We start from the raw sequence: 110,000 nt of genomic DNA on the forward strand, positions 1-110,000 counted from the left end.
CGTGCCTGCCTGCCTGCCTGCCTGCCTGACTGACTGACTGACGCCCAGGGGGGTTCGGAAGGCTTCCCTTCCCCAAGACAGCATTAAGACAGCATTAAGAGCCACTAAAGCTCCTTAGCCCGACTGGAGCTATTAAGTGAAACGAGAGAAGATCAGCTTTCTCTTTTTCAAAGCGATTCCTGGGAAGATAAAACAATGCAAAAATCCCTGAGCGTTGTAGGGGTCTCTCTGCATGAGTCACAAACACGGCTTTTCATCATCTCCTACGGAGTGTAAGGACACACACACACACACAAACACATAGTGTACACGAACACACGCACGCGCACGCATAAGGACACAGACACAGACACACACACACACAGGCACACACACACACACACATACACACACACCTACACTCAGATCCAGCTACAGGTTCACAATTAATCTCAGCAGGAGCCAGTGTTTAGTGGGAGCCAGGATCTGCAGAATTCAAACCATCTGGAGGTTTCAGGCACCTGGCCAACGGTGGTCGGGCACACACAGACACCATGCATCTCCTCATCACGTCTGGGTGAGCCAGGCCTGTTATTTAGTGCTGCACAGGGCCAAACACAACAGTCCAGAATGCAGGGTCAGGTCTCACACGAGTATATGTGTGTGTGTGTGTGTGTGTGTGTGTGTGTGTGTGTGTGTGTGTGCACGTGTGTGCACGTGTGTGCGTGGGATCAGGGATGGAGAATGCTTGGTATGTTAGGTTGACAAAGTGCACGCTGGGAGTTGTGTGTGTTTGGAGAACTCTGCTCTCTGAGGAATCATCCATCCCAACAGGCTCAGCGCAGTGTCCACAGTTCCTGGGTGGGCCGGGGTGTGGTGTTCACCACAACACCCCCCCCCCCCCACACACACACACACACACACACACGTTAAGCCCTTCCTATACCCCCCTCCAACTGCCCATGGTAAGACTGGTGACATGGACTAACTGGTCCAAGCACAAAGAGCACGCCTCATTAACCTCTAAACTGAAGTTGAAAAGAACTATGGATTTGGTTTTGGGATGGAATAATAGCTAACAGGAATAATGGATTTGGTTTTGGTTTTGGGATGGCATAATAGCTAACAGGAAGGCCTGCAGGCTTGACCACTGCTCCACTGCTAACCCTAACCCTAACCCTAACCCAACACACATAGACACGCATGCATGCACACACACACATGCACACACGCACGTGCACACACACACACACACACACACACACACACACACACACACACACACACACACACACACACACACAGGGCTACAGTCTTATCTAAACACTCAAAAGTACATGACTAACACTGTGTAACCGGGTTAAAGGAAATACTAAACTCTGTGATATACTGTACAGCTTAAACCCCTGAACTCCTGTACAGCATCTCAGTTAGTTCAGCGCCAGTTCAGATGACTCACCTCTCTCTACTTCAAAGGCAATCATCCTGACACACACACACACACACACACACACACCACGAGGGCTAGGCACTCCACTGACCCACCGTGGGGAGCCATAGTTCAGCCGTGTGACGTGTGTGTGTGTGTCTGTGTGTGTATGTGTGTGTGTGTGTGTGTGTGTATAGCATCTCACAACACACACCTAGCCAACAAGGAGAGCAGCTGTACTACTTTTCCTTTAATGTTCCCTTCCCATGAGAAGCCAACCATGGCCCATGATGCACCACTGCACCCACTCTGACGGAGCAGGCAGCACATACAGACTGTAAAAAGATCAACCATGCGGACGTGCACTCAAGTCAAAGCCCAGCATAGTAATTTCTCTCTCTCTCTCCCTCTTAGCAGATGTGCTAAATCCGTCTCTTTCTCACACCCATATCTCATAGATGTGCTCTCTCTGTCCCTCCCTCCTTCCCTCTCTCTCTTTCTGTCTCCCTCTCTGTCTCTCTCTCCCTCCATCCCATGCCTGCATGCCTTTCCCTCTCTCCCTGTCAGGCAGCCTGAGAAGGGCTCCAGCTGTAAGACATTAGCCAGCCCAGCAGGACTGTAAACTGAAACATGGCACAGTCAACCGCCAAATGCCGTGGAATATGGAAGAGAGAGGCAGTAAAGAGCACTAATAGACCCATGAAGGTAGACCATAGTGGTTACAGCGAATGCGTGCACCCCTGTGTGTGTTTGTGTGTGTGTGTGTGTGTGTGTGTGTGTGTGTGTGTGTGCGTGCGTGTGTGTGTGTGTGTGTGTGTGTGTGTGTGTTTGTGTGTGGTTTATGCCATCCTATTACCGCGATGAATGTGAAAGCCCCTGAGGTAAAGGCAAAAAGACATAAAACATGATATCAGGAGACAGGGTGGGAAAATGGAGAGAGAGAGAGAGAGAGAGAGAGAGAGAGAGAGAGAGAGAGAGAGGGAGAGAGTGAGAGAAAGAGAAGGTGGGGGTGGACCAAATGAAGGGGAGAAAAATAGGAATGACAGAATTGATGCAAAGAGACACAGAAAGCAAAAAAAGAGAAAAGGGGAGGATAGGAAAGGGGTGAGAGATATAGTGAAATAAGTAAGAAAGTACTGACGGTATCTCTCATGTCAGACTCTTACCTCGACAGCTCCTAGTGTCCCTGCCCGACCACTGCGAGAGCTGTTGTTGATGGTGCTCCAGTCCAAAGCCCTGCCTCACTCTCCTCTCACTGCGTGCACGTGCCTGTGTGTGTGTGTGTGTGTGTGTGTGTGTGTGTCTCTCTCTCTCTATCTCTCACTCTCTCACACACTCAGCATCTGGAGTAGAAGCACAGATAATATGATTGAGTTGAGAGAGTAGAGGACTGTGTTGGGAGGGGATGGCAGAGTACTTCACAGCTAACCAGCACCGCACTGAGAGAGGGCCGGCCTAGCTATGGGCTGGACACGCCCACTTCCTCAGCACTGGTCCAATGAGAACGAGGAGGGTCAGATCACATACACTAACACGCACACACTCCCATAGGAGGAGGCAGCTGGACTGAAGAGAGCCACTGTGGCGTGGCCCAGGGAAGGAAAATAAGCCCGCCGATAGGAAAACAAAACAAAGAGGGGGACATAAAAAATAAAAACAGCCTAAACGGCTCTGTGGGGGTATGACTGGCCACTCACAGTACCGTATGTGTGTGTCTGTGTGTGCGTGTGTGTGTGTGTGTGTGTGTGTGTGTGTGTGTGTGTGTGTGCGTGTGTGTGTGTGTGTGTGTATGAGAAGGGGGTCACAAAACAATGCTAAGCCCCACTGCTCACTGTAATTAGAAAAACAGCAATGGTGGGGGGGGGTGGGGGGTGGGGGTATAGCAGTTTCAGGACATACCTCTCATTCTTGGAGTGCACTACCCTATCGCCCAGCATGCATGCATTTCCCTCTCTAATGCTCCCACCCTGGGGAGCTGGTCTCTCAACACTCAGATCTGCAGTTACCGCCCACCTACACAGCCCCCTAACCTATGGCTGGCCTTCCCCCCCAGCCTACCTCTGCCATACTCTCACTGTGTGACATCATACATTTCACAGCAAAGCTCTCTATATCGACCACATGCAGTACGATAGAGATCATGCTATCAATGCAGGGCATTTCGTTTAAAAACAACGAAATATTGCCTAAACCCACCACCCCTCGACCACGGTTAGAATACTAGGGGGGGGGGGGATCAGATGAATAATCTCTGGTGGTCTCAGATTACATACCAGGCTGGGGCTGCGCAGGGGCATCACATCGCATTTCGTTGGCCAGAATAGATTCTTGAAGCCCAGCTCAGCTCCATCGAGACGTCGGGCTGCTGACCAAGCAAGGAGCACCGTATCACTGCTCCGAATGCCTGATCCGTTATCCGCACCGGATTGATCAATGCACTATTAGTAGTATCCGCAAGCAGTTGGAATCATGAGCTCAATAGCTGTAACAGAATACACCTGTCAATTATTATTTTGGCGCTCACCCAACCTAAGTGACTGGCAACTGCACGCATCTAAGCATCAGGACAAATTAAGCATATTCGATAAAAACTGTCATGAATTATTTGCTTTAAATTTTTAAAATGCACAATTCATCCCGTTTTCTCTGGCTGGGTAGCGTTGGAAAAAAACATCAAATGATAGGGGGGTAGAGCGTCCGAATAGCCTACATTTAATTTTTCAGCCATTTTTTTAAGGGTGGGGGAAATAAACACGGAAATCGTGTGCTACGTTTGCTAAAAAAAAAAAAGTACATCAGAGTATCTCTTACCATTGATTGTCGTCAAAGGAGAATGCATCGGATGTAATAAAGATGCTCAAAAGACGCGAAAAGGATTCAAGTGATGTACGGGGCAGCGCACCAAAGTCTTGCAAGTCCAAGGTTTCCCTCTAGTGGCTAAAGCCTGTAGTGTTATTTACCAGAGCAAAGCTGTCATCACTATAGATATACAATTCATAGATCAGTTCACCATCGTCCCAAAAAAATCCACAGTATGCATGAAATTAAAATAGTAAGAAAAAAAGATCGTTTCGGAGAAAACGAATTCACCAATAATTTTTTGCAGCTATTATTATATATATTTTTTACAGTAACAAAATAGCTCAAATCTAAAGATACATTGTATTGTAGTAGTACCTTACAAAGATGGTTTCTCTAACCGATTTTGGTGTCTAATTAAGTGCCTGAAACAAAAAAAATAAAAAATAAACACTGTTTTAATTTTGTTTCATTTCAAAAAATTGAATGCAATGATCACTATTATGTGTGCAATATTAAACCATGTGTATTGTAGTACCTTACAAAGATGGTTTCTCCAACTGATTTTGGTGTCTAATGAAGTGCCTGAAACAAAACAAAAACAAAAAAACACTGTTTTAATTTTGTTTGATTTAAAAAATCGAATGCGACGGTCACTATGATGTGTGCGATATTAAACCACGTTGTCCGTCGTGCTGTTTCTGTCCCTATCACCGTGGCGGCTCGCGCATATTATAGGTAATATAGGTGTATATTATAGCTCGCGCAGGCAGTGTTACACGGGGTCCTGCGGTCGGAAAAAGCGCCAAGTTGTGCCCACACCGCCGGGGATGTGCCACTGTTTACCTCAGGGCTGGAACATTCATCAAGTTGTAGAAGAAGGAGAAAGTATTCCGCGTGTGTAATGAATCACTAATGTGAGTAAACATGTTAGGTCGTGAGAACAGTTGGGGTTTTTGGTGTTAAACGGGCTTCTTAGCGACGGAAACGGGGGTTGTGTGTGTTGCCTTTTTCGTGTTCGCCTCCCACTCTGCCTTAGTTAGCTCTCTAGCTAACGCAGCTAACTGCGTGTGGTCAAAGAGGCAATGCAAGCCTATGCATCCTCTCTGATGTGATCTTATCTTGCCCCATGTCATGTCTCAATTTAGCTAGCAAGTTAGCTACTACAAGCCCCATTTGCACTTTTGATTTTGTTTAAGCCAGCAGCATTCCAGGGCCTTGTCAGTTCCATGTTGTAGACACACGAGCTATTTGGATTATCATCAATCGACGTTATGTTCAAATAGATACGAGGTCATGAATATGTGACACTAATTTGTCTAAACAGCAATTAATTTGTTGGGTGCCAATATACAATGACACATTCATCACGCCCCTCTCTCTTGTACTTTCGCGTTGTTGCCAGTGAGCGGCGCTGTTGCGGACTATATCCAGGGTATCCGCGGTGTCTTGAAAAGTATTACAAGTTGATAAATCAATTTTTGGAAAATCAAGACCCTTAATAAGTATTAAAAAGTCTTTTTTTATGAGGGATTGAATTTTGTAGGTATTTTTTTGAATTAGACTCTGTCCAAAGAGTTTGAGTCCTAAAAACCTTTAGTAAAAGTTCGTGAATGTATTAGTTTTATTAAAAAAACAAAGATGAACCGGAAATTGTGTTGTATGATAGTGGTCTAGTCTATTGCAAACTAAAACTGTTAAGTTAAAGGTGTCACTGATGTAAACGGTTACAGCTCGAAGTGGCGGTGTGGTCTGGAAAAATATTGACATGGTCTTTAAAAAGTCTAAGAAAGGTATTGAAATTAACCTCAAGATTCCTGTATATACCCTGTGCTCAGACTCTGGACTGTGGAGGATGCCTGGGCTACAGGGTGAAGCCGTCGTTGCGGCCGTCAGGAGTCCCGTCAAGAAGAGCAAACTCTCTCTCAAGTTCTTCCAGAAGAAGGAGACGAAGCGAGCATTAGACTTCTCTGAACCTCAAATCTCTGAAGAAACCAAACCAGCGGAACCCAAGGAGCCTGCCAGGTGAGTGTTTTTTTATACCAGTGAAAGAAGGAATGATGTGGAGAAGACAAGCAAGGGAATGCTAGTAGGGATGCTCCGATCTGGATTTTTGGGGCCGATACCGATCACCGATTTTTTTCCTCAAGATCAACCGATACCGATTTTTTTTTGAATACATAACTGTAGGCCTACTGACTGGATAGCCTACATATTTTTTGCTTTTTAGACAAAAGTTTTGATCCATTAGGCACCAAGCAAACGCAGACCCATTTTTATGGCATAGTAAAGGTCTGGCCTATCACCCAGTTAGGGCCTGAAGCCCAAGTCAGTCGATATGGCTGTATAAAAGACATCATAAACGTGGCCTTCATGGTTTACATACTGTTACGTCCTCCTATGTTTTCTGTTCAGTTATCTGTCTTCCCCAGGAAAAAAAAAAAAAAGATCGGTTTTTGCGATCGGCCATTTTTGCCGATCACCGATCGAGTCATTTGGAGTGAAATCGGCCGATTTAAATTGGTGGCCGATAAATCGGAGCATCCCTAAATGCTAGATGCTAAGTGGCATCCGGGGGATGACTCACCGTACCCTAAACCCTAACCATAACCCCTACCCAATGATGTCTTCGAACTAATAACAACTTTTATATTGTGTATTTCTTTATTTTCAGCTTTGACCAGGTGGTACCTGCCCCTTGTCCGACCTCCCCCATCCTCCCCAGTGAGAGAGGGGATGCCCTAGTTCCCTTTGTTGGGCTGAATAACCTGGGGAACACCTGTTATCTGAACAGCATTTTGCAGGTGGGTTATTTCACCGGTTTAATTACGCTATCTTAAATAGATAAATGCAAGACAATTGCTCATTATCATGCTAAAGTGTTCACACATTGAATTGCTTCTGCTGTCATTTTTCTCTTTCAGGTATTGTACTACTGTCCTGGGCTCAGAGATGGTGTCAAGAATCTGTACAGTTTGGCCAAGAGGAGGGACAAGCTTAAGGAAGAAGTGTGCAAAAGTGATGAGGTTTGTCAGCTAACATGTTAAAAAACAACAACAACAACAAAACATTCTATCATATAATGCCATCTTTTAATTGGAACGGACGGAGCACATGATTTTTCAAATATACAGTACCGGTAATCTCACAATGTGTTATTGTTCTGAAGCAGGCAGAGGATGCACAAGAAGCGTCACCGGTTCACATGGAGCTGCTGGGTAGTTTCTACAGCCTGATCACGTCTGTGGAGCAGCTGCAGTCGAGCTTCCTCCTCAACCCTGACAAGTACAGTGACGGGGAGCTGGCCACACCCCCACGGAAACTACTCAACACACTCAGGTCAGACTCCAGCCCTGCGGCTAGGCCCCTCAATACAATATAGGGTCTCACAGGATTGAAGGCAACGTCTTGGTTAGCAATGGGACATGAGTCACACTCATTTGATTTTCTGCCTTTTAATTTTTGGTAAAAGTATGTACATCATTTTGGCTGGTAATCAGAATTAGGGGTGGGCATCGACGATCGATAATTGATTGATAAGGATCTTGGTCGATCACAAAATAAAACATTTGGTCGATCACAAAAAAAAAAAAAAAAACATTTTTTTGTGATCGACCAAATGTTTTATTTTGTGATCGACCAAGATCCTTATCGATCAATTATCGATCAATTATCGATCGTCGATGCCCACCCCTAATCAGAATCAATCCAAGTCAGTGGCAGGTGCATTTTCTCATCCGGCAGACATCTTGTCTGGTAGACCAAAAAGTGGACATCATGCCTTCTTAATATGTTGTGCTGACTTACGGTTTTGTTTGTGGGTACAGACAACTGAACCCCATGTACGAGGGCTACCTACAGCATGACGCCCAGGAAGTCCTGCAGTGCATTCTGGGATACATTCAAGACGCCTCAGAGACCATCAGGAAGGAACAGCAGCAGCAGGAGGAGGAGGGCAAGAGTGATGAGGTGACCGAGGTTAAGCCCGACAGCAACGCCCCTGTGGGTGCCGGTGGAACTGCAGAGGAGCAGCCCAAGTCCTCAGAGGAGGAGGACGACGGTCAGGTCAGCGGCAAGAGGAAGAGCGACACGGAGGCTGGTAACGCCAAGAAGAAGCCCAAGTCCCTCAAGTCTAAGAAACCTGCCGAGGACGAGAAACCCCTCACCCGCTCCAAGAGGAGGTCCTCCAATGACATCACCCTGCACAGTGCCAAAGACGAAAGGGGGGAGGAGGAGGAGGAGGAAGAGGAGGAGGGGAAAAAGAAACAGGAAGGAGGGGAGGAGGAAGGGGAGCAGGGTGGTAGCGATGGGGAGGGGAAAGACAAAGAGGAAAGTGCCCAGAAAGAGACAGATGTTAAGAGAAAGAAGAGGTCCAGGCTGGGCTGGCTGAGGCCTTCAGGGAAGCAGCCCAGCATCTTCTCCAAGTTCCGCAGCATGGGCAGAATCAGCTGTCACACGGGAGGGAAGGAGCAGGTCAAACCAGACCAGGACCAGGAGCCTCAGAGGACCGACCTCTCTGAGGAGAACGCAGGAGATCACAGGAGAAGCAGCCAGGAGCCCGTCTCCCTGCCTGAGGGGCATGGAAAGAAGACTACTAAAGTTGAAGGTGAGGATTGACTGCTAGTTGAATTCAACCCCCCCCCCTGCCTAGGAGACATACCTGTGGCAGACTAGTCATGGTCCTGGTAAAAATGCTGATCAGGGCTAAATCAAGGCCTGTTTAAACAGGGGGGGTCAGACCAATAAAATACTGGGATTTTTCCTTTTCAGGAATTTTACAGCTATGTCTGTGGAAATAGATTGTGTTCCTTTTGATTTGATTTAGCTGTATTCAGTCTATCACTGTGTTGACTGTTCTCTCTCCCCCTCTCCTTTCTCCTGTCCAGAGAGTGAGGGTCTGGACCTGATGGAGCGTCTGTTCCAGGGGCGTCTGGTGCTGCGGACACGCTGCCTGGAGTGCGAGTGTTACACCGAGAGGAGGGAGGACTTCCAGGACATCAGTGTCCCGGTACAGGAGGACGAGCCCAGCAGCCCAGACAGCAGCTCAGATGGTTAGTATACACACACACACACACACACACACACATACACACCACACACATACACACACACACACACCACACACACACACACATAGTCACCACTCAAACAAGACTCTTTCCTATATAAAGCGGAGGGAAAACCAAACCAGCCATGCAGCAAAACTCTAACCAACTCTAACTCTTCTCCTCTGCCCGTGACCCCTCAGTCTCTCCTGACCCCAAGCCCAACCTTAAGACGCTACGGTGGGCCATCTCTCAGTTCGCCTCGGTGGAGCGCATCGTAGGAGAGGACAAGTACTTCTGTGAGACCTGCCGCCACTACACAGAGGCAGAGAGGAGTCTCCTGTTCGACAAAACCCCCGAGGTCATCACCATCCACCTCAAATGCTTCTCAGCCAACGGCTTAGAGTGAGTGTCGTTTAGAATGTCTTCTGTCTAAAAGCCTGCTAATATGTTCCTAGTGTATCTCTTAGTAGATGTGCTAATTATCTCTGTCTCTCAAACATATATCTTAGTAGATTTCTCTTTCTCCCATATCTCATACTCACTGACTTCTCTGTGTTATTCAGGATGGACCCGTACGCGGGCCTGTCCAAGGTGAACACGCCCCTGCAGACTCCTCTCAGGCTGTCCCTAGAGGAGTGGTGCACGCGTCCCTCGGCTACCGGGGGGCAGCACTACCAGCTGTTTGCCGTGGTCATGCACAGCGGCGTCACCATCAGCAGCGGACACTACACCACCTACATCAGGATGATGGACCTGAAGGACACCACCGTCCGACTGTCTGAGGAAGACGAGGAGAAGGAGCACAGAGAGGGGGGGCCGGAGGAGGAGGAGGATGATGAGGAGAAGGAGGGAGGAGGAGGCAAAGGGCAGCAGTCAAAGGAGGAGGTGCTGGACTATGACGACGGCGAGGTGTCTTTTAGCCTCAGCGGGATGGGAAAGAGTGGGGCTGCTAACGCCGCCTCAGTGAGCACCACCAACAACAGTAAAATGGGGGCCAAGAAGTCCTCTGAGGGGGCTGTGGGACTTCTGGGTGGCCAGAGGTCCCTGTCCAGCAGCTATGACCTGGGAGGCAGCAACAAGCAGGTCAACCCAGACAAGGCTACCAACGCTGGGGCAGAGAGCTCCAGAGCCAAGCGCACCTCCAGCGCCGCAGGACACAGCAGTAGCGGTGGTGCGGGGGTTAAAAAGGAGTCAGGGGAGGACGGCGGGGACGAGGAGGCCTCGGCCTCTGCAGCGGGCCGGGGGGGCAGGGTGGCCACAGAGCAGGCCCTGAGCAGCCTCCTGGAGTACGAGGACAAGTGGATGCTGTTTGACGACTCTGAGGTGCGTCTGTGTGACGAGGAGGACTTCCTGAAAGCCTGCTCCCCAGAGACCTGCTTCACCTCCACACCATATCTGCTCTTCTACCGGAGGACGGCCAGCCAGTGATGGGTGTCTGTCGGCAGGGGAACACTAAGAGGAGCCTGAATAACCAGCAAAACTCTATAATGAATCTTTGAATTCGTTTTTAAGCTTTTGTTAGGGTTAAGGGGTTTGGTTAGGGTCAGATTTAGGGCTGCACCTCATGCTTTTTAAAAAATCGATAAATTTTATTAATTCATCTGGTATTTTAAAGATAATTTTTAAATTACTTGATGATTAATATAACAATTCATTTACCCAAAAGAAATATCAAAAACCTTTCAATATTTTATTCAATCATCTTCTCTTAAAACCAAACAAATGTAACAAAGTATGTACTGCAGGGCATTATTCCGCAGCCCAAAAAATAGCCCAATTTTAACTGGTAATCTCCGTTTTACAGTCCAACATAAAATCTCTCCAAAATAAAATTAAAGCAAGAGCTTGTTCAATTCAAGTAAAAGGAATATAGTGCAGCCATCTAGGGATTTGGATTCCTTTTGTGAAAAAAGTCCTCCACACTGCTCTTTAAACGGCCGAATAACAACATTAGATGACGCAGGGTGTAATGTTACGCTAGCAGCGGTGCAGAAATTACTTTTAACATGGGAGTTGATGGAGAAACGTTTAGAAAATCAATTTTAATTGACTACTACTAACAAAAACACGTTTATTAATAATCCTAATATACCATGCTTGGAGGGTGGGGCTAAAAAGTAAACAAGATTTCCAGTGCTGTCTTGCAGCCGTCTTGCGCTCTGGGATGCTTTCTCTTCAAGTGTTGGTGCATAGCAGTTGTACTGTTGTGATGACCATTTCTCCAATTTGCAGAGCTTACAGAGCACCACATTGTTGGGTCTCTGTCTAAAATACTCCCACACTTTGTTAGATGATCGTGAATCCATGCCTTGACCGGGCTCAGCCATCTTACTTATTTGCGACGCGCCGACGCAAGTTATACAAATTAACGTATTTCCATAATCGATTACGTCGATGAGTCGCCCCAGCCCTAGTCAGTTTGACCTGGTCAGGCTGTCAACAGGATGCTGGTCAGGAAGGTCCCTTTAGTCTCTCCCTTGTCTGACGCACCCTCATCTGACCTGTTTCTATGCTTTTGATACTCTCTCACACTTGCTGTTGTGTATGAACCTTTTTTTATATAGTCCCTCGAAATGTTGTTTGTAACATTCAGTACATCCTTTTCTTTGTTGTGCAGGGAGTAAAAGTCTGCACGGTGTCCAGTCTTTGGACTTCATTCTCACTCAAACTCAGCACCTTAGCACTTATAACGGTGCTTTCAGCAACCCATGTCTGCCACCCCCAAAATGTGTCAAATTTTCTGATTCTGTACGGAAAGTAATGTTTCTCCCTTGCACTGTTTTTATAAAGAGCACATATATTCTTGAACATGTTTATTCTTTCATGGCTTTCTATGCAGGAGAGAAGCATGTCTGTGATTAGACGGATGCGTGTTAATAATTACTGTAGGATTGTCAGGAAGAAACAGTTATGTCTTTGTGTTGGTTTAGGAAGGTTTCTACATTGAGAAATAAACATTTCTTGGTTCAAGTCTTTATTCAAAATGCTCTTGTTTTCTCAACGAGGAAAAAGAAGAACCCTTCACAATAATAGTTCTAAGTTCCGTAAACTTCTGTATAAAGTTCTGTATTGATGTTACTCTCAGGTTGAGTATCTGGAGGGTGTAGACTGTCCATGCATGGTGTCAGGGCTACATTTAGTTTCTCTCCTTCCTTATAGAGCTTTATTCTCCTCACTGTCCTGCCCTGATTTAAGCTAGAGGATTCCTTGTTTACATTGTTTATGCAAATTACTTAATTTTAAAGAATATTTCCTTACCTTCAGATACTCTAAAGATAGAATTAACTTGTTTGAATGAAACCTGCCCTTCATCTGAATACTCTCACAAATGGTCTATTTTTCTGTGCTGTTTTGTTGTAGTATTGTACAAATAATAATAAACACCAGCATATGCAAAGATGTGTGTGTCCAAAGATTATAGCCCTTCACGTCCTCTCCGTTCTCCTTCACTCCAAGTATTGGAGTAGAATATCTAAGGGGAGGAAACTAGATCTTCTCTGGGACAGCTGTGGCTCAGGAGGTAGAGTCGACGGTTCAACCCCCAGCTGGCCACGTGTCGAGGTGTCCTTGGGCAAGACACAACCCTAAATTGCTCCCAATGAGCGGGCCGGGCGCCATGCATGGTAGCTTACCATTGGTGTGTGAATGGGTGAATGAGAGGCCATTGTAAAGGTCTTTGGAATAAGGCGCTATAACAGGGTTCCTACAAGTTTCAACAAGTCAAATTCAAGACCTTTTTAGACTTCTTTGGATATAACTTTAGACCTATTCGCGACACCATATGATAGCTTTTTGTCATCTTCGAGGTGATGAAATTAGGGATTTCACTGCCATACAGACAAAAAAGGAAGCGAATTGGCTTTTTTTTTGTTCCAGCTTGATTAATTAAAAATAGATTTCCTTGCAGGATCTCATTTTTAAGACCTAGCACCACATTTTCAGACCGAATAACTGCCATTTGAGACCTTTTTAGGCCTTGTAAATTGGAATGCTGGATTTTAGACTAAGGCTTTTAAAGACCAGAGCGGGAACCCAGTATAAGTTCAGTCCATTTCCTCCAATGTGATTTGAGGAGAAAGCGAGGGACGGACAGAGAAGACACAATTGAGTACCCATTGAGACATTAAAATATTTATTTAGTAAAATATTTAAAGTAAACAAAAACGACATAAAACTATTTAAGGAAGTTGAAAACATTTCCCTAACTTTAATAAAACGGATGTCGCTTAACTAAAAATGATAAAGCATCATGATAAATAGTGGTACATTTTTTGCTTCTTTTTTTTTCTTCATTTTGGATTAAATAGTAAACTTTCAAGTCGTAAAATGCATTGATACACGGTAAAAAAAAAAGTGCACACATGAAATTGAATACAGATGACACAATATCGTACGGAGTAAGATCCACTTGTTTAAATCCACTGATTGCGTAACAAACTGTCTGTAAACGAATAAGACACTGGAATGACGTACCAAGCTTTAACACTTCTGCTTTTCACTTGCTATCGGGAACACTGACTTTCTGCAGACACTCTCATATTTACACATACTGTATGAATAAATTAAGGTTGCGATTCTCTTCTCTTTCCTTCATCTTCAAATGTCAAGCTTGCGGAGACTCATTCTGCTGAAGGAATCTCTGAAAAAGATCAAAATCACAAGATAAGTAATTGAGACATGAGGAAGTCATAACAGACCCGAGACGACAGACAGTTGTATTTTACAAACAAGATTCCAATCTGAATAACAAACTACCTTGTCAAGCTGTCCGTTTGCTGCATGTTGTAACAGAAGCAGAAGATAATATGAAGGCAATTTGTTATGAGAGAGAAGTGCAGGTATATATATGAATGCATGCATTAAATCTAAAGTCAGACTCAGTTCCTGTGTGTGTACACACACACACACACACACACACACACACACACACACACACACACACCTGTGGGAGTTGACCTGCAGCACAGGTTTGTAAAGCTGGGGTATTTTTCTGTTGATGAGGGGCTGTAGCGCCTCCTTCAGGCGATGGTAGTTCTTCTCCAGTTCTCGCTGATACTCCTTCTGGTCTGGACCAATCAGGCTCTTGTTTTTGCGGAGGGCATCTTCACACCTGTGTGTGGAGAGCAGAGAGAAGAGGGGTTGTATTATTAATGGCAAGTGGGAAATATTGTATGAAAATTCCCATTCCCTCACATGGGGGTACAATGACTTTCAGTTCCTGCCCCCCCCGACCCCTGTGGTCAATCCAACCTAGCCTTTGCACTACTGCTAATTGCACACACCCCATGTCAATGACACCCCATGTCAATGTGAACACTCAATTACCCTTTGCACTCCTGTTGTTTACAATTACTACCTTTGCACATACCTCATTTGATATAGCATCTATGTATACATCTGTGCATACCATACTGTACATAGCTCATAACAGTATATACCTCTAACTACCGTACTTGCCATACTGTACCTATCTCTATTATGTTTCTTTTTAGTTTTTTTTTTCATGTTTGATATCACTATTTGCACTTCTGGTTAGATGCTAAACTGCATTTTGTTGTCTGGTACTTGTACTCCGCAATGACAATAAAGTGAATCTAATTTCATCTAAAAGTTCTGAGGAACTGACGAACTGAACTCACAATACAAGTAGAGACAATAGTATCCAGACCTACAGAGCACAACATCCACACAGCACATAATGGGCTGTCATATAATGTGAATTAGGAAGTCATTAAAGAAAGAAAAAACAACAGTTTAATTAACCAGTTGTATAATGGGTAGTGGATAGTGGTGGCCTTGGGGATAGTGAGTCGGACTGGTGATCAGCAGGTCATGAGTTCAAATCCCACCTGGGAACACCACCACTGGTGTGCCACAAACAAAGACTATGATTCACACAAATTCTGAATTTATTTTGCAAAGACTTTTTATGTAAATATTTGCCCTGTGAATTTAGGGCACTTAGCCCTAAGTTACTCAAGGGAGACTGTGTACCCTGTAATCTCTAATTGTTAGTTGCTTTGATAAAAGCTAAATGGTAAACATGTACAATGACAGCATAGTGTCTACCTCTTAGTGAAGTCCTTGAAGCACAGTCGTAGTTTGTTGTGGTGTCTGTAGAGCTTGGGGTCGCTGGGGATCTCAGAGAGGAACACCTGGGCCACCTCCAGAGGTCCCTGAAGAACACACACACATACATCTTTATCTTCTTTTAACATTTTCTCTCCGGTTTTGTTCCTGTGAAGCAAATTGGGTTGCATTACTGAATGAAATGTGCTATATGAACAAAGTTGGATTTGATTTCATGTAGAGAACATTACTGGACCCCCCCTCCACCCCACCTTAAGGCTTTCTGACAGACATGTCGTCATGTTGTGTCTGTTGGACTACATACCAGTTTTAGCCCTTAAAGGCTAGGAGCTTCTAGACAGATCTAGCATTCACAACGTGAGAGTTCTAGTAGTCACATTAAGATCCAGCAACAGTTTGTCAGTGTGGGAATATGTGAATGAGACATGAGTAGTTAGTCTGTTATAGTATGTTACTAGTACTACAGGTGCATTGACCAAGCTCAAGAGTAGCCGGCCAGCCCTCTCTCTCCCTCCCTCCTACCTGGTTGACGGTGGTCCCCACAGAGCCTTGCAGCACCATCTGCAGCATCTTGGCATCGGAGGGGTCCTGGTGGGTGGCGAAGGCCAACTCCTGGGTCTTCTTCTGCATGTCCTCGATGGCCACCTCGATGGGCATGGAGATGATCTGAGAGGGGACAGGAGAGACAGAGGTGAGATGTTCGAGAGAGGACATCCTAGAAGGATCAGCTGTGTGTGTGTGTGTGTGTGTGTGTGTGTGTATGTATGTATCAGTAGATGAGTTGTGTGCTTTATCAGTCAGCTTCGCTCGCTTTGTGTGTGTGTGTGTGTGTGTGTGTGTGTGTGTGTGTGCAGTACAGAGTGTGTTCCAGTCTCACCTCCTCTTTGTGGATGATGTTGATGCGGGTCTTGATGTAGGGGAAGGCGTGGGAGGTGGTGAGGATGGTCTTGCGTTTGTACTGCTCGTGCAGGTCCCCGTGCGCCCGGCCGTCCAGGGTGAACGGCGTGCAGTAGACGAACCGCCGCAGGTTGTAGTTCTTGTCAAAGTAAGTGATGCGGTCCTTCATCTCATACGTGTCGAAGTACGGCTCCACATACGTGATCTGGACAAAAGCCTGGGCAACACGCGCACACACACACACTCGTCAAAGACTATTGGTTTGTAATCCCAAACTTTGTCAACCCTTGTCCCCCATCCCACACACCAAGCAACAGGGACAGAAGGGCAGTCATTTGAATGATCTTGTATGAACACACTCCCACACGAGCTGACCTTGTTTGGGTCCAGTTTGCACTTGTCCACTGGGTTGGAGTCCTTAATGACTTCCACCTGGTCCTCTCCATAGCGCTCGCCATAGAACCCCTGGGAACAAACAAACAGCACAGGGTCCAGTTAGTCTTCAGGGCAGACAGACAGACAGATGTACAGACTGTACAGGGGGGGCAGAGGGGATGAGCAACCATTTCGCAGACTGACACAGGAGGCCATCATCTCTCTAACCCAACAGACATTTACCTCCAGTCTGTGGGAGATCTCCGCTAGCTTGGTGATGGCGGGCTCTTTGTACACAAACTCCTGCTCGTCCAGGTCCCCGAACTTCGGTCCGTAAAATCCGACTCGGAAGTACGTACCAAACATTCTCTTCCCATCCTGCGAGACAGAACATTAGGGTTTTATGTGTGTAGACACAACATTCAAGCGCAGACAGTAGAACGACAGCACGTTTTTGTACACTGTATCTGTGTGACCCCAAGGTCCTGAGTTACATCACAGTTCAGGCATCATACATGAGCTGGAACCCCTCCAGCAGACAGGGAAACCCTGACGGAGAGGATAACGAGTTTAAGTTCACTCAACCTAAACATCGTGTCAATATGGATAAGACCGGACCTGATTAATGGACACATGTACATGTTTGCGTAGACGAACCGCCTGCAGATGGCAGGAGGACAGGAAATATCCTGTGTCTGGAAAACGTGCACAGACCCAGACAAGTTGGAAAGAAGAAATGTTTTAATAGATTATCTTAAGAAATGTTAATAGATTATGCTCTTCCACTTTTAGCATATCTACCCTGATGCAGTGAGTCTTATATACAGAGGATGCCATGTTTGTTAATCTACCATCCCTGATGTGTGTGTGTATTTCAGTGAGTGTGTGTGTGTGTGTGTGTGTGTGTGTGTGTGTGTGTGTGTGTGTGTGTGAGTAAGTATGAGTGTGTGTGTGTGTGTGTGTGTGTGTGTGTGAGTTTGCAACTGAGTTAGATGTCAGTCTAGTCAGACAGTGTCAGAGCGTCCCCAGTGCCAGTCTGATGCAACTCTCAAAGCCTCCTGGGTAATGTCAGCTCTGCTCTAGAGTAACCCCATTCCATCACCTCCTAGGCATCTAGGAATGCTTCTACCAGGGGCTTCATCGCTATGAAGTGGTTCCTAACAGCCCTTCATCATTCTATTTATTTCATAGTATAAACTAACAGACATGTGGAACATAATCAGGACAGAATGTGCACCTCAGCCATGATGACTACGCAAAATCACATCAGGTCAGTGTCCGTGACCGCCTCCCTGCTACAGTTACAATGTTGATGTTCAGCTTGGAGGAGCATACAGACAGTAGACCATGACTAGAAGCACAACCTGTAAACTTAATACCAGACGGTAGAGGAGAGAGCTAGAGATGCTAACAGATACAGACTGAGTTGGTAGAGGAGAGAGCTAGAGATGCTAACAGATAGACAGTCAGCACACAGCCTTGAGAATGCTTATAGGGCGACAGGGTTAAAGGGGAGAGAGAGCAGCTGAATGAGAGGAGCCGAGGCCGAGGCCTTCATCCAGCAGAATGAATAACGGTGTGTCATCCAGGTCTCAGTAAGAGACGGCAGGGATGTGGAGATGAACGTGTGTGTGTGTGTGTGTGTGTGTGTGTGTGTGTGCGTGTGTGTGTGTGAGAAGAAGAAGGGGGGTGGACGATGGAGTGTGTACAAAAACAGGTCAGGACTGGGCCAAAGCAGGCTGCCCTTGACATAACCTGAAATAGCACTATAGCCTAAGTCTGCTATGTTTTATGATTTATATTTGATGTTTCCTTTTGAAAAAGTAAAACAGGAATAAAGTAAAGCCTAAAGTAAACTAGGAACTTACCACAACACACAATAAGTAAAGTGGGAAGGAAGGGTCGGCAACCAGGGGTAATCAAAAAGGAGAAAACAGAAGACATTTGAATTAGGACCAGGTACTTCCAGAGACTAGCAGACAAAAACACAAACACAAACAAACCAAGACAAATAGACAGCACCGTTGGTAACAAAATCTATCTTTTTAAATTTTTTGAGAAAGAACAAAACACAAAACAAAACACAGACAAACTCAATGGCGGAGGATCCATAACAACATGCAGAGAAAGTGATTGAAGTGAAAGACAAGGAGAAAGAGAAAGAGAGGTAGAGAGATCCTCCCAGAATAAATAAAAAAAACCTGCAAGTCAGGAGACAGCACTCCCAGTGCTTTTCTCAGAGGAAAAAGGAGTGATCTGTCCCATTTCATGCAACAAACCATGAGAAACATTCAGAGAGTTAATAATAATACCTGTTAACACAAGGACAGAAGGATGGATGAAAGAAAACTCAGGGGTCGATTTAGTTTTGTCTTATTTCAAATAAAAGGGGAGAAAAAACTAAAGTCAACTCATCAAAATCATCAAGGGACAAATCAAGTTCTATCATCTAGTTTACTGTGACTTGCACCATCTTGGAAAAAAAAAATCTTTAGGATTAGAAATTTGGATCCAGTTCCAACTGCATTAGGCGAATGCGAGTTTTGCATTCATCTGTGTGTGTGTGTGTGTGTGCGCGCACACATGTGGATTTGTGTAAAGAAGGACCTATCCTGGTCTGGTAAACAGTGCACTGAAATCGAACCCTGTGGCTGGACATTGGATGAGATGAGAGATGTGATGAGAGCAGAGCAGACGTCGGTGGCAGACTGACAGATGAGAGAGATGTGGTCTGACAGGGGTGCAGGAGGTCACGCATTCACCCAGACATTGTCATTAGTGTCACACACTGTGGTGGCTGGCTCCTCATGCATGGCCTGCCTGAACTGTCACATTACAGAACAACCTCCTCTTCCACGGAAAGAGAGGAGAGAGGAGAGGGGGAAGGAGGAGGAAGAAGAGGAGGAGGAGGAGGAGGTTGCTGCCCGTACATGGCAGCAACATCAGTCCCCGAGAACGGACAGACGGACAGCCATCGACTCCAGATGTTAATGTGTCGTATGTGTAAAAACACAGCAGCGGAGAGCAACAGAGCGCCCACAGGTAGCAAAATATGAATACACAACAGAAAGGTTGTAACAGCAAGCAGTAACCACGAGCAACCTACCTCCCAGCCAGTGCTCTGTGTGACAAAGAGAATAACAGGAACAAATATGAACACACGGTCACATGACAGCAGCAGAGGAGAGTACAGCCCCTCTGCTGGAACACACACATAATACTGTTCATAGCCATAATACCAGGAAGGCCGGCAATGGTGACATTATGAAAGCCCACCCAAGAACACATTTTTTGAAAAGAACAGTGCTTTATAGAGCTAGTACAATTTGGAATGGATTACCTCTCGATATCCGCCAAGAAAAAAGTAAAAGGTTATTCAAAAAGAGACTGAAGAGGCACCTATTAAGTGGCTGATGACAGGAGCTGTTTTATTTCACTTTGTTTATTTTGGTTGATTCCTTTTTTCATAGAAGAGATGACTGCGTTAGGATCATGTCTTTATAGGTCTTTATATTTTAATGGATTAATAATATTTGCCCTTTTTGTAAATTTTTATTTATTTTAGTTTATTTTGTTGTATTTACTACTGTATCGGGGGGATAGTGTGTGGATGTCGCGGAGGGTCACGCATTGTCCCTTTAATGTATTATATGTTGTATTAATGTATTAGGTGTTTGTCTGTTGATTATATGTGGACCCCAGGAAGATTAGCAAACTGCTACGGCATAAGCTAATGGGGATCCTTTTAAATAAACAAATAAACAAATAAACATACACACACAAACCTGCTGGAACACACACATACACACACAAACCTGCTGGAACACACACATACACACACAAACCTGCTGGAACACACACATACACACAAACCTGCTGGAGCTAAACACAGCCATGGGAGCTCTTCTCTATAGCAGGGTAGTACCGGTAGTACACACCACACCTAGACCTAAGTACTTCATCATCTCCATTATCACACACACACACACATCACTACCCTAGAGAATTTCTCCATGGCAGAGCATGCATGTTCTCTGTCTCAATTCCCAGGGGTAAACAAAACAGTTCCAAAGGCTTTGGAAAACAGCTAGACAACATGTACCATATTCATGCAAAGCAATTCTGTAAACACTGGGTTAGTTTTGGACGTTCCAATGTGCACAAAGATAGAATATGTCACACGCTGCTCTGAACATCATGACAAAGTCCTGTTCCTGTGAGCCACGCTGTCCTAGAACCCAGTGACTCAGACGTCCCAGCCTCACACAACCTCTACTGCAGTGGAGGCGGGGGAACGCACATTGTAATGCACGAAATGGAATGAAGAACAGTATCAATTCTCTTGATCGATACCATTCCTCAGTCCGTTCCACGCATGACAACGCGCCCCGTCCTCCGATTTCTACCTCCACCAGCCTCACAACCTCTACTGAGAGGATCCACTGGGTCCCAGTGGTTTTAGGAGTTGACATTATAACGACAATTCCAAATGTCCTCTATGCTTTACCGATGAGGGACATTTTATGAAAATAAATTTCAGCTAACTTCCTGAATTGAAATGGAATTGACCCCCCCCAACCCTGCTTGGGCATAGAACTGTCCTGACGGGTGGGTTTACCTCCTGACAGCTCTCTACGGCCTGTCTAATGCACAGAAGGAAGGGGAGATCTGTACGGCATGTGGATTTACCTGGTGGACGATTTTGCCAAAGGCTTCCTGTAGTTTACCATGTATGGTGGCCAGCTTCTTGGCGTCTCTGTTGGCCTCATGGACGGGGATGAGGACCTTGTAGACCTCGTTCACCGCCTCGTACATGCCAGCCTGGGTGGAGGGTGGGGGGGGTATTTTAGTGTAACACGACGTGCACGTCTTAATAGGGGAGAGACCTTAGAGATGGGGCCCATTCATATTGGCACAGATACTTGAAGGGCTAAAGCTTTAAGAATGTTCTCCTGTCGCAAACTCAGCCGCTGTGTGTGCCATGAGAAGATATCTATTAAGTTAGATGTGCCTAGTTAACTCGTGTCCTCTAACTCGTGTCCACTAGTCTCCTGTGTGTGTGTGTGTGTGTGTGTGTGTGTGTGTGTGTGTGTGTGTGTGCCTTGTGCCTCACCAAAGAGAAGGAGGCAGCACCCTGCTCCAGCAGCCCCACCAGGCCAGCCTCAGTGAAGTACTTCCCAGAGCAGATGCCCTCCTCGTCGGGAGAGACCACGTCATCAGACACCGCCGACTCCTCCAGCACGTTGGACGAGATGTTCTGACAGACAGGACAGAGAGAGAAGAGAGAGAGAGAGAGAGAGAGAGAGAGAGAGAGAGAGAGAGAGAGAGAGAGAGAGAGAGAGAGAGAGAGAGAGAGAGAGAGAGAGAAAGGGGGGGGGGTTACTCAGTGTTGAGCTGTGTAGCATCATAGGTGGTTCAATTGAGTAACACTACTAACAATAGCAGGAAGTACGCGTGTGATAACGGCCAATACGTAAAGTAACATAGCTAGAGGTCAAAGGTCACGAATCCTGGTCCAACTGAAGTCCACCCTGATTGGCTCCTTACCTGGAAGGTGACACAGCCCACAGGGAGGTACTTGCGGTCCTCCAGCATGCTGAGGTACTCTGCCACCAGGGCGGCGCTGTGCACCAGGCACTGGGCTGCCTCCGCGTGGTTGGTCCTCTCAGAGTGCTTCCCCGCCATGTTCTGCAGCCACGTCAGACGCAGGTCAGGGGATGTCTGGTAACCCTTGGCGATCCTGTAGTCAGAGGCAGAGTTAAGTATCCATAATGACACTGATTGTTTGAGTATGTTAGTCTGTGTGTTTGTGTGTGTGTGTGTCCAGTGTGTGTGTGTGTGTGTGTGTGTGTGTGTGTGTGTGTGTATGTGTGTGTGTGTGTCCACTGTGTGTGTGTGTGTGTGTGTCCAGTGTGAGTGAGTGTGTGTGTGTGTGTGTGTGTGTGTGTGTGTGTGTGTGTGTGTGTGTGTGTGCGTGCCTGCAGGTGCGCGTGTGTGTGTGTCCATTGTGTGCGTGCTTGCGTGTGTGTGTGTGTGTGTGTTCTCTACCTGTACATGAGATCTATCAGCATCTCTGGGTCTTCCTGATGCTCCTTCATCTTGACCGTGTCTGACAGGATCATGTGAAGATTGAACACGAGGTCTTGGACCTGAAACAAACCAAGATTGTTCAACATTATCACTTTGTACTCTAAAATAATAAAGAAAAAGACTCTGTGTGTTATCCCGAATGGCATCATTATCATGTTGCGTATTGATCTCCAGGGGTACCTGATCAGGGAAGGTGGTCTCTCGTAGCTCCAAGTCCTCCTCTGCGTAGGTCAGGATGGTCTTCAGGGAACGTCGCAGGAATTCCTCGTTGAAGTTCTGGGACGTTCCGACCAGGGAGGACAGGGACATGGTCACCTGCATCTTCACTCTGGCAAAGTTCTGGAGGAGGGCGGAGTAAACAAGGAAAAACATCAGGACGACCTCAATCTCCACTACAAAACGCACACATAAATCAGGGTAGCTAGCGGAGTCAGTTGAACGCTATGTCTGTGACTGTGTCTGTTGTGTGCTGTCACCACCCGACGAAGACACTGTCGTTGAAATGTAGTGTGTGAGCTTTTGCAGTCTATAGCCTATTGTTTCGCTCTGTCACTTAAGACTGTATGTGCTTTTTGTGAGTCCATGTACCACACATGCAAATACCCATTTAAAAAAAATTGTCTGTCCGTGGCCAGATGTTGTCCTGATGTTGGACTCACGTTGCCGATCTCAAAGTTCTGCCTCATGAGTAGGTAGAGGGAGGCGCTGGCGTGGGCTCGGATGGTACCGATGCTGCTGCTGCAGTTCCTCAGGAGGCGCAGACACAGGTCAGCACACTGCTCCGTCTCCTCCTCAAACAGCAGCTCTGGGAACTACGCACACGCACACGCACACACACACACACACACACACACACAAACAGATTGAATATCCTACCAAAGTACAGTTCAAACAAACAAAATGACAGAGAACAACAACATTGACATGTTCTCTCTCACCTTGGAGACAAGTGCTCTCTGTGTAGCGAAGCAGTGCTGCAGGTAGAGGGCGCTCTGGTTACAGGCCATGCTGTGGAGCAGCACCTTCAGCACCCCTCCCAGGATGCTCTCCTTCGACTCAGTCACAGACACTGTCTGTACACACACATACGCGGACGAAAGAAACACAGATCAAATCTCAAACTTCAACCCTGTGTGTGTGTATGTATGTGTGAGTGTGTGTGTGTGTGTGTGTGTGTGCGTGTATGTGTGCTGTCACCATCAGTTCCATACCTGGACAATGACCTCCAAAGTGTCGAGAATAATCAGGTTCGCCTCCGTTGCCAGGTTACCGTCGATAAGTGCCTCGTGCTCCAGCTCCGCTCTGGTCCTGCCACAGGGAACAGGAAGTAACAGGGGGTCACACACTCTACAAAATGGCCGCCAACTCCATATTTTCTGAAGTCCCCTTGAATGCCACACAGCACAGCGTTGTGACCGTGATATTCAAGCCATTGCACAGGACAGGGGCTCTCTCGCGTACAATGTAGAAAGCTTTGTATGGAGGAGAGGGATATAATACATATACATGCACAGTGTCCGGCGTAAGTCTTGGGACAGTGGAGCAGTACTTTCGCAGGGCACTGTATATGTTTTAGGATAGTTATGAGGAGTTACACACCTATCGACTAAAGACTCCTGGGTCTGGATTCTCCTGCTGCGTAGGATGCTGTCTCTAAACCTGCACGGCAACAGTCCTCACACGTTTCAACACCATACCACAGCACACACGAGCGACACGCAGGACGGAGAGCACACCGAGAGCAGAGGAACCCACGACACCCCCCCATCCCATAGGAAGCAGAGGTGAGGCATGTGGATGAGGTTAGGGAGGGAGGGAGGGAAGGAAGGGAGGGAGGGAGGGGGCACTAGTAGAAGATAAGATGTCTGTGGAAGCTTTGACCACTTCGATCAAAGTTCAGAGGCGCATTACCGTTGTATGTGAAATGGACAAACGGACGGATCTGATATAAACCTGTTTAAGAAGAGCCACTTCATTCTGAACGGCACAAGTTCCAGTGACTTGTCCCAAGGGAGGAACTGAATCGTGACTGTTATAAAACCATCTAGTTTCTTACCGATATTTGGCTAACCATCAAGCCATTGAGGAACTTATTCTCTAACCCTACTATTGATGACAGAATCACGTTTGTGATTTGTACCCATGAATCCAGCCCCAATCAAAGGGAGAGAGAGAGAGAGAGAGAGAGAGAGAGAGAGAGAGAGAGAGAGAGAGACGTCTTTACCCAGACGAGAAGCACACTGGTTAAAAAAAAAAGCACAGCAGTCCCACTGCACCAGAAACAACCCAAGCACCGTTACAGGAGGGCCAGGGGGGTCGAAGGGGGTTCAGGGGGGAGGTCTTAACTCAGGAGGTAAGCAGGAGGAGGAACTCACGAGCCACACACTCCAGATGCACCATACCATACCTGACTGCCCTGAGGCTCCTACACGCACACAGCAACATGAGAGAACACAGGGAGGAATGGGTTAACAGCACAGATGAGACCGGTGAGACAGATAGACTAACACACGCACGCACACGCACCGCACGCACACGCACTGCACGCACACGCACTGCACGCACGCACGCACACACAGGATCCGTATTCACAGAGCTTCTCAGGGTCAGAGTGCTGATTTGATCTAGGATCAGTTTTTTTTTCATAATGAATGAGATTCTACAGACATATTGGGGGGGGGGCTGATCCTAGATCAGCACACTGAGACGCTTTGCAGATACGTGCCCATGTGGGCTTTAGACAAGATGTATACCGGTACACCAGGGGACGCTGGTGGTGGAGGTAGAAAAATCGGAGGACGGGGCTGATTGTAATGCATGGAAGAGCATGGTATGAAAAACACGTCGTTACCCCGGCCTCCCCCTGACGGACCTAAACCGGCCTGCCTCTGACGGACAGTCGGACACCCATATGTGACAGCAGCTGGTGAAAGCGGGAACAAATGTTATAAAATGTTCAGACTTTTATTCTGAAAAATTAAATAAATGTTGTTGAAAATGTTCAACGTTGTTGAAAATCAATGACACACTCGCTAGTCAAGCCAAAATATTGCAATGCAATGGATTCGGTGAGTAATCCCCACTACTTACTAGTTAAGTAATTAACTAGTTACATAATCATTGTTAGCAGGCTCACAAAACAAGCTGTGTTAGTTGACTGGCGAATGTGTCATTGATTTTCAACAACATAAAAGTCTGAACATTTGAGTGGATGTGAGCTGGAGGAGAGGATGTGTTACCTTGTGTAGGACCGTGTCACCACTGTATTACACTCGTCGCTCTAGTGATGCCCTACGACAATGCACACCACACACACACACGCACGCACGCACTCACACAGACACAGACACACACACACACACACAAAAGGAGAGCATACTTGTCCATCTTCTCGCTGTTCTGCCGCCAGTGGGTCATGTCCTTCCTCCAGCGCAGGTTCTCCTGGCTGCCGAACGCACTGCCTGACGGACTCCTCTCTACGAGACGGAGGGAGAGGGTCATTGTTTAATATCTAGCTGCTTCTCTTCTTCTGTGTGTGTGTGTGTGTGTGTGTGTGCATCTGTGTGTGTGCATCCATGTGTGTGTGTGTGTGTGTGTATCCATGCCTGAGTGTGTGTGTGTGTGTGTGTGTGTGTGTGTGTGTGTGTGTATCCATCCGTGCGTGTGTGTGGGTGTGTGTGAGCCCATCCATGTGTGAGTGTCTGTGTGTGCATCCGCGCACGAGCGTGTGTGACCCGGTGTGACCCACCTAGCTGCCCCCTGCTGCGGCGCACCATCTCCTGCCTGGCCCCGATGCTGCCCAGGATGGCCTCCTCCAGCTTGGCCTTCATGTCTTTGGACTTCTTGAAGGTCAGGCTGTTCATGCGCTCAAACGCCTTCTTCCCCTGCATGGTGAACACAACATGGGCCTTTTTCCGTGAGGCAGATGGAGGGAGAACACAGGGTTACTGCAACACTTTACTCCCATCACAACAAGTAGCTTAGCTACAGAGCTAAGCTAGCTACAGTATACACTGTTACACCAGCGGAGGCTGGTGGAGCTGGAAAAAAAAAGAAAGAAAAAAGGATGGGCTCATTGTAATACATGGAACGCAATAAGGAATGGCATCAAACTCCATTCCTCATTCCGTCCCATGAATTATCTCTACCTCCACTAGCCTCCACTAGCCTCCCCCGGCTATACACTTACTCCTGCACAACAAGCAGCGAGCTATAGCACTAAGCTACACACACACACACATGGGAAGAGGGTTGCCAACTGTCCTGTATACTCATCCAATCACAGGCCCCCTCATGCGTCCATATAGCGTAAATGTGCCAATTTCTGCAACCCCCCCCCCCCCCCCCCCCCCGTGCAGTTGGCAACCCTACTACCAGTATGAATGATCAAAAATGGCCGACACAGAATCAGTAGTGAGAAAAGGGCAGCTGTGTGGGTGCAGCGTGTGGGAAGCGTTACCTTGTACTCGAAGCAGGAGACACACAGGTAGAGCATGTCCAGCAGGCGGTTGAGCTGGGACACAGACAGGTCCGTGAACCACTTTTGCAGGACCATCTCGTCGGCGTTCTTCAGCACCCACAGCAGACAGATCAGTAGGCTGCGGCTGGACTCGGCCGAAAAGGAGCCGTGCTGACGACTGGCCTGGGGAGGGAGAGGTGGAGGAAGAGAGGGGGGAGAGGCGGAGGAAAAAGTGAAAGGAAGAAGACATTTACAGTACACCTTTATCCAAAGCGACTTAAAACAAATACATTTGTCTAAGTAAGTGAATGGAAGAGAAGAAGTGACAGAATGGGAGATGAAGAGGAGGAGGAGGAAGGATGAGACTCAAAAAAGATATGGGAGATATGGGGTGGACTAGGACAGGGGGGAGTGTGAGGGTATGTTACGTGGTGACTGTTGACCCACATAGAGGCCCACCGTAGTTCATGTGAGGTGGAGAATACGCTAGCTAAATCAGTCTAGATTATTCTGACATGGTCTTCAGTCACGGCGCGGACAGGAAGTTACCTGCGGGTTGAGCAGGAAGCTGCTGGGCCGGGACATCTGGGGGACCGAAGTCCCTGCTATCGCCGCGGCAACGGTCTGATTGATCATGCTGTTGCCCTCTGTCTCGTTCTCGTCTCCCCCCGCCCCTCCCGTGGCCCCCGGTACCGCCCCGGGACGCCCCCACTGGTTATGGGACTCTGCAGGAGGGGAGGGGAGGGAAAAGGCGGAAGGGGGAAAGGGGAGGGAAGAGGGAAGGGGGGGAGAGAAGGGGAGGGGGAAGGGGGAGGGGGAAGGGGGAGGGGGAAGGGGGAAGAGGGAAGGGGCAGTTCAAAACATTATCAATAGAAACAGAGAACAAACATCTGAGAGTGAGCCTATTGGGCAACTGATAACCCCGGAGCTAAATTTAGACAGGAGGCATTCGCTCTACCTGTGAAGTCATGCAGCTGGGGTAGCGTTTCCATGACGATCCCAATGAGCGGCAGGTAGAGCATGGCGACCCGGGCCTTGACCTCGGGGTCGGCGTAGCGGGGGTCAGAGTCATGGCTGGACAAGAGGTTATGGACCACACTGATCACCTTCTTGTGCAATCCAAACATTCTACAAAAAAGAGGGAGAGAGAGAAAGAGAGAGAGAGAGAGAGAGAGAGAGAGAGAGAGATAGAAAGACAGTGGGGTTAGAAGAGAACCTCTCTCAACACACACACACACACACACACACACACACACACACACACACACACACACACACACACAGGGTACTGACCCCTCTGCCTCTGGGTCCAGGATGACGGCCAGTTGGGTCAGCACCAGTCCAGCCAGGTAGTGCTGCTCTCTGAAGGGCACAGACAGCTCAAACATGTTGGCAATCTTCTGGTCCTGGACGTGAGTGGAGAACCCAGAGCTCTGTGGAGGGACGCAGAGACGGCCACATTGAAAGAATGTGTGTGTGTGTGTGTGTGTGTGTGTGTGTGTGTAGTGTGTTTGTGAAGTGTGTGTGTGTGTGTGCCTCACCTGTGAGGTGGCAGAGGACACGGAGGGGGAGGGGGAGGCGGGGGGGGTGAGGAGGCTGCAGGGCAGGTTGAGGGTGACGTAATGCTCGTGGCTGCAGACGATCCTCAGGAAGTCCAGCCTCAGAGACTCCAGGGTGGGGTTCTGCAGCGCGTACAGCTTAGTGGACACCTGTGGATAGACATGCAGACACAGACACGCACACACACACACAATGACAAAGGAGAACTCATTTTAAATTAACATTTTAAATAAAACATTTACACACACAAATAACTATGGTAACACTGTCTCTCCTGTCTCTGAAGTGTTACATTGGGAAGAAAGCCGAGAGACACATCGGAGAGATACATCATCATCATCATCATCATCATCATCATCATCATCATCATCATGGTCCACACCCCCTCTGCGTGGAGGCAGGAAGTTAGTGAGGGGCCGTACCTGCTTCCAGTAGGTCTTGATGAGGCTGAAGACGAACCCTCGGTCCATGACAGACAGCAAGTCGTTGAGGAAGAAGGCCAGGCTGGTGTTCAGCCTCTCCACCAGCTCCAGGTCCTGACAGGACAAGAGGGTCACACAAACAGAGGTCAAGGGTCACAGAGGGGTCAGGGGGTCACACAGGGGTCAAGGGTGTCACACAGCGGACAGGGGTCACACAGGGGACAGGGGGTCACACAGGGGACAGGGGTCACACAGGGGACAGGGGGTCACACAGGGGACAGGGGTCACACAGGGGACAGGGGTCACACAGGGGACAGGGGTCACACAGCGGACAGGGGTCACACAGGGGACAGGGGTCACACAGCGGACAGGGGTCACACAGGGGACAGGGGGTCACACAGGGGACAGGGGGTCACACAGGGGACAGGGGGTCACACAGGGGTCACACAGGGGACAGGGGTCACACAGCGGACAGGGGTCACACAGGGGACAGGGGTCACACAGCGGACAGGGGTCACACAGGGGACAGGGGGTCACACAGTGGACAGGGGTCACACAGGGGACAGGGGGTCACACAGGGGACAGGGGTCAAACAGGGGACAGGGGTCACACAGCGGACAGGGGTCACACAGGGGACAGGGGGTCACACAGTGGACAGGGGGGTCACACAGGGGTCAGGGGTAAATTGAGGTTATTGACTGAGGTGGAGGTTGAGGTGGCGCTACCCACTCAGGTATACCAATAAAAGGAACAGAGACCGTCAGAGGAGGCTGATGGAGGGAGACACCGCAGGACGGGGCTCATTGTAAGGCATGGCATGGAATGAGGAATGGCATCACACCAGTTGTTTGACACCATTCCACATTTCATTCCATGCATTACAATGAGCCCCGTCCTCCGATTTCTGCCTTCACCAGCCTCTCCTGGAGACCGTTCATTCAGACCAAACTGTTATTACTTTGTTACTCTCCGTGGTCAAAGGTTCTGGGTGGTTCTTACCTTCTGGAAGCGTGACACGATGTCTCCAGCAATGGTGCTGACTAGGGCGGTGATGTCATCCATGAAGCGCTCGGGGAAACGGTTCTTCCTGGGCGACTCCAGGCGGTCGGTGAAGTACAGGTGGTGGATGATGCTCTTCACCTGAGGGGGGGGAGGGAGGGGTATTCAGCTGAAGCAGATTCATCCAAGTTCCTTGTCACTAATGGTGCATTCAAGTGCTCCTCTGACATTCTGAGTTTCCAACCAAGATTTACTGAAGAGCTCCCTGTTGGCTAATTCTGAGATAGGTGCCAGTTAAAAACTCTGAAATCTCAAGTTGCTGAGTCAGAAAGTTTTGTGATTCCTGAGGAGCACTTCAATGCAGCAGAAAATCAAATAGTGGGTCTCTCTGGGAAGATGGGTAATGTAGTTCTTGTCCTTACCATGAGCTCAAAGAAGAACCAGGCTTGTTGGAGAGCTCCTTCCCGGACACTGCCACTGCTCACCACCCACTGTAGGGCCAGCTCCTCATGGAAGAGCTGAGAGACAGACAGAGAGAGAGAGAGAGATGGGCCAGGAGGAGTGAGGTAACATGTCATAGTGTACAGACCATCTACCAATATCTACAACTACACATTTACCAACTATGTACTGTATGACCATCGAGCACAATACCTGTGTGTAAACCACCTGAAGTATTACTATACGCAATATTGATTTTCAAGTATTTCTCATCAGTCCAAGTATGGCCCCAAAATAGAATTATTTTCCGCATTAAAGCTTTTTCGTATATTTACTTCAGAGAAAAGTAAAACGCATCGTCAAATCACTATTGCAGGAAGTAAACATAATGTTGCACTTGCCATTAAGATATCTATGAGATTTTAATGCCCAAATAATGCTAATCATAATGTTAACCAAGGTTCTAAAAACGTATTTGATCTTTTTGGACCATTTAAGGATTATAGGACAAATAAATAATCATCACAGTAATCTAACACTTAATCTTACTCTTATCATTGAGGAAAAAAAATAAAAATAAATCCATGCGGCCAGCTGTGTGTGGAACACTGAAAAGGGAGGCTTCATTAAACAGAAACATCAAGTGAGTCCCGTTTCCCCACTGAACATTAGAAGGGATGCTAAGGTTACAGTCATGGTACTCAACACACATATATAATAAATAAAGTATAATAAATATTATTACATCACTGCTGTGCAACACCATCATCAAAGATAATTCACAAGAGGCAGGACATATACAGTAATACTTTGCATTCAACAAGACCATAACACCAAAATCAGCATTCAATCAAGAGGCACGCATCCACAGATAGACAGACAGACAGACAGACAGACAGACAGTCAGGCGAACAGACAGACAGGCAGACAGACAGACAGACAGGCGGGGGGGTGGCTGGCTCCTCCCCTGTGCAGTATTGGCTCTACCTTTTTGGTGGGTAACCGTCCTGTTAAAGTTTGCAAGAAACTGGCGCTCTCAGTGTGGGAAGACATGCGGTTTCCACTGCGCTCCATGGCCTATGAGTGGGATGAATGGGACGGTCACAACAGGTTAGTGTCGAGCACTGGAGCGTGTGGCAGCACCTTCTCAGCCCAAGGAGATGTCAGAGTCTCACACACGCATGTACACACTCAGGCGTGCACGCGCACACGCACACACACTTAAAGCTAACACATCAAACCAACACACAAGACAAACGCAACACAAACACAATTAATACAAACATGCTCTTGTAATATAATCTCAACGATGCAATAAAGCATTTACCAATGTAGGCCTTTGATACAAAGTGCTTGAGTTCATTCACTGTGATCACACACTATTTGACCAGAGTTACAAGATGTTTACACAATTTTTGTACCATGGAAGCAATCATAAAATACCTTTGATTTGCATTTAAAAAGTTTGTAGATATGCATGTTGTCAACATATTTTTTTCCCATATATAGCCCTGAACTTGGTTAACCTAACATTACATTAGTAGGCACACAGCTTACCTGTACAGTTTATGATTTCATGTTGATAATATATTTAATATCAATAATTATGAACTTGATATTGGATTGATATTGGATTTGTTGGGGATGCACACAAGTCAAACCCCTGAAAACGTTGGGCCATAACTAGAGCCTCAAATCAACTGGACAATGACAGAAGACAACTGTATCCAGATGAACACAGGAAACAAGCAAACAGACAAACAAAACATCAAAAAGCATGTAAGCACACCTGCAATCACACACACCCAAGATCACCCACACACACAACAAAATAACATGTGGCAACATGCTCCATTCACACTGTGAATGATATTAGTAGAAGGAGGTCATGCATGGTGATCAAAGTAAAGTGAAGATGAAGGCATTTCGAGGAGGAGGGAACGAAAGGATGAAGAAGGCCAATGGAAAGAGGATGAATCAAAACGCCTCTAAACCACTCAAGTTTTACAATATAAAAAAGAATATAGCGGCAGCAAAACAATCTATATTTTTTCATTTTAGATAATGTACTTGTAGGGAGAATGACTACCTATGCCTATTTAGTCTTTATTTTATCATTTAAAAACAAGGTATACCTTGTTTTTATATATATATATATATATATATATATATATATATATGTATGTATATATATATATATAAAATATATATACTGTATATATATGTACAGTATATTGTCAATTCTCTATGCAGGACTCCCTTGTAAAAGAAACCATGGTCTCAATGGGACTCCCAGACAAGATAAAGGTTAAATCAAATAAATAAATCAAATGCTTTTGGTGGCATTTGGTGAAAGCAGGAGGGAGAAAACTAAAGATGAGGGTCGATGGTCACGGAGGCCACTGTGACTGGGGCGTGGGAGGGTTGGGTGTGGGGTGTGTGGGGAATCAGGATTGGTGTTAAGGTGAGGCAGTTGTTTTCTAGCGGGGGGGGGGGGGGGGGGGGTTGAACCACCTGCATGGTGTCAGAGGCAGAGCCAGGACTGGATCCCCAGGGGGCACTCTTACACCCCATGGTGTGAACCCAGGAGTTGGAGCGGTCTAGGCCCTGAGGGGTTGGAGGTCAAAGGGCGCAGGGCACGCACAGGCAGGAACAAGGGAGCAAGCAAGAGAGAGAGAGAGAGAGCAGCACAGGGGAGGGAACAGCGAAAGGTTAGACATTAAGAGAGGACCATAAGTAAGTGGGAGTAAAAGTTAGCTTGTTAAAGATCAAACTCAGTATATCCCAGACGTAGAGATTAACAAGCTCTTGATTCAGAAACAGAGATCATGCAAAATGGCGTCTTCCCATATGAGAAATGGCATCCCCTCCCTCTGAGACAAGAAGAGACAGGTGTAGTTTAGTCACATTAGAGGCTCCATTCATCAAACAGGGGCTGCATCCGTCAGTTCACAGGTTAGGCAAGAGCATTCAGAGAGGCAGGATACCACTCATCTGTCAAGCACTAATGGGGTCAAATCAAGATGTGTGCAAAGTACCAAATCATTGCACTCGAAGCCTACACTATAGCAACATTACATTTATTTAAAAAATGTTACCATTTAGCAGACGCTTTTATCTATAGCGACTTACGGCCAAATTTCGCTGGACACGTCAAGCTCGCGTTTCTTTTTACAATTGAGCACACGCTTCTCTGTCTAAACTAAATATAAATTACATTTATAATCAAGTGAAATTAAACATTATATTATTGACGGCCATTATCGAAGGCAAACTCGATGTACAAAGATACGGCTGGCTGTAGGAGCTCTGCAAATACAATGCTTCCAGTAGGGAAGAGGCGACAGAAAGTCCAGCAGAAGTTCCACCACGCACACGTGCCGCTGGTGAGTGTCACCCGTTACAATTAGACATTACAGGGACAGTCTCCCTGGAGTAACTTAGGGCTAAGTGATTAGTGACTAATTTCCTCTGAAATGACGTTTTAATATGTTTACCTCTAGATATCAGTCCACACAGTGCAATAAAAAGTAATCTACATATGCTGAAAGGAGTGAAACAGACTGATTAACTGAATGCTACGGTTGCATTCAATTGAAACTGACTAATTCAACTGTAGCATTCAGTTAGTCAGTTTCAATTGAATGCAACCGTAGCATTCACTTAGTGAAATTGAAACTGACTGTAAAGATGCATTAAATTGAAATTACTGACTGTATTCTAACGTGTAATTACATTGAAACTGACTGACTAACTAACTAACTGTATGGTAAGATTTTGACATACCTTTATGTATGCCTTAACTGCTGAGGCTGTCCTAACGCGTGTTCTGTGTCAGGTTGGTGTTACAGTACAGGGGTTAGGGAGATAAGATGTCCCAGCTGATGTTTGTCTATTAGCTATAGGGTTTACATGTCACAGAGTTCATAGCACGCACACACTGACTGCTACTTTGAAGCTTTGACAAGGAAACCCAAGCCTGGGGTCAAGGGGTCACCCCTTACCTTGCTGCCGATGATGGAGCGGACCTCGTCATCAGGCGACGTGGGCGTGCCAGAGATGTCTGGGTTGCTGTTGCTAAGGCTACGGGAGCGGTTGAGGTTGAGGCTGGCGGGCCTCACGGCGGACCGGGCCATGGTGGCGTAATGGACCGAACCGCCCAGTCCTCCTGGTCCTGGTAGCACACACACAGAACACAGGTGTGAGAAGGATCAGAAGCTGATTGGTCGGTGGGAGGAAGAGGCTCAACAGAAAGTGTGAGGGGACCAATAATGACCAATAATAATAATAATAATGACCAATAATGAGCCCTTCTAAGCTCATGACTATCCAATTGCAGTATTCTAAAGAGGAATACAGAGTAAATATGTTCACTCTAGCAGAGAGAAGAAATACAAGAGGTACAGTAGAGCTATCCAGGTAGGCAGACATCCCTGCAGTAAAACAGTGGACCTGCATGAGCCAGGAGGGGTAAGGGACTGGGAGCTGTAGGAGCTCAGCTTTCCATAGGAATAGAACTATTCACTATCAAATGTCAACAACAAAGCATTGATATGTCCACTCTGGTGGAAAGAGCTAGAAAGAAAAAGCTAGAAAGAAGATGTGGAAAGAAAGAGCTAGAAAGAAAGAGCTGGCTAGAAAGAAAGAGCTAGAAAAAGGGATAGAGGGGTGTGTTCCTGGTGAGAGAGGGAGAGAAAGTGAGAGAGACAGCAGTGTGTAGTACCTGGTGAGGGAGGGAGAGAGAGAGAGGGAGAGAGAGAGAGAGAGAGAGAGAGAGAGAGAGAGAGAGAGAGAGAGAGAGAGAGAGAGAGAGAGAGAGAGAGAGGGAGAGAGAGACAGCAGTGTGTAGTACAGTACCTGGTGAGGGGGAGAGAGAGAGAGAGGGAGAGAGAGACAGCAGTGTGTAGTACCTGGTGAGGGGGAGTTAGGGTCCATGTTGGGCAGACGGAACACATAGAAGATGTAGGAGGAGAGCAGGCTGTTGCGTCCGTGCTGGTCCTGGCTGGTGTCCAGGTACTTATGGAGCCGGTTCACGATGGAGGCCAGAACCTCAAAGGAGGCCTGGCCCAGGTTCACTACACAGAGGGAGAAGACGGGGGGACAAAATACATGACACGGCAGTAAATAAACTAGGCATTCTCTGTGCCCAGCCGTCAGAAGTATTTGATGTGTGGGCACAGTAAAGTATGGGCAGAAAGAGAAGCCAAAAACATGTCAATGACTCAAACCCAAATGAGGTCATTTTGAAACGGGTGCTTTGAACTGTCATACATTTTCTCTTTGCTAATGTTTTTTTTCTTCCCATTTGGGGTTATTAGTCACAGTACCTGGCCTTGTGTGTCACAGGTGCCAGTGGTAGAGTACCTATTTGTCCTGCGGTGATGGGCGGAATGTCTGTGTGTGTGTGTGTGTGTGTGTCTGTGTGTGTGTGTGTGTGTGTGTCGTAGCTGTGAGTGGTATAGTACCTATTTGTCCTGCGATGACAGGTGGCCGCACCATCAGCAGAACCAGCTTGTCCAATAGCAGGTGAAGGAAACGGACCACGGGTTCCAGCTGAGAGTTGTTCAGCGCCGCGATACTGGACTTAAGCTCCGCCTCCAGATTGTTCTCCATGATGCGCATGTCGCCGATCCGCACCGGGAACATGTGCTCGTCCAGAGCATGGACCAATGCAAAGAACTTGTCCAGGAACTGGTCCTGAAAGAAAGAAAGAGAGAGAGAGAGAGAATTGAGCCAGCTATGTGGTTGGAGCTGCAGTATATTACAGCCCAGTACAGTAGTTGCTGACCCTACAGTGAGTTGAGGCAGGCCCAGGAGAGGAGGTGCTGAATAGAGGAGACAGGAGAGGAGGTGCTGAACCCAGCAGTGAGCCGAGACAGGGCCCAGGAGAGGAGGTGCTGAACCCAGCAGTGAGCCGAGACAGGGCCCAGGAGAGGAGGTGCTGAACCCTGCAGTGAGCCGAGACAGGGCCCAGGAGAGGAGGTGCTGAACCCAGCAGTGAGCCGAGACAGGGCCCAGGAGAAGAGGTGCTGAACCCAGCAGTGAGCCGAGACAGGGCCCAGGAGAAGAGGTGCTGAACCCTGCAGTGAGCCGAGACAGGGCCCAGGAGAGGAGGTGCTGAACCCTGCAGTGAGCTGAGAGGTCAGTACAGTAAGCTGCTAATCCTGCAGTGAGTACGGGAGAGGCCAGTGATTTATAGCCACTTTAGGAGCAGTACAGCTCCTGGGGAAAACACGCCGTACCCTCTCTCCTCACCACATTACAGCCCACGCAGAGATGGAGTGGGCCTTACTAAATTACACCACAGACGTTGAGTCACTAATCAACTGGGGAGAGGGGGGGGGGCAGGGTTAGAATTGCTCTCGCTCCTTCCACAACCTGCTCCTCTGACATCTATCTGGCTCTGATCCATTAACACAGACACGTGTGTGTGTGTGTGTGTGTGTGTGTGTGTGTGTGTGTGCCTGGGAGTAAATGTCAAGAAGGGAGAAGGGTTTCCTTGCTGGACAGCACTGGTGAGGTGGTGATGATGGTGGTGGTGGTGATGGTGATGGTGGTGGTGGTGGTGGTGGTGGTGGTGGTGGTGGTGATGGTGATGGTGGTGGTGGTGGTGATGGTGGTAGTGGTGATGGTGATGGTGATGGTGGTGGTGGTATTCAACTACCTGTGTGTGGACGGAGGAGACGGACGTCACTTCAACGTTGAACACTCCTCTGTGGTTATCTACCCACTTCATCCCGGGGAGAGGGACCTAGAGAGCAGATCACACAGTTCATTCAGTGTCACATTTGGCAACACTTTATTTGGACAGTCCATCTCTCTAGTATAGATGCTCTACAAACACGAGTCTAAATAGTCTTCAATACAAATAGTCTATCAACAGTTTGTTGATTGTCAAACAAGGAAGCATATAGCATATAGCATAGCATAGCTATAGACGTTCAATTAACTACCCACATCACATTCATTTCAACGGCATATTTGTCAACCTGATCCAACCAGTAATCTGCTCAGCGGAGGACAAGGGCCATTTGGTGCCAGGTTTGAACAGTTGTGTCAGGGCCAGTGACGTGGCCACCGGTGACTTACGTCTGGGGAGAGGACAGAGTAGGACTGGGGAGGTTTCTCCAGAGACACAGGCAGACAGAAGTGTCCTGTCCGCAGACGACCGTTCTGCAGCATGGGGATCCACTGAGAGGGGAAGGAAGAATAAGAGACAGTCAGGAGCTGGAAAAAACATCGGAGGTTGAAGTAACAAAAGAACTCGTATTTTCGGATAATATCTTCAGACCAGAGAGAGAGAGAGAGAGAGCACGGTGGAGGGAGGGAGGAGAGAGAGCGAGAAGGGGAGAAAAATACAGTATCACAGAGAGAGAGAAAGAAAGAAAGATAGAGTGAGAGCAAGGAGAGGGGAGATTGAGAAAGGGAAGGAGGGAGAGAGAGAGAGAAATAGAGACAAAGGGAGAGCAAAAGAGTATGTGACACAGTCTGGTAAAAAGGGCCAGTGGGTCACACTTCTCAAGTCGCTCAAATTAGCAAAAACGTTCCTTTCTTTTTTTTCTTAAATGGGTTTTCCGTTATTTGGCATATTATGAAAGTTGAAGTGTTGAAGAGCCCACTTGATATAACAACAGTTTTAGGATCACTAAATACTTTTTAGTTACTAAATACTTTTTACGCTACTGGGTAAGTGATACATGGCTTGTAAACAAACATACATTTTAGGATGTGTTCAAAATCAAGGACTGTGTGATCATCTAATTATGTGTGTTTTTAGCATGTTGATGTTCTATCAGCATGTTGTGATGTGCTAAACATGCAGTTAGATGTTCGTAGCGATGTTCCTTTTTAGCACTGGCCTACTTAGCAGCTGTTTTGCATGTGTTTTGATTCAGAGCATGTTTCTCTGCTATTTGGTTTGAGGTGTACCAACATTCAAATAAGCATATCTTCTTCAACTATTTTCAGATTTCAATGTATGAGACACATCATTTGAAAGCATAATCTGGAAAAAAATTGAAAAAATACATTGCCCTACTTGAGGGCCTTTTAACCAGACCCGAGGAAGAGAGAGAGACAGAGAGAGAGCGAGAGCGAGAGAAAAAGAGAGAGACGAAAGACAGACAGAGAGAGAGAGAGAGAATGTGTATCTATTACCGTGTAGCCCACAGGGGTCTCCAGGGGTGTGTTCTGTTTCTGCTGGCAGCTGACATGGTAGAAGGTGAAGAGGATGTGGTGGTGGTCAGTCAGAGAGGCCGGGAGCTTGATCTTCATCTCATCGTGGAAGTCGGGGGATCTGGGAAAGACAACAAGGATAAGAGAGACATGGTTAGGGCTTAAAATGGGCATAAACATCCTTGTAAAAGAAGACAAACAACTAACAATCCTCATAAAAGCAGAACCTTTTTTCTCACAGGAAATAAGAGATTGTTTGTGGATACAGGGATGGGAAGAAACCTCCTCGGCTCAAAGGTCTGTCTGCTGATGTCCGACACATGACGGGATTAAAAAACCCAAACATCCAAAGTGCAAAGGTGGAACCTTTCCAAGTGTGACAGCAGCTGGTGAAAGTGGGAACCAATCAAAATGTTCAGACTTTTATTCAGAAAAATTTAAATACATGACACACTCGCTAGTCAAGCCAAAATATTGCAACGCAATGGATTCAGTGAGTAATCCCCACTAGAATTCAGAATAAAAGTCTGAACATTTGGTTGGTTGCCGACTTGTTCCCGCTTTCACCAGCTGCTGTCACATACACTCACCGGCCACTTCATTAGGCACACCTTGCTAGTACCGGGTTGGACCCCCTCTTCAGAACTGCCTTAATTCTTAGTAGCATAGATTCAACAAGGTGCTGGACCATATTGATATTATAGCATCACGCAGTTGCTGATGCTAAGAAAATATCCCCCACACCAGTACACCACCACCACCATTTTCGCCCAGAGAACTGTCGCTCGCTGGATATTTTTTTCTTTTTCTCACCATTCTCTGTAAACCCTAGAGGCGGTTGCGCGGGAAAATCCCGCAGATCAGCACTTTCTGAAATACTCAAAACAACCTGTCTGGTCCAACAACCATGCCACGTTCAAAGTCACTTAAATCACCTTTCTTTCCCATCCTGATGCTTGGTTTGAACTTCAGCAGATCATCTTGACCATGTCTACATACCTAAATGCATTGAGTTGCTGCCACGTGATTGGCTGATTAGATATTTGCGTTAACAAGCAGTTGAAAAGGTGTGCCTAGTGAAGTGCCGGTGAGTGTATATGGTATCTTTGAACAAAGAAGTTAACCCTTAAATTCAACAGATGTATACAAGACACTCAAAAAGTATAGGATAGAAATACTTCATAGTTTGATATCTAGGCCAATGTGTGAAATGATGACTGTATGAAGCCATGTCTTTGACCAAAGCCAAGGCCCACTGGCTTGGGCTGGGCTGGGCTGGGCTGGGCTGGGCTGGGCAGCTCATGATGGACGACTACCCTAGTCACCTGGCCTGACGGTCACAGGTTGATTAACTCTAACCTTGACGGTGTGACCCCTGGATGACGAACGACAGCCCCCCGCCCGTGTCATAAAGCCCATGTTAAATGTGGTGATAAAACATGAGTCTGCAGCTCTTGGAGAGAGGGGACACCTGGGCCAAGGACAGCCCAGGGACAACAGCCCAACAGTGATTGACAGAGATATTGATTGATCTTTCTACAAGACACGACTGTTGGTGAACGGTAAAGACAATATAGGCCTATCTTCCGTCACCACCAGCAGTCAGACGTTAGGTAAATGAGTTGAAAATGAAGCCTAGTGAAAAGCACTAATCAGCAGGCTTTCCTATATAAATATTGCAATAATGCAGCATCTCTATTTCAATCAACCATGCATTTCTAAATATCTGACTAAATAATGCATTTTGAATGTCAAATGAATAAGCATCAATTTCAGAATTGGTACAGGCAGTGCATACAACGCTACATGGAGCAACAAGCACAGGGATCCATATGTAACCAACAAGCATCCAAAAAAACACTTCTCTTCAAGTCATTGCCTCCGACTCCACTGTGCTCCCATGAGTAAAAATCATGTTCAACAAATTGCAAAAATCGGGATATACTGTACATTCCAACAGTCAACAACCCAACTGATTGTTTACAGTAAATGTAAAATAAAAAAGACTTTAGAAGTTTGAATTGGAGTTTCATGACACTTTATGAATTGATGGAATTGAAAAGGAATTGGCCACACCCTTGGTAGGTACTCACCTGTTATGATACACCACAGAAGTGTATGCCTCTTTGGTGTAGTCGGAACAGCTGGACTTGCCAAAAATCACCTGGAAGAGAAGATGAACCAGATAGATAGTTAGATAGATATCCGGATAGAAACTTAGATAGACAGTCAGATAGATAGATAGTTAGATAGATAGATAGATAGATAGATAGATAGATAGATAGATAGATATCCAGACAGACAGATAGATAGACAGTCATATAGATAGTTAGATAGATAGATAGTTAGATAGATATCCAGACAGACAGATAGACAGAGAGTAGAGCAGAGCAGACAGGGGATACATTGCTGATAATGGTAGACAACATGAAGCAGACATTAAACACACATTTTTGGGGGGTCGACTAGGTCATTTGTTATTTTTACCACACATTTCTAGGAATTTTACCTGGCTTACGATTGCGTAACTCTACCAGGAAAAGCTCTTTTGATAACCATTCACGCCTCATTAAACAACAAACTCTGAACTTCTGAACTGTAAAATGCTATGCGTCTGTACATTATGTGTGTGTGTGTGTGTGTGTGTGTGTGTGTGTGTGTGTGTGTGTGTGTTTTTGCATACCGGCATGGCATTGTTGGGATCTTCCCCATTCATGAACTGCACTTTCACTGTGATGTTGCGGGCAGAGCCCTGTCGGTTGGCGAAGTTCAGGCTCTGTGGGTTCACATACAGCAGGTTCCTGAAACACACACACACAAAGACATTCCTTTGAGATTCTGGTCCATGATGAAAATTCCTGCAGATTTTTCATGTCTATTTTACTGGGCTTAGCTCCATAGCTCCTTTGACACATTGACCACATCTTTGACCATTAGGCCTATAAGATGGACAGCTTTCTTCACTATTCTTCCTTGAATGATTATGACATCCTCTATGACATTGCTGCTTTGCTGACGAAGGTAAAAAAAGAAAAACGCTTGTACAGTATGTACAATTTTCACAGTCAGAAATAGGTCAGTGTCCCGTCCCTCCCCCCTTAGGCTATGTAGTGAGCAAGGCCATCAGGGTAGCCACTGATTGGTGGAGAAGGGAGGCTTGTCCTGTCAATCGCCCCATCAGCTGATTGTTGTAATTGGGTCAATGACGTGACGTGTACATTTTGTGTCCGAATGTAATATTTTCTAAAATTAACAATTCATATATATATACATTATGTTAACTAACACTATTTGCTCTCCTTTATCGAATACACAAACAGTTTATGGTGATTATTTACAAATTCAGGCACTTTCAGCTCTTTAAAGGGTTGAAAAGTAATTCGGTACAACCGTACCACAACAAAAATGCAACCAGCTAATGTGCCATTAAAATATCTAAAATGATATTACAACTATTATATAAACATTCTGGCATGATGTTACAAGGGTTTATAACAATATACTGCAAAATGGTTAAGGATTTTTATGTAGAAATGTTTGCTTTCCTCAAATCACTTTTGTCACAAAAGAATTATTCCGAAAGGTCTTGTACATGGTCAAAAGGGTGAGTTACCAAAATTAAATGGATGGTGGGGTGCCACCCACGCCTCTCCTCTCCCCTCCACTCCACTGAGTGGTATACATAGGGTGAAACTAAGGTTCCTGGGGTGATGACCACAGGAAGTCAGTAGCAGCCGCAGCTGAGCGGAGAGAGACCACTCTGACGTAGACGCCTCCGCAGGGGAGGGTCCCTATGGACCGCAGCTGTGATGACAAGGCACTCAAAAACGTGGGAATCCCTCTCTCGCTCTCCCTGTGTCTCCTTGTCTCATCTTATCTCCTTTCTCCCTCTCCCTTTTTTTTACTGCTTTCTATTGGAACATTAATGCTGATTGTAATAGCATACAGTAATTGCAGTCCAGTATCTCCCCAACATTAGGCCCATTGTAACACACTGGATGCTTAGATGCATCTCCATTTTCATCTCCAAGGCACATCTCTCCTATTGTTCCATGGGGCTCATCAGATTCATCTCTGCTGGTTGCTGGTTACTCAATAACATGACTTGACCAACCAAACCATACATGAGGTTCAGCATATTTCAAAACCCTGCCCCCCCCCCTCCCCTCCCCTCCCCCCTTCAACATACACTCACATAACCCCCTCAAATCCTGGGCCTCTGACACAACCTACACCCTACACTCACACAACCCCCCCCCCCCCCCCCCCCTCACACCCTCTTTCCCACCCACCCACCCCCTCCCTCCTATGTTGGGGCTGGGTACACAAAGGGACGAGGCCATTGTTTACAGAGTCTACAAACAGAGATTAAGGCCAAGTCCTCCACACCAGGCCTAGCGACACACAGACAGTCTGTCACGGTGGGGGAGCCATGCATGCAGAGGGTAAGGGGTGGGTGAGTCTGGAATGACATGAATTATGGTGAGAAAGATATTGGGAAAGACCCTTCACTCATAAGTGAACTTGCATGTGTGTATGGGGAGGGGTAGGGGACGATTAAAAGGCTGAGGGGGTAGGGGACGATTAGACTGGGCCACAGTTCTGTGGGGACAGTGAACAACCAAGACCAACAAATGTCAGGAAATAAATCGCCAAAGGACCTCTGGACTAATTTTAAGGTCATGTAGAGATCAAGATGAGAGGTCATCCGGGAAGATGAGAATGAAACCAGAGGACAAGCTGGCTGTGTCATGTTGTCAGTGTACAACATGACCGTACCACAAAGCCCCTGTACAACATGTCCCGTTTGTGAATCAAGTCCCAAAGTTTGAGCTGAGCGAGCGAGCAAACCACAGATACAGCCTTTGCTCAGAAACCCACGCTTTCTCATGACGTTTCGGGTCTCTTTACTCTCTTCGCGTGAGCAAATAACCGTATCTGCATCGCTATGAACTGGAGTTGCTTACACCTGTAATCCTACTGACAGTATCCTTTATTTTGTGAAGGATCTATTAACACACACTGCAGAAGACAGGGATCTTGAAATAACTTCAGAGTACAGTGCACAAGCTCCAAAACCAGCAATTCTTTAGACGCAAGTTTATATATGTGAAAACGGGTATGGGAGCCCACTCTCTCGACCCACACACACATGAACATATGGTAATGTATTCTAGCCATTGATCCATATTTAAACATGCTGTTGAGCCTTTGAGCAAATGTGCTTAACGTAGTCAGATTATTGGGAGCATTAAGATAAGCTTAGCTAAGCTGGAGTAGGGAGCAACAAAGGATGCCCACAAAGAGAAACGCTGATTGCAGCATTGTCAGATTACAAAACTGAATTGTGCAAATATATGGCAACACAAGACCACAATTATATCTACAGGTGTGTTTGCAATTAGGTGTGTGTGTGCGTGTGTGTGTGTGTGTGTGTGTGTTTGTGTGTGTGTGCGTGGAGATAAAAGCTCAACGTTTTACGACTGGAAACACTGTATGCCAAAGAGTCCTGTAAAAGCTGCACAGAAAGAAACCCTGTACAGTTCCTCTATTTCCTTTCACAAGTCAGGATTGGCGTATCATCATCAGACTTCAGAAAGTAAACAGTAAATCAAAATAGAAAGGCCAAACAATAAAACAAAGATGATGAGTTCACACTGTCCAAACTTATCACATTAGTCAACCTCCCCATTGCCAACTTCAGCAAAACCATAGCGATGATGACAACCCCACCATTCCATACAGCAGCGTACCTCTGAGCCAGACCCAGTGAGAGGCAGCAGAGAGTGATGCTGGGCTGATTCAGCTGGACGTTAAATCAAACCCAGAGACATAAATTGCACGCGGCATTATCAATCAGAGTGAGGCGTGCAGCTATGAGGTGAGATTGATCAGAGCAGCGATCCATCAAAACTCTGATGGCCATTGTTGGGTTTTCTGCTGATCAGCCAAAGCGGGGGCACTGCAGATGGAGTAGGGTGTGGTGGTGGAGGGGGGGATTTGGGGGGTAATGGGGGAGGGGGGGGGGGGGGGCAGGAGGGTAGCTGAAGGGGTGTATTTGCTATTCGCTCACTGCTGTGATTTGTTTGTTCTGGCGGGGGGGCTCCCGGGGGGATTTCAGGGGGCACAGTAGCTCAAGCATAACAGGGCTTAATGATCAACTAATCCCACCTCCCCTCGCTGGCCTGGGGTATATAACACAGGCCATCCTGCTGCTCGGACATCTTTCTAGCAGAGAGAGAGAGAGGTGGTGGAAGAGAGAGAGACAGATTTTTTTTTATTCTACATCATACAGAGAGATTTAACCATGAAGCTGATCAGCCTGTTGACGTTGGTGGTTCTGGCCGTGGCTCACCCCACCCTGCCCTCCATGGCCCAGGGCCAGACGCAGACTCCGGTAGAGTCCAAGTCTCGCTTCGCCATGCTGGACGATGTGCGTCTGCTTGCCAACGGCCTGCTCCAGCTGGGCCAGAGCCTCAAGGAGTTCGTCCAAAAAACCAAGGCACAGATCAACGACATCTTCCAAAAGCTCAACATTTTCGACCGCTCCTTCTACCAGCTCTCGGTGGTTACCTCCGAGATCAAGGAGGAGGAGGAAGAGCTGAAGAAGACCACGTCATTCCTCAAGGCCAACAACGAGGAGATCCGGAACCTGTCACTGGAGATCAACTCCAAGATCAACAGCATCCTGCAGGAGAGGAGCCAGCTGCAGAGCAAGGTGGGCGGGCTGGAGGAGAAGCTGAAGGGCCTGTCGGAGAGCATGCTCCCCCCCGAACAGCTCAGCGAGATTGCATCATTGAAGGTGAGCTCCGACTTATGCCAAAAAATAGACTGTGATGCTTTTGTGTAGAGTACACAAAACCAGCCCACATTTCTGCATATATATCCAAAATATTTATTACCATATTTTTTTATATCTGTATGGATATATGTATATATCTGTAATTTGAGGTTTCTAGGCCAAAACATAGTGCACTTGCAAAGAGTCTTCCAAAAATCAAAACCTCCTCTCAAGTGAAAAAAAAATCTTTAAAATGATGCTGACATGGGCAGTAAAGAGTCAACGTTGACTTGGCTGTTTCAGAATGTGATCGAGTCTCAGGAGAGGACGATCACGGAGCTGCTGAAAGCCGTGAGGGAGCAGCACGACCAGCTCGACAACCAGAAAGGAAAGATCAAGAATCTGGAGGAAAAGGTAGCCAGTCTACACATCCCTGAATAAAAGGCCACTATCACATTTGAGGGCACTGATAGTAACATCATTTTGTGAGAAACACCAATCCATAACGGATTGATTGCCTTCTGTTTCAGATAGGCGACGACAATTTCCAAGACACAGCTGAGAAAGTAGGAACTTCTGACCCAGAGGCTCACGACCCGTTTGAATATCTAACAAACACCTCTATTGGCCTGGAGACAAGCGGTAAGAGCATCTAGACTACAGGAACTGCAATGTATATCTGATTGATATGTTTTAGTGTGTCTTATATCACATACTATATGACACGGAAACATTTATAATTCAATCATGCAGGCCTATATGTGACAGTGACAGAAATGAACGACAATCCTTTTCCTGACCTGTGTGCTCGTACTCCGTTTGTGTTTCAGACCTACCTGTGGACTGCAGTGAGCTCTTCGACAGAGGAGAGAAGACCAGCGGAGTATTCCCTATCAAGCCGAACCAATCAGAGCCATTCAATGTCTACTGTGAAATGAGTTCAGGTAACGAGCCATCACGTCAATCATTATCATAGAATATCCTGAGATATTGTAACAGTTCTGAGAAACAATTCCACAAGTCAAACTATTTCTCTGCATTAGCCTACATAATAGCCCTTCTACCTACAATGAACTTAGATAGATAACAAAACCTGAGCCCAGAGACCAGACTCAACTGAATCCATTGTATTGGAAGCAGGGTCATCCTGCCTTAGATAGCCACAACACAGGCGGACACCAGAGGGAATGAGTGCTATGAGTCTCCTTATCTCTAAAGGGGAAGCACGGGGACACTTATCAGGCTGGACCTTGTTGCGTTAGTGTACGTGTTTTGTTCCTCCATTGGTTTACTAAACCTTCTTCTACTAAATCTTCTACTACTCTACAGAGGGAGGCTCAACAGTCATCCAGCACAGGGACGACGGATCCGTGGATTTTGACCAGACATGGGAGAAATACGAGAATGGATTTGGAGATCTGGAACGTGAGTACAGCTTTTTTTTTTACACACTGTATCCAGTTTGAGTGTATCGGTAAGGGCAGTCAATACAGCTCAATCTTTGTTCTAAGTTAAACATCCTGTGATAAGCTGAAGAAAAACCTGATTAATCACTCCCCCCTTAGAATCCTGTTCAGTGCAAAAAGCCTGCGGGCTTTCATTGAAAAGGAAACATCCACTTCAGCATTCTTAAGTACTTCCTGGAGGAAGCGCCCATAGGAAGCAGTAATTGTAGCCTATCAGGTCCCAGTTGACAGATTAGCTTCCTCTATTGTCTGACTACACAGTGCACGGGCGGCACTTAAAAGCCAGACTTGGATCCCAGCCCATAGAGTCATACCGCATTCCGAAAGAGCGTCAGGTCCTTCGGCTACGAATAGTTCAGCGTTTCTTATTATGTCACAATACTATGACTGCAACATGCAGCCAGAGGCTAAAGAAAAGGAGTATCAAGTGTTGAAACTTTACTCAATTTAAGGCTCCATAGGTGAGAAGGAACAAAGTATAAAGTATCAAGGCTTAGTGCTTAGTACCATGACAGTCGTTTGGCCGTTTATTGACCAAGTGTTGTTTGTGTGTTTACAGGAGAGTTCTGGCTGGGCCTGAAGAAGATCCACAGCCTGGCGGGTCAGGGCGACTCCATCCTGCGCATCGAGCTAGAAGACTGGAAGGAGGAGAGGCGCTCGGTGGAGTACCTGTTCACCCTGGAGGGCCCGGCGACCCACTACACCCTCCACCTGACTCACCTGTCTGGAGACCTGCCCGACGCCATGGGCAACCACACTGGCATGAGGTTCTCCACCAAGGACCGGGACAACGACAACCAGGAGGACTCCAACTGTGCCCGCTACTACACAGGTACCGACTAAACACCTTATACGGGTGCGCGACAATGCAGTGGTAGAGACCGACTGCGTGCACCTGTTTTCAATTGTTTTGACGGTAAACCTGTTTAAGATGTATTATGTCCGATTTTAACTGATGTTTTTGACAAACCATTGCAGGCGGCTGGTGGTTCAACGCCTGTGGTGACACCAACCTGAATGGGAGGTACATGTGGCTGAGGTCAAGAGGTCGTTCTCTGCGGAGGAAAGGGATCCACTGGAAGCCCGTCATAGGGACCTCCTACTCCCTAAAGTCAACCAAGATCTCCATACGACCTGCCCCCCTCGCCGAAAGCTTCCAATGACCCCCCCCCCCCCCCACCCCACCCCCACCCCCCCCCACCCATTACACGTGGCTGGCACAGTAACATCAGATTGACTGCTCCAAGCCAACTGTCTGTCTGAGTTAGATCGTTGGCCAACAGGAAAACCCGCCAAACTGACAAAACGATGTCAGAGAGAAGATATCGTTCGATCAACGTGACACAATCCTTGCCGGTCAGTAACCTTTATAGGTTGGTCCAGAAATGCTAGTAGTATCATTGGGTAAGATCAGGGAGGGATTTGTGAAGAGAGCCAGTTCTGGTCACAGGAATGCCAGATTCAACATTGACTGCAAATATTTCACAGCACTGTACTACTAAACACGAGCTGATTCCTCAGCCATTATACACAACTGAAACCACTATATGCTACAGATACTTCAATACTTAAATGAATGCGGTGCATGAGACAGCATTATCCTTAGCTCTTCCATCCAACGCATGAGCCTATGCACAGGTATCACTCGGACTTGTACTGCACGTTCTGCATGTTGCTGAGCACACACATATTTACACGACAGCTAAACCATGCAAACATCTTCATATGTCTATCAGCTTAGTTTGTTCCATGTCTTTTTTAACTTTATACTGTATTTAAAAAATGTCCATGCTGTGCTATTAGAAGGGAGAATGCTAGTTAGGGTCAGAAGTCATTCAGAGGTCATTTATTGTTATGTAACTGAGTCATATTGACTCTTTGTTATCTTTCTGCATGTATGTACTGTACATATTTAGTTTCTTACTCATACTTCAACCCTATCAGAGGGGCACTGGTCAATCATATTTATAAAGACAAATAAAACAAACATAATCAAAACAGAACCCCGAGTCTGCTCTTGTTCTTTGCCACGAAAAACACCCATCAGGGCAGATGGTGTAATGCTACCAATGACATCATCGGGGGGCCTTTTCTCTTATCCTTCTTACTACAGTACGTAAGTGGCTGTTTTCACATATGTAGACATTGGTATAGGCTGAAGATAATGAATATGAGGTTACAAAATGGTGAAGTGTCCCTCTAAGCGGGTCCGTGTGTGATAGAGCCGGAAGGACTTATTTGTTACTATGTGACCGCTAACGTGTGTCAGTCTCTCACCCAAACAAAGTCCTTGATAGCATCTCTCCAAAAAACGGAAAACTTCCGCATCATTTGCATTAACTGACTCTTGTAGAGGAGGGGCACATGCACTGTAAGCGCTAAATGACCGCTACCCAGAGCTCACAGCTTTCGTACCCCCGTTCGTTGCCAGGCTGGCCATAGCAGAGCTATTAAAGCTGGCATGAAAATGCATGTCGGCCTCTCTCTATTGGTAGACAAACACTGCCTGAGACGAAGAGGCCATGTCAACACAAGCGTCTGATAAGAGTCTGTCAGTGACCTTGACCGAAACAAGCCAGAGAGAAGTCAACACAAGACTAGTGCAGCCTAACAGTCACACAGGGACATGGGGTGATATGATACTGCGGTTTATTACATGGATATCTATGTAAGAGAGCCTGGATGTCGTGCAAAAACGCTGTTACAGTGGGTAGGTAACGTCGGGCTGCAGGGTTGGTCACCTGTAGGTGGTGTTGGGGACGTAGACATCCTTGGGTGGGAACTCCAGGATCTCTCGGGTGGGGCGGACTCTGCTGTCTGGGTAGGGCTTGACCTGCTGGAGGTCAGGGGTCAGGCAGTAGTGGGGGTTCTCTGGAGCCGGGGAGATGTCGATCTTCAGCTGGGCTGGAGGAAGAAGAGTGGGGTATTAGGGGTGGGCATCGACGATCGATAATTGATCGATAAGGATCTTGGTCGATCACAAAATAAAACATTTGGTCGATCACCAAAAAAAAAAATTTTTTTTTTTTTTTTGTGATCGACCAAATTTTTTATTTTGTGATCGACCAAGATCCTTATCGATCAATTATCGATCGTCGATGCCCACCCCTAGGGGGTATACAGGATACCTCATCACTAAAAATAACATGAAGATACATTCCGCTGGTAAACTGGAACCTCATTGGAGACAAACAAGCGTGTAGCGCTGTAACACTGACATGATCATGCAGCATATTTAGCTGTCAAACTAGATCCCACTGTAATACAATTGATTAGTGCTCGTTAATTCACTTTCCCCATCATCCCAGTACAGCATCAGTGTGAGGTAACAGGGTGCAGGATAGAGTCTTGAATATCAAATAAAAAATAATTGATCAGGCAAAAATGTTCTGCTAAAATAGCTTTATTGACAAGTCTCCTATGGAGCTTCCGTTACAAACTTGCTACGTTTGTCCCCAGACAGCTGTGTTATCATCGTCAAAGAATACCATGACAACAGTCACTCTACCAGCGTATACAGAGGGTCTTGTTGATGTGGTGTTACTGTACCTGTGATGGGCCTCAGTCTCCTCAGCACAGAGGACGGCCTCCTCATGTCCGCCAGGAACTTATACAGGTCGTCATCACTCAATCTGTCCCCCTCCTGCCACGCAAAACACACACAGACGCGCACGCACACACACACACACACACACACACACACACACACACACACACACACACACACACACAGAGACAGACACACAACGTTAGAGCCCGAGTGTTGGAGGGTGATCAGAGCACCCCAGCAGGTGTGTGGTGTGTGTTGAAGTGTGAGGAGTCCTGTCCAGACCTGTTTGAAGAAGTTGGTGACCGTGAGGGTGGCGGGTCTGAAGCTGGTCAGGCTGCACGACTCGTCCCCACTGGTGGTCCTCTCTAGGGAGCGACGCCCCGCGATGCTGGAGTTCCTCCTCTCCGACCACGAGCCTTTACGCTCTGCAGAGCAACAGGAGATCAGAGCCAAGGTCAGCGTTACAGAGTCATGACATCACAAGGTCAAAAGTTCATACTCCCATAAGGTCATACACAAATGATCCGTGAATGACCCATGAGACTGGCTTACCCTGATCACATGCTTTATTCTGTTTAACACCCGTCTTTACTTCCTAATCTTACTTGGTTGTTATTCACTGGATTCTTTTACATGAATAAGTGACGTAAGCGTCTTTCACCAAGTCCCTCCCAGCCCGGCCTGACCTTGCAGTCCCATCTCCAGCTCTGTGTCTCTTTCCAGGCTGCCCGCGCTGTTTACGATGTTCATCAGGTGGATGGCGGTCCATGCGAAGGGCATACGGTACCGACCCAGACGCGTGCAGAACTGCTCCGACTGGCCCCGCAACTTATCCAGCTTCTCTTTGTTCTGCAGGGTGGAGGAGGACACGGTGAAACCAACTTTCCATGCATCGGTTAACTTAATTCATCCACAGACCTACACACCCACTATCTTCCACCTATTTTACACTCCACAAACAAGATTAGTAGGTATTACAGGGTCATTGTCAACAGTTTATTTTTTGTTTGTTTTTCAGGTACGAGAGAGGTAGAGGACATTGGCTTTATTTGTCAAGCATATGATATGATCGATATTACCTTGGCTGCGTCAGACTCTTTGAAGACCATGTAAGGTTCGGCACACTCTCCAATGTCTCCCTGCTGTAACACCTTCTCCAGCTAGAGAGAGTCAACAGGCCAACAGGTCATCGGTAACGATTCACACATAGCATGCCTTTTCATTCATACAGCATGCTCCGATATTATTCTTCAAAACAGCCTACTGAGCACGTTATCCTATTCATATCATGTATTTAATCTATTGATGTTTGTGTGTTTATTTAGTGTCATGTATGTGTAGCTCTCACCAAGAATTCCAATGTACTGAATGTACTGTAGCCATAGCGACATGGCTAATAAACTGACTTGACAGTCATGGACTACATAGAGTCATGGACTACAGTCATGGACTACAATAAACCTAGCGGAGAGGAAGTGATGCGTGTGGCTCACCTGGATGACCAGGAAGACGTCCTGGGAGGGGTAGGTGATGGAGAAGACGGCGGAGCGGGCCAGGGTGGAGATGGCTGCTGATTGGATGTGTGGACGCAGCATGCCCTTGGTCTGCTCCGAGTTCAGGTCGAAGAAAAAATTCTCTGATATCTGAGAGAGACACATGAAGGTTGCTAATTAACATATCAGACAGTTAATCATGTTGAGTTAGGGGGATCATTCTTAGTGTGTGCGTGTGTGTGTGTGTGTGTGTGTTAGAATTACTTATTTCTCCATCTGTTCATTATGGTCATTGCTACCCTCTAGTGTTTGTTAGAGTAAAGGAGGATTGTTGTGTGTGTCTGTGTGTGTGTGTGTGTGTATGTGTGTCTGTGTGTGTGTGTGTGTGTGTGTGTGAGTGTGTGTATATGTGTGTGTGTGTGTGTGTGTGTGTGTGTGTCTGGGGGGGTACATAGTACATAGTATCATAGCATGATTTAGGTGCATTCACACAAGGATAGCAGGCCCACTACGTAAGCTTTTGTAGTCAACTCATCTAATTCATGTTGGCTTCCAAACACTTTTAATGGTTTCCCAGAGTGACCCAACAACTCAGGGCCGTGTGGCATTGAGGAAAGCATAACAGCTTACCTTTTTCTTTTCCTTGACATCGTATAAGGCCAAACTGGCGAATATGGGCTCGATTTCGATCTCAAACCTTCAGGGGGAAAAGGAACAGGTCAGCAGAATGTGGCAGTTAAAAAAGAACGCAGAAGGTAAAAGGCTTTTAAAGGCCGTCCTCCACTTACTTCAAGGACAAGCACTTGACGAGTAGCCTCTGGCCAAAGTGTTCTTTAGGGACGTCAGGCACACAGTGGCGTTCTATGGGCTCCTCCTTCACGTTCACATGAAAAAACGAAATAGGCAAACATAAGCATATAAAAAAACGGTTCTTGAAATATACTATGAATACTGAATTTGACCAAAAGTGTCTTTTTTCCCCCGCTGGAAGTGTGTGGAATGAATTGTGTCCGCTTCATCAATTCTTATAAAAGGGCTATGGTGATAACATTATCACGAATGGCAAACACATTAATCTGAGAAGAGCTGAACTACACCCAGTCTGAGCCGGAGCTGGCGCAGGCTTAAAGGCACAACCGTATATCAGTAGTCCTTGTGATCGAGCGCACGCCGGGGTTGGCAGCCGTGTGCTGTACCTCGTCGAGGGCGGGGTGCAGGGCGAAGAGCTCGCGGTGGCGGTGAGACTTGCGGTGCTCCTCGTTGTGCCGGTCGATCTCCTCGTTGGGAGCGCGGTCCAGCAGGTGGGGCAGGAGGGCGTCGGGGAGGGAGTTCTTCAGGTCGAAGATGCTGCAGGCCCAGCTGCCCCGCGGCGTGTCGTCTATGGACATGGACCGCCGCTTCAGGTCATCCTGGGGCAGGCAGGCAGGCAGGCAGGCGCACGCACACAGACACAGACACAGACAGACAGACAGACAGACAGACAGACAGACAGACAGACACACACACACACACACACACGCACGCACACACACACACACACACACACACACACACACACACACACACATTAGAGAAGTGACCTATCAGGTATAAGACGGCCATTAAAAAAAGCCCAAATTGATATAATTCAGCATGTGTTTAGAATGACTTGGCTACAATGAAGTGAGACTGCTGTAGGACTAGGCTGCGATCCACTGGATTATGGCAGCGTCTTACCTGGTCGTCCTGGTAACTGCTACTGTCCGGCATCTCACTATCTGCCTCAAACACCTGTTTAGGCAAGCCTTTCTGCCTCTCCTTCTGCTTGTCAAGGGTATTAGGGTTAAACCCAGTCCCAAGCTTATGGTATCTGTCGAGGAAAGCAAAGCAGAATTTCAATTTCCCACCTTCCATATCCAGGTCAAATATTCATGTGAAGCTGATATTCTGCCAGCAGTAGAATGGCAGCAGATTACGAGAACAGGAACATGAAGCTACTTCGCAACTACAATACGCATGTAATCTACCCAACAGAGAGATAGGACATCGTCCTTCAGATTTTCCAGCAGCTCTTATCTCAACAGCTAGACGATAGGCAGTCAGTCTGGCGTCACAGACGTAACATTTTTCCCTTTGTTATTATTTAATTATTTATTACATTTATTTGACTCAGATTCAACTCAGAAGCCGGTTGCTATACTAGATATAGACAATACGATGATGAGGTAGACCGTACTTTCTGTTGACGATGGCCCAGTCTTCAGTGTAGGACCTGACACAGTCTCTGACGTGAGCATCGGTGTCCCTGTCAAACCAAAAGAGAGAAAGACGTTAGGGTGTAATGGTGCATTCCTCAGAAACTCTGAGCCGCCCACTAAGATATCGTGTAGGATTTTTCATAATGGCTTAATTCTGAGAGAAGTCTGAGTGGGAATCTCAGGGATCGCAGAGGTACACGAGTCTGAAATGTCCAAGCTTCCCTACTTCTGAAGAGCACTTGATTGCAGCATACGCCTCACAACTAAAGGCACAGAGTAAAATCAATAACGGTAATAGCCATATTGCAGCAAATGTCCTCGCTCCGAGGTAGATCGTAGTAGCAGGGAGGACTGCTCTCTTATCTATCTACTACCAGTCGTCACGACACACCAGTTATGTGTTGCTTATTTCATTTAGTCAAATCACCTGCTGTAATCAGGTTAAAGGGGGATGAGGAGAGACTTCCTGTTTGCTCTGATATGGTCTCTACTGTGTTAGAGGACGGAGGGCTATAATACTGCAGTCTCAGCTGCACCTGGGTTGGAGATAGGTACCTCCATTCCCCACAGGGCTTCAACAGGTTTGTAGAGGAGTTTTCCCAGTTTTAAAGCTGGAGGTAAAATTAACCAATAAATTAACCTATATTGTAGGATTACACAACACTACTATTTTTCCGTTGAGTATAAGCTTCAGTCTACATTCAAAATAAACAATAAAGAAAGCAATGTATGACCACAGTACAAAAGGAGTGCATCGATGCACTGTAGGCAGATATACGACGCAGGGGAGATCAACGGTGGGATTCCCAGGCCCGAGTGCAGCCTTGCCCAGGCAACAAACAGGCACCTCCATACAGACCTGCTCCTATCCTAGTCCTATCCAGCACCTACCCCTCCTCTGGCACAGCCTGGCCGACGGTGCGACACTCTCGGGGGGTGTAGAGCACCTCAATGTCATCAGGAGGGAACTCTATCAGGTCCCTTAGGGGGCCCGATTCAATGATGGGAGGGTGGGTGATGAGGTACTCCTCAAAGTCCACCGGTTCAACAGCCTCTGTGAGAGGAACCTACGGAGAAAGGAGATGAGAGGAGTGTATAAATTAGTGAGCAACATATTACGGAAATCCAAAAGTATATATATTATAATCAACTTTACCCAACTTAACAATGTGCTGAACATTCATATGGACCTAAATCAGGAGAAGCTGAGTTGACTAGCCTTAGTGACTTTGGCAAAGGTAGATAGAACCAAGCTCCGCAATCAACAAAGGAATATGGTTTTATGTCAAAACAAAAGTGGGTTGATAAATGTTGAGACAAGTTCCAGCTTGCGGAATTTCTCAAAATAAATTTGCAGGAAGCCATATCTTTGATATTGGCAGACGCTTAGAGGAAATGGCCTACACACACACACACACACACACACACAAGCTAGCTGACGAAACTGTCTCGAATAACAAGTCCTGGCAAGTACAACTCCTCAAGCCTAAACTAACGGTTTTATAGTCTTTAGGTCTCAGCTATTTCTAAAATGTAGCAGCCAGAGGGACTATTATTTTGTTTTAGCTCAGTTAATGCTTTTCCTTTTATAGAATCTGGGAACACAAACACAATCCTATTCACAGTTTAATTAATGCCCAGCTTGAGCCTAATTAAGAACGGTATTTGCTCCTTCAGCTCTGCAATGGGGACGGCCATTAGGGCAGTATTTTGGCATCAGGCCGCTAAAAGTCAATCGGCCGCCTCAGCAAAGACAATTACTGGTCGGAGGAGCCAAGCAATGTTGTCCCTGAGCACACCACAGTGGAGTGAGATGGGATGTGAAGGACGGGGGTTTGTTAATGGTTAGCTAATAATACACCCATCCCAAACCCTCCCTCTGACCTCTGCCCACCCCCCCGAAACAACACCCTGGGGCATTCTGGGTACTCACTGTGTTGCTGGCTGCCGCACCCACATTGAGGTTCTTGAGGAGCTGTGGGGAGCCCCCATATTGACCAGCGATCTGCTTCCTGACTTCTGCTGCCACAGTCCTGCAGGGAGAGAAAGAAGAACGTTAGTGGAGAGAACATCACATTGTCAACGTAGGCTAGGCCTGCATCATACAAAACACCTTAGCCTCAGCTTAGCCTTAGGACATCCTTTGCTTTTAACAAATGGATCACCTTCAGCCCACAGGGTAGCCTAGCTGAGAGTAAGACTTGCATAGGTTTAATCTGGTCTTCGCTTATACGACACAGAGGTTGCCTCCTGGCCTCACTCAAGTCAAAGCCGTCTCACACATACTTGGGTTTGAAAAGGACGAGGGAGAGAGAGAAAGGGCAATGTCAGGATATATGACTGAGCAGACAAGGCCAGTGTGTTTACTGCAGTGGTCACTGTAAGCTAGGTAAAGAGTCTGTATTTCTGTTGTGGGCAAACATTAGTGTTATGGGCCTTGTCGCCCACAGGTCTTCTCTCCCCTCGCAGTGCCCGCCCCTGATCGTGGCATTATACAGTGTCCCCCACCGACACTGCCGTATATCACACCACAGAGGAGAGGACCAATAAAAGCCTCCTCGAGGACCGCAGTCAGCACAACGCGCCCGGGTCCACAACTGCCGCTGCCATCGCTGAGTCCAGACTCAGACCTTTAAATCACGGCGACGCTCAAAACCTCTCTGCACCATCGCCTTGAACAAAACAACTACGCAGCAGTAACCCAAGGGAGACACACAGACTGCAAACAAACGACAAATTAAAGAGAGGAAGAGCGGGACACAGAGTGATGGGGGGGCAAAGATGACACGGGGAAGGTCAAGGTGATAGGCCAGGTTATTGTCATGCGTGTCTAAAGCAGTCGAGTGGAAATGAGCTACGCCGTGGACTAGATACGATGCCTTCACTGCCTTCTGCTGCGCTGTCAGTGTCACTAAACACTGAGGCAACAAACACATTCCACTGTCCTCCTACGGCCTCGGATCAGACCTTTAGTTTATTTAGCTTGGTCACTGCTCAGGAGGGACAACTTGATTAGGCAAAAAAGCAGGCTACTCTTTTTCATCCCACAAGCACGTCTCACACGGTGCATTCAGGAACGTCACATTAGAGTTAGCCAAGGCTAGTCTATGAGAATTGTTAAGGGCTTTGTGACTAAAAGGGGCGACCTGAGAAAACCTGGACTGTGTTGTGCGGACACAATGACAGTTGCCTTATTGTGTTGGCATCAATCTGTGAAAACAAATCTAACTCTACTAACTCCAATACAGGGAGGTAAACAGAGTCTGAACGGTCCCCACTGTCCCCACACAGTAGGCTATGTATTTCCAAAAGAGTGAGACTTTCTAGCTTGACATTTGGGAAAGAAAAAAGAAAAAAAGACAAAACAGAATGTTTTTTGTTCGAGGCCGCAAAGATTCCCCAGGCCAGATACAAGGACAAAGCCTGTCTTACAAGGGGAGGGTGATCATCCAAAAGTATTATTCTTAGTGCCAATGAATGAATTAAAAAACAGACCTCAGCCTACTAGGTACCAGCAGATTGCCACAGAGACGTTTAATGCGTCTGATCTAGCTGGATGTCTGTGACGAGAAACTCAAAGCAGATGCCAGAGCTTTCCAAAAAAAACAGATAACCGTAATCCCTCTGGTGGGTGGTGCCCTTCTTCGTTCACTATGAGGTCTGAGATCAACCATGAAATAAGTGTGTGTGTGTGTGTGTGTGTGTGTGTGTGTGTGTGTGTGTGTGTGTGTGTGTGTGTGTGTGTGTGTGTTAGGAACCTTTGTATTTTATGAATTACTAACTCAAAAATGTCAACATTTTAAAAATAACACCACACAGGCATTAATAAACACCTAATGGATCAGATTATGTAAAAAACTCAATTTTGACCAAAAATGGAGATAGAACCTTATAATTCTAACGTCACGATGTGTCAAGTCAGTGACACCCCCCCCCCCCCCCCCCAGTCGCCGTGGCCACGACCACCACCTACACACTACCCACTCTCACATATTTTCAACACGGTCCTAATTCACAATGCACACGACGAATACTTCTAAAGACAGACAACGGTCGGGTTTGATTTGAGATGTCAAACGAAAACGTCAACAGCTGAAACACACTTTTCTCTAAAAGAAAAGACACATTATCATTGATAAAACCAGACGCTTGTCTCACACTGGGGCGGGTCTGACACTGGGCATCTTTCATACGGCTAACGATCTAACGACACCGATAGCTAGCTAGAGATGCTAGCGGACCCGGGGGGGCCTTATTTGGGAATGGATTGTCTCGAAACGAAGCGCAGAGGACGAGAGCTATAAGCAGCATAGGTTAACCGAGGGACTGAGTCAGTGAAAGCAGTGTTCAAATTAGGATTTAACAGGTCCTTACCTGCTTATTTTTTGGGCGAAGGCGCGGCGCTCAGCCATGGCTGTGGCCGCTGAGGGGTTTAGATTCCCAGGCTTTCCACTACTCCACTGCTGCCCCGAAAAAGGGGAAAAAAGACACTGGAATTTTGCTACCGTAAAGAACGTAAAGCAGGCGCACACACGAACACACCCTGTAATGACCACAGGGGGGTATTCCATCAACGTCGCTAAAGGAAAAAATCTTGGCTTATTTTTGATAACTTCTCGCGAGACTTGTCAGAATATGCCTGGGTATTTTTAGGAACTCTCGCGAGACTTATCAGACTAAACCTGGATTTTTATTTAGCGATGTTGATGGAATACCCCCCAGGAGGACCACAGTCAAGATGCGCTTGTCAAGTTTGTCAACAACCCAGATCTATTTTCCCACAATACGAACAGGGGGGTAAAAAAAATGTCCCACAAGCTCATGGATCACAGTACATTTTTGGAAAGGAAACTACGGTCTGACGTTAGATGTGATGGGATGAATGATTTTCCTTCCAAAATACCAGTGCAGGATGTGTTTTGACGTGAACAATGTGTGTAAGCCCTAGTAGACGGGTTTCTAACCTCACCTACACATGCACTTTTTAATCCATTTGTATTATTTCACTGTTTTGTATGTCTGCAGATAAATACATCAATACAAATAAATACCTCAATGTAGAATACATGCAGCACATACTTGGTAAATCAGTTTATAGGCTATCAGTTCATCATTGGTTATCAGAAAAAAGAGTAGGATTCCGGAGTAGAAATAAATACATGGAAAGGGAAATGAGTATTTATGATATTCTATGTTCGTGGTAAACGAACCACATAAATTAAAACATGCATTACGAAATAATCAAACTTTCAAAGAAATCTTGAGAAATATGTTGTAAACACATTTGATGTACTGTACACTCCAGAGGGAACGTACAGATCGTACAGTGCACTACTGCGCTTCAAGCCAAACTACTGTGCTTCAGACATCTCGCGTTGCGTCGTGACACAAACACCGCGAGAGTCGCGTGCTTGTTGACGCCTGCTTCCTCAAAATGTAAACATTAGCTAGTTTAGCTGCACATTCTTAAAACAAACGGAAAAACCTGCTCTTTTAGCTATTGATCTCTTCCTCCAACTAGACTCATCTCTCGGTTGTTAGACTGGGTACCGGGCGCAGAAAAGAGTTACAATTATAGAGCGATCTAGTCTCTGTTTGTGACAAAATCATGGGAAAATGCATACGAATTCATGAGAGATAAGGTAAGATTAACGTGTTTATTAACCAGATCGGTAGTTGGTTGTGTCCTCAACATGTCATGATGTCACATGAACGTTTTAAATGCACTGATGTAATAGTTGTCCATGCAGATGAAATGAGCTAGGCTAAAACCATTACAGAGCGGCTCTGGGGTTGTCAAACTGGACAATCTAGACAATTTGATGGCAGCTACTAGATTGTAATCAAGTGCAATACTGAAACACAACTGTGAACATTTCAAACCTGCAAACTGCGACACTTTAAATGAATGTGCAATAACACTATGTGCAATATGACAACCCTCGTGCACATAAGGTTCAGAGATAGGAAATGTTAGGATATTTATAGCATAGCATAGAGTACAGCACAGTGTTTTATTTGTATAGTATAGTATAGTGGATAGTGTATATAGCCTTTATTTATGTAAACCAGCTCTTTTCCCTTCTTGTTTTTAGTAAAAAAAAAAAAAAATCATAGCACCAGGGGAGCCCCCCCCTCCCAAATTTCGTTGTATAGTACCTGTACTATATTAATGACAACAAAGACCATTCATTCATTCATTCAAGCTGCGCGGGGATGGGTGCCAATCCTTGGTGGTCAAAATGGAGAATAAAGGGACCGACGAGGTGGAGAAATTGAAGACAAAGTTGATGTCGGCGTGGCACAATGTGAAGTACAGTAAGTGCATCTGATGGCTATTTCAGTCTCCTTCAGGCTATTATTGGAAACAAACAGACATACCGATTGACCTAAGACACTCTCACTCTCCTTTCACACTTGTGACATGTGACAGAGTGTGACATGGCTATGTAAAAACAAGCGTCGCAAGATCTGAAATCTGTCAAGGGGGCTGTGAAGCTGCATTATCATGTCATTTAAGGTTAACTAACTCGTGACCGACACATGATCATGATCAGAGTTTGTGGCTTGCCTGCCACCCAGTCTGTCAGTTAAGCAATGCTCTTTCACTTTCATGGACTGTATTTGTTATGTGTTTTGTGCTGTCAAGTAGCAGTTTGTTTACTCATACCTACCTAATCGTTCTGATCCATAGGTTGGGCGTTGAAGACAAAGACCTCCTTTAGTAGAAATTCCCCAGTGTTCCTCCTGGGAAAATGCTACCATTTTAAGGCTGAAGGTACACACGCACGCACACACACACACACACACACACACACACACACACACACACACACACACACACACACACACACACACACACACACACACACACAGAAACACTCATTCTGCTGTTATTCCCGTTAAATAAAGTTACAGATTGTTGTTGATGACTCCATTTAATATTCCATTGATCTGATCCAATTGATTGTGAGTAATCTATCATATATCATCTCTTCCTCAGATGAGGACAGCCCTACAGAGAGCTGGAGAGCAGAGGCCTCTGACGATGACCTCACGACCGGGAATGCTGAGGCTTTCCGGAGAGACTTTGCTTCCCGTGTGTGGCTGACATACAGGGAGGAGTTCCCTGCCCTGCTAGGCTCTTCCCTCACCTCAGACTGCGGCTGGGGCTGCATGCTGAGGGCAGGACAGATGATGCTGGCGCAGGCCCTCATTCTCCACTTCATGGGCAGAGGTCAGTGGAATGTCAAAATGCATCCTTTACTTCCTCTTTGTAGAAATCACTGATCTGACATCATGACTTGACTCGGTGGAAGCGACGGAATGGGAAAGCTCGCTCATTCTTGTTAGATCAGTGACTTCCTCGAATAAGGGAGAAAGGAAAGATGTGTTTTAAAAGAATTGGAGCAGGGTCATCGTTATGAGCAAGAAGGATCACGGTACTGTATGTTTCGAACACGTGCCTCTCTCCATACCCTCTTGAATTACCCTCTAAATGTGACACAAGATCAGGTAGGTTTGATAACAGTATACAGAACACCAACTGCGAGAGCTTATCCATGGTGTACATATCATATTACCCATCTAGTTCCACCAGATAAAAGCAAACCTCAAGAGGGGAATGAAAGAGCCATTTGAATAGTTTTTCGACATAGCCATGGGGACTTGCTTGTGGAGTATGAATAGACATCAAAGACATTTAATCAATTTCTCCAAGCGTCAAACATGTTTACACTCCTCCATGGTGTCTGAAGAAGGGATACGGCACACTTGGATTTCAGTACCTAGTTTTGTTCTATTCAACCAGATAGGCCTGTATGAAAATAGTTGTGTTCCTCATTTCACATGATGGATACATTCTCCAACGGAATCTGAAAGTTCCATCATTGTGAGCTGTGGGCTGAAATCTGGTTGTATAAATCATGTCCACTCAGGTACATGAGCTCTGTCTTCTCTGGCAAGTCTTAAGATCTCTTAAGGCCAATACAATTAGACGATGAAGAGGGACCTTGTTTACTACACGTTTAATGCAGTCTGTAACCAGGGAGTAGCTAAAAGGACTGTAGAATTTAGGAAGGGCTGGTTATCTAACTAACTCTGAGCTAAATAGGCAGTGTAGGAGGATACAGGCAGGGGGCGCCAGCAACCCTTTAGACTAGCAGTACTATCGTTAGCATTAGCATTAGCATTAGCATTAGCATTAACATTAGCTAACAGACGACTAAACACACAGTAACGGTATCCCATATGAACAAACACATTTATTTATACAAATTATACACATCCCAAAATATACTCCCTCCCCGCCGGCCACACACACACTCACTCACTCACAGTATCTGGCCTGAACAGGCTTAGAGTCCCGGACTGAAAGGAGCGCGTTGAGGCCTGGTTGGAGCTCGCATGTGCTTCGAGGAAGGTAGCAGACAAAAGGGGGGGGGGTTGACGTAGCAACTCGAAGGGAAAGGGGCTTCTTCGTAGTCCACGACAAGGTGTGAAGGGCTCAGGTCCGGGGGTCCACGGTAAGCTCCGGTGGAGTCAGCGGTCGGTCGCAATCCACTCGTGGAGGCGACGGCTCTGTCCAGCCTGGGTCTCGCTTGGTCCAGCGTTAGCAGCCGGCTGCTGGCAAGGCTGGCTAACGGGGACACAGCTAAACGGGCTATCACAGTTGTGAACTCAATAATCACTCTTCGGGTCTTCAGCTTCAGCACGGTGTGCGTGTTACTGACTCCGCCATCTTAGATCGACTTCTCGTTACTTCTGCTTCTTGTCACTCTCGTTACTCTCATCACTCTCCGACCACAGACCACTTCCGTCGCTATATATACACCACCGAACCTAGCATCCGGGTCACGGACACACCCCGGATATACCACGTCATTAAACATATACATAAACATTACAGTAACAATACATACACCTTCATGAAACGTACAGGAATAGTATAGAAAATAATAAAGGAAATAACAGGGGCTGATTCGGGGAAACTAAACTGGCTCTAAATTGTGGGCCTTCATAACAGCCGCCCCATGAAACCCTCGGTTTCATTTAACTAGAAAAGGCACACTGGCTAGGCTGCTCTAGCAGCGTGAGGTAGGAGGTGATAGTGTCCTTCGTAATTTGAGGGAGCTCAATCAGGCGTGCCACAGGTCGGGTGTAAGTGCGACCACCAACGTCCACGATGGCCGTCCGCACCCTTCCATCCGGACCCGGCAGGACCTTGGTCACTCTGCCTGTCTGCCAGGCGGCGCGTGGAAGGGACTGGTCGATCACCAGTACCACGGCACCTTCGGACAAGTTGTCTCTCTCCCTCGTCCACTTCTGCCTGACTTGCAGGGTCGGCAGGTAGTGCAGTATGAACTGCTTCCAAAACTGGTCCGCGAGCACCTGGCTGTGCCTCCACCATCTTCTTCCGGTGAGCTCTGCAGGGTCGTAGACTACCTGAGGCAGTGCAGAGTCTCGCCGCCCCATCAGCAAGAAGTTGGGCGTAATGGGATCCAGATCTGCTACATCACTGGAGGTATAGCCTAGGGGCCTGGAGTTCAAGATGCCCTCAATCTCTGCTAGTACCGTCCCGAGCACCTCATCGGTAGGCACCTTCTGTCCGAGAATGGTACGTAGGACGTTCTTTACTGAGCGAATCTCCCGCTCCCAGGCTCCCCCGAAGTGTGGAGCATTTGGGGGGTTGAACTCAAACTTCACTTGCTGGGAGGCGAGTCGGTCACGGGCCTCCTCAGTCATCGCAGCGTAGCTCGCCCTCAGCTCGGCCTCACCACCGACGAAGTTGGTGCCTCTGTCCGACCGGAGGGTCTTAGGGGTCCCTCGCCTGGAGGTGAACCTCTTGAAGGACATGAGGAAGCTGTCGCTTGTGAGCTGGTGCAGAACTTCAAGGTGCATTGCTCTCGTCGTCAGGCACGTGTAGATGATGCCCCACCGCTTCTCGGAGGCTCGCCGGTTTCGGACTAGGAGTGGCCCGAAACAGTCGACCCCAGTAGAGTGGAACGGAGCCTGTCTCAGTCGCAGCCGGTCCTCGGGCAGATCGGACATCATGGGCTGCGGCGGCGTGGCTCGCCACCTCTGGCAGTCCGAGCAGGACCTTTGATATCTCCGTACCGCCTCCCGTCCATGGAGTATCCAGAATCTCCGTCGTACCTCCGCGAAGACACGCTCTCCACCTGCATGCTGCACTTTGTCATCATGGTGCTTGATGACCAATCTGGTGACCTGATGCTTAGGGGGAAGCACGATGGGATGCTTCGTGTCTAGGTCTAGATCTTGAGCGCGGCGCAGTCTGCCACCCACGCGAATGAGAACACCGTCGAGCTCTGGAGCTAAGCCGCGGAGTCTACTGTCCGAGGGGATCGGCTTCCCTTTCTCGAGACACTCCAGCTCTCGGGAGAAGGCATCCTGTTGGGCACTCTGCAGCACCAGGAGCTCCGCCGCGGTATAATCTTCGGCGCTGAGCGTAGTATCTAGGGGTAGCCCGGCCTTGGAGCAGAACATCCTCTTCTGCAGCTCTTCGAGCGTCTCACACTCCTCTCCTGGAGTAGTCTCAGGGTCTACGACCTGGGTGACTCCGCAGAACAACGTCTTACGCAGCTCTTTGTCCTCTCTGTCTTCTGCTAACGCCGGCGTGGCTGGCCACTCTGACTCCCGCTCCTGTAGGAAGTCTGGTCCCGTGTGATACAGGTGGGGCTCAGCCAGATCCTGGAGAGTTGCCCCTCTCGTGATGACGTCAGCAGGGTTCCTCTTGGTGTCTACATAACGCCAGCAGTTCACCTCAGTCAACTCCAGAATCTCTGCGACTCGGGTGCCCACGAACACCTTATACCGACATGAGCTGGACTTCAACCACTGGAGGACGGTAGTGGAGTCTGACCACATGGTGACGCTCATCAGCGGTAGCTGGAGCTCGTCGAGCAGGAACCTTCCCAGTTGCGCGCCGTTCAGGGCAGCACACAGCTCCAGTCTTGGGATGGACTGTTGCTTTTTCGGCGCCACTCGGGAACGTGCCAGGACAAACGAGACGTGGACTTCACCTCCAAGCTCTGCCGCTCTGACGTATGCCACGGACCCGTACGCCATCTCCGAGGCGTCGCAGAATACATGTAGCGTGATGACACTCCTCTCTAGGTCCGTGGAGGGAGGGAAGTAGCTCCGCTGCAGCTTGATGTGCTGGAGAGTGGGAAGTTCCTGCTCCCAGGCCTTCCACTTCTCTTCTAGGTGACGAGGCAGAGGATCGTCCCATCCTCGTTCTTGGGCCCACAGCTCCCGGACAAGCACCTTGGCCATCGTCGTGAAGGGAGCGATATATCCCAGTGGGTCGTACTGGCTCGCTAGAGTGCTGTATATCGTTCTCATCGTGACGCGTTGGGGCTTGGCAGGCTTATTGCGATAGCGTAGAGTGTCGGTCTGGAACTGCCAGATAAGTCCGAGCGTCATCTCCTGAGCGTCATCTGGTGAGTGAGAGACCCAAGCCTCGCTGCTGGTCGAGGTGGCCTCCTTCGGGAGGTCTCTGATGACTTGCGGGTCGTTGCTGGCCCACTGGCAGATCTCAAATCCACCCTCCTGGAGATGAGCACGCAGGTCCTGGACTAGCTGACGGGCTTCCGTGGCTGTCTTCGAACTGTGGAGGCAGTTGTCCACGTAAAAGCTCTTATGGACGGCGTCAAACACTCCAGGAGGTGCCGTCTCCTGCGCGGCGTGAGTCTGTAGCGCATAGGTAGCGCAACAGGGGCTGCAGGTTGTCCCGAAGGGTAGCACCTCCCACTGGTAGATAGAGGGGTCGGGGTCGCTCGGGTCCTCTCTCCAGAGAAACCTCATGAGTGGCTTGTCTTCCTCCAACATCCTGACCTGGTGAAACATTCGCTTAATGTCACCACTGACTGCGATCGGCTGCTGACGGAAGCGCACCAGAACTCCCAAGAGGGCTGGGGTCAAGGTTGGACCAGGGAGAAGATAGTGGTTGAGGTTGAGCTTCCCCACCTGGTAGCTACAGTTGAAAACCACTCGGTTCTTCCCGTTGTGGTGAACATTGTGGTGCGGGAGGTACCAAGACTCGGCACTCTGGTTCGCCTCGGCTGGCTCAAGCTTCTTCACCAGACCGGACTCCGTCAGTTTCTTCATCTCCGTTCGGTAAGAAGCAGCAAGGACCTCGTCCTTCCTCATACGCTTCTCAGTGCTGGTCAGACACTGTAGGACGGTTCGAGGGGATACTCGAAACTCTGGCATGGGTTCTCTTCGGAGTAGTGGTGTGACGTATCTCTTCACGCCCTGGACTTCGATACGCACTGTCTTTGCTTTAAGGAGGTCTAGGGCGTAGACGTCCTCCTTTGACCGTACGTAGAGCTTCTCGTTCTTGTAGGGCGCAACGTCTAGCGTCCACAGCTTCTGGACGTTGTCTAGTAGCGCCGCATTCATGGAGTCCACACTGGTGTGAAGGCAGTTGATGGTCTGCACTTCTTCGGTGCGGACATGGAGGGATGACGTAGCTCTCCCGTCTCTATCTCTCCACTCGGTAGCGCCTTGGAGGGCCCACCCAAGCGCAGTCTTAACAGCCATCGGGCAGCCTCGTGGTCCTCTCAGCGGAGGACGGAGCGACACGATCAGTGCAGCGTTGTCCGAGCCGATGAGAAGGGTTGGCTCCGCTCCTTCTATCGGATGTAGGTCTACTCGCCGTAGGTGGGAATATCTTGCGCGTAATCTCTCCAGGGGGTAGTCGTAGCGGGAGAGCGCTAGCTGGTCTGCGGTGAAGACATTCTGAAGCCGATATCTATCCGACGGCCGCCCCGCCGGGGAGATAGAGAAGTTGATTCTCGCCCCGGTGACCTCTTTAAGGTCGCGACGTATCGTGCGCAGAGTCAGCTTCTCCTCAGTCCCGTGGAGCCCCAACTGGCGCACTGCCTCCTGGAGGAGGATGGTCCGTTCCGACCCGTCGTCTAGAACGGCGTACGTGTCGTACACAGCGTTGTTGTGGTGAAGTCGGACCTTCACCACCTTCAGTAGGACCTTGGAGCCGCTGCTCTGGGTGGGGTCTAGGTAGTAGACAGGGGTTTCCTCTTCCGGTGCGCGACCGGACCTAGGGCTTCTGGTGCCCTCCGTGGACCTGGCGAGGGAGACCTCGTGTAGGATGTTGAGGTGGACCTCCTCACAGCGGTTGCACTTTCTCCTCAAGGTGCAGTTCTTAGCCAGATGGTCGCGCCCACAGTTCCAGCACCTCTTGTTCTCCTCGAGCCACCTCTGCTTGGCCTCGGTACTCAGGTTGTTGAAGTCACTGCACTCATTGAACCAGTGCTCGCTGGTGCAGTACGGACATGGCGGTGGACCTCTCCGTCCCTTTTGAGGGGGTTGAGAGGAATCCTTTCCCTCAGGTCGGGCTTTCCTCTCTCTCCGAGGCTCCTCCTCCGTGTGCAGCACTCCTACTGGGCGTCCTCGGTTCGAGCTCGGCCTGTCCCAGCGGTCTCCCTTCTCCCTCTCCTTCTTCGGCTCAGCGTAACCCATGGCGTCTACGTTGGTGTCATGCACTTCCTCCAGTAGGAACTCCGCGAAGGCAGCCATGCTCAGACCCAACTTCCCGGGGTTACGAACGCGCTGCTGTCGCCGGAACCTCTCCTGCCGGAAGCGTGGGATCTTGCGGAGCAGCCGCTCTACGTTGGAGGTGCTGTTGATCTCGCTGGCGCCAGCTGGGCCCTGCGTCTTCAGCATTCCAACCAAGGTGTGCACGCGGAGCGCGAAGTCATCCAGCGCCCGTTCATCCTTGATGGGGGCCTGCTGTTCGAGGGCTTGCAGTTCAGCAAGGGCGTGGTTCCAGGGACGACCGTAGCGGGCATCCAAGTCGGCGAGCGCTCTGGTGTAAGGTGTCGGTGCGGAGGCATGGGCCAGAACCATGTTGTGGGCTCTGGGGTTCCTCACATGCTGAAGGAGAATCGCATATTTGTAGGACTCTGAGCAGGAGTCGTCCAAGAGCGTGTCTAGGCAGATGCGTAGTTCCACATACTGGCTCCTGTCCTCGTCCTTGAAGAAGGGGAACTTGGGTCCCTCCACCTGGGGAAACATCCTGTAGTGGATGATCGGGGCTGGAGTGACGGTCTGGGTGTCCGGCCTGCATGCGTTTTGGTGCACTGGAGGACCTAAGGGTGTGCTACGCTCTTGGGGAATGGCTCCCCTCCCGGGCAGCGACGCTGGCTCCCTCTGGGCCGCGTAGCGGTCGGGTCCCTGGTCCTCTTCCTTCAAGGTGGTCAGCTGGGCCTGTAGTTGGACAGTCATGGCGGGGGTCATGGAGCCATCGGCGGGGGGTTCAGGAGATGGCACTCGAGAGGGCCGTGCGGATGATGCTCTGGAGCTACGGGCCGACGGAGCTCTGCTGATGCACACGTCGCGCATGGTCTGCATCACTTCCGCCATCGTCTCCGCGTGCAGTTGCTCTCTCGCCATCTGCCTCTCCGCCGCGCGTTCCGCCCCCTCCATCTGGAGGCGTTCACGTTCTAGCGCCTCCTGTCGCTGCCTCTCCGCCGCGCGTTCCGCCCCCTCCATCTGCCTCGCCGCCGCGCGTTCCGCCCCCTCCATCTGGAGGCGTTCACGCTCGAACTGGAGGCGTTCCCGCTCTAACGCCATCTCGGCCTGTTGGCGCATACATTCTGACAGCGCGGCACTACTCCCTCTGGAGTGCATGCTATCCGCCCCAGAGGCAGAACTGCCCACGGAAACCCTGGACCGGGAGGAAGCCACTGAACGGCAGGAGCTAGGTCTCGAGCGCGCCGTACTGGGAGGCAGATCGTTAAGGCTGAGGCCCTCCCTCTTCCGCCCGCAGGCGCTGTCGGACCGGGCCTCTCCTTCCTGCTCTTCCGTTTCTACGGCAAAACCCTGCTGTTCTGCCATCTCATCCTCAGGCGGGCGCTCTTTGATGGCTGTCTCGGTGCTAGCCACCCGCGCGCCGGCGGACACCTCGGCCTCTCCGACCACTGTATCCCGTGGAGTGCGCTCCTCACTACCACTCAGTGAGCTTTCGAGCTCAAGCTCATACTCCTGTAACCTCGGAGGCAACCGCGGGACTCTCTGTGGTCGTGGCTCTGGCTCAGGGGGCGGAGAAAGGGGGGTAACTGTCTTGTCTGGTTGGCTGCGCTCAGCCATGCTATCACTACACAACCTATCCGGCTCGAAGGACCAATTGTAACCAGGGAGTAGCTAAAAGGACTGTAGAATTTAGGAAGGGCTGGTTATCTAACTAACTCTGAGCTAAATAGGCAGTGTAGGAGGATACAGGCAGGGGGCGCCAGCAACCCTTTAGACTAGCAGTACTATCGTTAGCATTAGCATTAGCATTAGCATTAGCATTAGCATTAACATTAGCTAACAGACGACTAAACACACAGTAACGGTATCCCATATGAACAAACACATTTATTTATACAAATTATACACATCCCAAAATATACTCCCTCCCCGCCGGCCACACACACACTCACTCACTCACAGTATCTGGCCTGAACAGGCTTAGAGTCCCGGACTGAAAGGAGCGCGTTGAGGCCTGGTTGGAGCTCGCATGTGCTTCGAGGAAGGTAGCAGACAAAAGGGGGGGGGTTGACGTAGCAACTCGAAGGGAAAGGGGCTTCTTCGTAGTCCACGACGAGGTGTGAAGGGCTCAGGTCCGGGGGTCCACGGTAAGCTCCGGTGGAGTCAGCGGTCGGTCGCAATCCACTCGTGGAGGCGACGGCTCTGTCCAGCCTGGGTCTCGCTTGGTCCAGCGTTAGCAGCCGGCTGCTGGCAAGGCTGGCTAACGGGGACACAGCTAAACGGGCTATCACAGTTGTGAACTCAATAATCACTCTTCGGGTCTTCAGCTTCAGCACGGTGTGCGTGTTACTGACTCCGCCATCTTAGATCGACTTCTCGTTACTTCTGCTTCTTGTCACTCTCGTTACTCTCATCACTCTCCGACCACAGACCACTTCCGTCGCTATATATACACCACCGAACCTAGCATCCGGGTCACGGACACACCCCGGATATACCACGTCATTAAACATATACATAAACATTACAGTAACAATACATACACCTTCATGAAACGTACAGGAATAGTATAGAAAATAATAAAGGAAATAACAGGGGCTGATTCGGGGAAACTAAACTGGCTCTAAATTGTGGGCCTTCATAACACAGTCATTTAGAAAACAATATTTAAGTGCTAACTTGTTCTTCCACTGAATCTGAAATATGCCATTAAATACATTTTACTCTATGAAAATGACTAATGGCCACTTAAAGATATTTATTGATCAATTTCACTTTCATTCACTCTGCAAGGTCATTATGTTAATGTTTCATACCCTAGTCGGGCTCCTTTTACAGCTCTGGCCACTCCCACCCTCACCACCCCTAGATGCCCACCCTGTTTGTAGGGCTAAAACGCTGTAAAAGTGAAATACTGGACACACTAAGTCCTATAATTGGACTATTATACCATTGGATTTCCCTATTCTTGTATTTAAAGTCAAATGCGTCTGTATCTGTTACAGCAGACGATTTAAGGCAAAAGTTGATTTAATGAGTTCTGAAACACTTCTAAATCTTGTCACTGGTGAAATTCCCAATCTGGCCTTCATACTACCATGGCCATCTAATTATCCCTGGCTTTCAATTGGCTCATTCATCCCTTCTCCTCTCCCCTGCAACACATTCCCAGGTCGTTGCTGCAAAAGAGAATATGTTTTCAGTCAACATACCTGGTAAAATAAGGGTTAAATAAACTACAATAAAGGTGATTGGCCAAATACAGTGGGGTGCAAAAATGTGGGCACCCCTAGTCAGTTTTTTGTAGCCTTCTCCTTGATGGTGGAAGTGAACTATCTTGATTCTGACATCCTTGGACAACTGTTTAGAGGAACCCATGGTTTTTAACACCAGACACGACAGCCACCGCAGTCGGATACTTTAGAAGGCATGGAGTTACTTCAGAATATACTGTATAGTTCAACCCTGGAATTATATTCACCTGACTCATTGAAGCTCTAACGAGTAAATCACATTGGTCTGGGCCTTAGTAATCATCTTCTCTAAAGGTAACAAAGAATGCACCCAAATTTTGCACAGGGCCCTTTTCCTTCTTTGATCATTTAAATAGTTTTTAAAAATGAAACCAGGGGTGCCCACATTTTTTGCACCCCACTGTACATGTGGGGATGTTATGTGTGGATATGCTCTCCAATGTGGTTGGCATAGGGCCAGTGCCACTTTTGCTTAATCAGATTCCATAGTTACAGTATTAGCATATTTTCTGAAAGTTATTGTTTTTTTATACACCTCATCAAAGCTAGTTTGATTGCAGTCATTAAAAACAGTGTCATTTGATAGCAAGTAAGTAAAGAAAAAAGTAAAGCAGCAGCAGTAGCAAATGTTTCATCCCCCTCTTCCTCTGTGGTGTTTGTCAAGACTGGACGTGGTCGGAGGCGCTGGCCCTCCAGCCCCTGGACACCGAGACCTGGACCAGCAGTGCAGCCAAGCGTCTGGTGGCCTCTCTGGAGGCCTCTCTGCAGGGGGAGAGGCTCTCTGACCCTGACCCTGGGCCCCGTCTCCAGGCCCACGGGGCAGCGGAGGAGGCAGACGCCCACCTGAGGGAGGTCTACCACCGCACCCTGGTGTCCTGGTTCGGGGACAGCCCCTCGGCACAGCTGGGACTCCACAGGCTGGTAGAGTTGGGCCTGGTGTCTGGGAAGCGGGCAGGGGACTGGTACGGGCCTGCCGTGGTGGCACACATCCTGAGGTGGGCCTGGAGACTGGTGCTGAGGCCCTTATGCCAGTACTGTTCTTAAATATGTGTCATTTTCTTTGTGACCGTTGATCTGCAAAAAAATAACCACTTAATTAACCACTTGAAAGCAAACCAGTATGACGTTTTTAATGGTTTGTATTCTATTCTTGTTCCCCCCCCCCGAATGAAAAGCAAGCCAATTCATTATGTTGGTATAGTGTTAAAATAATAAAGGGAGAATTTCCTCTTAGTGAGTAAAACCTCAGCAAAAGCTGTTCATAGAGTAGGTTTACTGATGCCATTGAGTGTGATATGTGGGGAGGTTTAAGTGTAGATCTCTCTCTTTCTCTTTTTCTCTCTCACTCTCTCTTGTGTCTTAGAAAAGCCATAGAGGAGGCAACGGACCCTGGACTGGCGGGCATAACCGCTTACGTCGCACAGGACTGCACAGGTATGAAAGATGAGCCTGAGGGTCTGGGCACCCAGCCCAGTCTGACCTCTCAACAGGGAGTCACACAGTGTGTGTGTGTGTGTGTGTGTGTGTGTGTGTGTGTGTGTGTGTGTGTAGTAGTAGAGGGATAGGGGATAGAGAGAGGCCCAGTGAAATGCAGAGGTGACAGGGCACTAACCTCACGTCAAACACATGTTTGATACCGTTCCTCATTCCATTCCATGTATTACAACGAACCCTTCCTCTGATCTGTACCTCCACCAGCCTCCACTGGTACTCTCTACACACTCTGTATGAGAGACATGCTATATTGCACTCTTCTGTATTAAGAGAGAAGAAGATGTTCTGTTTTATTTTCTGTGATCTGGGGCCTCATTTATAAAGCTTTGCGTAGAACTGGAGGTGCGCAGTTTCACGTCAAGTCAGTTTTTTTGAAAATTGGCATACACACACGTTTTTGGGCTTTATAAATTAGGCCCCTGCTCTGTAAACACTAGTCTGCGTCCAAAACTGCAGACAGACAAACAAATACACACACACACACACACAGCCAAACAGACAGACAGTCAAATACAGTCGACTCCTGTCTGACATCCAGTATTGATCCTCCCTAGTGTACAGTGCTGATGTCATGGACAGCCATCGCTCCGCAGGGCCGTCTGGGGGAGGGGGACCGGACTGCCCGCCCCTCATGGACACCCGAGCCGTCATCATCCTCATCCCGATCCGTCTGGGCGGAGAGAAGACCAACCCGGACTACTTTAACTTCGTCAAGGTGACAGAGGGATTTTTACAACACGATAGAGAAAAGAACTGTAGGGAGGTTTGAATGTACAGAATCCAATTATCAAACTATGTGACATCCAATGAATACAAGGGCTGCAAATGTGCTGTTCCGTGTTAGGAGGGGTAGTGTATTGCAATTCTTTGCATCTGCACTACTAGTGCTTTTCTGTGTCAAGTTTGACTTGAGAGCACAGAGAGACTATTGGTTACTGTGGGGCGGCTGTGGCTCAGGAGGTAGAGCCGGCGTCTAATGATCGCAAGGTTGGCAGATCGGCGGTTCGAGCCCCGGCTGGCCACATGTCGAAGTGTCCTTGGGCAAGACACTGAACCCCAAATTGCATCCTGTAAAGCCCTTCGGAATAAGGCGCTATATAAGTCAGTCCATTTACCATTTACCATTTTACTGTAGTACATAATGCACCGTAGCGTTACGGTATATGAATATGCTCATTAGCAGGGTTGTGGACAATTCCATTTCAATTCAACCAATTCAGGAAGTAAACAGAAATTCCAGTTAAAATTCCAAATACCCTCTATGGTTTTCTCAATGAGGAAAATCAAGAATTGGAATATCAGTTAACTTCCTGAAATTAAATGGAATTGACCCCAACCAGTATATAATCAGTATCTGATTGGCTGTCCACCACTGTCCTCAGAGTATACTGAGTCTGGAGTACTGCATTGGCATCATCGGAGGGAAGCCCAAACAGGCCTGCTACTTTGTGGGATTTCAAGGTGAATGTTTGCCCCTGCAACCCGAAGGAGAACAGAGAAGTGGAGATCATTTTGCATAATGTTCCTCTCTGTATAAAGAGACAAAGTAAGTTAATGCATTCCTGTTTTGGCGAGAAGAAGAGCGGTGAAAGAAGTGGGTGAAACAGCGCTTATTTTATTTTCTCTGACCCATCAAAGCTCCGGTCATTCATCATGAGTAAACCTCCCTAGTTGTGGCCGTAATTGATTTCCATAGGAAGCTCGCATAAATTTCATCTGGGCCCCAAAGTGAGCTACTCTCCATCACCTTCAGCGGCCGGGAGGAACCTTCAGTTGTACATCTTGGCAGTCAATATTTACACATTTACATTTTACCAATTTGAACTACAGTGGAGGATGATGTCTAAATGACAAGCAATACATTCTCCCTGCCAAGTCGCGACTTAGGCCCGCATTCATCATATGCAAATGGGGGAATATAATTGCGGTGTTTGTAAAAGTAATTTCCCCCACACAAAAATTAAATGACAGCCCCTTTTGTTAGGGGGGGTAAAAAATGTGCTTGTACAACCGCATTTGATTATGCAGAATTTAATCCGAGCCGTGGTTGGATATTAAAAACAGGAACCTCGGCAAGAGGCATATTTGACTGTAAGAAGGCTAACAGTAGCCTAGCGGATGACTTTGAGCTGCTCTGCATAGAAATTGGAGTGAATGCGTTTTGTAATAATCAGATGTTTTTGAATAACTTGTCTTTTGTTTTGTCCTTGCAGATGACAGCTTGATTTACATGGACCCTCATTACTGTCAGACTTTTGTGGATGTCAGCACTAGCGATTTCCCTCTCCAGGTGATGTGAAATTACACCCAGCTGACTGGGGTTCAGTAATGTGAATTTAATAGTTTCTGTTAGTACTTAAGGGTATGAATCTTAAAGCAGCCTCCGCTCAATTACCTAGTCTCCTGGCTCCTGATTTATTTGCTGCTCCAGACACGTGCGGCTGCCGCTTAAGAGAAATATGGTGGATGTGGGGATCAGGTACTGTGGGCCTGAATATTTCAGGACTCACACATTAAAAAAAACGGCATATTTCATATACTGCTGCATTGGAACTTATGATGCCGATGCTTTCGTTTACTGCCGCACACAATGTGACAAGAGACCCAGACACAAAGGAGCTATGATTTTTTTTTTTTTTTCCTGGGACAACAGATTAATAGAATTGCTTTCATATAGAAAAGCATACATTATAGTCATATTGAAAGGCTGAGTCCTTGCTTTTTTATTACGTCTTATTTCACCTTCTTTATTTCACGAATATGAACAATTAAACTGCTGATGCGGGATAGAACAAAAACGACTGTGTTGGCAGTTTGTAGTTGCTTCATTTGACCCAGTCTTTAAGTCGGTCTTCTAATCAGGACATTCTGTTTGGAGCTGCTTCATTTGACCCAGTCTTTAAGTTAGTCTTCTAATCAGGACATTCTGTTTGTAGTTGCTTCATTTGACCCAGTCTTTAAGTCGGTCTTCTAATCAGGACATTCTGTTTGTAGTTGCTTCATTTGACCCAGTCTTTAAGTCGGTCTTCTAATCAGGACATTCTGTTGCTCTCGTTGCCAGTCCTATCACTGCCCATCGCCAAAGAAGATGCCTTTCACCAAGATGGACCCCAGCTGCACCATAGCGTTTTACTCTAGGAGTGTTCAAGACTATGAGAGAATCAGCCAGGAGCTATCAAAGGTGGGTCACCTGGGTCCTTTACTTCTCAGTCAACATCACAATACAACATTGGGCTTAGTTGCTTTAGTCATGGTCATCCAATAACACTGTCCAATAACATAGTCATACTGATCAGACAATGAGTAAAGGAGTGGTCAATGTTAGACAAGAGTTAGACAGAGAAAAGACAGCTCAAATGTCTAGGTGTGGTACTATCCACATCAAGATTCCAGGTGTAATTTTGACAGGGACCACTAATACTGAATGTATTTGTATTGTCTCACAATTCAGATAACGTTTTGTTTTTGGTTCTACTCAAATATGGACATTATGTCCAAATATGGACATAATACATTTTCAGTACAACATCAAAAACGTTATCTGAATTGGCCACCAGATGGCACCATTTAGCTGTAAATCTGATGCTGTTTCTCTTTTGTGCCTCTCAAGCCCATAAGCTGGCTCCCTTGATGTACTGTAAGCTACGGTCTTACTCAAGAAAACTTTTCTGACTACTCTTAACATGTTTGCGCGTGTGTGTGTGTGTATATATTTCAGGTGCTGCAGCCATCAGTGAAGGAGAAGTACCCAGCATTCACTTTTATGCAAGGTCATGGAAGAGATTATGACCTTTCTGGAGCGTTGACCCCAGAGAAGAGGGAATGGCCCTTCATCCGCGACCCGAGGAGAGCGACCGCCACAGCTGGAGATTTCGTGCTTCTCTGATGGCCTGTGCTAAGGTCAAAGGTCAATGTCAGGGACTTTCGGTTTCTGGGAGGATTAACTGTGAAGCCACTTTGCTAGACTGCTCATCCCTGGACTCGACAAACTGGAAGTTTCACAAGAACCTGTTTCAGACACTTCCTGCATATATATTCCAGGATCTTTCAACATGTCTTGTAACATTTTATTTTGCCTACACCAGCGCCAATTTGTTATTTTACTGAATACTTCATAAGAACAATATTTGTAGTTGCGGTTATTTTTGACTGCTCCACTCATATATGTTACATACATCGGGGGGGAATACCTGGGGTCTATGAGAGGGGTCATTTAATACACACTATCATTGAGATCATGCACTGTACTGAATGCAATGTGTGTTGTTGATCCTAGTTGAACATAGGGTGCCTTGGCCTAATACAAATCTCAGCCATATTTAAAACACATTTGCCTTTTAAGAAAATCATTGCTGTTCCACAGTGGATGGTGATTTCTAGAGTAGCTATTCTGACTGATTGTGTGATGCTATAGCTAATCCGGACACGGCCAAGAGCTCACAGGAGCTAGCACCATTCACACATAGAGATAGCTAGCTAGCTATACTCATAGAACAAGTCCTGGAGGTCTGACTATTTTATATTCCTACATTTCAAAGAATAGTTTTGGATTTATTCATTATTATAATGTGTTTCGAATCAGACATAGTTATTTGAGCATTTCAGGTTATTGTACTTAAAAAGGTACTTTGGTTTGTGTGATTTCAGTCTTCAGTTTTTCAAAGCAAGCGTAATGTGTGTTATTGGAAGGTTTAGCCAATGACAACCACGTCGGTGGGGATGAAGGGTGAAATGCCAGGCTTCCCTCATCAAAGCACTTTCACAATAATTACACTAGTTAACACTTTAAGCACACTATGTCCTCGCACTTACAACATTGTAATGGCCTAATCATCCCATTTAAATTGTGACATTTGAAGAATCCACCATCAATTTTTATGAGGGTTGAGTATAATTGAAATGTTGTACAATAATGTTTGACTGTTTCAAGTTCAGCAATCAAGTGTACATGCGTAAAGACAGCTGAAATTCTACTTGTGTTGCCAAATGTAAACAAAACTAAGCTCTGTAACTCGTACGTATTGATTCTCACACTGCTGTGCAGCAAAGTCCAATAAAGTCTTTCAACCTTCTGGATGTTCTGATTTGATCTGTGAGCCTTTTCACACTGTGGGGAAAAATATATTTGTTTGTCTCATCTTTAGTGCCAAATGCAAACTTCAGTAATGTGTTGAAATGTATTCAATACATTCCCTGTATTCCCTCCCGAGTCAAATATAGTAGATTAAAACTAATCGTACGTGTTAACCATCTCTACAGCCCATTAGCCAGGAAACAGGAAAACATTTGACCCTCTGACACAGACGGGATTGTGTCCGCTTGCAGAGGAAAAGAAAATATCCTCATGTGCAATGCAGTGTTGCCATGGGTAATCGTTCTGTTGCGCCCATCCTTTGAGCAATGCTGGGCTGTTTTCATGTACAATCCAAATTCTTGTATTATGAGTAGCTAGGCCCTGGGTGAGGGTTGGGGGGGGGTGCTGCTGCCCCTATGAGGGGGTGCCAGGCCAGGGTAGGGGTGAGTGAGGATGGCCAGAGAGGAAGAATCCCATGTCTGTTCTCATCTCTCTTCATTGAGAACATGGAGCTGGCAGGGGACATAAAGGCATCATTTAGAGCTTGTAGTGTCTGATCAGTGGTCTCATACAGGGCTGTTTTTAGGGGGAGAACCGGGTGTGTGTGGAGTGGACAGAGCGGGAGGATGCGTGGAACATCAAGTATGCAGCAACGTGCCTGCATTCTGCTGCTGTGGATCGGAGGTTGCTGGGGAGAGGAAAGGGCCTGAGGGGGAGGGGGGGGGGATTTGGGGATTTTTGTCAGCCCTTACATGAAAGAGCGTTTGTGCTGGGGGGCACAGGGCGCTGTGAGGGTCCGCTGTGTTCGCCATGTATTTACAGGGATGTATGAATATTTGATTAATGAGTCATGGGCTCTGGGGAAATGCAATAAGTGGGCAGCCGCTGTACAAAGCCCCCCCACCTCTCCACCACCCATACCACAGACACACACACACACAGGCACAGACACACACAGACACAGACACAGACACACACACAGACACAGACACACACACACACACACACTCTAACCCCCACCGCCCCCCCCCCCCCCCCCAACCATGCCCTCCTGTTTAACACAGCTGCCAATAGTGTCATTGACATTGCGGATTCCTGAAAATCTAATCTGCGCAGCCGAGCGAATTCCTCACATGAAAGGGAATCCATGAGAGGCATCCTTCTGTCCCGCGGTCTGCAGCTCACAGACGCTCAATAAAGATTTTATTTTGGTGTCATTCACAGGGGGAAATGGGTAGTGTCACGCTGCCCTGGGGCCACACAGTATCAGCGGGAAATGGGAATGCAATGAAGTAGGATTTTTTTGGGGGGGGCCCGACATGGACAACGCAAAAGCTTCAGCTGAAAGGGGCTCTAAGCGTCTAGTAGTGTATGTGTGTATTTGTGTAGTAGTGTAATTGTGTAGTAGTGTACAGTAAGTGTGTAGTAAGTAACGTACAGTATGTGTAATTGTGCAAGTGTGCCTCATGCCTCTCAGGTGTCTGGGACGGGCCCTAGCCCCTCCCCTTCCTCGTGCCAGGTGCAGTGCTGCTCGATTTCGGGCCCAGCCTCCCTCTCCCCTCTCCCCTCTCCCCTCTCCTGTGGAATGCAGTGCGTCTTCAAACAGGTACCTCACTTTGAAATCTCATCTCGGCGTGATAAGTCTACGGGCTAAATATATCCGCTCGCAGTCGACAGTGCGTAAATACTGCCTGTGCACCACGTCTGCGTTCAAAGTTTGCGCATCTGTCCGCTCCTCTCTCACCCCTGTCCTGCTCTCTCTCTCCCTCTCTCTCTCTCTGAGCTCCTTCTCCGAGAAGTGCTGAGACCTCACATGCCTCACACGTCTCCTCCTCTGGGCCGGTTCCAGTCAGACGTCACGATACGGCAATTTATCAACACCCCTCTCAGGGATAATTTAAGCCTCTTTGGGCCTCTTAAGATGGCCTGAATGCAGAAGGTATAGCCCACAGATTTCACTAAGGTAGTTTAGATAGACACATTCGGTTCATTTGACTAGAATGCAACTTTGGTATTGAGGTTGGAGGGTGTCCCCTAGCTCTCTGTTGAGCAGCGCATGGCAAGGGCCCAAAGAAAAGCTCTTTTGCTGGTGTTGGCTAACCTTGGCTGGCTGTGACAACACGGAGGGCACTGAAGTTAACATTTAGATAACGGATGTGTGTGCCGGTTTCGATTTCCATTCCCGGTGACAGGGAATCTCGGGCGAATCGGGAGCACTCCGGCGTTCCCGTGTCTCCGGGGTGATGTGAAGGAACACCGAAATTCCTCATTCCCCCTCTCCTCTCAGGCATGGCCCCTCTGTCAGCTTTTACTAACCAGATGCATCCGGAGCCAGCGCCGGGGCTGAAGGCAGGGGATATTGCCTGCTGTGGAGCTGTCGGCTCAGCTCTCTAGCACTCCTCTGTCGAGAGGGGTGGCAAGTGTGTCTGTGTTGTGTGTGTGTGTGTGTGTGTGTGTGTGTGTGTGTGTGTGTGTGTGTGTGTGTGTGTGTGTGTGCGTGGGTGTGTGTGTGCGTGCGTGTGCGTGAAAAAACTTTGTTTGTCTGTGAGACTTTGTGGACACGTGTGTGAGTGTATCACACCCATCCACGGTGTTAGGAGACACCCTCTGTTCCCTCCACCACTAATCTTAGTGGCGGAACATCAGTCTCTGCCACGCCGTGGCCGGTGTGCTCTCACAGTCCCTCACAGCTCCCTGCATATCTACAGTGTGTCCATTAACTATTCTGCCTCTTCTCCATCTCAGCCAACGCTACCACAGTCTGCGTCTGTGTCTGTGTCTGTGTCTGTGTTTGTGTGCGTGCGTATGCGTGCATGCGTGCACTCTTCTCCATCTCAGCCAACGCTACCACAATCTGCGTCTGTGTCTGTGTCTGTGTCTGTGTCTGTGTTTGTGTGCGTGCGTATGCGTGCATGCGTGCACTCTTCTCCATCTCAGCCAACGCTACCACAGTCTGCGTCTGTGTCTGTGTCTGTGTCTGTGTTTGTGTGCGTGTGTGCGTATGCGTGCATGCGTGCACTCGCGTGTGCGGGTGTGCGTCATCTCAACTCATCTCTATGTAAAACTACCCCAGCAACACGCTTTCCTCCTGCAGGCCCTGTTCTTCCATTATCACGCAGCCGCAATAAAACCCGAGTAATTAAAGGGGATCCGACCATAATTGCCTCAGTGAATCAACTTAATCAGCACCTGCGTTAAAGAGTCAACCTGATGGTGCAATCTAACCTTTTTAATACCCCAGAAATTAGAATTATATAAAATTATATGCCGCCTGATAATCATTTGGTTTTCAAAACACTTTTGCAATGAGCGGTCCATTGTCCAAGGCAAATATTAAAGATGGGGTGGATAGTAGAGAGAGTGTGTGTGAGGCAGACGTGAGGTCAGTGGTGGAAATGTCAGGACAGTGAAACGTCACCGGGGTGGCTATCGGTGTGCATCCGCCCGTGGAGTTAGGACCAAAGAGTTAGTTATTTACACACAGTGTAGGATCTCTGGCTCGCCGACACATAAAACCACTGATGTAGAGATGAGAGGAGTGTCAAACCGCCCCAGAAGGAAGACGTGTGTGTCAAAACACATGTATGTACCATCTATAAACACTACAATAACAAACTGCAAAACACAGATACAGCACCACCATGGTGTAAAATCATGCATGTATTAATGTGCCCATTAGTCTCAAACATGGCCCCACGCTCTGTTGAAATATAGGTCTTCTCAACACATATACCTAATATACTAAAAAAGAACATTTAAAATGATTCAGTGGCTTGTGTGAACACATTAATTTTCAGTACTAAAAATATATTTTTAAGCAGGTCTCAGGCGCTACTTTCTCTTGTATGGAATGCATAATGGATTTCCTATCTAATCCATTACAGCGAGAGAGAGAGAGAGAGAGAGAGAGAGAGAGAGAGAGAGAGAGAGAGAGAGAGAGAGAGAGAGAGAGAGAGAGAGAGAGAGAGAGCGAGAGAGAGAGAGAGAGAGAGAGAGAGCGAGAGAGAGAGAGAGAGAGAGAGGGAGAGAGAGAGAGAGAGAGAGAGAGAGAGTGAGAGTGAGAGAGAGAGAGACTTCAGCCATCCGGGGTTGTTCTTCTTTAAATGAAGTTTTAATAAACCACGACACACGGAGGGTGTCCAAGGTCAATTATCACACGCGGTCCCATTCCCTGCGACACACAAGCCCTGTGCTTAGTTAACCATAATGTGTCAGTCATAGCCCACTGATCCACGCGTAAATGTCTGCCATGCATGCGAAGGCTAAACCTATCCACCACCTCAGTGTACGTTTATTGTTGACTATTTTTCCACCTGATTGGCAGGTAAGGTCGCCTCTGTCAGTGACAAGCAAATCGGAGAGCTCACTGTCCCCCCGACGTTCATTTGTCAGCGCTTGAGGAGGATATCTCTTTATGCATCAAGAATACGCTAAGAGTCATGGGAGGGCGAGGTGGAGGTATTAATTTCATCTGTCCGTGGCGGTTGGCGGGTGGTGAAAAGCATGCTCCGCCACCCTATCTAAAAAGAGTAAGGAGGATTTAATGTAAGGGTGCTTATGAATACACTTATGAATTCATTTGAGCAATAAACGGCGGGACCGAGTCTGCACCAGAAAAACAAACTGCCTCGCTCCTGGCGTCCATTTTAATTAAATGCCATGGATTGTCAAATTTATCGATCCTCTCCCTTCACACAAGGCCTGAAGGATGTCTTGCGACATTTCCATAGTTTTACTGGCCTCCCTCTAATGTGAGGTGAGCGGGGGGGAGATGGAGGCCTGACTGTCTGAATAGGTCTGGCTGTTACAGGCGGGGCAGGGGGGGGGGGGTGAGGAGAGGGAGGGGGGATGTGTCCTGAAGCGATAGCCTGTCCACCCCAGACTCTCTCCCTCTCTCCTTCCTCTCACTCCCCCCCCCCCCCCCATCCCACCCTCTACCTCCTCTCTCTCCCTCCTCAGGTCTGTCTACAGATGGGCTGTCTGACAGGCCTACAGCTGTTCCCCTAATTGTTCATTAAGTGTTCTATTGATTCCCTGATTCCGAGTACATGTGTCTTTCAGCCGCCGCTCTTCGTGTGAAGTGGCAGGCACACACACATCCTGGGCGCCATGACAGGGCCGGCTGATGCGGAGAATGCAGAGCTGCCACTTCCAATCCAGGGCCCCTCTCTCTCAGAGGGGACCGGCGGGGGGGGGGGGGGGCCGGGGCGGGGGGGGCAGGGGGCGGCGGTGTTGTTGCGCTAGCACGGGCAAGCAGGGCTTTTATTTTCGAAACTTTTAACATCAATCAATTAAAGTGCCGGCATGAAGCATGGAAAAAATTTTAATTCCTTGTTAAGCGCGGCAGGCCTCAGATTGCACCTGGCTGATAAGGGAGTTTGTGTGAGTCTATTTAGATCCTGATACCCTCACTGATTACCAGGGTTGGCCCTCGATACAGCAACAGAGATGGGGAGAGGGAGCGAGGGAGAGACAATGAGAGAGGTAGAGAGAGAGAGTGAGAGAGAGTAGCAGAGGAAAAGGGTTGCTTTCATTCGGCTGCAGCGTCGACTCGAGGCAATTTTTTAGAAGGCGAGATCATCTCCAATTGTGGATTATGGCATTCACTGGGAGCTTCTCTCAGACTGATCCAGATTTAATCTGCAGACAGAACCGATAAAACCATGCAAGACCAGCGCCTTGGCATAAATCTTCCCCCCCTAACAAATAGACTAAGATAAAACTGTAAAAGTTATTTAAATTCCCATAACGGACAGATTTATCTATGTGCTGGTTTAAGTGCAAGCCACTGCCTCTCCAACTGAGAGCTCACCACGGTCTCCTCTGACAGAGTCGTCCTCATCCTTTCCAAGCACAATGTCCTGAATGACAAAAAAGAAGAAGAAAATACTGGATGGAATGAATGAGATAAAAACTCTAAATTACCATGGCCAGAGCCTTGTTCTGTGCTGTTGAATACCGAATTCCAGGCACGCGCTGTACAGTGTAATTTAGTTTCAGCCGCTATTACGAATTTATAGAAAATGCAGTGAATGGGGGAACGAATGGTATTGTAAATCTGGTCAAGAAGACTAAAGAGAGAAAAATCACCAGACAAACTGTAAGCGTCTCTTTTCTGTTCTAAGCCCACAATTTGGCTTTCAAATTGGACTTAGCGCTTCACTGAGTCAAGTCATATACTCAGGCCGCGGTGGTGGTCTCCATTTCGTGGGCGAAGAAACTCTGCCGGGCCTCTCTCGCTGAGTGGAGTGATAATGTTCTCTGTAAAACACAATCAGTCACCTCCCTTCTCTCCTTTGTATAAGCCTCCAGGACCCCAATCAATACAGCCTGGCTAGGTGACTTATCATCTGGCGTTGGGCGGTGTGTGTGTGTGTATATGTGTGTTTGTGTGTGTGTGTGTGTGTGTATGTGTGTGTGTGTGTGTTTGTGTATGTTTGTGTGTGTATGTGAGTGTGTGTGTGTATGTTTGTGTGTGTATGTGTGTGTGTGTGTGTGTGTGTATGTGTGTGTGTGTGTGTGTGTGTGTGTGTGTGCGTGTGCGTGTGCGTGTGTGTGTGTGGTGTGTGTGCGGCAGACGTGCATTCAGATGCAGACGTGAGAAAGCCTGTATGCTGTCCGACCCAACAAATAAACGGGCCTCAGCCCTGCTAGGTGACTGCTGTTGAATAGAAATGCACTGGCCTAATGGACCTGTGGTCATAAAGGGCAATGGCCAATGAATAAGGATATCATCGAGACAAACACAGAGGCATGGCCTCACGTAGGAGGAACTTTTAAAGCAATTATTTATACAGGCCCAGACTGAAGTCTGCATTCGAATTGTCATCAGTGATGTTGTTAGTGACTTTTTAGGTCAAGAGTACAGTTGTGTGCATAATACTGTACCTGGCTAATGATTTACTGTATGTAGCATACTAGTTTATCTCATGCTCCCAGTTTCTCAGCTCTCTCAGCTGAACACTAGCAGTCTGGATGGTCTATGACCCACTTGTTAATACAGTGAGGGCTGAGAACAGCTCCTTGACGAAGGTTGAAAAACACCAGAGTGAAACCCCTGTGGCCTTTGTGATGCGCTGTGACCCCCCGGATGAGAGGGAGAGCTCGCCCCAATCTGGCCTCTCCACAGCCCAGCCATCCTTTAAGGCCAGGAGGATGATGTGTGGTCATGAACCTATGTCTCTCGGCCTTGCTTGCCTCTGCAGTTCTGAGGCCATACTTTCCAAGGCCTTTACTTAACACTATCGCCAGTGTCTCTCCGTTGTTATATAGCGGCACAGGGCTGAATCTACTACTTGTGGTTTGTGCTGCGAGGAGGAACTCAAACTTTCACATAAATCCTGTATTGTTGCCACTTCACACCGATGCGATCATAGATTTTTGCAGTTTATTCTACTCGATATATGATTTAACAGAGTGTTGAACATAAAGAGACAGTAGACCTACTGTATAGTATGTCTTACACAATGCAGATATTAGTCAGTATTGATACTATTCGATTTACTTCTCATTCCTATTTTTGCAAAGCATACACATCATATGCTATGTTAACAGTATGCTAATATAGAGACCAGTGTTCAAGCCGGTGCTAAATAGGAGATTACACCCATATTCAATTCACCAGTTTAAGTGTGCATTCAGTAATTAATTGAATTCATTAACTTAATTACTTTAGCCGGGAATAAAGCTTAATTACACCCATATACAGTACACTAACCATGTGGTCCATGGAGCAACCAATGATGTGGAAGTGTTGCCTGGCTTGTCCCTTTGCTGGACCGTAGCAGAGTAAATGCAGTCTGAGTCAGATTGTTTTCCGAAAAGCTTCGTAGCTTAAGTACATTAGTACTTTATTTCTCCACAGAACAACCCGGCCGCAAAGCCGTGAGAGAGTACCAATTGTAAAATCAATGTTTGCAAGTCAATCTTCTGTGCATGAACTTTATTTAACACATTTCGTTAAATAAAGAACTTGAGAGCTGGTTTAGGGGAGGAGTGCGCCTGCTGGATTTGTCTAAAGAGGTAAAGTACGACTTCAGCTCCAAAGCTTTTGGGGAACTGACCCCTGAGCAGCTCACCGAGCAGCGTCCTGCAGACCAGTTAAACCCCACTAGACACACGCAGCAGCCATTTACCTGTAGGCCAGTTAAACCCCACTAGACACACGCAGCAGCCATTTACCTGTAGGCCAGTTAAACCCCACTAGAGACGTGCGGCAGGCAGCTATTTCCCTGCGGTTCTGAATAAGTAGGCTGATTAAAGGTGAACCAGGAGGAACCTTCATGCCCTGTGTTTACTAACATTTCAGTTTCTATGGCCCATCTATTAGAGGGGAATAAAACAAGCGGTTGGAGGGGTGTTGTTGAGGGGGGATTGTCTTTAACCTTGATGATGTTTCCAAGCCAAGCAGCCCGTTAATGGCCTCTAATTGCCTTAGTGAAGAGAACATGTTGACATTTCCTTTTGTGCTTCAAGCCAGGGCTTGCTTAAACCATTATGCTAATTCAACCATTATATATCTGCAGGGTATTTATGGGACTGACACAAGTGATGTTACAGGTAAAGGGCTGTGAAATGGTCTGTAAACAGAGGGAATTGATTTGGAATTGAATTGGCTCAGGCGATAGTCACTAGCGCTGAGCTGAGTGATACGCTCACCCCCCCCCCCCGCCACCCCTCCTCCCAGACCCTCCTCCCCCGCCCCCCCACCCACCCTCGTCCGGTCTGTCAAATTGTCCCAGACAGCGACAGCAGCCTGTCAGGGGCCATCAAAAAAGGTGCCCAAACAAAGTGTGAAACGCCGGCCGCTTACAAAAATGAGACTGGATCAGAATCAATATCCCCCCCGCCCCAATTTGCCCCCCTACCCTCAACCCCCCCCCCACCCCCCCCCCACACACACACACACACACACACACAACCTGGACAACACCAACACACATCCACCACCACTTCATCCCTCTCAGCCTTAATATCAGCCTCTCCTATCTCCCTCTCATCCAGATCTGAGCTGTACCGTTACAAAGGCTGTTAAGCGACCATCTTGTAACAACAGGGGGAGAGGCCGGGGCTCAGTCAGGTTCATTTAGCCGTGGTTTTCTTCACCGCGCTGAGCATGACTATAAAACCAGGCCTAGACCGCCAGGCTATAATTGAACTACTCTTGCGTCCACCGTGTATTAATTTACTCTACTGCAATCTCCTGATAACATTGAAATGGGATGTGTTTGATTTCATTCCTTCAACCTTCCAATTAAATTGGACACCTGATGTCCATATCGGCCTGTTTTTCATTTTGTATTTTAGAAACCGTCTTGTAAGATTTTGCTTTGGTAATGCAACTCCATAACAGAGCATTCCAGTGTGTTGGGTTGTAAGAACAGTGGGGTGTGTGAGTTTACATCATGTCAGTGTAAGTCAGTGTGAAGACTCACTGCTACCCTGTATGGCAAATGGCTGCCTACACGCTAACCAGACCTGTCAAAAACATGGAGGGTAATAATTACCTGGCTCTATATGGGTGCTGAATAATAAATCTGCGGTATTCACCCAGAGAAAATTCACCTTTTTTCATCCCCCTTTTAAACACGAAGCACAGGCTAATAAAAGATAGGCCTGTCATAATGAATCAAGAGGACCCGTGTCAGATGTTGAGTGTGAGTCTATCATAGTTCTATCATAGTGGTCCATCTCTGTGGATCCTCTCGCCTCCCCATCCCGGATATACCAGCCACAGGGCGCCAGCATGGCCATAGAGAGGATCAGCTCCGACCTTAGACTGCCCGCTTCTCCCAAATTAACTTTAGGCCCAGACACAGACAGAGAGAGAGAGAAGAGAGAGAGAGAGAGAGAGAGAGAGAGAGAGAGAGAGAGAGAGAGAGAGAGAGAGAGAGAGAGAGAGAGAGAGAGAGAGAGAGAGGCAGTGTTTGGAGCTGCATGGCTTCATTTTCTTCCCCTGTGAGTGCCCTGGCCCCAGAGGGACATAAAGACAGATTTGCATGCGCACGCTAGTCTCTGCTACCTGCTGCAAATTTATTATTGTGGCAAGCCAGCTTCCCAACAGCAACTGTGAGGACTTTTAAACCTAAATGATATCTGCAGGCGGTCTAGATGGGCACACAGATACACACACACACACACACACACACACACACACACACACACACACACACACACACACGCATACACAAGAAATGGCTGCCCATAGTTACAAATAATAAGTGATGCGCTACACCACTAATAATAATAATAATAATAATAATAATAATAATACATTGAATTTGTTGCATGCTTTTCATTGACAAACTATCTCAAAATATGTGCATAACTACAATTGAAGTGACAAAGACACCATCCATAGGTATTAAGTCTTTCATTGACTCACCTAGACCAGGTGCTAGAGCCAAGCTAGACTCAGGAAATATAAACCTACCTGGGCATAAAATGTGTCCCTCTAACGTTGACAGTAAGGTATGCATAGGCTACATACAATCACACCATGAAAAATCTGGAAAAGTCGGGAAAAACCCAAAAACAATAATTTTGGCATAAATATGATATCATAATACTATATACTGTGACATATGGTAGACATGGAAGATATAGATATAGTAATGCATCAGGAGCTAAATAGTTTTGCATAAGGGCAGGTAGGCATGTTGTCCATCCCTCTCTTAGGGTGCAGGGGACGGGCAAGGTCAAAGACCTGTAGGGAGGTCATCGTGGGGGGGGGGGTGAGGGAAGGGAGGGGTCATGGTGGTTGACGCCCATTACCTTTCCTTTGTCCCCTACTTGATGGGTATAATTCTGCTGATCAGCTATTATCATGTTATTGGAAATACTTTTTACAAGCTGTTGCGAGGTGCTGGAAAATCAATACATTTTAAATGCTGTTTATATGTGATTAACGGTTAATATCCTCACAAATTATTCAATATAATAAGGTAATTTGTCTTTCACATGAGCCCGGTACCCTGCAAAGAATAATAGAATACTAAATGAGGACACTAGTAAAGAGGAGATTTCTGATGCTTTCCCGGCTCAGTTTTATTACCCATATCCTCTTTACAGCCACAAAGCTGCACTATGGTTATTTTATGCAAGTCATAAAATTAGCCTGAGATGGAATTAGCAGACTCGAGGCTCTTTATAGGTCAAGCCGGTAGTTTATGAGCCCGCGACTCCCTAGCACTATTGTCAGGAGGCTAGTTAGAGGGGTCTTTAAGCATGATTTAATATGTCCCTGCCTTGGAAAATAGTTAAATAGCTAATTAAATGGAGGAGTTAATTTACATATTAATTGACCTTCCAGTAATATTTATATTGATACCTACATGAGGAGCCCTTGTCTTCATTGCCTTTCATCATAGTTAGTCTGAGCAAATATGGTGTAACTTTTTTTTGTTTAAACTCAAGTTTCTTTTTATTGTCACTAGAGAGCCCCTGTGTATTCCCTGTGACGGCGGGCGGGCACGCAGCTGGCCGGGGCTGGGGTGGCCGGGGCTCCTTTTGTTGTGGGATAATGGGGGAAGAGTCATAAACACGGATGAGAAGTGGCCTTGAGGGCTTTTAGGGGTGGGTGGGTGGGTGGGTGGAGTACAAGGGGGAGGGGGGGGGTTATGGGGTTCGAGGGGGGAAGGAGGGAGGGAGGGAGGGAGGGAGGGAGGGAGGGAGGGGAAGGGGGGGGGACAGTGCCTGTGTCAAAGCTGCTCTTAATTATAACTCTAATCACCAATCAGCTCCTGGGTAGAGCAGCAGAGCGGTCCCCCAGGGCTCAACATTAGCCCAACCAGTACAGCATTAACACAACATTTCACCTGCAAGGTTACATCCACCACCCTCTCATCACCCCACTCGTTTTTACACAGGCGCCATTTTCTTTTTAATCTATCTTCAGAGGAAATAACGCTATACCATCTTGTTCATTCGTTTTTTCTGCTTATTCTGTCAGCCATTTTTAATGAAACCCTAAACCCTGTCGAAGCAGACGAGCGGTGGCAGCATGTTGCATTGTCATGGTGATGTCCAGACTAAAGCACCATACGAAGGATAATGATGACACTCATATCAACGATGATAAATTAGAAGCACTTTGTTTGTTTTCAACGGGGGGGGGTGCATCCATTCTGTGCGCCGTGTTGTTAGCATGGTAAGTGTGTCTTAGTGTCTATTATTGGGACGATCATTTGTCACCCGACCTGTCCTCCTTTTGTCTTGGTCTTTCTCCTTGCATAATGGCCCTTTACATTGATCTGCATTGAGGCCACATTCAACAATAGCAAGTCTAAATGGGCCCTTTTAGCACGTGTAAACTGAAAAACATGGCAACAAATAGCAGAAGTAGTTAGCAAGCTGGGGTGGTTGGGTGTGATGGGAGGGTCTGGGGGGGGGGGGGGGGGGTCCTGTGGGGGAGGGTCCCTTGTTAGAGTATAGATGGTGCAAAGTTCCCCTAAATGAGGGAAGTTATAAAGACTTCCCCTGGACTACTTTTTACTCTTTCATTGATATCTCTTTCCATCCTGATTGGTCTTGCTATTTTCCCAGTGGTAGTTATGATAAACCACAACTTTAAAAACTCCAGCTCATATAAGTAACACTCATGGGGGAGGCGGAAGGGGTGTGGCGACTCGTGAGAAAATCGCCTGGTGTGCCACTTCGTCTGTCCTGCGATGGCCTCTTCTCCTGCTGGTTCTTACAATATCGAGTCAGGCCTGATCCTCATACCAACCAGAGACCAGCTGCCCGACAACCTCCGCCCATCAGCGACACCTTGGGCCATGGCCACTGTTACCCATCACTCACCCCGGATGGCTAAGTAGCCTGTCAGCACTGTATGATAAGTGGGTGTGCAAATTGAATATTGTTATGTTCCATGAATGCTTTTTCACATGAACGATTATGCTAACTGCCACAACCAACAGATATGTTGAGCCTGACCAGGTGTAACTGGACAGCGCCAGATGGCAGACCGAGGTGGTCACAAGAATATATTTATCAACCCTTCATTAATTCAAGGAGAAAGTACAGCCTCAAATCTACAATTTTAGTTCCATGGGGCTGATATGAATCACTAGGCCTGAACTGTAGATTAGATAGACACAGACCCAAACAAACTGACCAACAGCTGGCCCCCTGCAATTCTTCTTTTCGGTCTCAGTCGTTTGACTCGCGATTAGCAGCTAAATACTCCAGCCTCTAGGATGCTGTTCCAGGTCTGCCACAGCAGGTTGGTTATTACCTCAGAGACTAGCCATTAGCCTGTTAGCAGCTAGCTGTAGCAGTTTGCTTATTACCTCAGAGACTAGCCATTAGCCTGTTAGCGGTTAGCTGCAGCGGTAGTTTCTGCCATGTCAGAGGTCCGATGGGGGCCCGTGTGGGAGAGGGCCTGGGAGATGTCAGCTGTGCAGTAACAATAATGTAGCTAGAGCCCCTCCACCTCCACCCTCAGCCCGGCGTCCAGCTTTTCCAACTGAATAACTCTATAAAATGGACACCTGCCACGAGTCCCCCCTGCATGTATCACCGCGTCGCGGCGTGGCGAGGAACAATCGCCCGGCAGTCACGGCCAGTTGCCCGCTGATATATCAGATGCGATCCCAGAGCAGGGTTCAGTGCCCCAGCCAAATGTTAAAGTTATTTGTTCTTGTCATTAAACTAAACTTTATTGTGACCCTCTCTGGCTGTTATTGCATCGGTAGCGGTTCTCCTGGACCGGACTTTATCATTCCTACTGTCCATGAATCTCCTGGGCTTTGCCACTGCACTTCACTGAGCTATAATTCCTGTGTGCCCTCGTACTGGGGAAGGCCAGGAGGAATAGGAGGGGTGGGGGGGGGGATGGGGGGGGGAGCAAAAAAACGGATATGACAAGAGCATGGGTTTTTCAATTTGCCAACCTGATTTGCAATTTAATAAACACTTCTGCAGCATGCACACACTCGCACAGCATCAGCCATTTCTGCCCAGCGTGTGTGTGCATGTTCCTTCTGTGTGGTTCTTCATCACCTGCTGCTGCAGAAGGGGCCAACAATGGGAGGTGTAGATGGCCACAGCCACCATTTTCAGCACTTCCTGTACACCAGACTGACTGTACAGGACTGTCAACCTATCTCTATAGGAACATCAGGCATGTGACGCCTCAGCTCTCCTCTACGATCCAAACCATTAATCTGTGACTGTGGTGAGAACCATTATTATTCTTTTTATTATGGAACTTTACATCAAAGTTTTTGTTTTAGATACCCCGGTTAGAGCTGGGGGTGAAAAATGGAAAGCAAAGGAGCCTATGCCTCTTAAAACTGTAATGAAAACGGTTGTGATCCATGGGTGTGACTTGCCTCAGTGTTCTTTATGGCGGACGGATGGAGTGAGCGTCTCCGTTTCAGTCATTTTCTGTCATTTACCCCAGAACATTCCGTGTTGATTCCACTCTCGCTGACCCCTCTGCGTGTCGTTTAAGAAAAGGGATTGAAATAGGAATTAAAAAGATACATGTGCTCAAAATGTGTGTGTGGATCATTAGGGTGCTGTGACTGTTACAAAAACATTAGCATTGCTAAGTTACAGTGCAGACAAGAGGTGGCTGTTTTTACAGCGTGTGTATTTTTCCAAAGGTTCTTGAAAGAGACAATGCGGTCATAGAAAATATAAACTGCAGATAAACGACGTGACATAAAACTGCAGCCCGTGTCCTGTCAAGCTTGGGCGGCTTCCAAGCTGAAACTGCCTTAATTTTCACCTTCTGTGAATAGCGCTTACATCCTTTTCTCCTCTATGAAAAAATATTTTTTGATGTGTTTTATTTAATAAGATGGTTGGATGGCTTGGTGAATTATGCCATATCACATCTTCATACATATGTGCGTAGGGGCCTATGACACAAACCAACAGCAAAGCAATATGAGATTGATTTCATTGGCAAAGGGAAACCCTTGCTTGTGTACATTAGTCATCCACGTTTGACTCGTGTTGTCATAGGGTCCCTGGGACGACGTTGACATTGTCTATGATAGGAATTAACATTTCTGACATTCATGTCTGTTGAGGATAATGTAACAGAAAATTGTAATGGAATGTATCTTAGTTATAATGTAACTACAAATATGTTTTTAGAGGAATCCTAGTTTGTGTGGTATAGGTCGATACATCCAACAGGAAGTGGAGCACACTGTTGGTCAACCTGAAGAAGTGGTGGTGCTGACCTACAGGTAACCACCACGGAACCATCACCCCATCACTCCATCCCCCCATTTCCAACATCCCCTCTTCCCAATGAGGTAAAAAGGGCAAGTTTTTGCTCTTTAAGATGGCGGGACATAACCCGTCCATGGAACATAAACGTGTCGTCTTGTTGGGGAAGATGGATGGAGGACCCACATGCTTGCCTTAATAAAAAGGTCTTTAAACCCTCGTCCAGATCTCCTTCCCAAGGAAGCATGAGATTAAAGGCGGAGGGGAGAGCTGGGCTTGGGAAACCTAATGGATCGGCAGGAAAGTTTAAAAGCACCGAGGGGGGAGGCCATTATGCAAAACAGGGTTCGCGCAAGTAATCTGCGCCCTGTCTCTCAGCCGCCAAAGACAAAGAACACACACAGAGAGGCTCCTGATTGCTTCTTAAGAAGCTCCCCTCGCCGCCGCCATGATGGATTCTGGTATTTTGACTGTTAATATGTTTGAATGAAAATTATTTATACATTTTGGTGAGGTTGAACGCCTCTCCCCGTGATTACTGCCTCGCAGAATGAGACCGGAGGAGCAGGAAATTTCCATGTCAGCGCCTGATGTATACCCAGATTATGGGCTGATTGCAGCTCAGATGAGCGCCGAGTAGAATCGTTTGCCCGTGCCTGTGACAACTCCCCGTCCCTGACAAGGCCTCTTAGTTTTTCCGGTTATTGATGCATTCTGCATAAATGCAATCTGTCCATGGTGTTGGCTGACGGGATAGAGGGGTAAGGAGGGGGGGGGGTATTTAATACACTCAAGGAGGTGAGGCGAGTAGCGGGGAGAGAATCCTGAGTGTTTTTTATCCGCCGCCGCCGTGCCGGAGAGCTGATCAAAAGTGAATCGCATTCTGCCATTCTGCTATGCCGGGAATCTGCATGTGAGGTGATGACGCCTCGGTAGACATCCATCAGGAGCGCTGCTGGTTCACTAGGACGGACGGGAAGAAGAGGAGGAGGATGAGTAGGAGTGGAGCTGGAGAAGATGGAAGGGCAAGACTCCTCAGCACCAGTAGCCCTCACTCACTCACACACACATACACACATGCACACACGCATGCACACGCACGCACGCACGCACACACGCACGCACGCACACACACACGCACACACACATACACACACATACACACACTAGACTGTGCCACAGAGGTCAGATGGGGAATGGAGACAGTAGAATCAAGGATTACAAATCCTGTGGAGATAAACTGATGTCGTGATATGAGCAAGGAATCCTTACACCACCTGTGATGGCCATACTAATGATGAAGGACTTATAGAAGACCTCCAAAACCACCTCCAAGACCATCTCCAAGACCACCTCCAAGACCATCTCCAAGCACTGACCTAGAGCAAGATCCTGAGGATCCCCGCACCACCTGTATCCTGTACATATGAGAAATGAACATGAACTAAACTCCCGTTCCTGTATCATAGTTTATTTGGCATTTCTGTAATGAAAGATTTGTCCAAAATGTTTGAGGGTATTTAAAAGTATCCCATGGCACATAAGAAGCACAAAAGAATGATGAAAGCATGTCAGCAGCCACCTTTCAGCCGTCGAAACTCGGCCTCCATTGAGAACTTGGGACGTACTGGACCCGTGCCACTTCACAATGAAATGGTACTAGTAGCGCTATAAAAGAAACAAATCTTCACACCTTCCCCTTCGCCCCCGCCCACGTCCCCCCCTCCCCCCCCTCCCAGCCCCCGGTCTCAGCCCCCTGAGTAACAGTGCCCAGGCGCTGTCTCTGTCTCTCTGTTGGGGCCTGATTTGAATACGAGTCTTGTTTTATGGAGGGAGGTAATTGGAAGTCAGTGATTTACTGCAGTGTATACAGGGACTGCATCCAACAAAATATCTGGAAGCAGGGAATAATCACTTCCCGGCCCTCCGCGGCATTTATCTGGACACAGGTATATTTTAACCACCCCGCGTTGACAGTGTTGACTATTAGCCGGCAAATAAATTATTCAGCACTTACAAGAGGGGAAAAAATGAGAAAAATCTCCTTTCCCCGGCTATAACAGGACAAAGCAGCGTGTGGGGGACGAAAAAAAAGAGGCAGTCATTTTTTGTTCAATTACAAAAGGCAAATATTTATTATTTATAAGTACTTGCCTTGTATGGGCTTAAATGTTATTTATGAACCTGTTGCATAGTGATTTCCAATGTAACTCATTATTTTTAGCCAGAGGGTGTTGTAAAGGAGCAAGGATATATTTAATGACACTCTGCTAGTCGGCGCAATTACACTGTAATCATTATGTAAAATGTGCTATTAATTAAACCAATTTCTGCTTGGGAACATTCTTTTCTGCAGGGCCTGGAACTCATCCCTCAGCAACCCGCCTCCTGTTTTTCACAAGACCTCTATTATGTTGTGACTTCACTGCATACATATTTATAAAAGAGATTTTCATTATCCCGATGATTTGAACCACTCGCAGATTAATATGGGGGATGTTCCACTAAGGTTTGAAAGGTAATTAGGTTTCTTCCCAATATTCTTTTTTGTCTTTCAATGGTAGCCATTATTTAAAAGTCAAATATCTGCTTTTGAGTTCCAAGGGTTTACATTCATACAAATGTGTGAGTACAGAAATGTACAGTAGAGCTTCTACATATATATATATTACATCATACTGTAGCTTCATGGTACATTTAGCCTTTGCACGACTGCTGGTTGCATATCACTGGTCAATGTGATCACTCTTTAATCTTTGCATTACTGATGTTTACAATACTACCTTTGCACATACTGTATATTGCACATACCTCTTTGATAAAGCCTCTTTTATACATAAGCTACTTTAACTGTACATAGCTCATAACTGTATATACCTCTAAACTACCGTACATGCCTATACCTATCACTATCATTGTCATGTTTTTTATATCATGTTCTTATATCACTATTTGCACTTCTGATGCTAAACTGCATTTCGTTGTCTAGTACTTGTACTCTGCAATGACAATAAAGTTGAATCTAATCTAATCTGAATCAAATGTTCAATATTCCATTTAAAATAATGAGATCAGAGACTAGATAGATATTGATCTAGATTGATTTTTACTAAAACTATAATAAAGTAAGGCACTAATTCATACCTTCAGTTTTAAAGGTGCAATATAACATTAACAGTAACATTTAAGCTTTCTAATGGTTGGAATGACTATGTTTAATCAGTAGTGATCAGGAAATGACAACCCTTGAAAGAAATATTTAATTTACAAACACTGTTCTGGTCCAGAAAAGCGCTTTTTAAATTGTAGTGTTTCTATGGGCAGTGGACTTAACGATTTTCACTTTTTTCTGTCACTGGTAGCTGCCTCTTCAAATAGTGCACACATACAGAAACACCACAGCTAAAATCTGTATATCTGCAAGTCCATTTCAGTAAGCTATATTATTATCAGGCAGGATGTTGTTGTTCGAAACTGCGAACAGAATTTCGCAAAGATAACAGATTTTCAACAGACTTATGCACAGCTCTTTGAAGAACAACAGTAGTATACAATGCTCCCAATTCAATTGCCTTTCTTGTAGCAAAGAAAATGTTGACAAAGTGATTTGCACACACAAACCCCCACCCACCCCCCCTCTCTCTCTCTCTCTCTCTCTGCTACTCTGACTTGATGTTGCTGCTTCTCTGACCAGCGGTCATTGGCACTTCCAATGCTCTTCAGACAGAATCTGTTGTCTTTACTTCTTGGCACAAAGGAAACGATTAAGAAAACAATTCAATATAGAGTATATACACCCATCTACATTGCAAATGCAGTTGTTTGCTATTCAGAAGGCATAGGTTGGGAACCATAGATCTATTCTAACAGAGATCACCAGCGGACTGCATAATGTGAGTCAGTTTATTACCCCTGCAGATCTTGTGATCAGCCACATACAAACCAGACTTTTATGTGACAGTCGGTATGTTCAACTATAATTGAGAGAGAGATGTATCTGCTACATTAGATTACACTAAGTCCCATGATTACATGATAGGTACATGTCACATACTGTATGCGTATTTGGGACGGCTTTAGACAAAGCTTTATTAAGCTGAATTGACGTCAATATGTACGGCAGAAGGCATGGTTAATTTGTCAGCACATGTCACATATTTGTCATATGTCACAGATACGACCATCTGATTATTGATCATGACAAACGCCATTCATAGATTCTGTTCCCATTTCCAAAATGTTACAGCAGGGTCGTTAGACAAACACATGCCTTCCCAGCCCTAGGCCTATAATAAAGTCCAACTTTGACAGAAGGTTACTGTTTGCAGATGCATTGCATGGTACACATGTCTCACTGATCCTGTCACATGGGGCTTGCCACGTGTGTCCATTCATAAACCTGCAGGAGATATAGATGACTATCTTAGCCTCTAAATCATATTGGGTAACCACATCAGCTGGGACCACAATGCCTTGCTCTTATCAAGATGGTGGAGCTAGCTAAGCTGCTTGTGTGACTGTGGCTAATCTGATGGCTATCTGTCAGTGACTGTCAACATCATGAGGACACTTGCCTGTGAGGGAGCTATCAAACCATGTCATGTCTGTGATGATTGTGATGATGATGATGATGATGATGATGATGATCTGCCAAAGATGTGTTATTATACATCCATGTTCATCCTAATGTGTGCACACAGGTACATGGGTGCATCTACTCTTTAGGCCTGCACCTGAATACCTACCCATCCACCCACATACACACACACACGCACGCACACACACACACACAGACACACACACACACACACACACACACACACACACACACGCACACACACACACATATCCACAACCACACACAGACACACACACACACACACACGCACACACAAAGACACGCACACACACACATGCACACAAAGACACGCACACACACACGCATGCGCGCACACACACACACACACACACACACACACACACACACACACACACCTCATATCCCCCTCCCCTTTTCCTCCGACTTTTTTCAATCTGCAAGGCAGCAGGTTAAGATTATTATCAGCCAGGCGAGAGGCGGTAACATGATTCTTATCACAGGTATGAATTACAATATTTATACTGCGTGCTTTATTTGTGCCTGGCAGACGGATGGCAGGGCTGCGTTTTAATCCATTACACCGTGGCGAAGTGTCAAATTAGGCTGCTTCATTAATACACTATCCACAAGCCCATTATGACTGTCTCCAAGAGAGAGAGAGAGAGAGAGAGGGAGAGGGAGAGAGAGGGAGGATCATACGAGGGGGGGGGGGGGGGGTGAGGGTGAGAGAAGAGAATGAGAACAAGAGAGTAGGAGGGAGCCACTGTACATCAAGGAGAGATTATTAGTCCTTCTCAAAGAGATGAGCAAATTATAAGAATATACACCTTCTTCATCTGTTTGGATAAGCGAGCGGCGGCGGGGTGATGGATGGCTGTCTTTACCAATGAGGCTGATAATGTGAAGCAGAGCAGCACATAACATTTCTCCCCAATGAAACGCAGGCCGGCCAGACACACAATGTGGCCCCAGACGGATGACACCTCCCTGGGCACCAGATTAGGCAATCTCACCAACAACCTCCAGATTGATAGAGTTACTGCTCACGGACCACGATTGCAATGAAAGGACTAAGGTTTACACTTTGGGACTGTCCATGTTAGCTGTGTATATGGCAGGGTTGGTGTGTATCTGCAGAGAAAGATGGCCTGGGATAGGGGAAGGACCAAATGCCGTGTGCAGCTTGTATGCTACAATACCATACTGTACATGGCATTTAGATACTGTGTTCAAATGGTTCATTTCTCAGTATTAGGTCACAGATTTATAGAGATATGATAAAATCTAAAATCTGAATAGATAGGTATAGCTGGTGTGTATCTCTGTGAGAGGATGGCTTAGGATAGGAAGGCCATGTACTCCAAGTCTATCGTATGTTCCTTCTGTTGCCATGTCGCCTGTTAATGTTAACAGTGGTTATACTGCACATGGGGTCAATGGAATGTTTGGCAGCATATATATGTTTACCATTTAATTTAATTTAATTTGAGAATATCACTGAGGAATATTTGTGTTCTGTTGTCTCATGATCATAATAATACCAATAAGAAGTTAAGATACATGTTTGTTTTTTTTAAGTTATATTTTTCTGAGTGGGGCAGTCCCACTCATATTTTTCATTTTTATTGATAGATACAGCGAAGATTTAGACAGGAAGGACAGGTGAGAGAGAGAGGAGGGTTGACATGCAGGATATGTCCTCGGCCGGATTTGAACCAGGGACCCTGCGGTTGCATGGTCAGCGCTTAACCCGCTATGCCACCTAAGCACCCCAAGATCCATGTTTAACTGTATGTATTTCCTTTGTTATTATCCATCTTAATGAGAAAATGTATATGTTGATGCCAGGGATTTTAGTATATTATATTTTGAGTCCTTATATTCTGGTTTTTAATACTGTTAAAGTTATTTGCTCTGCATTTTAATATAAATAAATTCATAAATATGTTTTTTCATAAGATAATATGTTGGTGTTGCGGACACTTACTGTATTGTGGTGAGTTTTGGGTACTGTCTGTCGTAGGTGTTGTATTTGATGCCAACTCAGACTGGACCTAATAAGACAAAGTAGATATCGAACAGTCATCTACTAAACATAACCATCGTAATAACCAGAATAAACTCCAGACTCGAACCAACACCATGCAGATAAAGAGAATATAATCAAGAGCAGAGCTTCTTGTTTACCAAGTCAACGTGAATAAAATCAGCCAAGTCCCAAAAGAAAGATGGCTGAAGGAGAAAGGTTAAATGTCTGCATTAGAATGTGTGTCCCCGAGCATGTTAAAGAGGGTCGGGATGATGGTGGGGGGGGCACACTTCCACACGCCTCGTCATCCTTCTCCACATGTCACAGGAAATAGACTGATGGATCACTTCCTGGTGTCACTGCTGTGGACTGGTGACAATCAGCGAAATGATAGTGTCTGCCTGCACACATATCTGTAATTGATAGCCTAAACCCCAAACACTCTCTTTTCTGGTTGCTATGATGGAACATTGGATTGAAATCACTCGCGATGAGGTGGAGCTCAGACCATTTGTTATTTACTTCCCGTGCTCCGCGCCCCCCCCCTCCCCCTTCTACCTCCCCCTTTTCCCTCCCCCTCCTCCTCCACTCGTCCCTGCTTGAATTTTTCGCCACAAGAACACATTATGGTAATCAGACAGTATGTGTGTATAGGAATCAATCAAGGGAAAAGCCATGGCAAGGAGTTATGACACGGCAAAGTCTGTTTGTAACTTTTGATTAATGGGAGATTTTCGGTTTTCTAAATTGAGAACGAGGCGGACTGGGGGGGACGGGACGGGAGGGTGGTCTCGAACCCCGGAATTTCCATTTAGATGCGGGAGTGGGGGGACACGCATAATGCTCTCGGGGGCCCGCGGGCCGGGCCCATTTCCCTGACGACGTATGGTGCTGCCGTGGCGATGGATGCCCCGTGTGTCTCTCATCAGCGCCGGCACCTTGGCCCGGCGTCCCGCCAAGCTGATTTATAAAGTTGTTTTGGCAATTTGCTGTTATGTTATTTCCTGCCACATAAATACATATATCTCAGGCAGGTATTGTCAGAGCTTTAATGGAAGAGCATCAAGCCTGTTATGGGGATACTTTGGGTATATTTGGCAGGTTGTTAGTGGTTACGCCGAGGTGCTTTAACAAGAGATGCTAACGTGAGCATCAATCCTGGTGTGAGGAAAAAGTCAGTTAGTGTTTTGTGTAATCAGTATGGGTGTTCTTGTTAGGACATGCTTCCCTATCATATAGAACTTCCATAACTGAAAGGATTTGAAGTGAATCAGTGGAGGCTAGTGGAGGTAGAAATCAGAGGATGGGCTCATTGTAATGCATGGAACGATACCATTCCTAATTCCATTCCATGCATTACAATGAGGCTGTCCTCCAATTTCTACCTCCACCTCAGTCTCCCCTGAAGTAGATAGATATGACTGCCTAGTTCACAACTGTAATGTTTGTGTTGTTGTAACTCTGACTCTCATTACAAATGAAAGAGGACATAAAAGCAATTGTTAATTCCATCCCGTTTTGAATCATCTAGTTATTATTGTGTTTTCTAGTCAAACTACTCGGCCCGTAGAGGAACATTTTCTGTCTGTGTGAGTCAGGGGAGGCTGGTAGAGACGTCTGACCATTCCTCCTTCCATTCCAATGCATTACAATGTGCCACCAGCCTCCCCTGGTGTGAATTGTGTTGGTTTAACTACCATCTTTACCCATCACCAAACGATGTGTTCCCCAGTTTAAACATCCGAAACATCCAATCAGAGTCGAAGTATCAGCCGCATTGTAACCCCTGCAGACTATTAGGTTTGGAATGTGCGGAATCTGTCGCACATGTCCGATACCATTCCTTATTCCGTTCCATGCATTACAATCAGGCCTGTCCTCCGATTTCTACCTCCACTAGCCTCCCCTGATCCCCATTATGCCCGTTCTAATGTTGTCATTAGCAATCAGCTCACTGTGAAAACAGGGCGGCGGGAGCCGGGGAAAATCATTTGAACCCGTGCTCCAAAATAGATCTGCTGGTGCTGTGGGGGGTCAGGGGATGGCCCTGGATGACAGCTTGGGTCAATACCACAGGTCGGGAAGGGGCGCGTGGCAGGGCCCACGGGGTTTGGGGTGGGGTCGCCAAGGATCAGGCAGCTTTAAGCGTGGAGTCGGCAGAATTTCGATGGTGGGGGGGGGTGGGGGCAGGTGTTAGGTGGATGGGTGATGGTGTGAGATAGTTGCTGACGATGTCTGCCCCCCCACATACACAGACACACATACACACACACAGCACCCCCCCAGTGACAGGGCGCTGAGGTATTGAGGGGTGTGATGGGCCGTCAGAAAGCCCCCTGCTGTCCTCTACTGCCAGGCGGCTCCCTCTACGCCACTCAGGGGGCATGGCACCGTGGGCCTGACGCGAGGGATATCGACTTATCGATACAGTGTCTTTGTCTGAATGGTGTGTGTGTGTGTGTGTGTGTGTGTGTCTGTCTGTCTGAGTGTGTGTGTGTGTGTGTGTGTGTGTGTGTGTGTGTGTGTGTGTGTGTGTGTGTGTACCGGTATGTGGATGTGTGCGTATGCCTGTTGGGTCTTTGTATGTGTGAGTGAGTTATTGATAAGGTCGATGACGACTCAAACAGCTCATTGACCCCCCCCCCCCCACACACACACACACCACCTGCATACAAGTCAGTCCAAAATCACTGGAGACTAACTACAAAACAACATGGTTGCTTGTTTCCAACAAACACCGTTGACCAAGGACTCCTAAAAATGCATAACCGTCTAGCGAAACTACTCCATCCACAGATGTGTTGATATTACGAGCCCCTTTGACACATACACACTTAATGACATTATGATGATAATGTTTTGGTTCTTGTGCAGAAACACATTTCTTGTAGGTAATGGAAACTACCGGTGTAAGATGGATAAAAACGAGGCACAGATGTAAGATATGAAGACATTTCTGCCTGGCACATTCAATACAGGTAGAAGGCAGTAGGGGCCATTTGGAACGAACGAAAGTAATCATGTCCATTTGTTCCCCCCTGTGTCCTCGGCATATGACAAACGCCTTCACAACTGGCTTTGCCTTAATTGGTTTCAAGAGGGATTTGGAAGTTTGGCAACTTTGTCACTCTGGCTGGAACAGGCCAGGAAATATGAAGTTCAGGTCAGGGCTGTCTCTCATAGTTCAACATGTTGCTAGTGATTCAGACTCGAGGCTGATGAAGGGGGGTTTGGGCTATTAAACCCTCTGCTAAAAGCCCAGGGTGATTCTGGAGCAGGGGGACTGCTGGGGGGGGGGCTGACAAGGTGTTAGCGGCGTAGCTGTTATTCCACATTCTGTCCGCCGTTCTGCGGGTCTGAGAGGGAGCGTTGGGGCTCAGCTCCTCGGCGAGCCTCACTCACCCTGACTCCATCACTATCAATTGTCTTTGAACGGCTCCGATCATCACCTCAATTATCCGCTGTCCAGCCCACCTGATAGCTTTTTAGCCAACTATAACTTCTGTGTCGATGAACATGGGATAATGACAGCTGGGGCCGGCTGGCTGGAATACAAAGAAGGACGGGATGGTAGTGGATGTTCCTATACCTACACCACCACCCCTTCTCCCAAACACACACACACACACACACACACACACATATATACATGCACATAAACACACACACACACACACACACACGCACACACATACACACACGCACCCGCACACACATACACACACACGCACCCGCACACACACACACACACACACATAAACACACACACACACATACACACACTCCCTTATGCCCCCCCCCCGCCCGTGGAAAAGCCATTTACTGACCGCCAAGATGTCAAGCTCCACAGTGCACGCACTTGAGAATAGGCCTGATGTGTTCTCTGTCTCCCAGACTGGAGAGATGTGATGTGGAGAATCTCATTTACTCTGCAAATCCAAATCCATGCGCAGACTAGGAAAACATATTCATACCACAGGTGATCATATTACCGGCCCGGTAAACTGAGCCGTGAGAACATCATCGGCCGCCAATGACACTCAAACACAAGTCGGGAAAAAGGAAGAGAAACTAATCTGCATAATGAGAAAACGGGCATACGTGCCTCCGTCTTCTGGAGGAAGAAATAAATGGAAAAGTTCAACAGCGTGATGTAGTGTAGATATGGCAACAATGCAAAGTAAAAGGTATTGGAGAAGGAAGGCTTTTAGGAGAGTGGGTACTGTACTGTACCATAGGTGGGAAACTAGAACCAGTATAAATAAAAAACGATAGCAAGTAGAAGAGAGATAAACATGGTGGTGTTCATCTAAAGGTATTGAGCAGCTTCAGGGGGATTCAAATGTCTTCCCATGTCGTCATTATGATGTTCTCTCTCTAACATCAAGCTAAACCTTCAGTGTTTCCTCTATATGCTTTTATTGGTGGCGGGCCGCCACGAATGAATTTCCTCCGCCACTAATTGATTCAGTCCACAAAAACAACAAAAAACAACAAAAAAAGAAATCCACCTCTGAACATTTTAGCTGATTAAAATATATCTGATCCTAGATCAGCGCTATAATGGATGTTGACTAAAAGTGCACCTAAATCCACGCCCATCTCTCTCTAACCGCTGATCCAAAATCAGATTAATGACATTAAACATTCAGTTGACGACGTGACACAAGGGCTACTCCTGATTGGTCTAAATGTGAACCGGCATGAGAACCGTGCAGACTCAACCATCCCTGCTCAGCAGTCTTACCTGCCGAAATGCTCGGGCGCCTGTGTTTTCTCCTCGCAAATAACGGGCTAAAAGTCACCGGTAGTACCATCTAAAAGACGATGGCTAATTTGATACTTTTGATAGACATGATAGCCATCACATCTAGTTGAAAAACTGTCGCAAGTTGAAGAACTCGCGCAAGTTGGAAATACTCGGAAACTTTCGCCAAGTTGGACATACTTTTCCTGTTGTGTTTGAGACGGAGCCAAGACTGCTCGTTTGGAAGGACATTGGATCCGTGAGTAACGTAAACCTTCAGAGCTGATGGATGGAAACCGGTATCACAAGTTTATATTCTGTATATATTTTTTTTTTTTTTGCCATCCTCCCTCTAGTTTTGGTTGAAATTAGGTCGTTGTTTTGAGCGCGTGTGCACGCGGAAAAAAAACGCGGGCTCTCCGCCACTAATGTAAAAATTCCTGGAGGAAACACTGACCTTGTCAATAAAGTCCATCAAAGAAAGAGGCGTAGGGTGGCTTTTCAAATCAGGTATATTGAACTGGTAAAAACTGCAAGACAAACAGCACAAAACATGTTTCAACAGGATGTAAACAAACAGTGGTTAGCTAGAAAGTCCGTTTTTTGGCCTAACAATCTAGCTACAAAATAATAACTAAAAACATAATATTCCCAACAAATGATGACTAATATATAAAGCTACCAATCCAACACTTGATATTTCGTACTTACAACATTGCTTTGTGTAAATCTGAACATGGATGTTGAATGATGAATGGAGAACAAACATAACGTCTCGGTCTCTCTCTGGCAAAGAACGATCTCCCAAACCGGAAGTAGATTTGCGGTAAACAGGAAGTGATGTCACTACATCAAATATTAACTAAAATATTTATATACATTGTTAACAGTTGTAAATAGTTCGTTTTTAGCAACAAATACATCTTATCAACTTTACTTCTTTTTATGAACTATACAAAATCGTTTTTTATCAAATATGAACTTTTTAACTTTTTCTAAAGAAAATAAAGAAAGTGTTGCGGGACAACACAGTCATTCAGACTGACTTAACAACGATTCTCTTGTGACCCAGCTGCTACCTCTTAGGCATGATGATTATAGTTGGGTCATAATAAAGAGCATGAATTACAATGAGCCTCTCCACCAGCCTCCACACGTGTTTGATACCATTCCACATTCCATTCCATGCAGTACAATGAGCCCGGTCCTCTGATTTCTACCTCCACCAGCCTTCCCCTTGTATCCACACTGAACCTCGTCTCAGTGCTATCCACCCAGATAGCATCGCTAGCTATTACCATGTTCCCTCTCCGTTCCCATCTATAAACATTGTGCTTTCCTGAAGGGTCATCTCTGTATCCCTCTGTCTGAGCCCTGGTAATGAATGAGTGTAATTACCCAGGCTGATTGGTAGGAAGGTCATTGAGAATCCTGTAATTTTTCACTTATGTTAAGCTTGTGTTTGTGATGAATGTACCCAACCTTTCTGCATCCCTTCTTAGATTACTCTGGGCATAGGAATGCAAGCGCAAATTAAGCTGTTCATTGAACAATGCTCTTCGCTCCCCGTGAGTCCGTTTATACAGATTAACAAATGGAAATGATGGGTTGCTGTGGTGTTTTTATCACCCTAGTGTGGAAAGGCTACTTTACGTTACCCTTTTCGAATCAACCTAACATTGTGCATCGTTATCATAATAACCACTTATTCGAATATCCGCTCATTATCGATATGTTCGCGTTTCTCCCAATGATGTTTATTTCAGTCTAAACCTGTGGTACCAGTTTAATCCATGACAATTTATATGGTTTCCTATTGTGCCAGCTTGGGAAATCGTCTTTGAAGTTTCTCCCCTGATCTCTCCCGAGCAGTACCTGAAATACAAGGATAATAAATCCTGTTTGCAGAGATCTCAGCCACCAAACATTTAGCACATCAGCGTGATTTAAGCCTGTCCTCTGGCTGGCTCACTACAGGAGATGCTACACACTTTCTCAACCAATTGAGCATTATGTTCCTCTAATCAGCAGACACACAGTAACTTATAGCAGCTCATTAAAAAGCTCTTCACCGCTCCCATACTTCTCTATTTCACTCTCTCCCTCCCTTCCTCTCTTTTTGCCTATCCATCTCTCTCTCTCTCTCTTTCTCTCTCTCTCTTGCTCTCAACACTCTCTCTCCCACTTGCTCCCTCTCTCTCCCTCTTTATCTTCTCCTCTTCTCTCTCTTACCTTTTCGCAGCCCCTCTCTCTCAGCTTCACTCCCTCCCTCCCTCCCTCCCTCTCTTCCCTCCCTTCTCTCTCAGTGGACACACTGTCTCCTGCTTGGTTCATGGGGTTTCTGCAGGTTGAATTAGTGGTCTGTCAGGGCTGTTCCGCTGCAGGGCGCTGGCAGGTGCCCCACTCCACGGCCTATCAGACTAACGTCCATCTGTCCAGGACGGAGGGATGGAGGGATGGAGGGATGGAGGGATGGTACGGTGCAGCAGGGCCAGAGGAGTGGATAGGGGAGATTCAAGCTTGGGTGAGCTGGTGGATGGAAGGGTGGAAGAGTGGAGGGGTGGATGGTCAGGGCCCTCAGCGGCAGGTAACCAGTCAGGCGGTCAGTGAGTGGATGGACGTGGGGTTCTCTCTTTCTCTCTTTCTCTCTCTCTCTGTCTTTTGCCCCTCTCCTCCTCTCACTCTCCTTCCCTGACAGGCGAAGTGGGGCCATGATGGACGATGCCCTTTCCGAGTCCGACAACATTTTCTCTCAGTCCCAGTGCTGGCTCGGGCAGCATGAGAGGGGAGCAGCGAGCACTGGCCTTTTCACTGTTTGTGAGGTCCTCTCGCTGTGCTCAGTCACCCCTCTCACGACCCTCATATCAGCACCGCTACGCTTGTGCAAACTGGAGGTGACCACGGGGCCCGGCCCGCTCCGGCTACAGCACCGGCCGCGCCTCTACAGGAGGACAACATTTAACTAGCAGTCAAAAGGTCCGCCTATATCTCAGCCACTCCAACACTGAACTGTCCCCAACCAGAGAAATGGAATTTAGACTTTAGTGTAGGATTTACACACTGGTAAATCTAAATAAAGACATCAACAGTATGTGTGCTTTATATTAAAATTGAAATGGTATGAAATTGTGAAAATGTGCATACAGTAGGCCTATGCTATGTTTTCCAATAGTGTCAGAACGTGTGCATATCCTTGTAAACAAAGCAAACGTGAAATTGACACATGAAGGCCAGTGTCCTACCCGACACAAGATTTTAGAAAACGCTTTGTTTGGACTAAGACAGCATTCATTGAACGTTCTACATCGTGTGATTTCAATCCTTGATGGTTACAATTTATCATGGCCATTTAGCACTATTTTAAAGCTAAAATCGACATACTGGACCTTTAAAATAATAATAATATGATTAACATTTATATCATATAATTAATTAATTGATTAATAACATCCAGATGAAAAACCTCCAACCTGTTATGTTTTCTGTTTTCTGAGCTAAGAGCATGATTTCTACATAACAAATGTGTACAACTGGTTCTCACCTTGTAAAAAAAATAAGTGAACGGCTTAATTCCATCTCATTAATTTGATAATGCTTAATCAATATCCTCGCTGCGTTGAAAGGTCTAGTTCAGCCATTGATTGCCATCTTTCATTTCTTCCCCAACAATAAGCTTTCTGAGGCAACATTAGCAGGCTGTTATTTCTTTAATCTGTGTTGTCTTCGGTAGGGGAGAGGAGGAGGGAGGGGGGGGGGAGATGCATGTCTTATTACTGAGGTGCAGAGAGAGCCCCCCCCACATAGCCTTGGGACCCCCCCCTCCCCACCAGCCCCCCCCCCCCCTCCAGCCTTAATCTAATTTGTTCAGTCCCCCTGTCTTCTCCCGTTGCAAAATTAAAGCCCTGCTCCCACAAAAACACCTCACATTTCCAAGGCATTGGCTTCTCTGCTAGACTAGAAACTTCATTTATTCTGGCTAACTTCTCAATTATCTTCCCAGTAGTGGAGACGTGTAAAAAGTACAAAAATCAATACGATTCCATTCCCCTCGTATTGGAAAGGGAAAAATTAATGAGATAGGACACTCTCTTAATCAGAAATAAATGTTTTAATTCAGATAATGACATAGTTTTCCCTTGCAGAAGGATGACAAATGCTGGGGGCCGCTGCAAGCCCCCCGACAAGAAGCCGTTTCAATTTTATTGTAAATATAAAAGGTATTGATTCAGCGAGATGTACAAACCCTATTGCTTACAAAAGCCATTCAGGGGGACTGGGAAAACTATTAAGCGGCGGGTCAGAAATCAATAAACAACACTGAGATGTGGCCGCGCTTGCCCTTTCTGGCACCTTGGAAAGCAGAATGGCAGAGTTAGTGACAGAGGCGTCTCTTGTGGAGCAATGTTGGATGAAAGGGTCAGGTGGTTAATCTGGCCAGGGCCTTGACAGGTCGGCAGCCACCTCAGATACAGGCCTGACAGCCTGCCATTTAAACAGACACTGACTCATCAGCCTGCCACTACAGTTATTGTTGCTCTGTGGAGGTCCTCCGCTGACAGAACCCATTCTTTTCTCTCTTTCCCTCTCTACCTCTCTCTACCTCTCTCCCTCCTGTCGCCTGTCTCTCTCTCTTTCTCTTTCTCTCTCTGTCTCTCTCTCTCTATCTCTTTCTTTCTCTTTTTCTCTCTCTCTCTCTCTCCCTCCCTCTCTCTGTTCTGTCACCTCTCTCGATCTCTCTCTCTCTCTCTCTCTCTTTCTCCCTCCATCTCGCTCTCCTCCAAGGTTGTTTTGCATCCATGTTGTATTGGCAGGCCACGGTAGTTCCATATGCATGTCTTCTGCTGTAGGAACAAACCTCTCAGAGAGGACAAGCTGTTTGTGTTGGTGTTCCTCTGGTTTGAATGCAAAGGCCTGAGTTCTTCTTTCCTTACAATGTGTTGTAATGTGTCAAACATCCAGTTGAGACTGAGCTGGACTCTGTTTTTATCTATTTTCAACCAAGGGTCTTCAAAGAATCCCCCCGAGACGCTAGGATTGCTCGCCACCATAACAGGTGTTCATGTTCATGCTATTTACATAAAATAAGTGCTTCTCATAATAAATAGCCTAGATGATCATATTCATCATTTGAATGAGTGGGTCATTTGTACTGTAGAGTTGTCTGTGCAATGCCTCCTCGGAGATGATCTCGTTACCTGGGCCTATGAACAGAGGTTGTGTACATGCCCTAAGGGCCGTATAGGGGGATGACAAGGTATGGCGTGGTGTTGATTTAGATAAGTGAGAAAGTTGGGCCGTCTGTGCTGTCAGTAATTATGGCGTGGAGGGGAGAGAGAGCAGGGCTGCGGGCCAGGCCAGATGACTTAACCCCAGATCTATGGACTCCATTGGCCAACCTGAGGGTCAGGACCCCCCTGGCCACTCCATGTCCCTGGGCTCCATTGACCAGACCTTGGCCATCCAATGGTTTCTTTTACCAGGTCTGGTCCATCCAATGTTTCCCTGGAACAGGTGGAGGGGTCCAGCAGTGGCTGCCCGATTTAGAGAGAAAAGCCATCTTAACAAACATGGCAAATTGATAAATCATTGGAAGCCGCAGCGGGACTGTATCTGCTGGGGATCCACAGGGCTTAAGGGGGATCAGGCAGTGAGTATTGCCATCTTCAGCGACATCCAGACGGGTAGATAAATAAATAAATGCAGGCGTACGCGTCTGTATACAAATGAGAGAACGCGTTTTAGAAAAGGACTGAAAGTCGGCGGTGGGGTAGGTAGGGGGGGGGCTAGTGGGGAGGCTGTCATAGAAAA

General features: G+C 47.0%; 4 protein-coding genes across 12 annotated transcripts; 3 read left to right on the top strand and 1 right to left on the bottom strand.

Moving 5' to 3' along the window:
• Positions 1–6,047: 6,047 nt before the first annotated feature.
• On the top strand, positions 6,048–11,091 carry usp1 (ubiquitin specific peptidase 1). Its single transcript, XM_080542717.1, has 8 exons — positions 6,048–6,232; positions 6,882–7,011; positions 7,132–7,233; positions 7,377–7,546; positions 8,035–8,813; positions 9,094–9,258; positions 9,456–9,657; positions 9,819–11,091. Exons 1-8 carry the CDS (start codon positions 6,063–6,065, stop codon positions 10,681–10,683), a joined length of 2,583 nt encoding a protein of 860 aa, XP_080398843.1. The 5' UTR covers positions 6,048–6,062; the 3' UTR covers positions 10,684–11,091.
• Positions 11,092–13,687: 2,596 nt separating this feature from the next.
• Positions 13,688–58,741, bottom strand: dock7 (dedicator of cytokinesis 7; the record flags this gene model as incomplete). 9 transcript variants are annotated; one of them, XM_080550199.1, is made up of 50 exons in its annotated part: positions 13,688–13,894; positions 14,198–14,365; positions 15,325–15,431; positions 15,868–16,011; positions 16,223–16,459; positions 16,618–16,707; positions 16,861–16,986; positions 19,724–19,738; positions 21,307–21,438; positions 21,731–21,874; positions 22,165–22,357; positions 22,666–22,766; positions 22,888–23,046; positions 23,367–23,519; positions 23,646–23,780; positions 23,919–24,015; positions 26,072–26,183; positions 26,456–26,615; positions 27,167–27,349; positions 27,716–27,891; positions 28,125–28,294; positions 28,460–28,599; positions 28,708–28,875; positions 29,149–29,262; positions 30,148–30,288; positions 30,570–30,665; positions 31,576–31,665; positions 33,103–33,195; positions 34,593–34,762; positions 35,499–35,663; positions 36,054–36,285; positions 37,253–37,339; positions 37,678–37,779; positions 38,746–38,884; positions 40,857–40,927; positions 41,447–41,564; positions 49,752–49,914; positions 50,560–50,653; positions 50,843–50,985; positions 51,247–51,409; positions 51,640–51,720; positions 52,054–52,203; positions 52,684–52,750; positions 52,842–52,927; positions 53,250–53,462; positions 53,770–53,902; positions 54,269–54,337; positions 55,182–55,357; positions 56,224–56,323; positions 58,665–58,741. In XM_080550199.1, the coding sequence occupies 50 exons, from the start codon at positions 58,700–58,702 to the stop codon at positions 13,852–13,854; spliced, it is 6,447 nt and encodes a 2,148-aa protein (XP_080406325.1). In that variant the 3' UTR covers positions 13,688–13,851. The 9 variants fall into 9 exon arrangements, with proteins under 9 accessions (XP_080406325.1, XP_080406324.1, XP_080406323.1 ...); XM_080550198.1 differs by having other exon boundaries at positions 26,456–26,591; positions 58,665–58,702; XM_080550197.1 differs by having other exon boundaries at positions 16,861–16,995; positions 26,456–26,591; positions 58,665–58,702.
• angptl3 (angiopoietin-like 3) lies at positions 45,071–48,173 on the top strand (the record flags this gene model as incomplete). The annotated part of the gene is made up of 7 exons (XM_080547483.1): positions 45,071–45,565; positions 45,848–45,958; positions 46,075–46,186; positions 46,375–46,488; positions 46,874–46,969; positions 47,570–47,842; positions 47,989–48,173. 7 exons carry the CDS (start codon positions 45,071–45,073, stop codon positions 48,171–48,173), a joined length of 1,386 nt encoding a protein of 461 aa, XP_080403609.1.
• A 1,047-nt stretch (positions 58,742–59,788) lies between the features above and the next one.
• atg4c (autophagy related 4C, cysteine peptidase) lies at positions 59,789–77,602 on the top strand. Its single transcript, XM_080539245.1, has 11 exons — positions 59,789–59,932; positions 60,497–60,608; positions 60,985–61,068; positions 61,294–61,527; positions 71,724–72,054; positions 72,423–72,493; positions 73,108–73,268; positions 73,936–74,014; positions 74,767–74,843; positions 75,615–75,734; positions 76,272–77,602. Exons 1-11 carry the CDS (start codon positions 59,921–59,923, stop codon positions 76,437–76,439), a joined length of 1,449 nt encoding a protein of 482 aa, XP_080395371.1. The 5' UTR covers positions 59,789–59,920; the 3' UTR covers positions 76,440–77,602.
• Positions 77,603–110,000: the final 32,398 nt, after the last annotated feature.

This window comes from Nansenia antarctica (assembly GCF_963989245.1).
Source record: "Nansenia antarctica genome assembly, chromosome: 1".
Classification (NCBI taxonomy): domain Eukaryota; kingdom Metazoa; phylum Chordata; class Actinopteri; order Argentiniformes; family Microstomatidae; genus Nansenia; species Nansenia antarctica.

Excerpts from the sequence above, each read along its gene's own strand:
- usp1 (XM_080542717.1), top strand. The coding sequence starts at position 6,063 with ATGCCTGGGCTACAGGGTGAAGCCGTCGTTGCGGCCGTCAGGAGTCCC. Across the intron at positions 7,234-7,376 it reads AAGTGTGCAAAAGTGATGAG|CAGGCAGAGGATGCACAAGA; the intron begins GTTTGTCAGCTA and ends ATTGTTCTGAAG. Across the intron at positions 7,547-8,034 it reads AAACTACTCAACACACTCAG|ACAACTGAACCCCATGTACG; the intron begins GTCAGACTCCAG and ends TTGTGGGTACAG.
- atg4c (XM_080539245.1), top strand. Across the intron at positions 60,609-60,984 it reads GTGGCACAATGTGAAGTACA|GTTGGGCGTTGAAGACAAAG; the intron begins GTAAGTGCATCT and ends TCTGATCCATAG. Across the intron at positions 72,494-73,107 it reads CGTCGCACAGGACTGCACAG|TGTACAGTGCTGATGTCATG; the intron begins GTATGAAAGATG and ends GATCCTCCCTAG.